The following is a 144,179-nucleotide window of genomic DNA, read 5'->3' as shown; positions in this document are numbered from 1 at the left end:
GGTTTCTACAGCGTACTCCTTCCTGAATGAAAAGTGGATAACACTTTTCTTGCGGTATCTGGGTATGCTCTGTACGTGAATATGCATATCAATTAAACTTAGATGCAATCATCGAGAAGATTAAATGATCGAGTTAACCTGTTTAGCATGTCGATGAGGTATTGGTAAGTCGTCTGATCTCCCTTTTGTGAGTCCAACACAACGATCTTGCTCAAGTTTGGGTGGATGACAAAGAGGATCCAATGAAAACTGCAGAATATGTCACCATAGCAAATTAGTACTAGAATCAAGTTACGCCCTTGCGTGCAAACATGTACTCATAGCTGTAGGGTAAGAGTATGAATTTCTTGTATTGGTGGTGAAGTAGACAGTTCAATAAATAGGCCTAGGTGAAGTCTAGATTCTTCGTTATAAGTTTCTGGGTCACAAGGCCAGAATCGATGAATCCTACTTTATTATCTAAGTCATGTTCGTATGCTTGGATCTCCATTCTACGAAAGAGAGAAGTTAGCTATGCAATTTCAAGGTGCAAGATCATATAACGTGAATTATATGCATAAGTCACTTACAGAGTCCATGCTCTGACTATAGCCACATCGATGGCATCTTCCTTGTATAGTTCATACAAGTGCAAGAATTCCAACCAGAAGAAGCTGTCCTCGTTGAGGAAATATTCCTTGTATCTCATGGGGAACACTTGAAAACCCTGCCTGGACTACTCCAAGTACCATTGATGTAATCGACACATTTGAGTTGTAAGGTTTCTTTCTATATCTAGTTTGACCAAAGGTTTGCCGAACTCAAACAGCCATATAACATCCGACTTTGATATATCCGCTCCCATAGTAAGTCGTGCTAGTTCTTCTGTTGTTAATCTAGAAGAAGCTAGGAAGTGCGCAATGCTTGGAGCATCCTTAATGATTGGGCCTGGTTTGCTCTTGGCCTGCATCTTGCTGATGCGTTCATAGTCAGTCGGTGGCTTACTTGAAGCCGACCCCGTCTGTTTAGCTTTGGCCATTTTCATGAAAAAATTCAAGGCATCTTCAGGCACAATAGGCTTCGGTGGAGGTGGTGGAGGATGGAAATGAGACGTGACACTGGCATCCACAATCTTTTTTGTTTCCTCAATAGTTAGTGAATAGACATCCTTAGGTTCCACCAACTTCTTAGATACCACCGACTTCTTAGATGATGTCATCTGCTTAGATGTTGCAGAACCTGATCTTGTTTTCTGAGCCGATGGCTGGCTTCTTGAGCAATGGACTTCTTCGAGGCGATGGCTGAGGAGGTGGACTTTTTTGGTAGATGGCTGAGGAGAGGGAGATCTTAGAGGCGACAGTTGTGGAGGTGGACCTCTTCGAGGCGATGGCTTAGGAGGTGGACTTCTTTTGGGAGATGGCTGAGGAGAGGGAGATATTTGAGGCAACGATGGCCCGTGGTGTAGTGGAGAGTAGAGAGTCTTGGGAGCTGTCCCTGGTGGAAACACTATGTAGACCTTCTCCCACGTGATGAATGTGTGCTCGTTCTCTCCTATAGTGTTCTCCCCCTCCTCTGTGAGGTAGTCCACCTCAACATGGTAGCACTGGTCAACTGTCTCATCTACTTCAACCATGGCGTAGCCCTCTGGTATCGGACGTCCGTGCAAATGTCCATGCGAGCCGCGGGGATAAGCCACGCCAAAAGCCACCTTGATGGTAATGTTCCTAGCACCAATGTGTAGTTCACACGGTGTCCGTGCTCTGATTAGGTCCACGGGATAAGTGATGGGGTCAGCTCCCGGAACTCTCGTGGACGCACAGCTACTCTGATGACCACCGGGGCTAGAGCGTGTAAACTTAGGAGATGTTGCCAGCCGTTCCTGTTCGCTCACAATACTGCTTATGCTATTTTTTCTTCTGTATGTTCCCTCTCATTTTTAGCGCTTGTTCAAGTATTTCCATCATCCTAGCTTTTTTTGCCTCTCGTTCTGCATCTCGCTCTGCTTGGGATCTCTTTCGACTCTTGTAACTGTCGATTTCGCCTGGGAATCCATATTTCCAACCCATCACCCCAACGCCTCGTGTGCGACCACCATGCTCCTTGTTTCCCAGCGCCAAAGTGAGCTCATCCCTATCCCTGTCTGGCTTGAAAGAGCCTTGTGTAGACTGCTCGTGAGCTTTCACAAGCTTTTTTGCAAGCGTTTGCGTCACTTCCTGGTCTTTGGAGGTCGTAAAGCATAAGCTTCTATCAGACGAGTAAGAAGCACCTCTCCCAAGAAGGAAGCATGTCGATCAATCGGTCCAGCCCTCCATCTTAGGTGCGACACCTCTCTCTTGATGTTCATCTAGCTGTTGTTGCCACTATTGTTCTTTCCTCACATACCCATGGCTGCCGACTTTGTGGGGGTATTGAATCTTCTTTGAGTTTGTTTTGTTCATCGCACTCAACCTCTATGCTTCTTCCGACGACTTGTACTCTGCAAAGGCTTAGCAATGATCTTCCAGTTGCGGCCACTTGCAGAAATTTGGTGTTGTACCTTTCTGCACATATGTTCTATTCAGTGCGCCCTTCTAGTTCTTAAATGAAAGGCCCATGATCATTAACGTCTTGTGCTTAACTACTTTCATATATGTCCCTTCAGGGAAGTTGAACTTCTCTAATATCTTAGGCCACAAGATGTCGTTCTTGATTGAATCAGGAACTATGTGCGGATCACCTTGCTCGCCAGTCCACAATCTATAGCTGATGGGCATGTGATTCTTAACAGCAATCCCACAGACTGACTTGTATGGTCCCAAAACTCTCTCAGGTGCAGTTGGCTCCCCTGCTGGAGAGACCTACGTGATCATAAATCGCCCGGTAGGCATCTTTGAGGGACCTCAGACACGATGCCATGCCTAGGTTGCTCATTGTCGTCACCCTCCGGAGCATCAAGCATCTGTGCATATGCGAAAAAACTATTGGGAACCTATACGATAATATGTAGAAGAGATGCATTCATCTACTTATGAATCACCTCATCGACTCCACAGGCATCTATTTGTTCCAGGTTGAGGTAGTGGCTCGGGGTACCTTCTTCAATGTTTGATGGTGGCACTACATCTCCTTCTGGCACCTAGGCCGGATCGGTGGTTGGTGGTGCCATTCCTTCCTGTAAGTTCTGCATACGATGATGACGAGCGGTTGAGTAGTATACATATAGAGAGCTGAGAAAGGAGAGAGGTAGAGGTAAAGCCAATGAGGGAGGGAGAGAGGCTGTCGAAAGAGTGAGATAACCATGAAGGAGTTGATAGATAGAATGCATACACATATAATATTATAATTGAGTACGTTAGAACCACATTTAACAAAAAAAAAGTCACATCTAACGTAGCAAAATAGGCATAAGGGTACTGACAATTGACACATTAATCTTACAAGTCACATCATCTTACATAGCAAAATAATGATGATTACAACCAGAACTAGGATTATGAATCCATTAACTTGTGTGGCATTCCTCCCAACTGGAGAACACACCACTTTGGCGACCACGATGAACAACATACCATGTCATAGCAGTCCAAAATTTCAGAGAATATTCAAAAATGAAATACTACAAATCACCCTAACACCAAAGAACGTTCTTGCAATTAAACTATTAGGCTCAGTGGCTCTAGCAAATGGCCTTATTAGGACTTCAGTATTGATTACATGTTCAGAGAGAAAGCATTCTTTGCAAGTCGGCATTTATGTGCCAGTCCTACTAGTTCAAAGAGCAATTTCTCTCAAGACGAGCTGGACGCCCTATCTAAGGTTGGCCTAAACAGTTTTCTTTTTACTGGCACATAAATGCTGACTTACGAAGAATGCTTTCTCTCTGAACATGTAAAAGAAAATTGTTTAGGTCAACCTCAGATACCTAGTAGTATTTGCATCAGTTTATGGAGATAATTATCTCCTTTCATCATTTTCAAATCTAAAAATATTGATTTACATTGCCACCTAACAGTAGGATCATAATCGCCCTTATACATGGCCCAATGCTCTCAGTTAACAATATTAATTTACATTGGCATATGATTGATTCTATTAAATACATGAACTCTCTTTACAACTAAATAAACCAATCTCTTTGTCCAGCTGGCAATATCACAACATCAACAACATACCATTTCATAGCACATCAACAAACTTGAAAATAAGAAAGATGATTCAGTTACCCCAACAATGACCATTGGAACCCCCTCTCCTCTCTTCCTCTAATCCAACATTCCATGCTAATTTGGTCCTCATGATCGACCAGTTACCCTAACAATCCTCTAATCCAACATTCCTCTAATCCATCATTCCTCTAATCCAACCTGCAATCCAACATTCCTCTAATTGTTACCTGCAAGACAGCAAGGTCTGGGAGGCAGGGTGTGCAGGCTGGGTGTCGAGGAGGATGGAAATAACACTAGGAAGGAGGACAGCATCGTCAAAGAGGACACAGACAGCAGGCATGGGCTCGTGGACCTAAGGCGGCGTGGGCTCCTCGGCGACGGGAGGTGTTTTGGCGAACTGCACAAGAAAGGGGAAATTTTTTCTAAGTGACAAAGGGCGTAGCGCGTCAAGCTATTTTATAGGGGAGGACTTTCACTGCCGGCTCAATATGATCACCGACAGTGAAATGGTACCTTCACTACCAGCTCACTAGGACAACCGACAATGAAACTACTTTCACTGCCGGCTCAATAAGTTCACTGGCAATGAAAGTAGTTTCACTGCCAGTCCAATATGTCCACCGGCAATGAAACCCCTTTCATTGCTGGTACCACGAGATGCAAAAAAATTGTTTTAGCTTCACGCATGCGCGTAGAGACTCGAACCCAAGTCCTACACCAAGTAAGACTAAACAAACCGATGTGCTACTCAGGTGATTTTGATAGAGTTTGTACTATCTATAGATATTAACATTATGTTAACCTAAAATCGTAATACATATTTATTTAAATTTGAACTTGCTATATAGCAAAATTACATTTTGTATATACCTAAATTTCCTGTTAAAATTTCAAATTCAATTAAAAATTAAAAAATATGTTCATACCTAAGTTTCTATATTGGGGCTTGCTAATTAATTAAAAAATATACTTGGTGCTTCACTGCCGGCTCAATAGAACTACCGGCAATGAAACTACTTTCACTGCCGGCCCAATAAGTCCACCGGTAGTGAAAGTAGTTTTATTGCCGGCCCAATATGTATTGGGAACAGGCAGGCTACGCTAACCTAAAACAAAAAAAAATTCTACCATATTCACCCAGGAAATCATGCTAGTAGGAGATTATAGATTGTTACCGCTTGACGTGTAGTGCAGCGGAAGAAGAGTTGGAGTAGACCAATCCAATGTCGTGCGTGTCAAACTCCTCGAGCAGCTTCTCGATCAGATCCGCGAACAGCCCTGTGCAGGTGGTCACGCTCCTCAACCAACTCCGAGCAGGTGGTCGTTCTCCTCGACCAACTCATCGACCATGTCATATTCAACTCACTGAGAAGATCTGCGCCACAATAGTAGCATCGCATCTATGGTATCCACATGTACTGGGCAGAAACATCAAGTGCCGATGTGCTAGCACCGCACGCACGGCTAGGGTTTTGGGAGATCGTGTAGAAGGTTGCGGCTAGGTTTTTGGAGTGGATTAACCTATGCACGCCCTACCCACGCCTCTCCTTATATAGATCTCGCCAATAGGCTCCCACGTTGGAAGCCCTTTAGGACTCTAACTTCTCTTGGATCACAATCCAATCAAAACTCATATATGAATCCAATTCACATATTTTGTTCCAACCTATTAAATGCGTGACCCGTTAGGTTCATGTACAAACGGCTACGACTCGGAAACCCTTTCCACACTGAAATCAATAGCGGTCCCTAGCAGGACATGTTGACTCCCGAGTATACATAAATGATCATATCGGCTGAACCTTGATATACACATGCACTGATCCCTTCACCTCATGATATCAGTCAAGCTCAAGGCAAGATACGTGCTACCCTTGTGATAGCCCGACCATTCACTCGATCAAATAGTGGATTCATCATGATTAACCCTTTAATCATATTGGTATGGCCATGCACTTTCTCAATCCAACTACCTCGAGGGGCTCAGAGATATCTCTCCCGTTATCAAGGAGGGGCAAATTCCATTTTGATTGCTCATACCCCACGACATGTTTCATGACAAACCCAAAAACTACCTTTATGACTACCCAGTTACGGAATAGCGTTTGGCAGCCTCAAAGTATGCCACTACACATTCTGGGAATCAATGACGATCTTAGGTCTAAGGATCCTACAGGTACACCATTTGATATAACAACTAATGGAACATCATAAATAACAATCCCAGTAGTATCTCAAGGTGGGTCTATCCAACATCATGTTCTCTAACATAAATGTCCATATTATTGACCTGGTATCTCTATACCTATGATCCATGAAATGTGATCATCAGTAAATACATGTGCTGGTCTTATGTATCATCACAATGATATGCGACCAGGGATCGACTAAGAATAACATCATGATATAAACAAACAGTTTCATGAACAAGTCACATACTTACCAATCAATGTAAACGATAGTCACTCTTGGAATAACACATTATTCGGTAGTACATGAACACAGACGTGTAATACAATCATCTCTATGATTGCCTCTAGAGCATATCACTTTCAATATATCCACCGGCAGTGAAACCCCTTTCACTACTGGTGCCACGGGTCGCAATAAAATTGTTTTAGCTTCGCGCGGGCTAGCAGAGACTCGAAGTAACACCCTACACCGAGTAGACCGAACAAACTACTGCGCTACTCAAGTGATTTCGATTGAGTTTGTACTATCTATATTTATTAAAATTAAGTTGACCTAGCAGACCTAATACATATATATTTAAATTTGAACTTGGTATATACCAAAATTGATGTTTGTATATACCTAAAATCAAAATCAATATGCTCAATAATAAATATATCTTCCACCATACACTACAAATTGAAGCTTCCATAACAAAAGTGAGATATAATTGCATCTAAAACAAATTCATACATAGTAATTAATACAATTTAGCTACTTTGTCTTAACTATTCGCCCTTCATTATGATCACGATGTACATAGGGAGGTTCATTGGTGTCTTCCATGGGACCTAGGTCGACGTCCTCTCTGAAGGAGGTAGCATGTCGAATTGATTGTAGTCTTCCTCGTAAACAACATTCTTCACTCTGACAATCGTTCTTTTTCCTTGAACAACCACGTGGTGTTCCTCCTTGTTAGCCGGGTCCGGGTCCTTAACATAGAAGATATGCATAACATCATTTGAAAGTACAAATAGTTTTTCTCTGTATCCAACGAGTTTTTGGTCAACTGTAGTTATACTGTACTTATCGATCTTCACACCCCCTGAGAGTCTGACCCATTGAAACCGGAAAAGAGGAACCTTTAACACTCCATAGTCGAGCTCACATATCTCATCTATGAATCCATAATAGGTCTCCCTATTTTCATTGCAATCGTAGGCATCTATACAGACACCGCTATTTTGGTTGGAGCTCTTATTATCTTGAGCTCTCGTATAAAATGTATAGTCATTCATGTTATATCCTTTGAATGTGAGGATTGTAGTAGATGTTCTGTGAACCAACATATTCAACTGAGCACACTCTATCTGCTTATCTACCACCTGTCTGCATAACCAAGCGCCAAAATGATCTCTGTGCTCTCGCGCGATCCAAACATTGGACTTCCCTGGGTTTCTGGTGCATAGCATCTTCTGGTGTTCTTCGACATACGGGTTCACTACAACTGATTGTTGCAGAACGGCAAAATGTGCTTGCGTAAATGAAATGGGGTCATTAGTGCGGAATGCGTTTGCACCTATCGTCCCTTTCCCCTGTAACCTCCCCTCATGGCAAGATACATGCACACCAAACGATTTGAGATTCATGTAGTCGATGTAGAAATCAATGATCTCCTCGGTTCCCCAGCCCTTGGCCATGCAGCCTTCCGGCCGATTTCGGTTACGAACATATTTCTTAAGAATTCCTATGAACCTCTCGAAAGGGTACATCTGATGTAGAAACACGGGGCCAAGAATCCATATCTCTTTCACAATGTAGACAATGAGATGCACCATGATATCAAAAAACGATGGAGGGAAAACACCTCAAGCCGGGATAGAATCTCGACCACGTCTTCCTGCAGCTTATCTAGCTTGGTCGGATCAATGGCCTTCTGTGATATCGCATTGAAGAATGAACACAGCTTTATGATAGGGTTTCGGAACCTTCGGCGGCAGAATACCTCTAATTGCAATTGGAAGCATCTGTGTCATCATCACATGACAATCATGAGACTTCATGCCGGTTAATTTCAAGTCTTTCATGTTTAGTAGTCTCTTTATGTTGGCGGAGTAACCGGATGGAACTTTGATTCCATGCAAGCACTTGCACATTGTAATTTTCTCTACCTTGCTCAAATTGTAGCTCACGAGGCCAAGATATTTGCTTCCTTCTTCGATCTCTTTGGGATGTAGATCATGTCTGAGTTTCAAACATTTCAGGTCCTTCCGTGCTTGGAGTGTATCCTTTGTTTTGCCAGGTATGTCTAGTAACATACCAATCAAGCTATCACACACGTTCTTCTCAATGTGCATTACATCGATTGCGTGTCGAACCACCAAATCCGTCCAATATGCTAAGTCATAAAAGACAGATTTCCTTTTGAACATAGGAGCTCTAAGACTAGATTTTGGAACCAGTATACTCCCGCGTCCCTTTCCAAGGATAACCAGAAGTCCCTTTACCATCTTGTATACCTGTCCCCAGTGCGATGTTTAGGAGGTGATCGAGTCTCAACTTTCCCATCAAAAGCTCTCATGTTGCTATGATACGGGTGATCCTAGGTACACCATTTTTTCGGCTATTCTTCAGCCACAAGCTCTCTGTTTCATCCAAGGAATGCACACATGCACAGTAGCCTTTGACGGTCTGGCCCGATAGGTTGCCAAGGGCTAGCCAATCTTGGATTGTTATGAACAACATTGAGTGTAGGGTGAAGTTCTCTCGTTTGTATGCATCCCATACCTGCACACCATCGTTCTACAGTATTACAAGATCTTTCATTAATGGTTTTAGGTAAATATCGATATCGTTGCTAGGTTGCCTCGGCCTTGATATTAGCACCAGCATCATAATGTACTTCTGCTTCATACACAACCAAGGAGGAAGGCTGTAGATACATAGTCACAGGCCAAGTGCTATGACTACTGCTCATGTTTTCAAATGTATTCATCCCATCCGTACCCAACCCAAATCTTATATTCCTCACATCTTCTACAAAGGGATTCTCGTACTTCCTATCGATGTTTATCCACTGCGCAGAATCAGTGGGATGTCTCAGCATTCCATCATCCTTGCACTCATCAGCATGCCATCGCATCAGTTCGGCATGCCTTTTGTTCACAAATAAACGCTCCAAACGGAGGACTACTGGAAAATACCACATTACCTTCACGGGACGTCTTTTCTTCTTTCCTTCACCATCGATATCATCACCGTCATGCTTGTCCCGTGCTGCACCACAGATGAGGCACGCTTTCATGTTTGCATGCTCTCCGCGATACAACATGCAATCATTTGGACATGCATGTATTTTCTATAATTCCAACCCCAATGGGCACACAACCTGCTTGGCCTGCTACATGTTTTCTAGCAGCACATTTTCCTTTGGAAGCAATTTATTCAAGAACAGTAACAACTCTGTGAAGCTTGTATCAGACCACCCGTTACTTGCCTTCAATTGCAGCAGTGGAAGCATGGTACACAACTTTGTCTGCTCCTTCTCGTAGCCCAGGTACAACAGTGTTTTAAAGTCCTCTAACATACGCTGGAACTTTTGAAACTCTCTTTTATTGGTGAAATTCCTCTCCCCATTGCGCAACATCTACTCCAAATCATCAACGTCGGCGTCAGCCAATATGCCCTCTAGATCATCATCAGCCAACGTATCTCTGGTAGGCAGCATATTGATGTATTCGTCGACCGGTATATTGGTGCACATGTCTTCGTCTTCTCTTTCAATGTATTGCCTTTTCTGTACGATCTCAGCTTCACCGTGCTCGGTCCAATAGGTATAGCCAGGCATAAAGCCCCTTGGTATCAAGTGGGAATGTATCTGCTGGGTGGTAGAGAACTACTTCTTGTTCTCGCAATCAACGTATGGACAACATATGTATTGAGACTGTGTATTTGACTTGTGCGTCATGGCTTGTACCAAGAAACAATCCAGGCCGTTCTTGTACTCTGCGCTCACACGGCTCGCATCGTACATCCATCTATCCATCTACAATTATATCATTATTATAAATCCAAATTCATAACATCTAGAACATTTTGCGATCACCAACAAATAAATTACCTCGTTATCTCCTACCAGCAATTGGCCCGGGTTGGAGGAGCCGCTTTTTCAATGCTTTCGCATCCGCTTCCGATGAGTATTTGTTGGTGTCATCCCTAAAAAATTTCTTTATTATTCAACACCTTATCTATGACTCATTAAGGAAACATAAAAAATAAATATGCTCATACATAAATATAATTGTATCTTGCTATAGACCGAAATATCATGGTGAAATTTTCTAATTCATTAAAAATCAAAATAAATGCGCTCATACCTAAAGTTTCCATATTGGGAACATGCTAATTAATTAAAATAGAAAAAAATATAATTTGAGCTTTCTACATACCTAAATATCATGGCTAATTTTTCTAATCCACTAAAAATCAACCATAAATATGCTCATACATAAATTTTCTATATTGGAGCTTGCTAATTAATTAAAATATAAAAAATATAATTGGAGTTTGCTATATACCTTAATATCATGGCTAAATTTTCTAATTCATTAAAAACCAATAATAAATATACTCATACATATACCTAATGTAAATCAATAATAAAGACACTTTCCACCATAATTGAAGCTTCCATATCATAAATGAGGTATAATTGCATCTACATTGTCTCAAAACATCATGGTCATAGGTTCATCTCCATCATTTCAAAATCTACAGCAATTTAGCAAATAAAATTCAAATAGAAATGTATTGGAGAGGAAGTTACACACCTTGGAACACCTAGGGTATGAGGATTCCTCAAAAATTTGAAGCCACCAAGATCCTGGTGAGCAAAAATGGCCTCCACCGAGCAAGAACAGAGCTCCTCTCTCTTGTGCTCAAGCTTGCGGAAGGAGAGGGCGACTTTTATATAGCCGGGACATCACTGACGGCTCATTTAACCAGCCATCAGTGATGTTATGCTATCACTGCTGGTCGGTGGATTAAGCCGGTAGTGATGAGGGAGCAGGGCATCACTGCCGGCTCAATCCATCGACCAGCAGTGATGAACCTTATCATTGCCGGTTCATAAGCCACGATGGCTAATTCTTCCCATGCGGCTTATGAACCGGCAATGATGGGCCGGCATATAAAGCTAGTTCTGTAGTAGTGTAGGCATATCAATCGTGTTAAGTTTCATGTAGTCAATGCAAAACTCAATGACCTCCTCCATACTCCACCCTTGGGCAATGCAACCTTTTGGCCGACCTCGATTAGGAATATATTTCTTCAAAACCCCCATGAAACTTTCGAAAGGATATATATGATGATGAAACATAGGGCCAAGGCTCTTTATCTCACCCACAATGTGAACAATTAGATGGACCATTATATCAAAAAATGTAGGAGGGAAAATAGTCTCAAACTGACATATAGTATGGACCGCGTCTTTCTGCAGCTTTGACAGTTTGTTCAGATCAATGACCTTTTGTGAAATTACGTTGAAGAATGAACACAGCTTTATGATTGGGTCTCGAACCTTATCTGGCATAATACCTCTAATTGTAACTGGAAGCATTTGTGTCATCATCACGTGACAATCATGAGACTTTATGCCAACTAACTTCTTATCTTTCATGATTACTAAGCTTTTAATGTTGGAGGAGTAACCAGTCGAAACTTTGACATCACACAAGCAACCACACATACTGACCTTCTCTTCCTTGCTCATAGTGTAGTAAGCTGTGGGAAGTTTCTGTTTACTGTTGTCTAATTGTTTGTAATGTAGGTCCTTCCCGAGGTTTATTTCTTCCAGGACTAGCTATGCATTTAGTGTATCTTTTGTTTTACCAGATATGTGTAGTAAGGTACCAATCAAGCTATCAAATACATTCTTCTCCACGAGCATGACGTCGATTGCATGTCGGACCATAATATACTTCCAATAAGGTAGCAAGAAAAATATTGATATCCTTTTCCACATAGGAGCATGTTGCTAAGCCGGGATTTTCATACTACCTAGCCCCTTTCCAAGTACAACTTTGTCTTTACCATCTTAAATACATGTTCTCCAGTGCGAATATTCGAAGCTTGACAATGCTCCAATGTCCCGTCAAAAGCTCTTTTATTCTTGCGGTATGGGTAATCTAGACGAAGGATCCTACGGTGACCCATGAAGATCATTTTCCGACTGTTTGTCAGCCATTGCCCTCTGTTTCCTCCAAGCATTGAACACATCCATTGTACCCTTTTAGAGTCTACCTTGATAGGTTACCAAGAGCAGGCCAATCAGAGACCGTTACGAATAGCATTGCGCGCATGATGAAATTCTCACGTCTGTACTAATCCCATACCCGTACGCTATCTTTTTACAATACAAGAAGATCTTCAACCAATAGTTTGAGGTACACATCGATATCGTTGCCTGGTTGATTCAGCCCACTAATCAACAATAGCATCATAAGGTACTTCCGTTTCATGCACATCCAAGTTGGAAGGTTGTAGATACAGAGAGTCACGGGCCAAGTGTTATGAGTACTTCTCATGTTGCCAAAAGGATTCATCCCATCCGTTCTCAACCCAAACCTTATATTCCTCACTTCATCTCTGAATTCCTTGTATTTTGCATCAAATCTCCGCCATTGCATGCCATCAGTAGGGTGTCTAAGCATTCCATCTTTTTTGCGCTATTCGGTGTGCTATCGCATCAACTCAACATTCATTTTGTTAGCAAACAATTGCGGGTGATTATATGGAAATACCAAACCACCTTAACAGGGGTTTTTTTTTCTTCTTTCTCTTCACCCCCACACCATCGCTCTCGATATCATCAATGTTACACTTGTACCGTGGTGTATTGCAAACACGACATGCTTCCAAGTCTTCAACCTCACCGCGAAACAACATATCGTCATTTCCACATGCATGTATTTTCTCTACTTTCAATCCCAATGTGTAGACAACCTGCTTGTCATGGTACGTGTTTTCGAGCAACATGTTCCCCTTTGGAAGAAATTCCCTCTAGAATTTTAACAATTCATTGAAGCCCTTATTGGGCCAACCATTACTAGCCTTCATTTGCATCAGTGTCAGCACGACATGCAACTTTTTGTGTTCATCTTTACAGTTCGAGTAAACTGGTGTTTTGGAGTCCTCTATCATGCACTGGAACTTTTGATGTTGTATTTCATTGGTGAAGTCCCCCTCCCCATCATGCAACATTTGTTCTATGTTATCTTCATTGTTGCCAACAAAAGTCTCCCCTCCATCGTTCTCAACAAAAGTATCTTAAAATGCTGACATATTAAAGTCTTCGTTAGCAGTCATCTCATTGCCTCTGTCCTCTTCGATTGTTGGTTGCCCTTTATGCCCAACATCTTCAAGTTTATCGTGCTCAGTCCAACGGGTATAGCCAACCTTGAAACCACTGCGAATAAAGTGTGCACGGATCTACTCTATCATTGAAAACTGCTTCTCATGCTTATAGTCAACACACAAACAACATATAAAGTGATCGACACACTTCCTTTTTGGCTTCTTGTACGCCACGACAGCCCTCAAAAAAGCCTCAACGCTAATAAAGAACTCTGACCCTCGATCCTTGTACATCAATGACCGGTCCATCTACAAATAATTATAATTAAACCCATTCAACTTATAATCATTAAGCATTTCAAAATCTAGAACAAAATCATTTAATTACCTCGTATCTTGATTGGTCCCTATTTGAGGGTCCATCTCCTTTCGGTACTTAGGCCGGGTTGGAGGACGCGCCTTCCAAAGGATGTCATGTCCGATTGTGATCCGTGGGTGGACATGCCATCCCTACAACATAGTATTCTTTTAATCATGTTAATTCACTATGTTAATTAATGAATAGAGGAATTCCTTGGATTATTATTTAAATGCAAGACTTCAAAAATATACGCAATCCACATACTAGAAAATTGGAGCTAGATTTTAGGGGCATTTACAAATACCTCTCTGGTTTTTTATTTTCTGCAAGGATGCCACTTGAATGACAGTTCTAGTGGTATTTTTGCAATTTTTTAATGGCAATTTTGCAATAACGTTTCAAGTAGTGGCAAATTTGCAATTATCCCTAGATTTTAATGTACGCACCTACATCTATTTACATGTGACTTTAATTTACTCCTTAAATCATCTACAATGATAAAATTGCGAGTTTTCTCTAAATTATATCTCAAATGGAGCTCCTTCCAAAATTCAACACTAAGGAACAACCACCTGAATTCAAACCTAGAGCAATCTAGCAACTAAATCAAACTAAGAATGAAATCTAGATCATCTCTATACATCTAACCGTGACAAAATTGCAAACTTTTCCTAAATTAGATCTCAGTTGGATCGCAAAATTCATCACCATGGAACAAGCATAACCATCAACCCTAAAGCAATCTACCAAGTAAATCTATCTAAAATGAAATATAGATCATCTTACTAACCATAGAGCACCTCTCCTCCAAATTTTGAACGCTCCAACTGCAAGGATGGCAAAAATGGAGGCCAGCTCTGTTCTGCTTGGGCTAGGGTTGGCTCTGTTCTGGTCAAGCTGGGGAAGAAGATGGACTTTTATAATGTAGCAAACATCTATACCGGTTGGTATGTGAAACCGGCACTGGTAGTCACTATCAGTGGTAGTTCTTAGCGCCTCAATCATTGTTCGCACACAGGAGATTAAGAACTAGCACTAATACATCTTCAGTTGTGGTTACTGTTCAACCGGCACTGATAGGGTGCTATTTTTGACCCGTTCTGTAGTAGTGACTGATCACACATACCAACTACAAACTACAAAAATGCTTGGCAATTGAAGCTCTAAATAAAAATTCACAAGCAATAGCCACTGCACACCCAAGGATCAATGCCAGCAGACACCCATATGTCCACAAACCCTGTGCTTCGTAGAAATGGAATTGATCTGGAAACGAGATGAATGGTATGATGAGATCACAAGAACAGGGAAAGAAAGGAAGTGGTGAAGCATGTACCATGCCCCGCCGGTGATGTCGCGTCTCTCCTCTCCCGTGTCCGCATGCTCGCCATGGCGCCGCGGGCAACATGCGTGTCGGCCAACAAATCGGCATGGACGAGGAACGAGGCTGCAAACACTGGACAATCGCAAGAGCTTTTTTATTTCTATATTTTTATTTTTTTAATATTTGCAAAAATACCTGGCAATTTCAAAATATTGCACATATAGGCTATTGTCGCTCGTTGGAAGGGCGATAACAAGGTGTCGGCCATTGGACCGGCGTGGCGTCCACGTGGCATCATGTCAACATGTTGCCCAATGAACAGGCGATACCTTTGTTGTCGTCCATTGGACGAGAGACACCTCTGCTGGGCCCACTAAAAACGGTGTCACCTATTGAGCCGGTGACACCTCTTTGCATGCATAGAGAAAGAGCTAGCATGCATGAGCATGCTTTTGGACTTTTGCATGCATACTAAAAAACTAGCGACACCTTGCACGCATGCTTTTGGACTTTTGGTGTTGCATGCACGTGCATGCATCATGATTGCAAATGTGCTTTTGGACTGGAACTGCATTTGAAAAGGTACCTTTTTCAGTGGGCCTAACAGAGGTGTTGCTCGTCCAACGAGCAACAACAACATTGACATGGACACTACATTGGTCAGGGTATTTAATTTCTAACCATTGTGTCGTGGGCCCCATAAGGTGTTGCATGTTTGATGGGCTACACCTTGTTGTCACCTTTCCAAGGGGCGATGGTAGCCTAAATATGTAATATTTTGAAACAGCCATGTATTTTTGCAAATATTAAAAAATAAAAATATATAAATAATAAATTCTCGTTTGTTGTCCCCTTCCCTGAGAGTAGTTGGGCCAAAGATGGGCTCTCCATGTAGCCCATATAATGTGTGTTACATGAGATCTATCATTGCAGGGTAATGCATGATGAGGATATATTTTCTTTAGAAGAAATGCAGAGCTCTCCAAGCTTTTTTTTTTGGAAGCTTCTGCTTCTGAAGTACAGCTCTATCAGCCTATTCTTTATTATTATCTCTACTATTCTCTACTATATAAATGTCATAGATGACGTCTCTGCCGGAGGACCTGGTGCTCAAGGGATAGGAGGCTAGGCCAGCACAAGGAATGGGCCAGAAGGACGGACCCGAGACGTGAGAGCAATGAAGCCCAATTCGTGTTATATCCACCTAATCAATGGGTCGTGTAATAGGCTAGACCGACGGATTTAAGACCAAATGTGCGCGTGCGAGGAGAGAAACTTGGAATACAAGACTAAACCTCTAAATCCACTGCTCTCTATTCTTTGTCATCACCCACATGTTCTTGCTTCTTCTACCTCTAAATCCTCTTATCAATCCTTGTCCCCATGCTTTACTGATTGGGATCACTGGTATCAAAGCTATCATCCTGAGCCACTGGAGTACCTACGCAAGCCTCAATACCAAACTCGCGAGCAGCGGAAGGCTATGGAAACCGAGAAGCAACTGGCGGATATCAGCTATGGAAACTGAGAAGCAACTGGTGGCTCTGCAGGAGTCCAACAAGACTCGAGATTGTGGCGGGCATGGAAAATGAAGATTGACTCTATCATGGAAGAACTGTGATAGGAACTCGGCGAACTCCGTCAGCGTGTCGCTCAGATCACAAAGAATCCTGTCCTAACGGTGAAGCCTTCTGATCTGCCACCGTTGATCACCACCCCCATTTGCACTGCCTTCTCTAACCACGATCATGCCTCTACCTAGTGCCACAATGACGTTGCACTCAGGCCATCAGGCCACCGTGCAGATCACTGGAGCCTAGGGTTCGGCAAATGGGGAAAAATCACATGCCACCTCCAGACAAGGGTAAAAGCTACACACCTGAACCTGTTCATTCTTTTGACTCAAAGGGAGAGTGCCATCAGTTTTAGGTTGGGAGTGGTTTTCAGACACATCAGCTTCCTTGGATGGATTTTCCTCCATTTGATGGAGAGAACCCTCGGGCATGGTAGTGCAAATGTGAGGCTCATTTTCGGGTTTTTGGGTTGTGCACCACTTTGGGTGCAAGCCAACCCATCTATGAAATTTGTTGAGTGGGAGATATTAAAATAGTTGGTGAGTGGCAAATTTGGGAGGGTGAGTTCAAGAGCTTGTTAAGGTAATTTATTCATCTGAGACAAACTGGGAGTGTTAACCAGTACATCGAGCGATTCAGTGATTTGATGCACAGCCTTAATGCACTACACCACTCCTAGGATCCCCAATACTTTGTCACCTAGTTCTTGGATGGGTTGAGGGAAGACATTAGAGCACCAGTTGTTTTGCATCAACCTTCAAAATAGGATATTGTGATTCCTCTTGCTTGTCTACATAAAGAAGTGCTAGAGCATTCTCGTACTTGCTATCATTGCCGTGCCGAGCATGCCTCTTCAAGGTCTTCATTGTGTGCCAGCCTCCCACTACCTCTACCTCCAATTAGATCCCGAAACTCTAATGCACCGCAAGCCAAGGATCATCGGGTGGGGGGTGGAAGGAGCAAGAAATTTAGCAACTGCAGATAGGCTGGCTGCACTGAAGACCCATCGACATGCGCAAGGCCTCTGTATGAAGTGCGGTGAGAGGTGTGCAAGAGACCACCAGTGTGCCCAAACAGTGCAGTTACATGTTGTGAAAGAGTTTTAGAATACTGAACTGGGCAGGAGCGACAAACAAAGATTTTGGATGAGGAATAGTGCCAACTGGGTTCTGATGAATTGCTATCTATTTCAGAAGTGGCAGTGGATGGAATAAAAGGACCCAAGTCTATTCGTCTTCAGGGATTCATCTAGAAAAAGAGGTATTGATGCTGATTGACTCGGGCAGCTCACACAGTTTTGTCGGTGCTAGATTTGCTGAACACTTACATGGGAGCAAATGGTACATTACCACTCTGAAGGTGAGAATTGTGGATGGAGGTATAATGAGCTTTGATCAAGAAATTGTGCAATGTACATGGTGGGTTCAGGGCGTATCATTTTGTACTGATCTCAAGGTTCCGGCGTTGGAGACTATGACATAATTATTGGCATGGATTGGCTTGAACATTATAGCCCAAGGACTGTACATTGGAAGAAAAACATAATGGAGTTTGAATACCAATGCCGACGGGTAACATTGCGTGGTAAGAAGTCTCATTGGAGGCTAGGCAGCATGCTGTCAGCTGCTGAACTATGGAGCTTGGTACATAGTGATGCTATCTCAGAGGTGGTACAATTGTGCCCGGTTCAATAGGAGCTTCAACCTGGCAGGAGGACGAGTTGGAGCACTTGCCATTACCAATTTCTCAGATATTATAGGAGTTTGAGGACTTGCTCATGATGCCCAAGGGTCTTCCACCGCTCTTACGATCACAATTCCACTGATTCCCGGAACTAAGCCGGTGAATCTCAAACCCTATCGCTACACAACCCAACCTAGAAAAATGAGATCGAGAAATAGGTGTCTGAGATGTTGGTTCAAGATGTCATAAATGAGAGTAACAGTACATTTGCTTCCCCGGTTATGCTCGTATAGAAGAAGGATGAGTCTTAGAGATTTTGCATCGATAACTGCGATTGAATTCGATCACGGTAAAGAACCGCTTTCCTCTACCTGTAATCAACAAGAAGCTCAACGAGTTTGCTAGAGCTTTGGTCTTTTCCAATCTGGACATGCGCGCTGGCTACCACTAGTTCTGTATGCATCCTAATGATGAACAGAAGACGGCTTTCAAAATACTAATGGACATTACTAGTTTCGTGTCATGGCTTATGGACTGATGGGCACGCTCGCGACATTCCAAAGCATCATGAACAAGATCTGAGCACCTCTGTTGCGTAAGGGAGTCCTTATGTTTACTGATGACATCCTCATGTACAATCGCTCATTGTTGGATCATGTGCAGCTTTTGTGTCAGGTCTTCCAAATTGTCGAATATCTAACTCTGGGGTATATGCACAAAAGGAGTATATCATACACAAACAGGATATGTACAACATGTATTAGGCAGTTCCAGATATCATGGAACTGAATCAGTGGTACCTGATACATTCAAAATCAAGGAAGTACACACTAGGAAGGTCTAGATTGGTTACCCAACTCGGAACGATTAGTATCCCAAACAGATATGTCTACTTGGACATCAAGAAAAATAACTCCCTATCGACTATGGCTGGATAGGAGTCAGTACCTCACCCCTATATAAGGCAGAAAGGCTGGGGGCAAGAAGGAATAGAGAGAGGCAAGCATCAAGACCCTAGCAGAGGAGCTACTCAGCAACTTTAACCCTAGGTTAGATTAGATCTGATCTACTCCTTGTAATAGTCTTAGCAACATTGCTTGTACTCGAGATCATCAATATACAAAAGCAGCACCCCCACAGGACGTAGGGTATTACTCCAATTGGTGGCCCGAACCTGTATACATCGTGCGTCTCGTCTCGTAATTAATCCCTGCACTTGAAGGTACCCAACCAATTTACGGATATATTGTCAAGAACTAATCTTCGACAGTTGGCATACCAGGTAGGGGCCTTCTTCTATTTTGCAGGATTAATTATGCCTCGGGCTCACTTTTGCGTTGGATTCTCCGACACCGGCTTCTACGGCCACTTCAAGTCGATGGCGGATATCTTCGAGTCCACCCCCCCCCCCCCCCCAGTCGACTCTGAGATCATCTTTGGAACTATGGTTTTCCATTGGCAAGATCAAGGTGGACTGATCCACACCGGTACCCTCGAGTCCAAACCATTGGATGTGTACCACGAGGTGGGACATCTCGAGTGGGATCCCGCGGAGCCTAATGTTCTCCACTTCATGAATACCGACAGTGACGAGGGTGGCGATGCCAGAGCAGCCGAACAAATCAGTTCGTGTTTATGGCCAGAGGCGACAACCCCCTACCGACTGACCCAATGATGGTGGATCCAAACATCATGGTCGACAACGACGCAAAAATTCTTGAAGATCCGGCAACAGTCGTCGCTGCCAACAATACCGGCGCTGAGTTACCACCCAAAACATTCACAGTTGGAGCCTTACATGCTCCTGACATGACCCTCCACCGGCGGACCACATGAAGGTAGATGCCTCCTGGCCTTTCCCGATGACTTCCGGTGGGTGTGCCTCCACCCGTGACAGTCCACGGCTCAAGGGAAAAGCTCCCTCCAAATAGTGATCACAAGGCTTCATCGGCTCAACCGCAACCAAGCCTCAGTAGCAACGTATTCAGTATTCTGGACACTAACGTGAAAGGAGCTCATCTGATTCTCAGATCCCTTCCAGAATTGGATTCGGCAAATCCACTAACTCCTATGGTCAATCAAGTCAAGATCCTACTCCATGCGGCTCAGATCCAAGTTGCTCGACCAAACAATCCCCGCAACTCCAGGCCCCCAGTCGGTACTGTCCCGGCTCGAGGAGCCAAGGGCGGGAATGCTCTCGAGTGGAGGAATCTCAGACGGGAAGCTCAGGTGGTCGAGCTCAAACATGACACTTTGGGTCAAACTGTAGCTGTCCTATCCATAGGCGCAGAAATTAGGAAGACCTAAGGAACCATATTCCTCACAACCGGCATGATCTACGTATGGTGATCGAAAATCGCCGTGAGGAACGCCGTAATGATGATCGCCTCTACTATGGCCACAGATCTACTGGATAAGATGGTCGACATGACTCCCCTGCTCGAAAAGACATGCATGACAGTCCCTCACCACCTCCTCCTAAAGAGTTCGACGGGGGCTGTGAGGCTTTCATACGCGAACTTCGGTCCATTCAGTAGCCCGAGAAGTTCAAAGCGGGCCTGATCCAGAAGTACGACGGGAAGATCAATCCCAATGGGTGGTTGCAGATCTACACCACTATCATTCGAGCAGTCGGTGCTGACAACCGAGTAATGGCCAACTACCTGTTAACCGCCCTTGATGGACCCCCAAGGTCCTGGTTGCTAAACTTGCTGCCCAACTCAATTCGTTCATGCGCAGAACTTAATGCTCAATTCATAGCCAATTTCCAAGGCACATTCGAGCTCCCAGGAACAGAGAACAACCTCCACCAGCTGCGCCAAGGCGACGATGAATCCCTTTGACATTTCATCCACCAGTTCAGCGATAAGAGTAACACGATCCCAGATATCTCTGATGAGTCGGTAATCATCGTCTTCAAATGAGGTGTTCAGGATGCGGATCTGCATGGAAATATGGCTACTCGGAAGATCCGTACAGTCAAAGAGCTTTTCAAGTTGGCCGACAAGTGCGCAAAATGAGCGGAAGCTCAGGTGCATGCTAAAAACCTTCAATCTGGCAAGGACAAACCCAAGTCCTCGAAGAGTGGAGGAAAGAAGAACAAACCCGGTGACAAGCGCAAGGATCCCGATACGACTATAGCTGTGGTCGATAGGAGAAAATCTCGCAACACTGGGGACAACAAAGGCCTCAGTCGAGGTGGCGAAAAGTGGTGTCTCATCCATCAGAGCAACCAACATGACTTCGACAAGTGCTATGTGTTTAAGAAGAAACATGATGAAAAGATCAAGGCAAATGCTGGGCGTGGTAATAAGCAGGCTAAGCCAAATGTTGAGGGTGACGAGCCAAAGTTCCACGAGACTGACCACAACTTGTCGCACATCTTCGGAGGATCCACCATGTATGAGTCCAAAAGACAGTACAAGGCGGCTAAATGAGAAGTCAACCTGGCCCTAACTGGGCCCACTCGGTATCTCAAGTGGTCGGAACAGCTGATCACCTTTGATCAAACCGACCATCTGGCCATGGTACCACATCCTGGTCGATACTCAGTCGTGGTTCAGCCGACCATACTCAACATCAAAGTTTCCAGAACTCTGGTCGATGGTGGTAGTTCACTCAACCTCATCTTCTCCAAAACCCTGGACAAGATGGGAATTTAGATATCAGAGCTTAGTACAGGAATCGAGCCTTTCCACGGCATAAATCCCAACTCATCGATCATGCCTCTCGGCCAGATCAAGCTGCCGGTCACATTTGGCACGCCCGACAACTTCCGTACAAAAAAGCTAACCTTCGATGTCGCGGACTTTGAGACGGCATACAATGTGATCCTAGGCCGCCCAATACTGGGCAAATTCATGGCGGTGGTTCACTATGCCTACCAAACACTCAAGATCTCGAGACCCAATGGGGCCATAATAGTTAAAGGAGATCAGCGTGCAGCGGTCAAATGTGACAAGCAAAGCCTGGATATGGTCGAACACTTCAGTCGAGTGGCCACCACTCCTAAGGATGCAAATTCTAAGTGTCAAAGGAACCAAGGTGTCACCGAGGCCAAAGATTCCAGGCTCATAAGTCTTGCTGGCACTTCTAAATCCGACGACACCAAAGGCAAGATCAACAATGGTGCCAGCAACAAAAAGACTGATGGTTGCATCAAGGCAGTGCCCCTCAACCCATTTACACCATCCAAGACGGTTAAGGTTGGGGCTAATCTTGACCCCAAATAGGAACTCAAGCTCATCACCTTCCTCCAGGTAAACCAAGACATATTCGCATGGCAATTGTTCGATATGCCTGGGGTCCCTAGGGAGGTGATCGAGCATCGACTAGCTATTAAACTCGATGCCAAACGTGTGGTGCAGAAGCAACAAAGATTTGCGGAAGATAGAAAGTGGGCCGTCTAGGAGAAGGTCGATAAGCTCCTAAAGGTGGGCTTCATTCGGGAAGTGCGGCATCCTACATGGCTCGCAAATCCCGTCCTCGTTAAGAAACCCAATGGCAGATGGAGAATGTGTGTCGACTTCACCGACCTCAACAAGGCTTGTCCCAAGGATCCTTTTCCTCTCATGTGCTTCGACCAGATTATCGACTCTATGGCAAGCTGCGAGTTGCTATGTTTTCTAGATGCCTATTCAGGGAATCACCAAATTAGCATTGGATTAGAGGATGAAAAGAAAACAACTTTTACTACTCCCTTCGGTGTATTTTGCTATGTAAAGATGCCTTTCAGTTTAAAAATGCTGGTGCTACGTATCAAAGGTGTATTCAAAACTGTCTACAACCCCAAATCAGGTGCAATGTAGAAGCATACGTCGATGATATTGTAGTCAAATCAAAAACCGAAAACACATTGGTTGACGATCTCAAGGAAACGTTTGATAATCTCAGGAAGTATCACATGACACTCAACCCCAAAAAAAATGCACGTTTGGTGTGCCGTCTGGCAATCTTCTCAGCTTCCTGGTGTCAAGTCATGGCATTGAGGCCAACCCATGCAAAATTGAGGCTCTCGACCAGATACGGTCACCTCGAACACTGAAGGAGGTCCAGAAACTGATAGGTTGCATTGCTGCTCTTAGTCGATTCATTTCCAGGATGGGTGGGTGAGGGATGCCTTTCTTAAATCTGTTGAAGAAACAAGACCGGTTCGAGTGGACAGAAGAAGTGGAGTGCGCCTTCTAGGACTTAAAAATGTACTTATTGTCTCCATTAATCCTTACACCGAAAAAGAGGAGCTCTTTTTGTATATTGTAGCTACCACACAAGTTGTAAACACGATACTGGTGGTCGAACGGGAATGTCCTGAGAAAAAGGCCATGGTCCAGAAACTTATTTACTATGTGAGCGAGGTTCTATATGATGCTAAGCTACGATACCCGCAAATACAGAAGCTGATATATACAGTCTTGATGTCTTCCCAGAAATTATGGCGCTACTTTCAAGCGCACACGATTACCGTCATGACAACGTACCCGCTGAAGGATGTAATACGCAATCGGGAAGCTACTGGATGAATCGCGCAATGGGCGGTAGAGCTAAATGAGTTTGATGTAAGCTACACACCACACACAAGTGTAAAATCCGGAGTGTTAGCAGACTTCATCGCCGAATGGACAAGCGTCAAAGAAACAAGGCCAAACATGGTCAAATATCACTGGACTCTCTTCTTTGATTGATCGCTCATTGTACTCAAATCTCCAACAGGCGACGAACTCAGGTACGTTGTTCAATTAGACTTTAAATCTTCTAATAATGTTGCAGAATATGAAGGATTGGTAAATGGTCTTTGTATAGTTGCATCGCTTGGAATTAAATGACTTCTTGTGAAAGGGTACTCATAGCTAGTCATGAAGCAAGTTCAGAAGGAGTACCAGTGCTCAGACAACTACATGGTGGCTTGCTTACTCGAGGTACGAAAGCTCGAGCAAAAGTTCAAAGGGCTAGAAAGAACACACATCAGAAGGAGTGATAACTCTGGTGCGGATGAACTTGCTAGACTTGCTTGTTCTCGAGCACTGGAACACATAGGGGTCTTCGTTGAGAAACTCCTTAAACCATCTGTCCTGAAAGTTCGGCGAATGGATACTACCCAACCCGACCAGTAGTCTGGCTAGGTCAGCGAGATAGAACCCATAGACACGGATGCTACACTACTCAAACACAACTCGACTTGGATGACTCCGTACCCATCCTATCTCGAGGATCAAGACATCCCTAATGATGATGCGTCTGCAGAGAAAATTGCTCGTAAATCCAAACTCTACATTTTGATAAATGGCAAGCTTTGCCGAAAGGGGAGTAACTGAATCTTGATGAAGTGCATCACTCAGGAAGAGGGCAGTAAAATATTGCTCGATATCCATGGAGGCATGTTTGGTAATCATGTGTTTTTTTGCACCTTGGTTGGAAAAGTTTTCTGTTGTGGATTCTATTGGCTGACTGCCCTCCAAGATACTTCCGAGCTGGTCAAAAAGTGCGAAAGCTACCAATTTTTCGGAAGGCAAACCACTCGACCAGCCTAAGCTCTGCAAACAATTCCTCTTTCTTGGCCTTTCTCCGTCGGGGGCCTGGATATCCTGGGAGCGTTTCCAAGGGCCCAAGGTGGTTACATGTTCCTATTCGTGGCTATCAACACGTTCACCAAGTGGATACGCCAAACTCATAGGAAAAATAATTGCAGAAGCGGCCAAGAAGTTCATAAGGAGCATAATTACTCGATTCGGTATTCCTCATCGGATAATTGCAAATAACGGTAGCTATTCAGAAGTGGGACCTTTATTGCATTCTACGAATAATTCAGTATCAAAACCTGTTTTGCCTCAATAGCTCACTGTCACACCCGGTTTTAACAGACAAAATCATATGCGGCTTATGTGTGCCCAAGATGTTCAACACACATAAGGACGTCACAGGTGAAGTAACAAAAGCAATACTTTTATTAAATAAATGTTAAACTCTTACAACAATTGATATATATTGTCTTCTATGAAGATATCTATAGCGGAACAGAAACACTCGTGCCCAACAACACCGCAGGCAACCAACCGGGAAACACGCGCCTAGAACGTCACAACCTCGTCTTGATAATCTTCAATATATTCACTCACTGAGCAGCACCACACATATCGTATGGCATAGGAAAAATAGCAAGTGTGAGCACATGTCGCACTCAGCAAGTGTGGGAAAGATAATGATATGCAGGCTTATTTCAAGAATAGGCTAACAAATGGTATATTTTCGTAAATGCAAGTAATGAAAACATATTTGGACTCAAAAAGCATTAAATACTTATTAAGTGAATGTAACTCATACAGTCCAACACCCAGCATACAAGGCTCCCCACCTTGCATACCATAACCGTCTAGTACTCCATGTACTATAACCAAAACCACAACCCACTAATCATGTGAGGATCCAAGTCTCTCATAACCGTGAGCACGGTGGATATATCACATTTTACGTAGAGAGGTTGTCCAGCTTTTCCCACAAGTCGTGATTTCCATGTTGCCGTGTTAGCTAGACACTTAACACACGCCAATGATGTGTCACCCGAAAAGTCACTTCAAAAGCTGTTACAAAGTTTCATCCAGTATGTGCATGCCCGCTAGGTTTCACCACCGTAAAAAGTGATTTTCGCCCCACCCAGAAGCCCCCTTTTGCGCCTTGTAGTTTCTAGAAAGTTTTCACCCTTCCCTTCCACTATACATCTCATACCACTAACCAAATTGTTCTAGCCTTAGCCGTCCCCACACATCCACTCTTTCGTTTGGTATGCACAAAAACTGGAATCCACTAATTAATAGGCCAGACCTATCCCATACTAGGTCTTGTAGTTGGTACGTTATTTCTTGGGTTATCGTTCCACAAACCGGTCCTTACTTAGGTTACTTAAGTAAACATTAAACCAACAACATAACCATGACAACCACTAAAACCACTTTACTCAAGGCCTAAGGTTATATGTTACTAGACCATTAACACATTAACGACCATTGTTGCATAAGTTCATTAATCAAGTATATGACACTTCTCAACATCCCAAAAGCATGGCTAAGCAATCTACCCAACAAAGATACCTAACCATAAACAATCTAGGTTCCTAGGGATGATAACGGAAAATCTAGAGAAAACTCTAACATAAGTGACTACCCATCATATTAACAGACATTGCATGCAATTTTGTAAAACAAAACAGTTTAAATCATAGGTTCAAGATGATCAAGGATAATTGTCTTTTACCCAATGCTGCTCAATATCGTCGAAATCTTGGTCTTGAAGTCCCTCGAACTGCTCTGGAACGTTATCGACTAATCGCGAGAACTACTGACAAACAACACAAAGGAAAATACTAAGAACAACATACCAAACAACATTAAAACACTTTTAAAACACTATGGTCGGATAGGTATGATTTTAGAAACATTTAGATGCAAGAATCGCCTAAATCGGAGTTAAGATGAAAAGAGAATGAGCTTTTGGAAGATGGATTAGACTAAAAAGGAAATGCTGATTTACCGGAACTATCTTCCTATGGGAAAAGGCTTTATTGCACGATCACTGTGTGAGGCTTGAAAACATCATTGCGCAAGATTCAAGAAGTGTAGGGCAGACCAGACTTCGCTGACTAGACTAAGGAGGATGACGTGGTGCTGACTTGGCATGCTATGCAAGTACCATCTTGGATTAAAGAAGGGATACGGTAAGATCTAGTCTCGACCACCTATGATGGATGAAAAAGGCCGAAGGTTGCGCTTCTAGGTTAAGGATACTACCGGTGACTCTATGTAGCGGTGGTGGTTCGGGTTTCATCGAAGACAGCGATCGAATGCGTGGCCACTAACATTGATGTCGAGCTTCGAGGGCATTTCAACAAAACAAGGGAAGCATGGCATAGAACGCGGAAAGACTAAATCAGCGGTATGGTTGGTTTTGGAAGGGTTCATCCGAGGTAGTGGCAAAACAGCGATGACTGCTGCTAGGTTTGGTGGTGACCGCGAATAGACGCAGCAATGAAGATACTCGCATTCCAGGAGATTGGATATGAAATTTGAGAAACCGTTTGAACAGAGATGTTCATATATCTCGAGAACACAATTCTATGGAATGAGTTTTGGTAGATCATCCCCTGAGAGGAAAAATGATCGATGGAGATGAGATGGGTGACGGTTACGACATGCTGTGGTTGGCAATTACGTTCCGGTCGTGTCGCTGCACAAACAGGGATGGGCTCCTATGGTCATGTAGAAGACTCAATAGGACACACCGTGACATGGTTGGTGCATCCATACGGCTTTCGGGTGGACGGGGAACGTGAATGCAAATCTGGTGCGCGTGCAAAACGCGTCTAGAAACCGGATAACGGGTATGTCGACCTTGATTTCGATGGTTTGGCTACTCTACTGGCTATCCTGGTTGGTGAGGGTGTGGGGAACATCATGGGATAAACGCTGGTGAAAGGGCATGGTGAACAGTGCACTAGTTGGCCGGGAACATCAATGCCAATTGGCTATAGCGCAGCTGTCCGCGACGGCGACGACCGTGGTAGCGTAGATCGGGCTTTGGCCGGGGCTAGGGCTTGGCTAGGAACTTAGTATGATGATAAAACAGTACTAAGGGAGGAGAATAAGGGGTCCTCACCTTGCTTTGATGGTCGAGGAGGGAGGATTCGCGGAGAAGACGACGAGGTAGCGCATCACGGGCGGCGGCGACGGTGGCTCCGGCGAACGACGGCGCACAGACAGGGCAGCAACGATGTCTAGGACTTGTGATGAGGACATCACTCTTTCGAGTACACACACATCGAGTATTCCTCCAACAATAGGTCCATTGACACGAGCTCGTGCACGTCAACTAAATCATGATGTGAGCTCGTTCCTTAGTGTTCCTTTATATTTTGATAAGGATGGGATGCTACCGAATAATTGTGATGTATTGTTACTTAGGAATATGGGAGAAGACCAGCAAGGGCGCCCAAGCCAAGGTGGAGGTCCAATCAAGTTCGAGTCAGTTTCGGAGTCCAGGACCAGTCTGCACTAAAATCATCGCCCAGGACGCATACGGACTCCGTTTTCGACGTTCTACATATGGTTGGAAAGCTCAGGAGATAGGCTTTCCAACTGGACTGGTCCCATGTCCAAATTCTTTCTGAGTCGACAGGAATTTTCTAAACAAGTGGATATCCAGAATCTGTCACGGTGCTGCGCCATCATCTTTTGGCTCGTTGGGCCGTGTAACGTGTTGGAGTCCATTAGGGACGCGTCCAGGGGTCCTTGGCTGACTCTAGTCTCTTATATACAGTAGCTGCCGCCCCAATTAGGGTTGGGTTTTGCTTAGATATTGATCTACACACAGATTATGAGATTTTCGCTCTTATTCCGGACCGACTAGGCCGCCGCATGTGTTTGTGGAACCCCAACTTTGAGTGCTTGAATTCTATTTGCAATATTTCAGATTGCATCTTCTACGTTCTTGCTTGTGTTCTCGGTACGCTTGCAAGGATCGAGCCTTCTTAGCGAGGTCAACCGCACGACACGGTTGATAACCAATGGAACTGTGGTGTAGTGATTACAAGGGAGACGATCTGTTCGGGTCGAAGCATTTGGATCATCAACGTCGAGTTCTCCACCTACCAACTTATCGCTACCTATCGGAAGATCAGGCCAACAAACCCATTAACTTGGGGGCGTGGAATAGGGGTAGGAGAGGGTGTGCAACTTATATTTATAGGATTAGAGGTGGATGGTTGAGGTGGAGTTCAAACCGAACACGAATCGGGTTCGGGTTCGAGTTCAAGTCGGTTAGGATTACCTTTTTTTAGCTCTATTCCGAGGATGATATCTCTATTGTTCGGACTCTAAGTTGGATGTTTTTGGACTCTAAATTGTAGTACTCAAAATGATCTACAACTTTGGTATTCATTGGAACTTCTGAAAACGCCATCTTGATTTTCAAAAATGCATCACAAGATAAATTATTTGAACTCAGACTTATCTGTGTAGCACTGATTTCGGGGGCCATAATTCCTATCTCCATTATCCAAATGGGGACTTCCATAGGTTCAAATCGAAGCCCTCGATGATACCTACAACTTTGGTATTTTCAAGATTTGCATTTGAGGCAATTTTAAACTCCAAAACTTCATAAGAAGATGAGGCTATCCAGGACTCTGCGAAAATTTGCAGATTTCATGGATCCTTTATTGGGCCATCTAGAAGACTTGGCTAAGGGTTTGGACATGAGCAAGATTGAGCTCAAAGATACTTTAGGTATATCTAAGGTTTAGAAAAGAAACTTTTGTAGAGAAATTTGAATAGGATTTGAATTTGAATTGATCTTGGAGTGAATTTAAGATAAACGAAAAATGAGGTTGAACAAGAAAAGGAGCAATTAAGGAATTTGAATTTGGATTTGGGTAGAATTTGAGAAAGAGGAGAGATTGGCTTTAAACAAGGATTTGGATAAAATTTTAATTGAACTAGAGAAGGATCAGGTTAAATCAAGGATTGAATAGATGATAAATTCTAGGATTTTGCATTCCAACCATTAAGATTCTTAACTTATTTACTACTGAGTTCTGTAAAAATCATTTAAAATCTTTTTCACTCAAAACACCAAAGAGAAAGAAAAAGAAAAAGAACTCTAATGCATTTACCTGGCTCCTAACAAAACTCAGCATGCAATGCACACAAAATAATAACCTATATTGATTGATTGATTAAGAAAATAGGTTTTTAAACCTATACTACTAGTGAAGCTATTCAATAATATTGGAAAATTTAAAAAAGTTATAAATTCTGAAAATCAGGGTGTTACACTCACCCGCAGAGTAACAGTCAAGTTGAGCATGCTAATGGTATAGTCTTACAGGGCATCAAAACTCAGGTCTTCGACAGGCTAAAAGTCTACTCGAAACGTTGGGTAAAAGAACTTTCCTTGGTACTATAGGTCATTCGTACTTCAACCAATAGAGGCACCATGAAACTCTGTTGTTCTTGGTTTATGGAGCGGAAGCGATGCTCCCGACTGAGTTGCAGTTCGGATCAACTTGAGTAGATGGTTACTCCGAAGAAAGGCAAGAGCAATTATGAGCGGACGACATAAATTTACTCGAGGAGTACCGAGATCGAGCATCTATTCGAGCAGCTAAGTATCAGCAGGCGTTACGTAGATATCAAAGCCAGAGAATCCAGCCCAGGAAACTCGCTGCTAGAGACCTCGTCCTACGAAAGGTGTAGAAACAGGCACATCACCACAAGTTATCATCTAAGTGGGAAGGACCTTACACAGTAGTCGAAGTCACTCAACCTAGATTAGTACGGCTATCTACTCCAAACAGCGAGATACTCGATACGTCGAGAATGTCATGATGGCGTTATGACTTGTCTTGTCTCTGCAAAGAGGGATGGGCGGCCATTACAATGCGTCAAATCAAGGTTGTGGTGAAAACTAGCACAAATGGGAGTGGGGCCTTTTAATGCCCACCTACCTGGCGGTTCGAGTTTACTTGATAACCACATTGCAGTTAAAACCATAATGCTCGGGGGCTTGCACTCTTGAGTATTCAGTAGAGAACGAGCTTTGCTCTTCGGCCGACTCGGTCATTGAGTACATAGTCGAGAATGAGTTTTACTCTTCGTCCGACTCCGTCATCGAGTACTACTCTCCGATCAATGGTACAGTTATGTCCTTCTTACTCTCCGATCGAGTAATTTCTTCCTTGACCATAGAGTCAGGGGCTACATCGTAATACCATATTTCTTTTATATGTTGTTTGCAAAATTTAATCTAGCTCTGCGTTGATCACGTTAAATAGAACCAACAAAGGCATGTGTTGGATTAATGACGGACAACTATACCTCAGGAGGCATAACGGTACAGAGATTGTCAGACATCTCATGCCTAATAGCCAAAAGGGTTATGAAGTCCTAGTCGGCCTCGCGTGTGCTCTCTATCGAGTTCATGTTTTGTATGCTGATCGAATGAGCAAGTTGATAAAATTGCAAAAAAATCGATATGCTCTTTCTTTTGTTTAGTTCTGTATTAGTCTTTTCCTCATTATTATGGTCTTCTCGAGTATTTGAGGGCTGTGCATCTAATGGCTTATCTAGTTAAGATTTCAGGTGTTGATAGATGAATGGTCTTGAGAATGATGACAACATGTACCTATCAGTTATTGCATCTACTTATGCTAATCCTATGTCATCGACATGGGAATAGCAGACAAAAGCATAATAGACTGGCAAAATGTGGTATTGCTGTGGGCATTCTCAGATCATAAAATATGTTTTAAAAGTGTCAGAGCCGAATGGATCATCAGTGCGAGGGACTCCGCTCACTGTCTCACTAGGCAAACTAAGCCTTAACGACTCGACAAAGGCTGGAACAACCGGCTGAACGCTTTCAACATGTTTTGCGGCCTCCTCGCTAGTACAGTTGAACCAGACTATCACCAATGAGGTATCGAGCACGGGATTGTAACTCTTGAGGATAGCAATGTAGCGGTGCTTGTAGAGGCTGATTGGGACATGAGGTCGAGTGTCTAATCCTTCAGCTCTTGAAGAGCAAGGACCGCGGCATCTCGTTGAGTGATAGCAGCATCCCATTCAGCCATCATGACCTTCCTTTCATCTCGCGCTGTCTTCACTTGATTCCTGAGTTTCTCCCGATACTTGGCATCATCGTCAATTTTCTTCATTGCGTCAGAAAGAAGTTTTCCCTTGTTGTTACAGGAGAACTCAAGGCCTGAAGAAGGTAAACTGAAAAGTAATTTTTGTTAGTCACCCAATAATCGAATCGTGCACTTGTGACCGGGGACAGACTTACGTTCGATTTTCTCTCTCTTGGCTTCGAGCTTCTTGTGGTGGTTGGCCTTGGCGGCACCTACCTTACCGCTTGTAACTTGGAGAAGAACCTTTATCGCTGCCCATGGGTCATTAGTTGGGATCGATATTGAGGTTTCATTTCCCTTGAGTTGCGGGTGTTCTTCGACCATGCTCGAGGCAGGATCTTTAGTATGAGGAGTTGGAGCTGAGGCTGAGTCAACTAGAGAAGTCAGTCCCGGATGACTGGTCGAGACGCTGGCAGCCTGGGTTTGCGCCTCTGTCGATAGTCTGCAATCAACATAATACGGGAAGAGGAAAAGAAAAGACTGCCAATTGAGATCAGGATCTAGATCAAACCTCTTCGAAATTGGGAAGTGTGAAATGATGTTTGACTTTGGCCTTTCGGTGGTCACCTTCTTCGTTCTTGGACCGGTAAACAAAGCCGGTGGAGGAGATACACATGGGCCAGGCAAAGCCAAGGCATCTGTAGCCTGCAAAGAAGCAGATGATAAAAATTATTATCTTAAGTTTATCGAGTGAAAGTATGACCAACTAAAGAGTGATAATTCGATCAAAATTACCTCTTTGGTCAAGTCATCAGGCATGACGGTCTCTCGAGTTGGCGATTGTGAGGACACGCCAAGACGTCCCCTAAAAAAGCCACCCATGCAAATTTGTCATTAGTAGAATGACCGTACGGTCATCATCCCCTAACAAAAGCCCACCCATCCAAACCGAACGCATTCAAGCATCCACTTGATAATTTGAAAGGAAAATTAATAAGAAGATAATGAGAATTTTGATTTCAATACCCGTGGGCTCCTTCTCTTGCCGTATGGACTTTAGTTTTCTACTGCCTCTTCGCTTTCTCTTCGAGGTTTTTCCGATGTGGATTTTGTTTGTTGTAGAATTGAAAGGAAGAGTACCTCTGGTACTTGTCATTTCTTGGGTACTTCTCTTGTGTGTTGGTCTTCTCACAAATAATCTAGCGTTACACAGTCTACTACTGAAACTAAATATGTAGCTTGTTAGTTGCTGCTCATAGATTTTGTGGATGGTTACTACCTTGAGGGACTTTGGGTTAGATTTCAAGAATGTGTCACTTTTGTGTGACAATACCAGTGCTATAAGCCTAGCCAATAATCCAGTCCAGCACTCTAGAACCAAACACATAGATGTGAGGTTCCAATTTCCGAGAGACCACAATGAGAAGGGGGGCATATACTTGAAATACATTGATACCCAACACCAGTTAGCCTAGATCTTCACCAAGCCTCTAGATGCTACTAAATTTGCCTATTTGAGGGGAGAGCTTGGTGTGTGTCATCCCTATGGTATTGTGTGAGGGGGAGTTGCCTTTGTATATACTCAATTTTACTTTTGTTGCATTTGCATTGCATCGCATCATGTAAGATAATCATAGTAATTGAGCTTTGACTTGTATGTCTTTAGTATTTTCATTTGCTAGAATTGAATTTGGACTAAGTTGAATAGTTATGCGGAGCAAGGTTTTAATCTTAGAATCCTCTTGATGCTTTGACATTAAACATTTCAAGCAAGATGAAATTTGTGCGCTTTATTTTCTATCTTTGTCAAATGTTTAGCTCATGATAGAACCTTGGAGGAACATGTGATTCTTGTGTCGCAAAGACACTACTTGATTTGATCTTATGAAAACTTGATAACTTGTGAAATTTGAATAATCTTGGGAAAATCAAGTTTCTTGCGCAAAAATGTGATCCAATACGGTTGTCTTGAAGCCTCGAGGTGTTTGTCGTACCCAGTCGCATGACACTTCGTTTAGGTAAAAGGCAACTTGAGGATAAAAATGAAAGAAATGTGCCTAAAAGATCAATTTTATTTTAATCACTTGATCTAACTAAACCTTGATTTTATATGTGAGCGTTTGCAAAGCCAACTGTCATGAATGCTTATTTGCCTAGTTTAAGATTGAAGTTGGCTAGTTCTTAATGCTTGTATTGCCTCAACACGAGTGAATGCTTATTTAGTGGTCACTTTGAACATGATTTGGCTATATAAAATTAAATGTATCAACCAATTCTTCGGGTTTAGCTTGTGAAGCTTCATGTTCTTGTGTCACTGTCTCTTTTTGAGCCTTTGTGCAATTGTGAGCTCCATCCTCTACTGTAGCCCTTTGACGTTTCTAGCATTTGCAAATGCTTTGTGGTATACTTATGAAAGCTCATTAGGTTTGCATGTTCATGAATTGTATAGTATTTTGTCCTTGATATTTGCATTGTCAAAGGGGGAGAAATGAATGAAAAAGGGAAGAAATGAAAAATATGCACCAAATCACAAAGAAGAATCTTGCATAAATGAAAAATATGCATTCATCAAGGGGGAGCATCTGATTTTGTATTTTTTGAGCTTTTAGGATTGTCTTTGCCTCTCTTAGGCCTTATGCAATCTTTCTTATGCCAAGTGACATGTTTTTGCTCTTTTTTAAGTTTTTTATCACTTGGATGAGCCTATCTTCTTCAAACCAAAATCTTTGTGTTTTGAGGTGTTGGCAATGCACTCATCAAGGGGGGAGATTAAGAAAGCAAGTTGAATTATGTATTGGTTTATATGTGATAAGTGATTGACAAGGTTATCGATTTGGTTTGTCAAGTTTTGAATTGCTTGAGCTTGGTTTGAGCATTTTAATTATGGACTAACTGGAGTTGGAGTTGGAGTTGGATAAATGTGTTTGCTTATCTCATGGTGTGTAGGTGACGGATGTAACTTGGCGGTCGACAGCGGATGATCAGGGCTAAGCGGGTGCTTGGTATCGGACGATCAAGGAGGCCAAGAGGAGTCAAGGGTGATCCTAGCTGTACACATGGAGGTCAAGCAAAGAATGAAACAGAGAATGAAGATGGCATGTTGATAAAGTCAAGTGAAAGGGATACTGGTGCAAGTGACAAGGTGGCCCGAGGGATCTAGAGTGGGGGAGACTTGTCGGCGGTCAGGATCGCAAGATGGAGTACATGTGTCGATATCATAGCGCTTGCTTAAGGTGTAAGCAAGTGGTCTTGACATTATGTGAGGAGAGAAGTGTGCAGAGAATTTCACGATTAGACCTCAAAACCATAGAAAGACTGGAGGAGTATATGACATCATCGCGAAGCTTACGTCGAGGCGAAGCTAAGTCGTGAAGGTGTCACGGCCGTTCAATGGATAGAGCAAGAAATAGACCAAAATATTCTCGGTGGTATGTATGAATGTACTATAAGATAGGAGTATTTTGGTAACAAGTTAGGAAACTTAGGGGTCAAATTTTCTAGTTCTATAAATAGAGATGTAGGGCTATGAAAGTTTGAATTAGCCACTTGAGCCCCTTGTGCCACCCATTTGAGAATCCAGTGCTAGAGTTTTAGAGGAGAAGAAGATGAGTGCGTAGCCTATGTAATATATGAGAGTTTTTTTAGAGAAAAATCCTTGTAATCTGCCTAAAATAGGACTGACCTCTTTAATTAATAAAGTTTATATTTTTGCATATACTTGAATTCCCCTCCTTCTAGTCTCTCTCTATTGGCTCCCTTGCAAGTTTGCAAGTTTTTCTTTTTTGGTTGTGATTTTCTTGTTGTTTTTTGTTTTTGCCTTTGAGCTACGATTTTTCAACCTTGAAAAGTTGTTCTTGTTATTGCTAGAGGCATAAATATTCATGTACTCATGTATTTGAGAGGGTCTTGAATCCCCTTTTCTCTATACCATCAACTTGGAGAGCTTCTTTTAGTGACTGTCTTTTTGCTTTGTTTTTAATTCAAGTTTCAAGCGTTTGTACTCAAAGATACATTGAATGGTCTTGAATATAGCATATAGTTTATATTCCATCCGTGGAGTCATGTTATCTTAGAACTTTCTTTCTCGTTTTGTCTCTCTAAAATTTATAATTCCGTTTGTACCTTTTTTTAAGAGCGTTAGGTGAACAAGGAGTAAGACATCTATTTCACAAGAAATTTGTAAGGCGTCTATTCACCTCTCTAGTCGTTGTTCTCGGTCCTACATGAACACATTTTGGTGATAGAACATTTCTGCTTAGGAACACGATTAAGTGATCTACTGTTCGCCCTCCCCACTACAGGTATGACCGCCGTCTTACTCCCCCCTCTAGACATCTGCTACCGGTTCTATTCTTTCGCTCCCATGTTTACTCTTTTGCTTTTGCCCCTATAGTGAGCCTTATTCCTGTGACGATGTCGTCGTGGTCGTGGCAGTGACGCTCGGGTTAGGTTTGCACTGTAGGTACTAATAGAAGCATCAAGCATGGACACTAAAGGTGGGATCAAATCCAAACACAGGAATCCAAATGAAGTCCAACAAAAAAATGCACATGTCCAGTTCAAACCAAAAAGGAAGTCTTCAACATCCAATCTAATCCAACTCCCGCAAATCCAAATTCATTTAGCATCATCCAATAATCGTGTGTGCCAAAGTAGCAGGGGTTCGACTGTGAGCACAAAACGAGCAGCGGTTTTAACAATACATTCTCACCATCTAAAAATATATATAACATCTCACTACAGGACATTCACACAACGGTCCTCGGGTGTTCTAAATCATTAAAAACATAGATGTTTAGCAATAATTCATTACAAAATAGAATCTACCCTTAATGAGATTTGTTGCCGGTTATCATAAATTAAACTTGAAGGTCCCAAAGCTAGCAGTAGCATAAACCATGCATCTCCATTGAATTGATAGGCCAAAAGAACAAGAACGGCTTGCAAGCTTAGGGGAAGCAACACCATAAATAAAACCAGAATTCGTCCACCTGTATCAGAGTTTAGAATCCTTGCATATCATGCAGATGAGCATTAATTCACCAGTCTATCAGAATTCCTGCACCAAATAACATAGTAATTAAAACTTGGTTGCCGTAGCTGCCTGACTCATGTGAACAAATGCTCTCATTTCCCTTCACGGCGTCTGCTCATCTCCGCTCCTACCTTGAAATCTCGCCCTGTATTTATTCCTTCACCTGTCTCTGCAGCCTAGCTTACCTTCTAGCTAGCGTGCAGCTAGCCAGTGGACTAATAGAGAGAGGCTCTTTCTTTCCTTGCGAGTCACCAACGGCGCTATGACGGCAGTAGGGAGAGGATCAGAGACGTCGTCGCCACCACTGGCAGGGAGAGGATCAGAGGACAGAGGACGACGTCGCCGCCGCCGGCGGCCGGGAGTAATATCATATGTTGGCTTAAAAGTGTATCGACAATTCGACACCATCAGTTGAATCATATGTTGGCTTAAAAGTGTATTAACTTCAATATCTCCTTAGGAACACAATTACGATTTGATTTATTGTGTATTAACCACTTAACTTAAAAGTGTATCGAACATTTTCTTTAGGGGAGATATATTTATCAATTTCTCTTTAGAGATGATCAGCGCGTTCTCTCTCCAATGAGCCGGCACGTCGAGGTACGGAAGGAAGCAGGCCATGGTCACTTGGCGTACCAGCAAGAGGTCCTGGCAGCAGCAGCTGGCTCATGGTAGTGCCTGCCACCGCCGACGCCACTGTATTCCCATCCAGAGTTGTTGTCTTGTTGATCCATATGGTTTCGGCTATTGCTTAGGGACTGCATGAGACAACATTTCTGTTTAGGAACACGATTAAGATTTGATATGTTATGTATTAATACTTAACTTAAAAAGTGTATCAAACATTTTCTTTTTTCGGAGATAAATTTACCAAACTCTTTTTAGAGATGTCCATCGCGTCCGTCGTCCGATCAGCCAACAGGATGAGGTACGGAAGGATGCGGGCCATGGTCACCTGGCGTACCAGCAACGGAGTCCTTGCAGCAGCAGGTGGTCCTTGGCCGCCACAGTCGCCACCACGTCCATGTCCTGTGTTGCTGCAGGCTTTGCAGCTGCTGCTCAGGCTTTGCAGCTGCTGCTCGGCTTCCGAGCCACCATGATACCTACCTACGCTTCGTTCTGCATAACACGTGTCGTGAATTAGATTGAGATCCACCACGTTTTATCATTCATTTTGTCGTAACATTGCTTGTCCATATTTGTTCATCATTTTGTGTTTATCAAGTTATCCATATGGTTTGGGATATTTCTTGCCTACGTCACACTCAAATGTGCCCGGACTTTGAGTTGTTACACATTTTCGTGAGAGAACATTTGTGCGTACGAACACAAGATTTTATCTTCTGTGTATTAACCACTTAACATAAAAGTAATGTGTATTAATCAAATTCTTTTTAGAGATGACCAACGTCGTTCACATGGCGTACCAGCAAGATGGCCCTTGCAGTAGCAGCTGATTCATGGACACACCCACCTCCGCCACCGTGTCCCTATCCCGAGTTGTTGAAGCTGTCGAACCAACCTTCATTTCAGTCTGCATAACAGATACCGTTTTATCATTCATTTCACCATTTATGTTTATATGTTGTAAACCTAATTGGTTGTGTATGGTGTAATCGATTATGACCCTGGTCTCAACCCATCCTTGCTCACTGGGAATCTGGGAAAGATGCTGCATAGTCATTAAAATTTTGAACATCTTTTAAATTTCTAGAAAACTTGTCACTTGAATATTCTAATCTTCAATATATCAGTTTGAGGAAGACTTCTTAGGATCTGTTATCTGATTTGTTGTGGATCTAATGTGTTCAACAGATTTTTCCTATTTCTTCATTATGATTATTATTGTTTCATAAAACTATATGTTTTATGCTATTGGGCTATTGCTTCGCTAAGTGACAATCAGATGCGCCCGAAGTCTGAGTTATTACACATTTTCTTGAGAGAACATTTATGATTATGAACACAAGTCAAGATTTGATCTTTTGTGTATTAACTACTAAAGTGTATCAGAAAATTTCTTTGAGAGAGATATTTTCCAAGGCATCTACATCAGCCAGCAAAGAAGCCACAGATGGAGGTGAACGGGAAGCATCTTCCTGGAGCTTCATGTTGTCTTCACATAGATCCTCAAAGGAGGCCTTGACTTGCGGCTGAGATTACAAGCACGGGACGACTGAAGGTGAAACCGACATTGCTTGTTGATCAGAGACACCCTCCAAAAACGATGGTGATCAATGAACCATTTGAGGATTAGCATTGTCGATAACATGCGATGAATCAAGGCCCACTTCGCTAGTGCGACAACAGGGAGCTTTTCACCAATTGCTTGAGCGGGGCCTACTGTAGAAATCAACGAGCACAATCCATCATGACAGAAGAACCAAGGACAATTGTGACGGCGGAGCTTCCTTCTTCCCTGAACAGGGATAAGTCCACTAGCTCAACCCAGCTGGGAGGGTTGTACATTGCTTAAGAGAAGGAAAATAGGCTTTGGACAAGGGTGCCTGGTGGAGCAGATGGCACAGTCTAAGTACCAACATGTGGAGACAAAGGAGGAGTGCATTGGCGGTTGGGCAACTGATTGAAGGGCACCAATAGGCGAAATGACCAATTCCCCAACAACCAAGGCACGTAGTTGTTTCCAACAGTGCGCCACTCTAAGGTCTGCAGAGAGGCAATTGAAGCATATGTCGTGTAGGTGGGAAGGTGATTGAGGGGCCAAAGAATTGCATCGTCATCCCTTCCCACAGTGTGAGTCCAGCCATTCTCTTTGTCCTCACACATTGCTCCTGAGATGCGGCATGGAGGATAGAGTAGCAAGTCAGCGATTGCTATCCCCGTTGACAACTGCTGTGGTGTCGGCTTCTTGGAGGCAACCACCAACAAAAGGGGCAACCTAGCTGAAGGTGCTTCTATGTTGTTGACCATGGCATTGGCTTCCCAAAGGTGCTGGTGAGCAGCGAGAAGGCAGCCTGGCTAAAGATTCTATTGAGAAACGATGACGGCTACCCAGAGGCGGCATAGATGCACCGGCAACCAGATACACAGAATCTTATAGAAGGGCCACCTCCCACGTCACAAGAAGAAACAATCCCCTACGTATGAGTTGCTGGATGTCGCGCGTAAAGGAGGTTGGGCGACACTGGTTTGGATGTGTCAGTGTGGAGGAGTTCCAGTGGGAAACTATATATGGCCGAGCTTCGTTGACGCGTCGAGTGACCTGGGTGGCATGGACAACGCTACGGACTTGGCTAGCAGCAACCAGATCTGGCGAGAGGCATGGACGACGCTTGAGCCAGTTCCAATAGACTTATGGAACGTTCCCGTTCGCGTGCATCCAGCAGGAATTGAACCCGCAAATTTACCAATTATGAGTTGGGCGCTTTCACCATTCAGCCATGGATGCTTAACAGGGATCATCGTACATCGTAAATAACCAATTTTCATATAGAAAGACATATCATAGAAAAATGAAATCTAAAATATTAGGAGATGGCAAATATTCGGAGATGACTATGAAAACACCTCTCTGGATCCTCGAATTGAAAGAGAGATTGACTGACAACATGATGTGGCGGAGACGGCATGCCAGCGTGAAGCATTGGGAATGAAAGATTTGGTGGAGGCAACGGCTCCATTCCACATGTGGGGATGACTGACATCGAGGCGATGTGGTGATGGGTTGGAGGGCATCCCGAGCCATGACGTTGGAGAGCAAAGCCATGACCAATTTGGTGGCCACCAACACTAGATTAGGCAGCGACTGGTGGAGTGACGATTGACATAGAGGATGTTGAGGCATCCACCGATGTCGAGGCAGATGTGGTCTGATTAAAGGAGCGAGCGCATGGTCTAACATCGAGGTGAGGAGAGGCGGCTTTCGACAAGTGATGGGTAGAGTATTGGCGGCATGGGGAGGGCTACCACCGGCGGCGGCGGGCAAGGTTTGCCCCGGAGTTGCCAGGGCCAACAGTCCCTTATAATGCCTTCTTTCAAAAACAATATTGGACATGATCATCAATAAACATGACTGGATTTGCAGGTATATATATAATATACATAGAAAGTTCAAAAACATACTTGTGTATCAATGGATAAAGCATGGTCAGTGAGTGAACGATATCATTGCCACAATGTGTTCCTACGATCTGATCTGAGCGAGCTGTGGAAAAAAAAAACCAACAAAACAATATTTCATGGCACGTGACTTATAATTTGCAAAATCTGTTTCTATGATCTTAAATAAGTGTGAAATGCAATAAAATATAAAATAATTATAGATCCTCTAATTTATAAAAGTCCGTAGAAATCAACTGAGTAATTGGCCCTCTCAATTGAGAAACAAAACCCTTTTGTTATCGTTATGCAAGCCATAAGACATCACCATGGAGGTGCAGTGATGGCTAAGTTCAGTTAGGAGAATTAGTAATTCCTATGGTAAGGCAAAACCATCTTCCATGCATTGTTCTTGCCTCCTGCATTAGCTGCTGCAGGAGGGAAGGGTTGTTGGTCACAATGGCATCAACATGCTCATACAGCATCTTCTTCATGGAGTTGCTATAGTCAACAGTCCATGCAAAGACTTTTCTATCATGTCTGTTTTCAAGGCCAAGAAGCTTAAGTTCAGTTGGTACTTACAGTAGTGCAAACTGCAAAGAGGACAGAGAAACAGAAATCTAAATGTACGTTAATTATATGCACTTACCTGTGCACGACCTTCATGACCTTCTCATGGATCAAAGCATGATATATACCAGCAACTTTAGCCTCTTCGATCCTCACAAGCTCGGTTCTTCTACCCATAGACTTATCCACCATAACAATATAGCCAACCTATAATAGATCAGCCTGCAAAAGACAGAACAATTTACCACATCTTTAGACAATTTGATTATATCTCTTCCTAGGTTGTAACTTTTTGCCCAGACAAGACAATTTTGCAGTTTGTTCTCCTGATCTGCAAAGAATGCAAATGATATTAAAGTTAAGATAAGTTTTGGCCCAGCTTGCTGCAAAAACTGCAACATTTTAAACTGAAATCAAATGACAAATCACAGAAACAGACAAGGAAACAGAAAATATAGGCAAATCTAACAAGAAATCTAGATGGATGGAACCATAGGCAACTTTGCCATGGATGAAGATGCCATTCCCAGAAGCATGTGATCAAGAACCGAATAACTTAACAATGTTAATTGCTACAGTCCCTGAGTATTTGGACATATATCCTTTATTACAATTAACGATTTGCATGTACCAATTTCAACAAAGCTCTTGAGAATTGATGATATGACACAGATATGATAGGTACATGCGAAGACCAAGAATAGTACATAAGGAAACAGCTCGTGCTATTTGAAGCAGCTCGTTAGGAAACACAAAAAATGACAAATACGGAACTTACAAGAGACAATACATCTCCCGCTAAATCTTTCTCAAATGAAGGAGAGCCAACTTTCACATCCAGAATCACCTGCTTTACTGATTGTGATGTCATCTGTCAGTGGGAAAATAGTAACTACATGCAGTAAAATCAAAGTAACAATCATATGTCCAGTAAAACCAAAAGATGTTTATAGCAAGCTTTCACTGTTCCACACAAGTCACTTGAAGTTAGTATAAAGATAACCTGTCAAAAAGTTCCTAAATTTCCTACAATTTAAATTGGTTGGATTTAATGCTTACCGCCAAAACATCTTCTGCTTTAGGAACTTCCACATTTCGGACTCTGTTCAATAGCTGAAACCTTTTACTTAATGCTTTTATCTACAAAAAAACTAAAAGATCACTCCGTTAGTGTCCCAACTCCAGAATCAGCAAATAATCATGGAGTGTCTGAGGAAACTAGGACTGGAACAAAAAAAAAATGAAGCTATTTCAAACCATGCGCTTCAATTGATCATTTAACAGTTTATTTTTAGCACAACTCAAGCAAAGCAATTTTGGCAAGTGATAACGAGATTAAACTAAATAAATGACTCACCTCATCCATGCTCCAGTGGCCAACTTTTGCTGTGGAATTACCAGACATTCTTTGCAGATCCCTGGCTGTGTCAATTGTAAATTAGGTCCAGCCACATTGTTTGAAAGAAAACATAAGCATGCTAGCTGTCCTATTCAAAATTCGAAAATGTTACTCAAGGTAATATTTTTTAGAGATTTCCTCGCATTCCACAACTAAAAACATAACAGTAGAAGGTGATCCCCAACCATATCATAATCCTGAGCTGCATGGTTATGGGTAGTAAGAACACTAATTAGGATCACAATCATATGCTTCCGCAAACCATTCCAAAAACTGAGGTGTGCATCATTCTTGAAACCAGCAATATGTCATTTAGTAAGAAGCAGATCAAATTGTAATTTGCCTATTGAATATCCAAAATGTCAATATATCAGTAAATAACAGAATTCTGTAGACCAGTGTTGCGAAAAAGGTCCATGTGATCCGACTAACCGGCTGATTAGTGTTGGAGGTGGGTAAATCGTCACACGTAATATTTTGAGAACATTAAGTGGTTGTGGAAAAATAGTCGGATGTTTTCCAGTTAATTGCCTATTTCAACTGCACATATTTACAGTTTAACTGTTACAACAGCTTAGTTTAATAATGTTATGTAATGGTGTCACAGTATGTACTACGCAGGTAGTATATAGATACCTATAGAGCGTGAATTTTATGATCCATCATGCGTTCTATCCATTATAATTTACCATTGTCTTTGTTTCTAGATTACTTATATAAATATAAATAAATGTGTCATTAAGGATGTATAATCATGTGTCCGTGCAACAATTGATTTTTGCTGGCACCCTGTCAATCTGGCAAGCGCCTGCCTTTTTCATGACACTCCCGCCCACATGTCATATAGCGGCAAAGGTCAAAATATCTATACAGAACACAAAACTGTCAAGTATTACTATTATTGTTATAGTTTCTATCTCCAGTTCCATTAAAATCAAGCCATATTCGCTGATATAATAATCACAAGCCGAGTTCCACTACTCTAATGAACTAATCGTCAAACATAAATACATAATTGCAGTTCACATTGCACAGAGACGGCATATTTATGATGGATCACACCACCCCAGCCAAGCGGTTATTCAATTACCTGTCATGAAGCGCGAAGAGCATGCCGTCAGAGGACCTCGAGACGTCTACCTCCACACAGTCGACGCGGGCGTCGAGAGCCATGCGGAATGCGTCCATCTGAACCACGAGATCCACAGTAAATCAAGAGCTAATTAACACATTTTCGTGAGCCAAAATAAAAAGAGGGGGGACATCCTATTGTTAAAAACGCCAAATCGAATCACTGAGACCGCATGGATCTCCCCCACCCCACCCACCGAGTTGGGGAACGCGTTCGTGGAGTCGCAGCCGTGCGCGCACACCATCGGCGGGCTCGCGATCCAGCCGCACTTCCTCTCGCGCATCTGCGACCCGACAGCAAAAGATCAATAAACGTGGTCGCAAAGCGACGCATCGAACCGACTCGGTGAAACCCGCCGTGATGGGCTCGGAACGGAGGAGTGCGGGGGACGCACGCGGTGGAAGCGGCAGAGGCGGAGGTGGAAGAAGGCCGGCGGGACGAGGGAGAGGAACGCGAGGAGGAGGAGCAGCCGGAGGATACGGCTGGCCGGGAGGAGCCGGGTGAGGCTCGCCGCCGGTTGCGCGGGGCGCTTGGCGGCGGCGGGAAAGAGGGGGAGACGCGGCGGCTGCCTCCGGCGCCCGAGGAGGAGCCCTCGCATTCTCCGCGCTTTTCCGTGCACTCCGAGAGCAACTGAAGAAATTGAGCCCGACTGGAGTAGATCTATTCAACCCCACGGGGCAAATTTTGGGCCGGATCAGGAGAAGCCCATCACAGAAAAGGCCAGGCCCTGGCACAGCCCAGCCCGACAAGTTTGAGCCGAAAAGCTATAGTTATTTTCTGAATGGAGTACTGTTACATCCCTCGTTAAAAATGTAAGACGTATTTTGTTAAAAAAATTAACTTTTATATATTTTGATTGACACTTAGTTAAATTATATGTATATTTACTATACAAACTTTCTTCAATAGATTTGCATTTCAAAGTGTTTTAATATGATGTTGATTTTTAGTAATGGGCAACATATTGTAAGATAAATTAATGGTAAAATTTTATTTTTTATGATTTTTTCAAAACAAAATATCCCTTACATTCTTGAACAGAGGGAGTAACATATTATAATTTTCCCTCCATTTGTTTTTCAGTGTGTGCATGCATTTCAAGATTGCAAATAATTTTCAAGAAAACCTAATGACGAGGGGCAATGATTTGGCATAGTTGCGACCATACTGTGGGGAACACAGTCGGTGTACTGTTTATTCGCAATCCACAGTGCAGAAAACAACCTTTATTTTGGTTATTTTGGTCTAGAGGGGTAAGTTACCACTAATGATGCGTTGATCGGGACCATGTGGAACGAAAGGCCAGAGCTAGCCATCCCTCTGAGGTCATGCACAATGATATTGTCTCTAAATGGATATTTGATAGAGATCTAACTTCAAAATATTTTTGAAATTAGGTATCTATAGCTTTAAAAATTCATCAATTTAGAGCTATCGGTAATAACGGATGCAGAGGAGCTAGTTAAGGGGCTCATCCACTTCTCTCGCCCACTTTTACCTCTTCTTCTTCCTCTCTCTATTCTTCTTTCTCTCCCTCATTCATGATAAAAAATATATATATAGGGGTGCTAAGAGGAGCTTTCACTAACTACGAAACAGTAAGGAGACGGGAGCCTTTAGCCCTAGATCCGCCCCTGGCTATGTGTACGTTATAGGTGTTTAAGTGAGAATCTTATTTTCATTTTAGACTAAACATATACGCTTATTCGACTCTATCTTAATATAAGTTGGAGTTGTAAACTAAAGTCATACCAAACAGAATCTAACTTTGTCTCCACTTAATCTTAGAAAAGACCTAATAGACAATATGCACAACACGTTGTTCCCTAATGACCCTGGGAGACTTTAATTTTTACATGAAAGTAGGGAGAAATTCGTAGAGGTGGGAAAATAAACAAGAAATGAACTTCAGGGTAGATCATAAAAAACTCAGATATGTCAACAAATTGTTAAATTTCGGCGACTGTATCTCTTTGATAGATGGTTGTGATGCTTCGGATATGTCAAAAACTTTCCTTTCATAACTAATAATGATGGCATGAAAATTACTGAAAAATAATGTATTTGGCACACAAAACTATAACAAAAATGAGACAGCAAACAACCAAAGATGCAAAAATAATTTCTCCTAGGACTCACTTACAGATGCATGAAGGTCGAAAACCATGATTTAAATCATACAGGTGAACCGAGAGGTGGTTTCCAAAATACTATGTACAAAAGTCAAATATCGGTTATTGTTGGCAACGAAATTTCCATTCGGCAACTTTATGTTTTTCTCCCATGTTTCTTTGTAATATTTACATGAATACCTCATTGCCAGAGGCGTAACTGGTGTTTCAATAAAAAAAAAATATTAGTGGCATGTTTGCTGGTGCAACATCAACAGCAAGCAATCATTATTACCTTTGATTTTTATCTTCCTATCTTTTTTTTCATGCCAATCTAAAATCAACAGCGACAGCCATAACAACATGGCCTGAACGAAAGCCTTTTGCCCTGTGCATGCTGTTGTCGCTGTTGCTTTTAGAATGGCAGAACGCAGAAGCAAGACCGGAAGAAAAGTAAAACCACCATAGATGAAATGGAACCAAACGAAGAAAAATAACTGGTACGCAAGTTTGCAGCGATCCTTGGCCACGAACAGGGCTAGCTGCAGTCAAAAATAACCCCAGCAGAGTGAAGCCAAGAGCTGCAAGACAGCAGCTGGAGCCTGGAGCAGAGCAGGTCTCAGATGGCCTTGAGGATGTCGGCGGGCGCCTGGTCCTCGGCGAGGGTGACGATGTTGGGGGAGTCCATGGCGACGACGTCCTCCGTCACGAACCCGTCCTCGTCGCGGAGGAGCTCCTCGCTGCCGCGTGCGACGAGCCCCGGCAGGACCAGCGTTTTGTGCAGGCCGGGGAGCAGTCGCTCACGGTCGGTGTCGCCCTTGTCGCCGACGAGCACGGCCACCTTGGACAGGTCGATGCCCCATTGTATCGACAGGTACCTGTGTGAACAGCAGATGCTCAGAAATGGTGACGGTCACGGGGATGGAGGCAGCGCGCGGTGTCAGTTTGATGAGGCCTCACCTGAGCGTGCGCGGCCGCGACGCGGAGAGCGGGATCACGTTGAGGCGCCTGCTCGCGCGCGTGTACACGAGGTTGCACCGGAACCCGCGCATCCGCAGCGACTGCCGGATCGAATCGATCTTCTTCACCTGCAGAAATCCACGCAAGAACTCGTCAAGGACAGTGGCGACGGGTCATGTCAAAGAGATGGACAGGAAACGGTGCTGGTACAGTGTGTCTAGTGTGTGTGCTGACCTTGGAGGCGCCCGCCGCGGCGTAGGCGTGGCAGTGCACGGAGCAGGCGGCCTCGTCGACGGCGAGGTCCACCTCCTGCGCGCCGTCAGCCTTCCCGAGCCTTGGCACGGCCGCCCGCACGTGCTCGCCGGGCCACCGGAACGCCACATGTCCCGAGTACTCCTCGTCCGCGGCGAGATCCTTCCACGGGTAGCATAGCTCCGCGCCGCTGCTGCAGATCAGCGCGTCGAAGCCGGACGGGTCCACGCCGCAAGCCCTGAGTGCGTCCACGGCCTCAGGGATGGTCATGCCAGTCGACAGCACGTACCCGACCCGCCCGCCAGTGGCGGCGCCGGCCGACAGCGCCATGTCGATGGTTTTCTTCAGCTGCTCGACGTCTGGCTGGCCGTCGCCGAGGTAGCAGTCGACGGCGACGACCAGCAGGCTCTGCCGCCTGCCTGGCGCGAAGCCAATCGCCCTGTTGGAGCTGGCCGGCCGGTCAGTGGAGCGGCGCCGGCGGAGGGCGTCCATGATGGCTGCGGCGGAGTCCCCAGCTTTGAGGTCGTGTGAGGCGTCGACGGAGATGCCGAGGGACAGGTCGCGGAGTGAATCAGAAAGTGACTCGTCGGCGCTTGGGTCGGCTGCGGCAGCGGAGGACGGGCTCGCGGGGACGCGGAGCAGCTGGTGCGGAGCCGGGTGGTCGCAGTTCGCGGCAACGTGGGAGAGGTAGAGACGGCAGTGGTGCGGCCACGAGAATCGGTGGATGTTGCGGAGGCCGTTGCGCCGGCACTCGAGCCACCGCGCCTTGTCTGCCAGCAGGCTGAGCAGCGCGTCGGTGATCGCCGGTGCGTCGTGCGGGTCCACCAGCAGGCCGTTGTGCAGCGCCTTGATGATGTCCACCGGCCCGCCGTTCTTTGTGGCGACCACAGGCAGACCATAAGCAGCAGCCTACACATATGATCACACACAACAGCACAAGATGCTTTCAGTGTCACAACCAGAAAATTCCTTGTTCTGATTTCTGAACACGTCATAGTTACCTCTATCAGGGTGAGGCCGAATGGCTCTACAAGAGCAGGATTGATAAACACTCCCTGCAAATGATCAAGAAAATTAAAGAAAAATAGTTTAACTATGTTCTGAAATGATTGTAAAATCACTTGTACCTTCATCTTGGCGGCAAGGCGGTATATGTGGGGTACGTCCGTCTGCCTGTGGTGCTTGGGGTAGGCCACCTGGCCGTACAGATCGTACCGGTCGATGAGCTTGAGCACGGCCGTCAGCACCGTGGACGCGCCGCCGGACATCTCCTCGATGTCATCCCTGTTCCCCAGTATCAGTGTCTGCATCACGGATGCCGGTCACTCGACCATGTCAGCTCTGCCAATTTCATCACCATCTTTTCATCTAGGTTTGGTTTCAATTACCAGGTTAGCGAGCTCGCGGAGGTGGCGGCTCTCGCCATAGGCCTTGAGCAGCGTGGTGACGTTCTTCTTTGGGTCCGGCCGCGACAGCGCCAGGATCATCGGCTTGTGGGGATTGGTGAAGAACCTCAGCACCTGCAAAAACAGAGGAGGTCGGAGCTTCAGGTCACCGCTGCTCTGCTCCTAGCTGAATTTCACAACAAGGCCTTGATCAGTACCATACCTCTGACCAAATGGGAGGCAGTGGCTTCTTTGCCTTGTCACGGCTGATGAGCGCCTGCAGGTCGCCATCGCCCTCGGCCAGGTCCTGGGCATCGACGTAGCTGAAGTCCATGCCGGGCGGGATGACCACCATGCGCGGCATGTACCGGCCGAGGCAGCTGACTCCTCGGCGGCGCCGCACCCGGAGCTTCCGCTCCACCTTGGGGTCGAAGCCGTGGTAGAGCCCCCACTGCTCCTCGATCTCCTGCTTGGTGCTGGTGACCACCATCTCGGCGGCGTCGAGGCCGGTCTCCTCGGCCTCGATCCGGCGCGCGATCTTGTAGGTGCCCTGGATCTCGGCGCGCGGCATGCGGCCCAGCTTGAGCAGCTGCTCCAGCTTGTTCCGGCCCAGCGAGTGGCCCGTCATCACCATCGGCACGTTGAGCGCGCTCGCCAGGTGCGTCGCCACCTCCGCCGCGTCCGCGTAGTGCCCGTGGATCACGTACGGCCACACAGGCTGCGTCGCCGCCGAGCCGCTGTCTCCCGCGCCCGGCGCGCCGAGCTGCTCGCCGAGCGCGCGCGCGACGTTGGTGACGTGCGCCAGCGCGCGGTCCACGAACTCGGGGATGTGCGGCCAGAGCGACTCCTTGGGGAGGTACTTGTCCCGGGGCCCGCACGGCAGCCGCACGATGTAGGCCCCGCTGCCGCCGCCGCCGCCGCTTCCGGCATCGGCGTCGGATGGCTGCGTGATCATCTCGACGGGCTCGCCGTAGGTCCAGTCGACGTCCGGGCAGGAGATCTGCCGCGTCAGGAGGTCCACCCGGTGCACGCCGGCGGTGGCCGCCAGCGCCCGGGCCAGCTCCACGACGTACTTCACCTGGCCCCCCCAAACGCAAGAACAAAAGTGAAAGGTTAATTCGCTACAAGTCAGCTCAGGTCCACCCACCGGCCACGGCCAGATGTGTCAACGTTCGGACCGGACTTGACCGTTGCTGGATAAGATAGCTCAGTGCAAATTCCCCAGGTCTGCACGTCACTGTAATGCTTCGCGTTGGTTTATGTCCTAGCCATTAAATATATGTCTATGTAGATAAAAGCGGAGGTTGTAAGTAATTAAAAGAAAAAAGATAAGCTAATGTTTTCAGAAAGAAACTAGCTATGTTTGAAAACCAAAAGAAAGAAAAAAAATGCATTGGTGGTAAGTAGTAATATCCTTGTAACAAGTTCTCTCATTTATCTATTCGTCATGGTAAGTCTCATAGGCATCACATTTAGATATTATCCACTGTAGTATTTATTTCTAACTATCAATTTAATGTATTTCTCCTCTAAGAAATCATTGTAGGTATCGTACATTGAGAGTGACCATACGTGATATAAAAATCATGATCAAGACAACTCTAGAGCTAAAATTTCGTGAACAAATGGATTCCGGTGATAGAGCTCGTAGCACAAATGGACAACTAGTATGTGGATGCATGATGCAAGTGAAATATGAACGTCCAGTTAGGTGAAATGGATTTTGGACCGACTCACTTGCAAGATAGATATTACTCTCTCCAATCTAAAATAAATAATTAAAAGCAGATATGGTAAGTAATTAAAATAAAAAAAAGATGAGCTAATGTTTTTAGAAAGAAACTAGCTATGCTTGAAAACCAAAAGAAAGAAACCAAAAAATATGCATTGGTGGTAAGGTAATTCCTCGTAACAAGTTCTCTCATTTATCTATTGGTCATTATAAGTCTCATAAACATCACACTTAGATATTATCCATTGCAGTGTTTATTTCTAATTATCAATTTAATGTATTCTCTCATCTAAGAAATCATCGTAGATATCGTGCATTGAGAGTGACCATACATAGTATGAAAATCATGATCAAGACAACTCGAGAGCTAAAATTTCGTGAACAAATGGATTCCGGTGATAGAATTCGTAGCACAAATGGACAATTAGTATGTGGATGCATGATGCAAGTGAAATATGAACTTCCAGTTGGGTGAAATGGATTTTGGACCGACTCACTTGCAAGATAGATATTACTCCTTCTAATTGAATATCGACACGGTCACTAAAATACAACTTTGACTACTACTTTTTATTATAATACATTGATAAAACATAGCTGAAGAATATTTTGATGAAAGTATTTTTTTCAAAACAAACTTACTCGTATTATTTTTATGTATCTAAACTCAATATATAAAAATAATTTATAGCTAAAATTTGAAACAGTCGACTGCATGTAACTTAAAATGATATTTATTTTTTCTAGACTCGAGGGAGTAGGCAGTAACACAATTTTTTTTAACAAAGTTTGTTTGTACATGTAGCAGTGCTCTTTTTCTCGTGGATAATTATAGGGGTGTTATTATGTATGTATGTACAAACACACACTGACCTGGCCCCCAGTGTCAGAGTCTCGGCCGAGCTCCATGTTCTCCCCACGGACGAGCCCGTGTATGCTGCAACAGAGCATGAACACGCAGTGCTCGATTATCAAGGTTGAATGAATCGAAACGTGACACGTGTCGACCAGTGGCGATGTGGTCAGTTGAGTGATCAGTTTGATTACTACCTGACGAGGACGATGTAGAGGTTCCTGCCGTCTTTGCTCTCCTCCTCCTCCTCCTCGTCGGACACGATCCGGGCGTCGGAGTTGATCCTCGCGAACCGGCTCTGCTGGTGCTGGTCGGGCTGTGCGGGGCCGGCGCCGTCGGGCTTGTCCTTCTCGCCCTCGGAGAGGTCCTCGGCGGCCTCGCGGCTGCCCAGCTCCTGCTCCAGCCTCCACCGCTCCAGCTGCCGCGAGAACTCCCACTCCACCTGCCGGCGGTGAAGGTATCGTCCATTCAGCAAATTTCACCGATGAGAATTTCCTCCTTTTTAACGGGACAAATTTAAGCTAGATGTGCGAATAATCTCTTGAAGCTCCACCGACAACAAAAGGTCAAGAACCAGGAGACAATTTGGACGCGTTTTCCTTTCCCAAAGAGGGAAGAAAACCAGTGGTGCTGCTGGTGGTGGTGGGTGCTCCAGCCATGGCCCAAACCAAACGCAGGACACAAGACCCAGCCCAAGGCGAGCGGAATTAAATCGGACGAGCGCCAGTGCCCTATGGGCCAGGCTAACTGGAGAATCGAAACGGGTCGTAGCAAAAGCAGAATTCCATGGCGTGCCCAGTACCTGCTTCTTCTTCCTTGCGACGTGCCAGATCCGCCAGCAGAGGTTCTCCAGCCGGTTGTTGCGCTCCTGGCTGTTCCGCATCGCCACCACCTGCAGAAAAAGCTCGTCGGTACGGCAAGCATCCGAGCAAGAACAACCATGCATGCAGCCGTAGCTCGATTAATTATTCGACCCATCCTGGCAGCAGCGAGCTCAAGTGACGAACGAACCTTTGTCCAGGTCTTGTGGAGGTCGCGGTCGTCGAAGCGGCTCACCACCTCCTCCACGAAGTACCGCGTCGGGCTGTACGCCGCCGCCGCCACCGCCGACTCGGCCAGCGCCGGTGCCGGCAGCAGCTGCGGCAGCGCCAGCGGCGTCCCGGCCTGCTGGCTGCGCAGCTTGACGCCCGCGTCCAGGATCGCCTCCAGGTACCCGTTGATCCACTCGTTCCCCGCCGCCATCTCCTCCTCCTCCTCGCCGCCTGAGCTTAGCTATGGAGAGCGATGAGCTAGCTAGCACCGCATGTACCAAGAAGAAGAGCTCAGCTGATGAACGATCTCTTTTGGGTAGTATACCTGGAGTTCTTTGCTGGTGTCGAGCTGTGGTGCAGGGGAAAGAAAGGAGGCGACTCGCGAGCTTTGTATCGTCGAACAGAGCAGAATAAAAATTTTGAAAATACTTTTTCTTTTTTTACTTTAATTTTTCCAACGATAGGGGAATATTTATTTTCTTTCTTGTGATTTTGGTGGCTGTGGGGATTCTCTTCGCGGCTATCTGGCTATCCCCTATCGCTGGCGACATCGATGGGAGGAGAGGAATAAAGCGAAAAGAAATTCTCCTTCTTTTCTTTTTGGCGAAAGTAATTTTTTTCTTGCTAGCGATATGGCCAGTTGATGAACCAGTGGCTTGGCGATTACGGCGTTCGTGGGGCACGCAGAGGTGCGTGCATGGCATTGGCACACGTTTCCACGATATCATATGTGCCTCGCATATGCCCTTTAATATACCCTCTGTTACAGGGACGATCTTTTCCATTATCTGCAGGGGCCGAGCTCCCACCGGTGCACTGGGGTCGTGGCTCAGATCGCGGTCCATATTCTGCTTCTTATTTTCTTGTAGTTTTTATGGGTCATATACCGTGGCTTGTATTTGGCTCCGGATATGGTTTGGGTCTTGGGTTAGGCCTAGTTCTGCCCCTAATTATCTGTATTTATTTTTCACAATTAATTGTGGCAGGATATATATGGGTAGCCACATATATATAGTAGGTAGGTAACGTATAATTGTCATGAATATTCGTATGTATATTGACAATGAGTCATGGATAGTTATTATATATGGACATATCAAGATTTTCTATAATTTTTAGGTATATCTTTATCTTTGTGAAGAGATTTCTGAAAGAAAAAAAAAACATCAAGACATCTCATAGCTCGAAAGGTTTATCTATAAAAATATGAAGAAAAAAGTCTAGAGAACTTACATCACCCCCATATATATATATAGCCAAAGGGCCCTCCGGAGGACAAGACCAAACAAGTCAAGAACAAGCAATACAAAGTCATTAGAAGCTATATAAGCCAACGAAAACCAAGGAGAAAATTACCGACTAGATTTAGATCTATCTAGACTAGCTACACACCCATTTATAGCAAACTCAGATCAATATAAGACAAATATAACATATGATTATTATCCTCATAGAGGTCTAAATTTGTCTAAAAACTTATGTGTGTTTCCTCGTGATTCATCTACTTCAAGTATCTTTTATTTCTTCAACAAGTTTGATAGATTGACAGTTCACCAATCATCGACAGTCGGTGCCGTCCGTGGGGATCATGAAAAAAGGCATTGAAGTCTACACACAAGATACTGTTGACATCGCACAAAGCTTCACTAAGAACCGGTTTTCAGATGAAGGGTTCTACGACAACTTTACCTTTCTTCCTAGCGAGCTGATGATCAATCAGATGAATTTCGATGATAAACTTTTCAACGACGATTCGGGCGATGATTTAAGTTAATTTATGATCAATACGTTAAGGATTATGACATCAAGTTCGAATCACTCTGTTGCCAAGATAATTGTGAATATCCAATTCACAATAAGGATCAATTTTCGTAGCCTATCAAAATACTAATCTAAAACAATCTAATAAAGCATTCATGATAGATTTGGATACCTCCTCTAATAGAAATTACACCTGAGAAATTTTCACCGTTGGAGACGGAGGAGAGGAATAAAGAGAAAAGAAATTCTCCTTTCTTTTCTTTTTGGCAAAAAGAAAAAAAATTGTGCTAGCTATATGGTCAGTTGGTGAACCAGTGGCCTGGCGATTACGGCGTTCGTGGGGCACGCAGAGGTGCGTGCATGGCATTGGCACACGTTTCCACGATACCATATATCCCTCGCATATACCCTTTGCTGGATTTTTTAATAATATTATTTTACTGGTAAATTGTAAGAATAATAGCTAAATTAAAAAATTGTAAGAATGGACACACAGAATACCGACAAGGGATTTATCGGTATTCTGTATACCGACAGCCTATGTGACAGTGGACCTGGAGGCCTGTCGGCATTCCGAAAGTCGACAGATTATGGACCCACCTAAAGGGTGGTGCCATGTAGACAGTTCGTGCAGGGTGGCGGTATATCGATATTTAAAATATCGACAAACGACTCCTCGTAGCCTGTCGGCATGAGGAATCCCTCGCATATTCATCGGCCGCTGATTCCTCTCCCACGCGCGACCGTCCATAGAGAGCGGGCGGCGCGAGGCGTCGTGTGATGGGAGGCGACAGGGCGGCGGGCAGAGGCATGCAGCGGCGTCCGGCGAGAGCGGCGGCAATGAGCGGGCGGATAAGTGTTTTTCTTTTTTAATTATTTAGGATTAGTTACAAATTTAGAGTAGTTAGGAAGTAGTCATAGTTAGAAGAATTATGAGTAGTTAGAAAATATCAGTAGTAGTTAGAAAAATTGTAGGTGATAGAAGAAAAATAGTTTAAAATTAGGAATAGCTAGAAAAATTAGGAATACTTACGAAAACAATATAAAAATAGTTAGGTAGTGTTTGGTTGAAGAGTGAGGTGGGATGGGATGATCCCATTCTATTTTTTTAGGTGTTTGGTTGGAGAGCGAGGTAGGATGGAATGGCTCCTACAGAGGAATATTCCTTCATATGCTGGATGAGGGGATCCCAAAAAATTTCTGGAATGCAGCCATCCCACTTGGGATGTGAGGATGACGGTGGGCCCGAGATCCTAAAATGGGATCGTTCCATCCCTCCCACCAAATAAGTATCTGGAATCATCCCATCCTTAAATATATGGATGGAGTCATCCCATGCCACTCGCTCTCCAACCAAATACTATCTTAGAGACTATTAGAGAAATGTCCAGTATAGTACATAATTTAAAAAATAAGGATATGAAATTTAGAGTAGAGTAGAGGAGATATGATTCGGAATTAGTTATAGCTAGAAATATAGTATAGTTAGTTAGGAAATGTGAAATAGTTGATTTTTAATTTTTTTTTGGTAATTTAGAATTAAAATAGGTTATTTAATAGCATTATGAAAATTGGATATTATTAGATGTATATACTTTTCATTGATGAAGGAATTGTACATTTGAATTGTTATGGATTTTCAATAATTAGACAATATAGGTTTGTTTGAAGTTGAATTGTTATGAATATGTAGTACAAATTTAATAGTTGTAGGATATTTAGAATAGAAATGCAGTAATTATTTTTGATAGTAATACATTTAGAATGATACAATGTGAACATAAAGAGTAAATTAGCGGTGATATTTGATGGTTATGTAGAATACAAGTGATGAGGTTGAATAGATTTTATGGTCATAGCTGTTGTATATTGGTTAGAATTATTTAACCTGACTTAGTATAGTATGGTTGTTGAATCAGGTATGTCAACCATAGTGGGGTTCAAGGTTTTTTTACGGCCCTGAATATGTCATGTATTGTGACAGTAGAGTGGATCTGAGTAATTTCCAGTATTTGGACATAGATTTGCATAGTCCGGAAGAGATTCAACGGCCCCAAGTGTTAGGATGGCTGTATAATCTGCTGCAACTTAGTCCGACACATCAACGGTTAATGGTGAAAGTTCTGATTCCTAGACGTCGAGGAACCGACTGGCATTAGGAGCTCTTGGAGGTTATATGTTCGAAGCAATGACAACAATTTGTGCCACTGGGGTTGAGACGGGGATTTTCTCATTGCATCCTTGTAGAAGCGAGTGATGTTGCGTTGACAGAAGTCGGACCTAGCACCATAGAAGCTATTGCTGAAAATATTATCCCTGAGGAGGTGCAATAGAGTGTGGTTCCGGAGGTACCCTGAAGACTAGTGCACCGGTTGAGATACATACCGCAAGAGAAGAACTTAACGATGGGGAAGAAAATTGGGCCGCGATGCGTGCTGATCAGGGAGAGTGGGACGAGGTATAGTGGATTAGATGGAGACAGATAACAATGAGTTCTGCACATTTGTGGACTCTGGTGCAGGAATTCCAGAAGATGGACGAGTTTTGCATTGGAGAAGTTAATGGTGAACGATAGACATGAATCGGCATGGGAGTATGATTCCATCGCGGTGACCAAATGCCAAATTTTTTATGACAAGGTCCATCTGTAGCATGCAGTGAAGAGATGGTGTTTCTCAGAGAAGATAGAGTTTAAGGTGATAATATCTAATCCTCGGACATATGATGTCAAATATTTAGCTGAAGGTTGCACTTGTCGAGTTCATAGATTCTTGCCAAGGTGTGACACAGTATGAGTAGCATCTATTGTTGAGCCACATACTTGCAACTTAAGCCAACCTCTGCATGCGCACAGGAATATGAGCGTTGATTATGTTGCAAATGTGATGTACCTAGAAATTATGAAGAAGACTAGTATGTCTATGTTTGGAGTTATGCATACTATCAACACTAGATTTGGGTACGAGATTTCATATGATATGGCATGGAGAGCAAAACAGAAGGTGTTAGAGAAGAGGTTTGGCACATATAAGGACTCGTACCACAACTTACCTTACCTGCTAGAGGTTATTCAGGGGAGGAACCTGGGTACCTATATTGCTATTCATCATTTTGTCAATCAAGATGTAGATCGAGTCCTTTAGTGGGCGTTCTGGTCATTCGACTGTATGATCGAGGCATTCCAACATTGTCGGCCGGTGATGTTTGTGGATGGGACATTCCTCACAGACAAATATAGGGGGCAGATACTCACAGCTATTGGTGTAAATGGTGAGAACCAGGTTATGCCTTTGGCCTTTGTATTCGTCAAACGCGAATCTACGGATAGTTGGGTGTGGTCCTTGCAGTAGGTTAAGAGAGGTGTTGTTAGTAACAGGCCTAACATGTATGTACTCCATGATCGTCATGCAGGCTTGTTGAACGCTATTAGCACATTGCATAGTGGTGCGGCTGGGGTATTACCATGGCCAGATTTGCATAGTCATTAGTGCATACGGCATCTCGGAGCAAACTTCTACAAATAATTTAGGAGCAAGAGGTTGATGAATCTTTTTAAGAAGCTGTGCAAATAGAACCAAAGTAGAAAGTTTGATGCACTATGGGAAGAGCTGGATAAACTAACTGGTAAGCATATGGATAAAGTATTGAAGAAACCAGTTGTACCAAGGGAGGAGGAGCCCGAGGGCCTAGAGCCTTTACCACATGAGTTGCAGAGTGTGACCAGGAGAAGGAAGGGTGGAAGGAGGGTTAAGTGTTTCTCCGACTGGATCAGACATGAACCACTGGAGAAATGGGCACTCATTTGCGGATATTGATAGTTCACATTTTGGAATTATGACAATTAACCTCGTCGAGGTTTACAATTGGGTGATGAAGGGGAATAGGTCACTGCCATTGGTGGTAATTACAGAGGGAGTCATTAGTGGAACACAGCGGTATCTCCGAGAGCGTTACAGTAAGGCCGCACTACATATAGACAACCCGCAAATGGTGTACATAGAGAAGATTACATCTTAAATGGACAAGAAAAGCAGGAAGGGTCAGTCCCACAAATTTCATAATGTTGGTAACTGTCAGCACGTCTTCGTGGTGACGTTGTGTGACAAGGGCAGACTGGGTATCGGAAGGCAGGACATTACAATGGAATGCAAGTTATGGCCAGTGGACAACAAGTGCGAGTGCACAAGCAACAAGCCATCATTGATGCATTTGCCTTTCTCTCATGTGCTAGCTTGTTGCGCAAATGGTAGCATAGAGTCAGAGTATTTTGTGTCACCGTACTACCACAAGAAAACAATAGAAAAGGACTTGGTCCAGCGAGTTGCTTGGGTGGTGGGCTATGAAAGACCTCATGAAGTGGCTTGAAAATGGTCTGTATTGGATTCCAGATCCAAATAGCAAGGTCGACACAAAGGGGCGATGGAAGACTCAGCGTATCATGAACGATATGGACAATGCTGAGGGAGCACGCGCCCGCAAGGAGTACCTGGTATGCGGAGGTCCGCATTCATGGCGGCAGTGCGAGCAGTATCCAGTGGACACTCTGGCATCAGGCAAGAAGGTTAGGCGTGTCCCGGTACGCCAACCGAAGAAGAAAAATCCTTCTAACGAGACTATTATTTGAAGCAATGCGTAGCTGCTTTCATACTGTAATACTAATTGGATGGCGCTCTATGTTTGTAATATTTGTCTGTCTATGTGTTGAACCCTTGTAATATTCGAACAACATGAGTATGTGTTGTAATATTTGGAGCATATTGTATTATGTACTATTTGGAGTTACTGGACAACCTGAGTATGTGATGTTATATTTGGACCATGTTATATTATGTTTTATTCAAAGTACCTGATAACCTTTGTATTTATTTAGACCCCGTTGTAATATTGCCAACTTTTGAATGTACTCATAATTCGTTACAGATGATGAGTTGTACTCTATGATGTTTTTGATACGCCTGCTACGTTTCTCCTCATATTGTGTTTCATTTATGTATTATTCTTTGTGTTTTATTTCTCTCGAGTTCAATTGTTGTTTTGCATATTCTACATTGTATTACTCTGTGCTTGTCGTGTTTATTATGTTATGCAATACAATCCTTTTTGCTTTCAGGTATGGAGCTCATTGACCCTGTGATTGATGCGATGCATTGGACACACTTGGACGGCACGAACCTATACCCGTCCTTGCGCTTGTGTACTCTGGGCCACTTCTGCAGGCTTGACCAGCGTTGGATCCCAAGGTAATAAATTTGTGCATTATATGTTTGCTGTTGTAAATAACTCGATATTTTACTCACATTATTTATTTTCCGTAGGTTGAGGGCATCGGGTTTCCTTCCTTTGGCCCATCTCCTCGACTCGACTAGGGAACGGGCCCCCCAATTTCCCCTGGACAGGGCACTGCTGATAGCACTAATCGACCGCTGGCGGCCAGAGATGCACACTTTTCACCTGCTCGTAGGTGAGATGACTGTCACGCTGCAGGACGTCTCCATGGTACTAGGATTGCCCTTGGCGGGGACTGCAGTGTTCGAGCCAGACTTGCACGCCAGGTGGAGGGACGAGCTCCTGGCTAGGTTCCACAGAGTCATCCCTAAGGGTCAGCAGCCTGAGCAGGTGGGCTTTGACTTGCCCCACGGTCCATCAAAGGCATGGGTCCAGTAGTTCCGGGCGGACCGCTTGACGCCAGAGTCAGAGGATTGGAGAGTGCGACGGCACTTGGAGGCGTACCTGCTGTGGCTGTTTGGTTAGGTCCTCTTCACCAGCATGCATGCGGACACCGTAGACAAGCGGTTCCTCTTCTTCGTGCAGTAGATTGCGGATAGCCCCCTAGAGCAGGTCCCTCAGTTCAGTTAGGGCTCCGCAGTCCTAGTGCAGACGTACTGGGCATTGTGTGAGGCTTGCTGCAGGAGGAGTGAGTACGGGTTGATCATAGGTTGTCCTTTGCTCCTGACCCTGTGGTCGTACTAGCGCTTCGACATAGGGCGCCTGCACCTGAGCTCGTATGACACTTACGACCAGTCTTTCTACTTCCCGTCGCGTTCGGCCTGCATGACGTAGTTGATGGCCTTGTGATGGGTTCGCTCTGGTGCAAGCACGACGTAAGTATTACAAGTTAACACATTTTTTTCAGTATTGTTCTTTCATGGTGCATATATGCCTGATATTTTTCTTTTTCATGGAGCCGAGGTGGGTGACGGGGATGACACACTTTCTGTACCCTCAGTTCGTTGCCACATTCGACCAGCTGTAGATGGATAGGGTGCGTTGGGCAACATACGACCATGAGGCGGTCACGACGCGCACGCCTATTGGCCTCTCCAACTTGTGCCACAGGGACTAGGCTCTTTGGCTGATGCAGAGATGGTTGGTGTTCAACATCACGATCGAGCCCTACTGCCCGAACAGAGTGTTCAGCAAGTTTGAGTATCACCAGCACTTCCCCCTGCCGCGACTACCGATGAACAACACTCACTTGTAAGTATTTGTTGGTACATGTTCTTTACTATCCATGTTATCTGTTCTGTAATTGTAACTTTGTCTTACAGGATGACGAGGAAGGGCCAGGGCATCGCGTACGATGCAACTTGGAGGGGTAAGTTGCAGGCGTCGGTGGATGAGTAGGCGGACGTGGCTGCAGATGTCCACGTCCCCAACGGGCCTTACGACCCTAGGATGGAGGACGCGTACTTGCATTGGTTCCACGAGGTGACGCGGGTTAGGTGCTTCTCTGTGCCTCCGGAGCCACTGTAGCACAAGCTAGAGGTCACCGACATGTTCGCTACGGAGCTGGCAGCGGCATACCACGCAATGGTACATGAGGCTGTTTCATTGTACTGACTTTCATTCTCCATATTAAATGTGGTCGCTCGGGCATAGTATGCGGACACGTGCAGGGACATCGGCACGAAGTTACTAGACTTCATGGACCACTGGGAGTCGGTCCCACAACAGGTTGACTCGGGTGAGCTGATGGTTGGCCTGCGTCAGTTGGCACGGCATTGCCTCGACGAGTTTCAATGTGCTTCTTCCCAGATGGTACAGGACGTAATCGGGCCTACCACACAGACGAGGTCACCGTCACGCGCTCGGGCTACGTCGACACGCTTCCACACGGAACCCTCCTTGTCGTCTCGACCACCACCGCTACATTACATGCCGACTCTGGGTTTCCACTCGTGTACTTCGGTTCCAGGTTCATCACTATTAATGGTATCACTCGGGATTGCACCTTTTAATTCAACTATACTGTGATGCATGGCCTTTGACAGAGTTGTACCATGCAACAGTTCCACGATCCTTCAATGTAGCATCCGGCTCGTCACTCTCCTTGACAGATGACTGGTTAATGGAGCCAGCCGATGAGGAGGGCCCATCGCAGACAGCGGGGGCACCTCCACCGATGTAGCCGTCACAGGCCGACCTTGCCATCCCTGTAGATGCTGCACGGCCTCGCCACCCTTCGCGTGACCCCTTTACGTTCTCCATCGACCAGGTGTGTCACAGAGCAGCTGTCAGATGGAGGCCGGCGGACGTGTGCATCAAGCGCGCCCGTGGCCATGGAGACGCCCCTTGACTGCGCCATTAGACAATACTTGTACATGTTTATGTTAGTTCTATTATGTGATTGACATGTCATGTAAAATGTTTATGTCGGTACTATGTTATCAGCCTTGGTTTTATTACCCGTGTTCTCCTGCCTTCCAAAAGCTTAACATCGTGCAATCTTATCAGCTTTCGAACATATCTGCGTGATGTCCTGACTGCAACGACACAGTAGGGGTACCACTGTTACATGACAAGGTACAATTTATTTAATTACAAACAACACGTACAATGAAAAATTACATAAGTGTAACGTAGTACCTCGTGATACATTGATACTACTCATATTGACCACTACGATAGTACAATACACGTAGCATAACATGAATTGATAATACCCTCATATACTACAACTATGATAGTACGATACATGTAGCATACTGCACATGAATGCCCTACGTGAAATACATTGGCGGAAACAGTACATGTTAAATACGAAATCAACACCTAGGCCTTTTGCTAGAACACATCCATATTACTCCCGATTGTTCCTCTGACTTACCATGCGAGACGGGATATAGCAGCTTCTTACATTGTTGGCTCTCTCTTGGCGCAATTGTATTCTTGAATGTGTGGTTCCAACTATGGGTCAATCTAGTATTGGAAACCACAATCATTCGTCTGAAAAAAATGGTATATGAGATAAATAAATGGTATGGTGAAAATCGTAAAGAATGTGCGTTTTATTTGGTCTTACTCAGAAATGTGGACAACGGAAGAATTGACGGCCTGCGTTACCAAAATGCTCATAAATTTAGACTACAACATCATGTCCATGCTGACATGGTGGCCAAAACGCACAAGGAAGAGCATTGTGGTTTCTGTAGTAATCTCTACCATATACGTCCAAATGGGGGTGTGGAGGCGGTGGATTAATGGGGCCATCGAGAGGATGAGGATGCGCTATTATCTCGATTAAATACGAGGTTAGTAGATATGTGTGTAGAGAATAGATTGGGTTTCATTTATATACAAGAAGTCCCGGAGGCAATGTAAAGATGTTGCAGTATTTGAGAGCCTATGGCCTAGACTGCACTGACCTATTTGGGGTATCACTGAAAAGTCTATTCACTAGACTGCACTGGCCTATTAGGGGTACCACTAAAAATATGTTGCAGCATTTGAGATCCTATGGCCTGGACTACACCGGCTTATTTGGGGTAGCGTTGAGAAATCTATTCGCTAGACAAACTGTCCTATTAGGGGTACCACTGAAAATCTATCCGTACATGTCTATTTTCTATGTATTACATGTTTAGGCGTTACTACTTACCATTAAGGCATGCTTCATTTAGTGATGACGTACTGGATGAGAAGCCTCCATCTTTTCTACCAACCTAGTAGATATTTTCTTGCACCCGACAATCTGTCTTTCCATAATGCAGGCTTCATTTAGCGATGGTGTACTCCATGCCATTGCAACTTATTGTAGAATGTATATGAGTAGGGTACGAGTCGATGCATATTATCTTACGTAATGTACCCACAGACAAACAATGAATCCTTAAGATTACCCTTATTTATGATGTATTTTACTTTCTTTAATGAAATAGCCGGGTTTTATCATTCTACTAATACATTTTTTTAAGCCCAATGCTTTCATAGGAATCCCTGCCTTCCATGCAGAGAGAATAATAACTCTTTGCTGAACTTTTGGAGAATAATATGACCACACTAAGTAACAGCTTACATACAAAATCTCTGTCAAGTATCAATGCTACAACTTACGCTTCTTCATATGTGCCAACTACCAATACGACAAATCTTGACATTGACCATACAAGTACCCACCGGTATAGCGACATAAATCACTCATGTGACACTTTCCATATGATTTCATGCACTGTCTTACTAATATCCCCTCTTATTTCATTTGTTTAGTCTCCTCCACCTATATGTAACTTCATGGAATGGCTGGATACAGAGCAAAATGAGCACCAGAAGTAGTGGGTCCAAATGACCATGCGGTGGAGGAGGAAAGTGTACGAACGCCGGGAATACGAGCAACAACAGGAGAAACTACAACTGAAGCGTTAGGACGAGGAGCGCATGAGGAATGCAGCGGGGGAGCATGCCACGGCTGAAGCACACGAAGCAAAGAGGGAAAGGAAGCGGAAGAGAGCCCGTCACGCTAAGGCGGAGGCCCCGATGTACGATAGGGAAAATATCCTAAGTACACTTAGTAGAGAGCATCTATTGTAACCCGACATACTTTCATTCCCTTAGACAATTTAGGTTTAGCAGTGGCACATTATTACGTTAGTCTTTAGGCGTACCGTACATACCAACGTTTGTTATCGTCATCTCTTTTATGGTTAGAGTCCATTGGCGCACTGACGATAAACCCCATGTAATATTTTTCAACGTATGTAACATTCATGCCTGATTCTATGATAATTGTGCTCCCTGACTATTATTGTCGATTAATTTTTTTTTCAGTATTCCTATAACATAAATTTATTAAAAACAAAAAAACAAATTTGAATGAAAAATTAGCTGTCGTCAACCCTAATTATTAATAAAAATCAATAAAAAGAGGACGGTTGGTCAGCAGAATGCTGATAGGCCTATCAACATTCTATTTACCGACAGTTATATCAGCTCTTCGCTCCCGCGACACCCCTATCGGTGTCTATCTGGGGTCCTATCGGTCTGCTTTTCGTGTGCCGACAGGGCCCCGGGCTCAGTGCCACGTAGGCTGTCGGCATTCGGAATGCCCACAGGATACTTGTCAGTATTCCGCGTGCCGACATGTATCTATTCTTATTATTTTTGAATTTAGCTATTATTTTTATAATTTTTCAAAAAAATATTATTAAACAAATAGAACCTCTTTGTTGTACCCTCTGTTACAGGTACGCTCTTTTCCATTATCTGTATTTATTTTTCACAATTAATTGTGGCAAGATAAATATGTGCAGCCATACATGTGTGTATATATAATATATAGTAGGTAGATAGTGGACAACCGATAGGGACATTTAGATGCATACAATTGAACATCTTAACATATATTATTCATATTTTTCCATCAGTTTATGCGTTTAGTTTAGCGAACCGATTCGTTCGTGCATGCTAACCGAGCGCCGCATTGGTGCGTGTTAGTGTTAGTTGCACCGTGGTATATGCGTTTGGTGCTAATATATTTAAATGGAAATCCGTTTTGAGATTGACGTGATGCACCTGTCGACGTCATGCAAGAGAGAAGGCTGTTACGCAATGTTTGTTTGACACATGGTACGTTCCAAACACTTCCATAATGCTAACACAACAAAGGCATCTCCTGAAAGATGTTCCCTGACAGTACTCGGTGATCAATCGTACAGGTCTACGTAGGCATTTGTTCTATTCTTCTGCACGCATGCATCAATACTCTTGGTTCCAACTCTTCTTCTTCATTTTGTTTTTTTGAACTTGTGGTCTGATGAATCAGACAATTGAACTTAATCTTCTGCTTCCAAACAAACACGTACGTAGCTAGCATAATTTTCAAGAAACTTGTCAAATGCTAAGGCACGTTTTCTACGCTAACTAGCCGATCGTTACACATCTAATGTGTTTATCTCAAAAGGGGGAATCTTGTAACGATTGAAGTTTTGTACCTAAAATGTATAGTTACATATGATTTTTAAGGTAAACCCTCTTTTATCTTTTCCCATGAGGGAAAATATCTTTCACTTGTGCCAATGTGCCGTGCGCCCATAGGCCATCTGTCGTCACGCCTGAGGCACCGTTCATTTCAGTTCTTATCAGCAAAAAGCCTCGAGATAGAGCATCCTCATGTGCCCCAGGATCAATGCCCTACTGCTCGTCCGAAAGAATATGCCCTAACTGCAAAAGGAGCATGCAGCATGTACCCGTAGGAAAGGCAGCGTTACAGTATATATGTGCTTCGGTATATGCTAGCTAGAGGGCAGAAGCATAAATTCAATGAACAGGAAAAATTCTTTTCTTAGTTATTGTTGTGTGCTGATGCTTGATTGATTCTTAAAATCGCTGTTGCAGTGCAGAAATTAAGCATACAGTTTAGTGATTCCAAAAGAACAGAACAAGCAGATATTCACAGTACACTTTGCACAAGCTAAACAGTACTTCCCTTTTCCTTTTCCAAACAAGAGCGACCACTCCTTTCGTTCGTACTTCTCTTTTTCAAGATACGGGGATGAGTTGGGGCGCAAACGGATTGAACCGCCCGAATAGGTTCGGATAGCATCTCGGAGTGAAAATTCAGATACCCAAGTCTATCTTTCCAAGCTTCTAACTTTTTTATACATAGTGGATGAAGAGGAACTTTATATAAATAATTAATAGAACTTTGTATTTGAGACTTATTTCATTTGAAGTTGTTAATGTGTCTAAGATAATTAACAGAATCTCCAAACAATATATTCGACACTCATAACTTACTAGTTTTTCTCCAATATAACTTCTTTCATGAAAGTATATTACTAATTTACTTGTTGGACTCTTAATTAATATAGCTGAGTTTTGGACATGTAAAATAATCCAACGATCCTAACATATGCGATATTTATAGTTGTTGATTTTATTTAATATTCGAATAAATATTTGTGACCAACATTGTCTACATCGACTCATTACATATTCGATTTGTATCGATCCGTATTTTTTTGACCGAGACTATCTGTATTTATATATGTATGTGACACTATCTGTATCCAACTTTAAAAAATATATATAATTGAACCCTAAGCACAAGCCCCCTATTTTGATTAGCTAAACCATAGTAGGAAGAGGTCTTTGATTCATTCGTACTTCTTAGACTTGCGGCTAAACATTCAAATTTTACTTTCTGTAAAGTCATTATCATAATACCAACGACACTAGTGCAGTTTCTTTCTACATAGTCATCCGTACGTCAAGATTGGGCACGTAATCGAGACCATAGATTGCAGAGACGACGACACATATTTGAGAAGGCTCGTACATCTTTCTCCAGAACATGCATGTGTTTTGGGACTAAACACCTGAGATCAACACAAAATTACGAAGCCTTCAGCATGTTGGCTAAGATTTTTTTTTCAACACAGTGCCTATGAGAGTGAACGTTTTCTGATTGCTGATGTACTTCCTGCACTAGCCACTGCTATAAAAACTATTTTTCGAGACACTAGGATCTCTTTTCATAGACGGCTTACATGACAAACCGTCTGAGTAGTTGGTGAAAGTCATTGTCAATTTTGGACCACTTGTGAAAATAAATTACTATAGTTAGTTGCTTACGACAGCTGCCTATGGTAATAAGATAATTTTCAGAGGCGGGTCACATAAGAAGCCGCCTGTGGAAATGATCATTTCCACATGCGGTTCCTTATATGACCCGCCTGTAGTAATCACCCATTACTATAGGTGGACGACATAAGAAGCAGCTTGTGGTAATGGTTATTTCCAGAGGCTCTTGAAATAATTACTACAGGCGAGCCACATAATTAGCCGTCTATTAAAATGTATTTTCAGAGACGGTTCCTTATGTGATCCGTCTCTGTTAATCTCTTTATAAAGTAGTATCTGTCCGTGAGCTCCATTCAGACCGAGCTTGCTCTGTCCGAACAAAGCAGCTCAAAGGCGGTCGAGAGATTTGAAAATAAAGGGGGAGGTTTTGATTTTGAATTCCTTAGAGGAGCTGGCTATCTAAGGTAAGAGTATCACATCCCTAGCTAGTATCTTTTTAAAGTTTAGATCTAGATTTAAGGCTTAATTAGGGTTTGGATTTAACCTAGACGTGCACATGGTTCTAGCCATTTAGATTCTCGAATTAGCTAAAATTTGTGCACAATATTGATTCAATTGTGTAGATTCATATGATTCTAGCATTATATTTCAACAATATAGCTTCAATTTGATGTTTTTAGCCTTAGAAGGTTTTATCATGAATGATAATTTTTTGGTATGTGCTGCAAGGTGGGAGATACGATACGACCAAATCGGATGAGATGTTTGTCCGTACATACTTTCCCATAATAACATACCTCTAATACTTGTATCTCACTATTTATAAGTACTATTGAACTAACGAATATTCTATATTATTATTTGAAGTGCCACAAGTAAAGTTTGAACGCCGTTCTTTGTGAATACTATGTTTACTAGTTTCTTAGAGTAAACGGGAGGTACATAACGAACCCTGATGACGTAAGTCATCATTGCGCTTGTATATTCTTATTTGATTATGTTTTCATTGCCACTAGCGTTTTAAATCTTTTAGTTGTGTTTTCATTGCAAGCACGGAGGATCGAATGTACTAACTCCTTGCTCACCGACGAAGATATCTAAAACATCCAACATGACATGTGTCGGTTCATCATGCATGAAATCATCCACAAGAATGGCAGATTTTTTTACCACAGAGGTGAATTGGCTAGCCATATGTGGTTTTGTGAGTGGAAGAGGAAACAATACTTTTAGTAATGTTAGTTAAGTCATTGTTATACTTGTGTTGAATATTGTCTTATTATGTAAACATTATGTTGAAATCTGTTGTGTTAAAATATATGTTCAGATATTGTTGAAATCTGGAGGGAATAAAATACATACCATGGGCGGGTCCTTGTGTTACCCACATATGGTATTCTATTATCTACATATGGATGCTAAAATACGTCACATATAAAAATCTATTACCAGAGACGGTACTCTTAAGAACCGCATGTGAAAAACTATTACTAGAGACTATTCATTAAGTAAACCGCTTATGGAAACCTATTACCACAAACAGTTCACTTAAGGAACTTCTATTACCATAGGCGGTTCCTTAAATGAACTGTCTGTGGTAATAGATTTTCACATGTGGTGTCTTTCGTGTCAGTGAAAATCGTCCATTTCCATAGGTCTTCAATCAGAGGTGGATAGCTAAACGCTGGTCAAAATGAGTTAACCGGTTATCCGACACGTATCTCCACACTTTCAGCTCCACTATACACTAGTATAACCTTTATTTGCTAATCTGAAAAATGGTTGTATTACCAATCTCAAAAGAGCATAAAGACCCCTACACTTATGAAGGAGGAAAAGATGAAGAATAAGGAAATTGGATTTCTTTGGTGCCTAAGTTGTCTGACTTGGGTCTATGCGTTAAGTTTTTGCTTTATGGTAAAACTCTGTTATGCTTCAAAAAGTTATGGTGGTGACTTTTCATATTATAGGTGAAGGGAGAAGATGAGAATCAATTTTAATTGTGAACTATTTAATTATGTAAGATAACGGTGGAGATTATTTAGATTTAATCCGTCTATTTTGTAGAAGTGTAGATAGATATAGATTCGATGCATATTTTCTAAGTAACATCTAGAGTAGATTTTAGCCAGGTCAGACTATTAAATTCTATTTTTTTTCCTGCTTGTACATAAGCTCCTTGCTTTTATTTATAAAATCAATATAGGGGCCTCGCTCCCCTCCTGTTTCGGTTTAAAGCACTCATGGTGGAGACATGTACGGCTCCAAAGCAAAGTCGCAAGATGGAATTAGAACCGTCCACTAAAATCTGTGATTTCAGTGTCGCCTGCGACGTTGCTTAGAAGCCAGACGGGTTCATCCATAGAACCATTTGTTTTTAGTGCTTGTCCACGTCAGGTCTGGAGCAAAAGCCATCCGTGTAAGGAATGGACAGATCACATACGGCAGGGATGAAAACCCGTCTGTTATGCAGAATACAAACACACAAATAAATCAACCGCAACCAAAGCGTTATGGTTACCCTCAATCCATCATAAGCACAAAAACGAAAAAGGTCACACAAATCGCCAAGATAGTCCCATTTGTGCAACACAGAAATCAGAGCGTCTCTAAAAGGACAATCGAGAACAAATTTGCATGTAACTTGTAACACCTGACGAATGTACACACATTGGCAGTGCCACAGTCTTTTCGTGAAACTCAGAAAAGGAAGGAACAATACTCGTGAACGTCAGGCCACCGGCGGGCTGCATGCCTTCAGATCTTGCAAGAGCGCTGTTGTCCCTGGCAAGCCGCCGTTGAGCTCGGGCAGCAGGAGCAGTGTTGCCTACCTGCGATGCAACGGTGATCGACAAATTGGCAATTAGCTCGATCCCCATGGACATGCATAATCAATTGAACTCGATCCCCATGGACATGCATAATCAATTGAACTCGAAAAAGTTTCATTCAACTCTATCATAAGTTTTCGCCATATCAGTGCTTGATTTCTTTTAGGACTTGATTAAGCCACGCTGCCCTTTAGCAAATCGCATGACCCCACGTGCCCGTCCGCTGCGTGGCACTGCACCGTCGCGTGACGCTTTGCACCTCCTAATCTAGATTTCTGCATGCCTGATACACCCAAAGAATTCTTTTTCTCCTCGTGCATGTCGCTCCTCCCTACACCTCCTCACTCTAGATTTCCGTGTGTCGGGTAGGCGGGCATGCCCCATGCTTTTTGTAGGGCCCCTCACTCCACTTTGTCGTATCTTCTCCTTGCAACACTTTCCCCTTTCTCCTTCCCTTCGCTCAATCAGTTCTCTCACCTTTTGAGATCATCTTCCCAAACTCAGATGAGGTTATGTTGCTATGATTTTCATGATGAAGAAGATGAACAATGAATGTGTGAAAACATATCTTTGGTAGCAACTTCAATGGTGACTGTGTAGTAACTTTGATGAATGTTTGGTAACAACTTTAGTGTCAGAATTTGCTATGACTTGTATTGGTAGCACCTTCAATGAGTGCATGTTAGCAACTTATGTTGAGACTACTAACAACTTCAAATTACAACTTACGGTAACATCTTATGTGGAAACTATGTGGCAACTACAGTGATTGTTTGGTATCAATTTCAAGGAGTCTTGTTGCAACTTCATGGATGTTTTGTTAGCTATATTTTAGTGAATATTTTTTGTAGCTACCTCATTGAATGATTGCTACCAAATTATGTGGAGACAATACAAAAAATGTAGTGAGTGTCTGGTAGTAAATTCAGCGATGTTCTCTAGCAACTTATGTAGAGATTAAGTAGTAACTTTTGGTGAGGTAACAACTTATAGGAATATATTGTAGAAACTTATATGGAAATTATCACTACTACAGAAAGAATCATCTATGCTCCTCTTTCACTGCCGGTTCATAAGTTGAACCGACAGATCTAACCATGAGCCTTTACGAATTGGCAGCGATATCAACTATCATTACCGGTTCAAAAGCTCACCGACAGAGCAATAATTAAACCAATACTAACCAGCAGTGATAATACTTATCTCTACCAGCTCGCATTTCAAACTGGTAGTGATAATATTTATCATTGTCGATTCATATTCTCACCGACGGAGCAATAATTGAGTGAAGACGAACCGACGGTGTTAATTATTATCAGTGTCAGTTCGTATTTCAAACCAGCAGTGATAATTCTTCTATAAATCGAGCTCGTCTCCCTTAGCCACCCCCATATCATTTTGCTTCTAATCTCTAGAAGTTGCTCCCGAGGGGTATTGGCAGTCAAAGTGGTGCCGTGGTCAACGTCACCACTATGGCTACCTCTACCCCTTGTGCCCGGCTTCCATGTAGCCACCTCGTCGTCTCCTAGCCCGTAGCCACCTTGATTTCTTCGAGCTCGTAGCCACCTCATGGTCTCCTGAGCCAATTCGTGACCATCCTTGTTTCCCCTTAGCCCTCATCGTCTCCAAGCCCATTGCCATGTACCGATCCTGTCACGCTAACCTCATCATCTCCCAAGCCCATCGACTCGTCTCCTCATCTTCCCATCTCCCCATCTCCCCATATCCCCAACTAAATAAGTGGTTAAGTTTGAGTATTAAAGATTGTGGTAAAAAAACACATTCGCTCGAAGATGATTGTGTTTTTACCATTCGTTTAGACTTACTATTGTCATTTGTTCAAGCTAAATTGTGGCAGTAGACATATCCAAATGAGTGGTAGAAAATACATTTCCTTCAAGATAATTATATTTTCACCATTCATTTAGATGTATAATTATCACTCGGATACCATAAGGTGTAAAACAAATATTTCGCCATTCATGTAGATATAAAATACTCTACCGCAAATGTTTTGGCATGGGGTCTCTAACTTGAGGCAAATCCTCATACTGAAGAGTTCATGATAGAGTATTTTTGCACATGTGAATAGATTATTACTACTAGTTCTAGCCTTGAACCGGCAGTGGTAGTTAGATTCACTGCAACAGAAACAATCATCCAAGCTGAGTCATCAGTGTCAACTAGGATAGAACCGTCACTGATAAAGTACCAGTGCCGATTCATAACTTCTCGCGCTCGGTCCACAATTGAGCCAGGTTGAACCGGCACTGATACAGAGAACCGGCACTGATACTCTGCCGGTTTGGGCTCTTGATACAAACCGGCACTGATATTATTAGTGCCGGTTTATAATTTGAGCTGGCACTGATAGTTGGAACGGACCTGAAATTGTAGTTCAATCGCTTTTGGCTCGTGTGTTGAGGTCCGCTGAATCTCTCTCTCCCTTATCTCTTTCGCACAGTGTTGTCCCTTATATCTCTCTCCCTCATGTGTTGAGGTCCGCTCGATCTCTCTATCCCTTATCTCTTTCACTCATGTGTTGTGGTCCGCTCGATCTCTCTCTCCCTTATCTCTTGCTAGCGTGGCTATCGGCAACATGGTCCCTTATCTCTCTCTCCCTTATCTCTCCATTATCTCTCTCAACCGGTAGCGTGGGAGGGTGTTGGTCACTGACGATAGCTCAGAGCCAGGCGGCCTCACTCCGGCGGTGGCTCGGGCGGCAAGACTGGGACGGTGCATGGGCGGGGAAGGCTGGGCCAGCTGAGCGGCGCGCATGGGCGGCTGCTCATGGGAGGCAAATGGCGTGATGGCGAGCATGTGAGCCATGGTGCTCACGGGGTGGCGTGGGGGGCTACGCATGGGATAGTGGTGGCATGGCTCATGTTCGAGCGGCGTTGACTGACTAGGAGTACGATGCAGGAGGGCACGTGCGGGTAGTGTTGGTGGGCGACGTCAGCTCGCTAGCGGTGGCCATGCAGCAATATGCATCTAGGTGCACCTCTCATGATTTTCTCGAATGAGGTGCTATATTGTTGTACCCTTTCTGGCCTCAAGCATTTTTCTTCTTTTTCATTCACTTCCCACTCCTCTATGTGGATTTGAGCATTTGCTTGTTTTATTTGTTTGATCTGTGAAATGTATGACAAAAACTTGAATTTAATTGAATGTAGAGGACCTTAGGTATGTATGTCATCTTTGTTGTTTCCAATTTGGTCTGCCAACTTCTCTGAGCTAGATGACATGAGTAAGAACGGTGGTGGAAGGAGGACGCGGTTGAGCTACTGGTGTTGGTTGCGGCCGTGCGGTGTTGTGCATGCTTGTGTGTATACTTACTGGATATTCATGTACATGTAATGGATGCCTCCAACAAAGTTAATATTATGGTTGTGCTGGAATGAGATCTGTGTTGTACGTGTGCGATAATATAATATTCATATGCATCTGGTACTAGACCATTGAGATTTGTGGTTGGAAACTTGGTTTTCATATTTTCATAATAAATTCGGTTTTGTAGTAATGGAGGGGCTATCAGTGCCGGCTCATAGCATAAAACTGGCATAGATAGTCTGGCTATCAATGCCGGTTCCATATCATGAGCTGGCATTGATACTAAGTATCAATTTCGATTCATAAACCATCACTGATAGTCTATGACTATCAGTACCGGTTCAAAAACCATCATTGATGGTATTTTTGAGCCGATATTGATGACCATTTCTGTAGTAGTGATTATCGCTGCTAGTTCAAGACTAGAACATGTAGTGATCGTTGGATTATTACTGTCGGTTCTCGTTTTGAATTGGCAGTGATACTTGGAGATCGTTAGCCGGAGGTTCTTCTAGTGTCCCAAAATTGACCTTGATTTCATGGTGTGCTTGTCTTTCCCGCTCTTTCACGCCTTCCAATTGCATATTCTGAACTAGAGTCCTTACACCACGTTTATTAATGGAAGCCTTATTGCTTCAAGCAATGGATCAATGTGATGATGCATCCGTATGATGGTGGATGGATTAGATAGGCTAAAACCAAAGGGGAATACAAACTTAGGATGGAGGAAGCACGCTAGAGGCAGGAAGCACGTCGAGTGTGACAAGCACTTCTCGCACATTGCTTGGGGAAGTACTTCTTGTCCATCCAGCAGGTCAGAAGTGTCTATGCTGCCCTCCCTCCATCCATGGTGACATCAACGTCAACCTCCCGCTTGTCCAATGGGTGATTTTTTACTTCTCGCCCAATATACAGGCAAGAGGTGCCTATTTTACAGATTTCTAAATGGATGCATAATTTTATAATTTTTAAATTCAAAAATGTATAAATAAAAATTTCCTTGAACGTCGGCCCATGGATGAGTTATCGAGAAGCTAGAACTCAAGAATAATTGAATTGGACGAGTTCAGAAAAATTTGCATACGCCGGATGGTCCGACGTTCAGCAGTTTGAACTCACCGGAGTGTTTTGATTCCGAAGGGAATCTTCAAGTCAACACGTCGGAACGCCAGATTGTCCGACGTAAAGGATAAATACGCTGGATTATTTTCAGAAGATGTGAAATTTCTAAAGAAGATGAAGTACAACGAGCCAGATGGTCCGACATACTTTTAAAGGCTTCGTCGGAGCATTTCTTGTAGAGATGATTTCTCGGATGTTTTTCGTGGTTGTAACTCGCCGGATGGTCCGGTTTGTGAACCGGAGGCTTTGCCAGAGTTTTTTAAGCAGGAATGACTATTGATAGCTGGCATTGGTAGTGTTTGAAAAAGGTACACGTCGGCCATTGCATGCCGGACCTTCCGGCATGCAAAAAAAAGTGGGTGGTTGGACAATAGCTAGATTTAGACCTTTAACATATAAATACCCCATCATTCGATCTTACTTAAATCTCTTACAATATAGAGGAGCCTATACACTGTGTGTCTCATCAAGAAGTAAGAGAGAACACTTGAGTGATCATCAAGAAGTAAGAGAGAACACTTAAGTGATTTGTAAAGTTCCTAATTGGAAGAATAAAGACATCATTAGTGCTTAGAGATTAGCAAGTGTGCATCTAGCTGTAGTTTAGGCTTGATTTTGGTCAAGTGAAGCTATTAACTTGTTACTCTTCGTTGTTGATAACACCTAACCCATCTTAGGTGATTGGAGTTATCTCGTTGATCTCTTTCAGTTCTTTTGAGAGCCTCGGAAAGAGCGATGTACTTGGTTTGATGCTCACTAATCTAAAAATAGAGAAATGGTAATTATGAGAGAGTACTTGAGTCTTGGTGACTCAACGGGAAGCAATATCCTTGGTGAATGCTGTAGCTAGGACTACGAGGAGTGTCAACTCCTCGATACCTCGGAAAAAATGGTGTCTTCTTACCTATTTTCTACTTTCCTGTATTTACTTTCTTGCAGGCTTTTAATCCCGTAATTTGCTTAGTGTATTTGCTTGTTTGTTTTGTTATCTTGTTTTAGCTTATTTGCGTAGTTGCATAATATTTTATTTAGGATAAGGTTACTATTTGTTCTAAGTATTCGGTAGAAGTATTTTTAATTGTAGCCCAATTCACCCTATTTTGATCCATTCGATCCTTTTACCTCCGTCCACACTGACATCAACCTTTCCGCTCGTCCAACAGGTAATCTTTTACTTCTCACTCACTACATAGGCGAGAGGACCCTATTTTTAAAAATTTCTAAATGATCGCATAGTTTTATAATTTTTAAATTTAAAAATATATAAATAAAAAAATTGCCAGAACACGCCGGCCACACGTGTAATCTAATATGCCCTCAGCCCATATGACGACAAAAAAATCACCCGCCTTAGCCCAACGACGCGCCACGCGCAACACAGCTAGCGCTGGAGCGCGACCATTGTAGTTTCCGTTCTATTAGCCCGTGCGGCAACCGTTCCGAGTCCAATGAAACGGAATCTGGCCCAAGCCCATCTTAAAACACAACAATCAGGCGACCAGCACAAAGAAAAATCAAGAAAGAAAGAAAAGAAGAGCAAAAAGTAACAATTCTCTTGATTTGGGGGCGGCGATGGCGTGACGGCGCGGCGGCAGCCTTCCATCCTCCGGCTCCGCAGCCTTCCCCGTGCGTGAGGTCGTCTACGGCGTGCTGATCGGCGGCCGGCCAGCGGGAGAGATTCGATGCCTAGAAGGGTGCGCTTCTCCGAGCTCCCCGACGACCTCGTCGCTGGCATCCTCGCCCGGCTGCCCCCCCGGCAGGTCACCCGCGCGCGGTTCGTCTGCCGGCGCTGGCGCGCCCTCACGACGGATCACCACTTCCTCCGTACCGCCTTGGCCTTCTCGCGGCGCGCCGGCCAGGCCTGCTCCGGCGGGTTCTTCCTCAACGAGCAGTTCGGCATCAGGCACCAGTACTTCCCCTTCCCCTTCCCCCTCGACCGGGACCACGAGGCGGAGGACGGCCTCGCCGCTGCCCCCACCCCTGACCTCGCCTTCATCCCCAACGCTGCCCCGTCCGCGAACCCAGGGGGCGGCAGTGGCAACGTCCATGTCTCGAGCTCCTGCAACGGGCTCCTCCTGCTACTCTGCTGGCCGCCGCACGGCCAAGTGGCGCACTACATCTGCAACCCGCTGACCAGGGAGCTCGCCCCGATCCCCATTCCGAACGCGAACGGGCTCCCGCACTGCCTTAACCTCGCCTTCGACCCCTCTATCTCGCGGCATTACAAGGTCGTCGCGCTCGGCTACATGTACGGCATCCACGTCTACTCTTCCGAGACGCGGCACTGGCGGACAGCCATCCATCGGGATCGCTCCGACGGCCTGTTTGTCGGGATCCGCTCCCTCCGCGGTGTCTTTTGGAATGGCTCGATCGTATGGACGGTGGCGCATTCCCTGATCCGCTTTGTTATCGACGGAGAATATCTTACAGTGATGCCGATGCCGCCAAAGAAGAAGAAAGGATGGATTTGTGCCTATATTGGGGAGTCAGGTGGCCATCTTCAGATGATTGGTTACACAAAGGAGGAAAAGCTCACTGCTTGCTTTGACGTCCTAGAGATGCAGGGTGATCAGTCCGAGTGGTTGCTTTTGTATCGCATTGACCTCGGTCGAGTGAAAGAATTGTATCCTGGGATCGAAAGGCCGACGTGGGATACCCAGTGGCATCAGCACAAGATAATTGACTACCTCGCACTTTCACCAGTCTATGTCGTTCGAGGAACTGGGGATGCTGGGCAGCGTGGGGTGTTAATGTTCAGCGTACCTGGGAAGATCATGTCGTACAACATGGAGGACCAGAGAATTTCAGTGATTCAAGAAGTTATGAGCTCTGGTAGAGATGTGCTGCCACCATACCGCTTGGAGCATCCTTGGTATAACTTTTATGCTTACATTCCTTCCTTGTTTACTTTGTAAACATGATTTGCATCAGCATGGATGAATTGCCTTTCGTATTAAGTACTTAAATTAGTATCTTCGAATAGAAATATTACTATTCCCTTCAAGAGAGATAATATTAACCAGTGAACTCCTTCTGGACACAACTTTGTCCTCAGATATGGGCTTAGATTTCATTGATTGTTTTTTTTAGTGCTGTATAGGGAGGATGTGAATGTTTTTTCAGTGGGAACTCCCAACTCTTAGCAATTGCATCTATTAGGATACTAGGATACCCGGCTTGTTGCAGCAGCATTTTCTGGGAAGAAGATAGTAGCTTGTATCATTTGCTAAGTTGCCAATGGTTGGCATGGACCAAGGAAACAAACCTTGGGATCAAGTGATTCGCAGGATTACCTGGAAAGCTAACTTGATCTTTTTATCAATTTGTTGGATTCTGCAACAACTAGGTGCAGAGCACTCATTTGCTGTCTGAATTCCTGAATGTATGATGGATCTTTTATGTGGAATCAATGAATCCTCTAGCACTTCTTCGAAGAATCATGAATCATAGAGTGGTACCACCCGAATCATGTCCGCTGGGCTTTGGCTGCAGAACTGAAATACAAATGGATAGAGGGAAATGCTTGAACACATCCCTACCGAATGTTACTGGCACTATAATTGAAATAAATGTGGACTCTTGGGGGGGGGGGGGGGGGATAAATGAATGGGAGGTACAGGATGGTGACGATGGGTAGAGACAATGTTGTGGGGATCAGTGAAACGCACGGCTGTGGCACAGATTGCTGCAACTAGTGCTTATATTTTAGGGGCAAACACTGCAGTCAGTGGCAGTGAGATGGCAGTACTGCATATGCACATCAACCGGCGCTGGTGTGTTCTCTGGCTGCAGTTGGGTTAGGGCTGGAGGCAGTCACAACCACGTGGAGCTGGTGGGTGATTTTCTGATTTTCTTTGGATGTGTGTGAGAATACTATTTTTTATTATTAATTATGCAATTTCCTAGTTTTCAGAAACTTGCAGTGCACAAATTTTTTCATGGACTTGTTAGGAACATCACTGAAAGGCCATAGGTATCATATATTGCTGGACAACCTTGTTATAAACAAAACATGCAATGGTACAAGTATAAGAGGTGTATTCTGTTGGAATTTATTGTATAGATCGAATCTGCTCCACATGAGGTCAAATTGTTCAAGCATGCACAAGCTGATGTTGTGATTTTATATAATCAAGTCATTGTCAGTCTGACTAGATGTTAGGTGGAGAATGGTTCTTGGTTCGTGCACTTCAGCAACTCCACATAGGGCCTGTTTGTTTGAGCTTCTGCTTTTGGCTTCTCTGAAAAGCTGTATTTTTGGCTTTTCTGAAAAGTTGCTTTTGAAAATAGGCTGTTGGCTTCTACAATAAATTTTTGGCTTCTTAGCACATAACTTCTCAGAAAAGCTACTCTCAGCGAGCTTCTCAGCTTTTAGTTCATTTTCCTCAGAAGCAGCTTTTGGTTTCTCCAGAAGCCACTTCTCAGCAAACCCGTTTGTTCTGGCTTCTAGCTTCTGGCCCAGAAGCAGAAGCCAGAAGCAGCTGGAAACAAACAGGCCCTTAGTTTTGAATGTCGAGCAGAGAGGTAGCAATGGCAGAAGGTTAAGTGATGGTCATTTACAAAGTTCAGACAAGGATCATTTGCAAAGTTCAGATAATGATCGGCAACTCATTGACAAACTAACGGCATATCTTGAAAAGACTAGGTATATTGTCACGCAATCGTACTGTGTTCCAACTTCACTTCTGCATGACCAAGGAATGAAGTAGCATTATAACATGGAGGTTGTCTGCTAAACCTCACCACCTAAAGACTTGCTCATTGTAGCATCATGACATGGAGAGTGTGGAATTCTATTTGTTCCATACATGAAACGGATAAAGAGCTAGGCATAATAGAGAAGATATTGTCTCTCAGCTATTGTGAATTTGTGATCTACCTCACCACCTAAAGACTTGCTTATTGTACCTTAGTATATTTCCAGAAGATTACAAGATCAGTAGAGATTGCTTGGTATGGTGATGGATTGCTGAAGGTTTTATCATAGCAATGCATGGTTATAGTTTGAAGGAACTGGGAGATAGTTACTTTAATGAGCTCATAAATAGGAACATGATCCGACCAGTACACAGTGAGTATGATACTGAGGTAAGTGCTTGCAACGTCCATGACACTGTGCCGGATTTCATCATCTCTCAGCCAATTGAAGATTTTTTTATATATAAAGGATGGCCAGCATAAGACGTCTACAAACGACAAGATTCGCAAGCTCTGTTTAGATCTAGCCCCTGGGAGCTACTGGGTGGTCGTTTTGTAATGAAAAACTAGGCTTCATGTAAAATTTTTACGTGTTCGAGTGGTGAGTAGATTTGGGGTGCTCACTAGTAAGGTTCCTAGCACTTATAATGGCCCTTAGCTCGATGAGCTCTTCGGGGGCGACCAACGCTCAACTAGGGTTTACGTTACCGACTGGAGCTCGATTACCGAGCTCCGGCCGTAACCGAAAAATTGCGATTACCGTGGTAACCGCTCGAATTTAAAAAAAAATTGGATAAAATTTATTTGAATAAATTTGAAATTTAGGGGAAAATTCGCGATTTCAGCCGCTCGGTAACCGGTCCAATTGGATAAGTTATCGAGCGGTTTTTGTGATTTATCGAACAGTTTTCTCGAATTTTCCGCATTGTCGGTAACCGTTCAGTTTTCTCGGTTTATCAAGCGGGATTTTCAGTGAAATTCGACAAAAAACCCAAAAATTATCTCAATCTTGTAAAATCAATAACTAATTCATCTGAGCTTCGTATGAAGTGAAACAATTTTTGTTGGTTTTCTTGTAACATGATCTACATGATAAAAGTATTTATATTCATAAAAAATTTAAAATTTTCTGTGAGAAAATGTATTTGTTAAACCAAGTTAAATACATAGTTTACTCTTTGCTAATCCAAAAATCATGAAACTAATTTTGTTAGTCTTCTTATATGATCCTATTTCTTTTAAAAATACATGAACTTATACATTAGTTATTGTAACATGCAGGATTGTGTAAATGTGTTGCGACTAGATTAATGCATTACTGACCCATACACCTCAAAAATTAGTAAAATCATTTTTATTAGTTTATTTATACTATGATTTACGTAGGAAAAATAATAGTAGACATGAAAAAGTTAATTACAGCACTATTTCTTAACATATTCATTTTATGCTTGTGAACTTTGTAAAAATTATAGAGAAATTAATAAAACTCTAAATAAAGTGAAATCAATTTTAAAGATCCTCTTAAGATACATTTAAAAAAATATGTGTTTTCATGTTAAATTTTTTCTTAACATGTGTTAATAACTGAGCCGCACGTTTCAATTTTTTCATTTTTTAAAAACTTTCTCCCTTTAAAATATGATGCAAACGATATTATTTTTGAATTTTTTTCACAGAAGGTCTTATAATCGTGTCTAGTTTTTTTAGATGTTTTTGATTTTTTTTGATTTTTTTGATTTTTTGAATTTTTTGGATTCAAATTCAGTTACTGTTCGGTTTCTGAAACCGAGCCGGACTGAGATGGCTGATTATCACGATTTTTGCTTGGTTACCGTCGATTTTTTGAACCTTGGGCTCAACTCGAGTTAGGACTCGTGGCCTCATGTTCGTCATCCCCCGGACGCCCATACCTTCAATACTGCGCGTGTAGCAAATTTGACTCGCATCCTAACAGTATGATCGATTGGGTAGAACCAAATCTGTACACCGCATAAAAACAAACTACAGATCCTAAAAGCTCTAGCTCCCGATCGTCTAGTCAGCCGGAAAACTGCCGACCAGACGGTCAAGCCTATGAATTGGAAAAACTTACAAGCCATATTTCACGCTCGTTCGGAAGATCCTGTAAAATATAAAATTAGGTCCGTCTTTGAGCAGCCTTACACATAGAAACCATGTTCCACGAGTTTGTGTAATTTATGGCCGGCCTCTAGCCACATCGACTGTGCTAGGTTAGAAAAAGCAGACCACTTTGTAGGACCCCTTCCCCTTGGGAAAGAGCTTGTCACGACCTGCCCTATTCCTAGACTCGTTTGAGGTCGAGATCGCCTATGACCAGTGTATGCTTTCACACCCTGTGGTCGCGGTAGATCCTGAGGCTCTGTTGGTATCGGGATGCCTAAATTTTGTATCATCCTCTCTTCGCGCCACCTGGTTATCGTCTGAGTAGTTGGCCACTTAGGGCGATTGAAAGGTGATCTCCGAGGGAAGCATTACCTCTATGAAAAAAACTAGGTAGAAAGGGGTTTTTGCCGTTGCCCTACTGGGGATTGTTTGCAGCGACCAGAGTATTATAGGTAATTCGTCTACCCAGCGTCTTGAATAGCTTTTAAGCTGATCAAAGACCCGGATTTTGATCCCTTATAGTATCGTCCTATTAGTCCTTTCGACCTGTCCGTTGCTCTGTGGGTGTACCACCGACGCATAGCAAACTTTGGTCTCGATCTCTTCGCAGTTGTCCTAGAAAGCACTACTGGTGAACTAAGTCCCATTGTTCGTGATTATGCGATTTGGACTGCCAAACCGCACTACAAGCCTCCGCATGAACTTAATCGCTGTTGTAGCAATGACTTCGTGACAGGTTCGGCCTCTATCCACTTGGTGAATTTTTTTATTGCCATGAACAGGAATTCAAAACCGCCCGGGGCTTTTAGGGAATTGTCCCATGATAACGTGCTCCCATATAGTGAAAGAACAAGAGAGTGTATCGTTTAATGTGCTTAGGCTGGTAGTTTGGCATATCGGCCATGATTTTGACATGACCCGCACCATTTCACCGGTTCGCAAATATCCTGGAAGGCTGTTGACCAATAGAATCCTTACCGGAATGCTTTTCCGACCAGAGTGCGATATGAAGTGCGGCCATCACATATGCCTTTGAGGTTGTCAGGGAATGTTGTGCTCCCCCTTCCTGAGTGATATATTTCAGTAAAAGATCATTGATCCTTTGGCGGTAGAGGAGTCCCTCTATCCAGGAGTATTTGTGGTCCTGCCACGTGACCCTTTCTGCTGACTCATCATCGTCAGGGGCTGCTTGATTTTGAAGGTAGTCTAAGATCTGATCCATCCAGGTCACACCCGAATCGAGCAGAGCGACCATATGATGGTCATCCGAGGTCGACGGCACCAAAGGAGGTGTTACCTCTAAAAGTGTAATCTTTGGTGCTCGTTTCCAAACGAAGCATCCCTTCCATGTTGTCCCAAAATCGCGATGGGTGGTCGTGTGAATCTTTTTTCAAAGACTTTGACCAGGACAGGTGCACAAGAAGAGGCTAGACAGAGCAACTCATCGGCTAGAAAGTTGTCCTTGCGAGGGACGTGCTAGACTTCAAAACCGAAGGAGCGTCGCTATAGTTTTTTTTCACTTCGGAGAGGTATGTTGCCATTATCTGGTTCAAGCATAGGAAACCCTCCGCATCTGGTTTACGGCCAGTAGCGAGTCCCTCATCGCTAGTGGGTGTCTTACCCCTCGTGCGGATGCTGCTTGTATTCCAGATAAGAGACCCTCATACTCCGCAATAATGTTTGGTGGCTTGAAAATTTAATTGAAATGTGTACCTGAAGGTGTCATAGGTGTGTGGGGTCGAGATCACTCCAGCCCCCAATCCAATCAACATGCACGACCTATCGACATGTGTGGTCCTATGCCTGTTCGTCTCTGATCGTAGAAAACTCTCACTGCTCGATGACCAGTACTGCTCCCACGACCTGTTGGGATCCTGGAAATAGGGCAACGACTCCTTGTCTGGTCAAGGAGTGGTCAGTACAAGAGGAGAAAAAAGGGGTCACCTGTTGGGATCCTGGAAGGTTGCCTCGTTCTTGGTATCTACCATAAGTGATCGTTCTTTCTATTAGAAACTTGAGGAGCAGAAGACTCTTTTTCCTTCCTCGAGATGAACCTGTCCAAAAGGCCACACACCTGATTAGTTTTATGGTACCCTCTTACATGCTTTGGGATTTTGCTTGGCTAATGGCTTCGGATCACGCTGTAGAGGTCGTGTTAGCGCATGGAGTTGCGTAGGTCAGAGGGTTGGTTGTCCCAACGTGGCGGGGGTCTCCGAACGCTTCCCGTTAGCGAGGGAGGATGGGATCTTTCCTGCTGTGGGGTCTGCCGTGGTTCTTGGCGATTGTGACCATCACCAGTCCTACCGACGGACGTGGTGCTTGCTGTCGTAGTTTGGTATCATGTAGTGAGGGGGGAGCCCCCGACATTCGTGCAGCGTAGCGACCTTGGTGATGATGCTGCCAAAGACCGCGTCCTCTATGGCAGTTTCTCCGGGCGATGCTATGGTGGTTGGGGCTGTGTTAGAGTGTCCTTGTATCCGGTGCTGGTCTAGTTCCCCTCTGGGCGCGTGACTTAGGGATCATTGCCATTACCCAGAACACGGGAGCCTCCGCTGCCCCCCGTTGCATGAACTATCATGCAAACTTCCCGTTGAGCCTTGGAGCCTTCGGACTCCGATTCGGTGTCCCATTCCTGGGGCATACCGGGCTCATCTGGGTCCTACCCCATGACGAACACCCCGCGGTGACCATGGTCCTCAGAATGGAACTCAGTGGTTGCCGTGGATCCGACCAAGGGTTGCCCAACCTAGTCTCCAACACTTACCGAAACATAGAAACACGCCCCCTACCTGGTGCGCTAACTGTTGAGGATTGATTCCTGACAATGATTCCAGGGTGTACCGGTCGATGGGCGCGTGAATGACGTTTGCGGTGTGCGTATGTTTGTAATAAACTAAAAAACACGTGGGTTATTCAGGTTCAGACCTCCCGAAGGATAACAACTCTACGTCCTGTGTATTTTATTATCAATGTTTGTGAACTTTTTATCCATCTCTTCTCTTACAAACCGGATCCTTCTCTCTTTATATACTACAAAGAAGGAGACCTTACAAGTAGGCCATTTTCTGCTGACTCATACCTTAGCTAAACCTCTCATACCTAGGCTATTTAAAATAGGTGGCGCACGTGCCCTTTTTTATTCTGATGAAGCAGCTGAGCCCATTCCATCAGCTGGACACCTCCACACCTACATCACCCCAATCAGCTAGTACACCCCGTCCCATCATCGGTCTTGCACGCACACCTGCGAAGTAGTCTGACATGCCTGCGAGTCCGTCCCGTAACATTTAATGCTTCGGGACGGGGCATAGCACCACTGCGCTGACCATGATCTGTCCGCTGGGGAGGAGTGTCTAGGGAAGGAAAATACTTGAGTGGAATCTATTTAATAAGAATAGACTGGTTTGATATCTACCTGTTCTGCGACCAGCGAAGGCTGGTCGCGGGAATCTCTTATGTGGTAAGGATACTGATCGCGAAGATACAGATTGATCGCACGATAGGACTCTGGTCCAGAAAAAAAATCTTTTACCAACTGATATTAGCCGTTGTGAGCCTTTACAACAGAAGATCCTTTATTCTATATATCGACAAACAAGATTGTGCGCACCACCTCGCTCTTGCTTGCCCTAGGTGGCTGATATATGAGGGAGATTAGTATATGTAGGCGGCGAGGCTATGTATGATGGGATCATGGGAAGAAGGATAGTGGCGTGTTAGGAGGTTGAGCGATTTCTGAAGCCAGCTCTCAGATGAACGATCCGAGTTTAAGCTCCGGCGCTCACCCTTGAGGTGCTCTCAGCCGTATGTTGCTGAGGCTGTGGGCCTCTGTAATGAGAAAAAAAGGTCGGACGATTTGACGAATAGTGAGGGATTGGGACTGGGAGCAGGAAAGGGAAAGGAGAACAGGCTATGCGTGACATGGCGTGGTCTGGGGATCGGTTGGTCCGCTGTTATTGTATGCTTGTTACACACCATGCAACGATAGATCAACTGCTCATTGCTAACTTCTACAACGGACGCCGGTTCTGGGGGCACGAAAGGAAAATGAAATTGTTGTTTTTGAGTTAGGTGCAGTTAACGGGTCTAAACTTTGATCAATCAATTACTCTTTGTATATTTCGTTTCAACATTTGTAAATATATATTAACTAATAGAAAGAACATCAAATTGCACCCTTGAACTTTCATGTTTTTTCGATCACCCTGAACTACAAAACCGTCTAATGTATCCACTCGACTGGAACCACAACAGTTTCAGCTGACTTCGTGGTGGTTTTTACATGGTACCAATGAAATTATTATTAATCAACAAACAAAACTTTAAAACACGATGCCACATAAGCAACATCATGTAAAATCAACCAAGTTAGGGGAAACATGGTTTCAGGACTAGGATGTAACGGTTTTGAGAGTTATGGGTTGTAAAATAGATGGCTTTGTTCAGAGTGTAAATTAGACATACGTGAAAGTTTTGAGGTCTAACATGCATTTTTTTTCCTAAAAGATATTAGACATACAACAATTTTTTCCTAAGGGAGTATTTTGTTAAGAAAGTCCTACCCAAACATGAAAATACCTTGAGGGAGTTCACAAAACTCCTAGGATATGTTTAGCAGAGCTTTAGCTTTAAGAATTTTTGGAACTAATTAATCTTCCCTAGCTCAAAAAATTCTTGGAATAGGAACTGTGAGTAGATTGATGATCTTTGGTTTAAACATATAATTCTTATTTTTGATTAAAAACTCCAAATACTACATAAATCTTAGAGCTAAAGTTCTATCAAATAGAATCTTAATTTGCAACGAAATCCACTGTAACTCTAAACCGAGTCCAATAAACCGTTTCAAAAAGGAAAAAAAAATAAGGAAGAGGCAAGGGGGCCGAATATAAGACAATCTCTTGGGGCGTCGTGCGGCACAACACGAGCACCACCGCCTCCTAAACCCTAGCTAAACCCCGGCGACTCCAATCCAGCCACCAGATCGATCTCGGGCCATGTCGTCGATGTCGATCCTGGGGTCGATGGCGCACTCGTCGTCTCAGCAGGCCACGTCGATCCTAGACTCGATCTCGCGGTCGTCCGCCGCGGCGCGCGGGCGGGAGGCGGCGAGGATGGCCTGTAAGTTGGCGAGGAGCACGGGGAAGGCCGCGTGGATCGCGGGGACGACGTTCCTGGTGCTGGGGGTCCCGCTCCTCTTCGCCATGGATCGGGAGATCGCGATCAACGAGATGGAGTACAACCAGCAGGCCGAGATGCAGACCCTCCTCGGCACCACGTGATCTCCTCTCGCTCGTCTCCGCTGCGTCTGCATAAGTATATTCTTGACCATCGGTAGTGGTTTAGGTTTTTTATTGTCTGCCTTTGTTCGTGAGTAGTTGATGGATCCGTCTTGTTAGCAAGATTGGACGTCTTTTTCTTCTGTATTGGATGTGGTCAATTCAATGGTTACGAGATGAGGAAATTTCATGGAGGTATACTAAGCAGTTGATTCAGGTATGCAAGGATATTGTGCAAAAGTGTTACAGACCCGATCGGATTCCACCCAAATCACCACGAACACAGAAGTGTATTTCCTTCCAACTCTAGCACTGGCTACAAGTATTCAGAGATACAATTGAGAAGAATGGAGAGCACAGATTTGGAATAGCAATCTAGATTTGGAAGAAGCAGGGGAATGAGATAAGAGGAATCAGATTTGGGGAGGCGCAGCAACGGAGAAGAAAGAGGCGTCCATTGCCGTGTTCTGTTCGTCGATGACCTCTGCCGGATCCATCTCCAGGAGGCCCATTGTCCGGCCCCTGTGATGTAGCATCCAGTGGAGACCGTAACATTCTTCCTCCTTTGAAAATCGTCTTGACCCCAAACCGATGCAAATGTACCCCTACGATCCCAGGGTATCTACAGCAGCTCCTTGACTCTGAAAGTGAACCATCCATCACCTCTCACACTTGACTGCATCTTCTTCAATGAATTTGTCCATTGCATTTGTCCATGACTGCACTTCCTCTTGATCCTTCTGAACAACTAGCGCAATAGTATTGAACAAGATAGAGCATTTTGCTTGCGCCCATGCCGAAGAATTAGAACCAGCTGAGATAAGCAAAGCACCACCAGGATCCAACATGGCTTGTAATTCCAAGCGAATGTCAACAAGCAATATGTAATATCCAAGCCTGCCCAGACATCTAGTTGATAAGTTCCTTTATCATACCGTGTAATCCTAAACAGCACTACTCTCAGTTGCTTGATTTTGTAATCCAAGGATGTAGCTAGTCATGATTGTCCATATCGTCGAAGGCGTGCTGGAAAATGACTAAAGCTTGACCACCTGTCCAACACCCAAATCTAGTGTGAAATCAAATTCAAGTGTGTTAGTGGCATTCTATAACACCATGTAATGAGAATTGTACCTCCAGGAACTAAAACCTTCACACTACTGTAGAAAAAATCACTACTATAAAAAAAAATTCATCACTATAGGTTTAAAAATAACATCATTACCGGTTTTAGAACCTGTAATAATAGAATTATTACTGCTAGTTGTTACAAACGAGCAGTGATATTCGGTTTCAAATCCAATATTTTTAAGATCAATTTTTTTACACTCGACAAATGAACCCCTGCACCCTCGACTTTTCTGACTTGTGACACCCGCAACTTATGTCAAGTTGATTCATCGAATATAGCAAATTACGCGTCTGAGCAATTTGTGAGAGTGGAACCTGCGATCTCACCTCTTGAGCAAAGCTTCATTACCATCTCACCTCGTAGTTTTACCTAATGTCTATAGTGTAATTACTATTTTGACTCTTCTTCCTCAAAATTTTGGACGATTATTTAGGCATTTAGATTGCTTCAAATAAAAATATTGTCAACTACAAAGTTGTACATCTTATCGGGTGCTACAATTTTCATATAAAGTTTGTTTCTATCTAACTCTGTATGAAAAAATTATAAATTTGAGATGACCAATCCGTGTGTTATTCGGTAAAACAACCATAACATTTATATATGGTTTCAAAGCCAACGAAGAGGCACATCTGGAAAAAAATACCAGTGTTTACAATGACACCTTTTTTGACCCCTAAAAAAGGCTCACAAGACCCTTGATAAGACCTCTAAAGGTTTTCATCGAAAATTGACTTTCTCTAATTTGCCTGAAATTTTTTGAGGACATAGTGCTACATCTAAAAGTTGGTGATGCACATCATTAATCCGAGTTACCAAACTCACGATAAAAATATTTGAAGTTGCTACTTTCAACTTTGTAGCGTTGTGTGTGGTTTTTTCAATCATTCCTACTACTCTTACACCAAATCTGATAATTTACTTTGTGGTCCAATACGTGGTTTTCCTTCAACAGTCTTTAGATGATTATTTAGGAATCTATATTGCTTTGAATAAAAAAGTTATTAACTATAAAGTTGTAGATCTTATCGAGAGCTACAATTTTCATATAAAGTTTGTCTCCATCTGACTTTGTATAAAAAAGTTATGAATTTCTGAAGGTGAATTGCATTTTATTGTCGCTGCTGCTTAATATAAGGAACTAGGATATATCTATTATCACTGTCGGTTTATGGTTATAATTGGTAGTGATAATCAAGTATCATGGTAGTTCATATAATGAATCAGCGGTGATAGTATCACTATTGGTTTTTTAATTAAACTGGTACTGATACTTGATTATTATTCTCGATTTTTGTCGGATGGGGTAGTCGATGGGTCAATCTTGTTAGCAAAAGGAGATATTTATGTATTTTTTTCTTGTAGTGGTAAATTATGGCTATGAGATGAGGGGATTAATGGAGAAATACAAGCAATTGATTGGTATGCCCAAGCAAATAGTATTGTCGATTTCTGGCTGTCTTTTCATGCTTCCACCTCATAATTTTACATTGTTGTGAAATCTGCAACTTTTATTGACTATTCTGATAAAATTATTTATGATAAGACTTTTGGTTCCTCGGATTGTGAGAAACTTGCATACATACATTGGCCATTTTTTTTGGAGTCCTGGCAATATAATATGCCATTGATTGTCTAATGCAAGGTTGTGGACTGATGGATCAATTTAGTACTGACAATTTACGCAACCATGACTAAAACAATGACAATTTACGCAACCATGACTAAAACAATGATCCAATTGTTGTCGGTTTTCTAGGAGAACCATTTGTAATATTGATCTTATGTCAGACGGTTTACTCATAGAACCATCTCCTATCCGGTAAGTAAAACATACATTTATTATCTATTAACCGTGTGCAATGATTTGTCATACCAAAAACCGTCTGGAATTATTCCAAACACTTTGCACAGATGGTTAAAGAACGACCTGCTTTGTACTTTTGTAACCATCTGTACTAATGTGTTATGTAGTAGCATATATTGGATGATTGGTACCTGCTATGTTAATTCGCATGAAACGATTGGCAGGCTCACACCATACATGCAAAATTTAAGAATACACAAGGACAACATGACAGTGAGCCATCAAATTGTTTCACCTCTGGATGCTTGGACTTTTATTGCTGGATGGGTTTGGCAACATGGAAGCCCTCCAGTACCTGTGGAGAGATCACTGAGAAACAAGAATAGAATATTTGCTTTCACCCCTGTGTACTTCGGGAACAAAACAGTCGGTCTCTGCATATTTAAGACAACATTTGTGAACGGTTATATAGATTGCTTGGCCGATTCTTGGTGCTAGTATTTAGAGTTTGCTTTGATTTGTTTTCGGTCATGCACTCCACACCGAAACAATACTTTACCCCTAGATGTTCAGTTAATTGATGTGCCTCAACGTATTTCGTAGTCCTCCTGCTGGTCCTTCCTCAGAAGTCGGTGTCGCAACGGAACCCTAGGGAACAAAAACTGTAAATGGTGATATCATTACCTGCTTCCTGAGGTTCTTCTTAACCATATGATCACCTGCTCCCTGGGGTTTTCTGTTGTTGGCCATTCTACCGCCATAGGTGCAGCATCGTGTATATTCCTTTTGCTTCCTTGAATGGATAAGTTGGTACGGTGGGTAATCTGGCGCATGCATATCAATATCAAGAATGATCGTCACTGTCGACAGAATCAGTTGGCATTTAGGATTGTTAGTTACTCCCATCATATAGTAATCGCCTTCTTCTGTATCTAGCTCCTATACTAAGATTAAGGTTGTCTCCTTTATTGATGCAGATGCATCCTGCATTGTAAATTTTGAACATTCTATCTTTATAACAAGATACACACTCCTTCATATTAAAAAAAAAAACAGAATCGAACGCTTTGTCTACTAGTACTTTGAAGTCTTTTGTTGCTTCTGTTCTACATTCAAATTCGCGACAATTAATCGGCGATTCATCGTACATTCTGTATGTCAAACAAGTACTATTCTGCCCATGATCACATAACTTTCGTTCAACAAGTGTAGTCCATTATAGTTTACGCTTCTTTTCTCTTCTTTTTTTGAACGAAAACTTGATGCTTGTTTTCTACATTCAGATCCCTGATAATATGTGATAGTGTCAAGGATTTATTTCTGACTATATGTCCGAAAAACAATGGGTTACCTTTGTGAATCAAAAATCGAATATGAAGCAAGGCACACGCGATATATACATGTTCGGGACAAGGTTGGTGTAATATCCTACGTCATGTGGCTGACCTATTATAAGGAGTAGATCAAATCTAGTCTAACCTAGGGCTGAAGTCGTCGAGTTCCTTCTATATCAAGATCCTGATGCTTATTTCGAGTAGCTGGCAAAAAGAGCCTCTCCTAGAGGATCTAGGTCCCTGTCTTATATAGGGGTGATGTATCACCTCCTATTTATTCATAATGGATAGGAAGTCATTCTTGTCATCCATGTAGATAAATCTGTTATGGATACTATGAGTTGGATAAGCAATCGAGACTTTCTTAGTATACATCTTCTAGATTCTGGGAGTATCAAGTACTACAAATTCGATTCCGTAATATCCAGAGTTGTCAAGTATGCACACGTCATACATTGTCTCTATATGGTATACTCCTTATATGTATATACCCCATAGTTAAATATTCGATAGTAGTCCTCTAACTCTACTCAGTAGGGAGAAATTCTGCAAGTGCCCACTCGAGTACCACTAAGTTCAAGCCTGATTGAGTAAAGCAGATCAAACTTACAGTCGAAAGAATCAAATAAGAAGAAGTTCTGTTCCGAGTATCGAGTGGAAACACTTTTGGGTCGAGCGCTCTGTTGTTATCCGCACTCAAGACTCGATAAGGGCCAGTAATATCGACTTCTCAACATCTGTCTCTGAGTAGAGTTAAAAAACCTTTCAAAATTTGAAACAATAGGTATAGGAGCATTTAATGCTTGTAGAATACAGATGGCTGTGCAGAGATTCGCACCTTATGTCACTTTTCACGCCGATCGAGGTGTCGCAAAGACGGGAGTGGTTGTCAAAAAGACTATAAGTTTTTTGGGCTATTTACCCATACTAACCGGATTGTAGCAGTCATTCCTCGCCATCGCCGCCAATCTTCTCACACAAACCTTTGTTTCTCTTCGCCCAAACACATGCCTCCCCAGAAGAACTCACATCCATGGATTCCAGCTCTTCCTCGAAAACTTCTGCTCCTTCTTCGCCAAAGAAACAGTCCGATGCAGAGACCACCCAAGCCTCACCACAGCTGGAAGAAGCGATGTTTCTGATCGAAGCATGGACGGCCTCGTCAATGCAAGAATCAAGGCTAAAAGAACCTGAAGCTGAAGGAATATTGCCTCCACGCAGTTTAATCGAATGGAGGCCTGCATCTGGTGAGGAATTCCACTCCTACAAAATCGAGCATAAGTTTGTGGTTTTCGAATCATTCTTCCATTGTGGATTCAACATTCCTCTTCCAAGTTATTCCTCTATGTGCTTGATTGGTACCAAATCGAACTTCACCACTTGAACCCAAAATCCATCACCATATTTAGTGTTTTTGTTGACCTTTACGAAGTCTTTCTCAGCATTGAGCCATGTTTGAATATATTTCAATACTTTTACCAGATGAAAAGGATTAAGGAGAACAAGTGTGTTGGGGGATGTGGTTTCCAACCGAGGAACAGAATGAAAATTCCTAAATCTCAGTCCCCCTGATCTCCTTCTGGTCGAGAGAGTGGAAAAAATCCGATGTATGATCCGGCGCCCCTCAAGCGCAAGCGAACAAGTCTTCTGGTATTGAAATTAAATCTTCCAATAGTCGATAGTTTTTCTATTATTGAGTGTATACTTACTAACGCCGTGTCTATATGGGTGACCTTTTTCAAGGACATCTGGTGCATCCTCGCAATTGCCACCTTGAGACACCACCGCGTCTGATGACTCGACCAAAGAGGTAACTCTTATTGAGTCATTGCCCTTTAATTGGACATTCTTTTAAAGATTCACTCGATAAGTTCAGTGAAATTATTATTGGTTGACTCTTTACAAGCTTCGGATGTCGTGACTTTGTCTGGTCTCCAGGTTACTACTTCAACAGAATTAGCTTCAGTTACCAGTCCGATAACGAAGAAAATGATCACCAAAAGGCGGAAGTCGAGCATTGTGACATGCTTTCCAATTGCAAAGAGTTTTGTCTTAAATTCTAATCTTAGCAAGCAACCCTTTTCTTTCTTTCCCTTATTCTATTGATAACAGACTATCAATTTCTGGAGAAGGAAAAAAACTAGACTGCCAGCGAATCGACCAGTCATCCATTATCGACCCCTCCAATTGGCCCAGTTCCAGCTCTTCAAGTTGGGGATCCTGCCTCGAGCACCCTTGAAGAAACTCCAGAGCTTAAGAAAATTGAGAACTTAATATCGGTCCTAGATGATGACCCTTGGATAGCAACAAAGGTTCTCCTCCATGCAGCGAGTGCTCAAATAGCCGCCACCAAAAAGGGCTATATCGACTAACAGATGAAGCTTGAAGCCAAGCAAGAGAAAATCAAACGTGAGTCCATCCTCAGATCACAAGTATATGATTCATCATTAGGCGACTAATGAGAGTCACTTTTCTATTTGTTTTTTTAGTCCTCGAGTCCTTTGATAACCGCAAGGAAAAACTTCTTTCTGATGCGATGAAGACCATTGATGGCAACCTCAAGTATCAGGAAAAACTCAAGAACTAAGCAAAGACTATGAGAGCCGAACAGAAAGTCATGGAAACCGAAAGGGACACTGCTATTCTGGGCGAAATGTCGTTGCTGCTCAAAGAGACACTGCGGAATTGGCACTTCAAGAGCTAAAAGAACAATTGCTCGACCGCATGACTCAATTAGCCTCTACAAATGCCACTACGTTGCTCGGCCTCCTCAAGAGTTACAACCCCGCACTCGACACCTCAGTAGTGACAGTTGGGTTTAACTATACAACTGAGGAAGTAGCAAGACTTGTTCACAGCGTCCAGCCTATGATCCCGGCCTTTGTTGAGTCGCTAGGGCTCAGCCTGACTAATGATGACATTAAGGAGAGTGCCTCAAGCTGATGGTCCATTTGGCTCAAAAACACTTGAAACTTGTTTTATGATCTAGGAATGTCTGTAATAGTACTATCATTTTGCTTATCTAACATGCTATTGCCTGCTATTCCCTTGCTTATAAAATAGAGTTAGCATAAGTAGATGCAACAACCAATAAGCACATGCCATAACTATTCTTGATACTAGATGATTGTATATCTGTTGATACATGTAAACTCGATTAAACAAGCCATTAGATGCGCGGCCCTTGAGTGAATACTCGAGAAGACCGTAATAATAAGGAAAGACTAGTGTAAAACTAGAAACAGAACACATGATGGCCTTTTGCAAACTTTCACTAACTTGTGTGTATAACCAGCGTTCGGACATGAACTCGACAGAAGACACACATGGGATTGACTAGAACTTTAGAACCTTTTTTAGCCATTAGACGTGAGATGTCTGACAATCTCTTGAGCCATTATGCCTTATTAGGTGTAGTTGTCCATCATCAACCCGACGTATGTCTCTACTGGCTCTTATCCAAAGCAGTCGATGCAAAGCCAAATAAACTTTTGCAAAAACACATATACAAAATTTATAAAAAATATTGTATTATTATGTAGCCCCCAACTCTACAGTTGAGGAGAAGATCAGGTGATCTAAGAGCAGAAAAAAGACATACACGTACCATTAAAGATATGTGCTGATATAGCTATCGACTATCTAGTCGATGATGGAATCAAGTGAAGAGTAAAGCCGTAGCATCGAAAGTATGCGATGTAGCCCCCGAGTTTCTACTTGTTGTGATAATCAAGGTAGAGAGTACAACATATGCATCAAAATATACCTGACGTGGCTCCTGTCTCTTTGCTCAATGACTGAATTCGAGTATAGAATGGAGGATAAATATTCATACAATGTGGCTTCTGACTCTCTGAATGGTAACCAGAGACAAAGAGTGAAGCAAAAGCATCGAATCAAAATTATATGATGTAGACCCCCACGCTCTATTTGATGAATGAATCGAGTGGAGAGTAGAGCATAAGCATAACAAAATACGCGATGTAGCCCTCAGCTTTCTGGTTGATATGATAATCAAGACAGAAAAAAGAGAGTAAGCATCGGCACATTACTCTCGACCACACGCTCAAGAGTGCTAGCCCCTGAGCTCATGGCTGTGACTATTCCACGATCATCGATTAAAGTTAAACAGGCGGGTAGGTGAGCATTAAAAACCCACTCCCTCTCATGCTCATTTTCACCGTAACCCTTGATTTGATGCATCGTCATGACTATGCGCTCCTCTTTATAGAGATTAGATAGGTCATAATACCGCAGTGTTGCCTCAACTTTCACCAGACGTGCTGCATGACCTAGGCGGCCTCATTGTCACGCCTAGCGATATGGGATCTTAATGGCTCCATGTGTACAGTGCGACCCGTTCCTGTCGCTATAAATAGAGGGGACACGAGGCTATTTGTTTTTCACCTAGTCTTACTCCTTTCTCCATATACGCCCAGTAAAACTCGTAGAGCTTAAAGCCATGGCCTCCACTCCACCGTCGTTTCTCAAGCTCAATCTAGAAAGTAAAGAGATAGGATCTCTCACCCCAAGGCCCCTCGCCATGGTTCCTCTGGGAATCATCATTGTTTCTTCCGACAAGGAGGAATCAATCGAGAGGCCTAAGAATAGAACGGCCATCGAAGGTCGCCGACCATTCACCTGCCACCTCTGACGCCTCCTTGACATCAACATCATGGAACAATCGACACAAGAGCCGGTGACATGAGTCATGTAGGAGGGAGATGAAGATGGTGGTGATCTCAATGACATCATCGACTAGATCACCGACGAGGTCTTCGGTGATCAAGCCCTCGATCCTCTGGTGGTAGAGAGAGTATGGTTATCTTCTCTGTCAACAACTGCCAAATCACCTTTGCATCCTGCAAAGGACCACTCGGTATCATCAGCGCTGATCACCAGCGCTGATCACCAGCTCCAGTAGGGTCTTCACCTTGGTCACTCTCCCTGGCCCTTACGCTGGCTGATATCCAATCCCCGGCATGGTCAGCTACTGTCTAAGGGATGAGTACAGACGGTTCCTCGACTCATTCAAGGGGAAGTAGAGCCTGCACTATTTGCAAGATCTAGGAGAATACTTTTTGTTAACTTTGTACTAACCACGCAAGTTAGATGAAAAGAAAAGGTATGTAATCAAGTAGTTAGTAGAATCGAATGTAATTGACTTACATGTAATTTACCTGTTTTAAGAATGAAACTTTTAGAGTTGGTTGATATTCCATGAGTGCTTGAGTATCTCACGTTTGGAGTAGATGGTTGTACTGATCCTGGTCGAGTAACTTCGACTACTATGTAGGGTCCTTCCGACTTATATGATAATTTATGGCGTTGGGCCTATTCTGCACCTTTCGCAGGACAAGATCCCCAGCAGCGAGTTTTCTGGGCTGGATTCTAACTGGTATAAACGCAATGCTTGTTGATACTTAGCTGCTCAAATAGATATTCAATCGTGATACTCCTCATGTAAATTAATGTCATCTGCTCGTGACTGCTCTTGCTCTTCCTTTAAGTAACTTTCCACTTGCAGTGATCCGAATTGCAACTCAGTCGGGAGCACTACCCCTGCTCTATAAACTAAGAAGAACGGAGTTTCATCAGTGGCCCTATTAGTCGAAGTACGAACGACCCATAGTACCAAGGGAAGTTTTTTCACCCAATGTTTCGAGTAAGCCTTTAGCCTATTGAAGACCCGAGTTTTGATGCCCTGCAAGACTATACCATTAGCACGTTCAACTTGGTTGTTACTTTATGGTGAGCTACTAAAGCAAAACACAGTTTGATGCCAAATTCTTCACAGAACGCAGTGAAGGTCCCGCTTTTGAACTAGCTACCATTATCTATAATTATCCAATGTGGAATACCAAATCGAATAATTGTGCTCCTCATGAATTTCTTAGCCGCTTCTGCGGTTATCTTTCCCACGAGTTTGGCCTCGATCCACTTACTGAACATGTCAATAGCCATGAATAGGAATTTATAACCACTTCGGGCCCTTGGGACGGTCTCAGGATATCCAAGCCCCAGATACTGAAAGACCAAGAAAGAGGAATTGTTTATAGAGCTTGAGCTGGTCGAGTAGTCTGCCTTCCAAAAAATTGGTAGCTCTCGCACTTTTTGACCATCTCGGAAGCATTCTGGAGGGTAGCCGACCAATATAATTCTTGGCGGAAAGTTTTTTTGACCAAGGTGCGGCAAGATGCATGATTACCACACATGCATCCATGGATATTGAGCAATATTTTATTACTCTCTTCTTATGTGATACACTTCATCAAGATTCTATTACTCTCCTTTTGGTAGAGCTTGCCATTTACCAAAGCGTAGAGCTTAGACTTATGAGTAACTTTCTCTATAGACGCATCATCATCAGGGATGTCTTGACCTTCCAGATAGGCTTGGTATGCATTCACCAAGTCGGTTCACCTTGAGTAGTGCAGCATTCGTGTCTGTGGGTTCTGCCTCACTGACTAGACCAAACTGCTGGCCGAGGTTGGCAGCATCCGTTCTACAAACTATCGGGATAGATGGTTTGAGGTGTTTCTCATCGAAGACTCCTACGGGTACTAGAGCTCGGGAAGAAGCAAGTCTAGCAAGTTCATTCACGCCAGAGTTGTCACTCCTTCTGATGTGCATTACTTCTAGCCCTTCAAACTTTTCCTCGAGCTTTCACACCTCGCTTAAGGAAATTGTTGTAGCATCTAGGCCCCTAGGTAAGTGATAAGTGTTTTAGTGATTAATGACAACTGTATCATTATGACTAACACGTATGTTTTGAAGGGAATTAAAAACTTAGTTCACAATGATTGTATGGGTCCGTTTGGCCCCTCATGAGTATCTATTAGACGATCAAAGGACATTTACATCAAAATTTAGGATCTTCTAGTTCTAAGTGTCACAAGGTGATGAAGGGCACTTAGAGTAGATATAGGTTCCTTTATAGTCTTTTGACCATACTATAAAGGCGGGCTAAGTGTTGTAGTTTGACCTAGTTGAGTCTAGACTTAGTTGAATGCACACCTGCAAAAATCTAGCACTAGGTATCTCAAAGAAGCCCATGGGTGAAAAGTCAAGAAGTTAGTGCTCAAAGTCGATTGAATTGGATAAGCCTTAGAGTTTTTGTTCTCATCAGATTGTCCGGTGCTGAAGTACTTATACTCATCGGACCTTATTTCGGTTCTGAGCAAAAGCTGCATGGCCTCGATGGATTTGTCCGATGATGGTAAATATGTGCAGCAGAGTATTTAACAGAAGGGATATTTTTTGAGGAAAGTTGAAGTTAAGTACACCGGATTGTCCGGTGTTCAGAGAAGATGACCACCGGAGCATTTAACAGAAAGTTGGAATTTTTGGAGGAATTGGAATTTAAGGCACCGGATAGTCCAGTGTTGAGATGTGCAACACACTGGAGTATTTTCAGACTTGGTGTCTCAGTGCATGAGAAATAAACTCACCAAATTATCCGGTGATGTGGTATGAAGAGCACTGAAACTTTTCAGGCAATGGCTACTGATAGCTAGCAAGCCAGCTTTTGGAAAAGGTTACTCACCGATTGTTCGGTGTTCACAGAAAGTGTGGGTGGTTGAGCAACGGCTAGATTTGGACCTCTAGCCTATATATACCCCCTCACTTGGTTTCTTTCCTCTCTCTTGCAACCTAGAGGAGTTCATACACTATGTGTGTCATCAAGAAGCAATAGAGAGTACTTGAGTTAATTTTCAAGTCCCTAATTAAAGGTTAAGGATTTCATTAGTGCTTCAAGAGTAGCGAGTGTACATCTAGTTATTGTTTAAGCTTGATAGGGATCAAGTGAATCAGTTAGCTTGTTACTCTTGGTGGTTGGCAACACCTAGCTAGTTGTGGTGATGGGAAGTGTTCTCGATGAGCTTTTGGAGTTCTTGTGGGAGCCCCGAGAAGAGCTTGTACTTGGTTTGATGCTCGCCAATCTGGAGATCGAGAAGTGATAATCACTAGCAAGCACTTGAGTCTTGGTGAGTCAAGGGGGAGCGGTATCCTTGTGTGGATGCTCCAATGAGGATTTGGGGAGAGTGCCAACTCTTCAATACCTCAAAAAAATCGATGTCCTCTTTCCCTACTCTCTTTCTATTCTGCAATTTACTTATATCATCTGCTTTCATGCAAGTTTTAATTCTGCAATTTACTCTTAAGTTATATGCTTGTATGTTTGTTCTCTATGTTCTAGCTTACTTGCTTGAGTAGCTGTATTTTCTTCTTCTAGGCTAAGGCTGCTCCTTATTCTAGAAATCGATAGTTTTTTTAAGGTTTTATTAGAGCCCTATTCATTCCCCTCTAAGGCCCTTAGATCCTTTCATTGGTATCAGAGCCTCATACTCTTGATAGGCTTAAAATCCTAGAGCATTGGCTATGGGGAATGACGGTAGCGTGCCAAAATTCGAGGAAAATAACTTTGTTTATTGGAAAGTTCGCATAGTGAGCTATCTTGAGGTGATTTCTCTTGAAGTTTGGTTTGCCAGCTCCATTGGGTTTGATCAACCATTTTTCGAGCAACAAGTTAGGTGAAATGTTAAAGCTAGAAATGCCATATTTGAGGGAATTAGTGAAGAAGTCTTCTCGAGAGTGAGGAGTAAGGAACTAGCTCATGATATTTGGACTGGACTTTGTGAAATTCATGAAGGGTTTAAGAAAATCTAGGAGGAGAGGTTTAATGTGCTAATGAACACTCTCAATCAATTCAAGATATTTCCTAATGAGCTCTGCAATGACATGTAATCTCGTATGAATATGCTTGTGCACGAAATCAATTCTCTTGAACTAACTCAATTGTCTCAAGGAGACATTATTCACAGGATATTGATAGTGCTTCCTAAGCCACAATAGAATATTATCATATCTCTTCTTCATGAGCGAGATATCATGACATGACCATCACTGATGCTGTTGGAAAGATTATTGCTCATGAGATATTCTTATTTGGTGATCAAGAAGAATCCTCAACCAAAAAAAAAAACCTTGCTCTCAAGGAAAAAAGTGACAAGAAGAAGAAGAAGATCAAGCTTCCATCATCAAGTGAAAGTGGTGAAGATGATGATGACTCTGACTCCGACACCGAGCTTCCTCTTCTCATAAGAAGAACTACAAGGATGATCTCCAAGTTCAACAAGAAGGGATACAGCTATGATCCAAAGAAGAACAAATTTCTTCCAAAGAAATATGACAAGTTCGGTAGTGGAGAGAAGAAGAGGTGCTACAATTGTGGTAAATTTGGCCACATGTCATATGATTGCCCTCATCCCAACAAGAAGAGCAAGAATAAAGGCAAGAAGATTGAAGCGAGTGAGGAAAAGGACAAGCACAAGAAGAAAGGATAAGACAAGCACTCACAGAAGAAGTTCTCCAACAAGAAGGGTGGAGGCTGCAAGGCATATATTGTTGGTGAATGGGTCCCTAGTGTAATCTCAAGCAATGATTCAAGTGATGATGAAGACAATGATTCTGCGGGCCTCGCCATCACTAATGAGGAACCACCGCTTCCACCACCACCACCTATGTGCCTTATGGCAAAAGGTAACAAGGTGAGTGGTGATGATGATAGTAGTAGCGATGATGATGGGTCTATCTCCTAGTGATCTATCTAAACTAATGAATGACCATGCTACTATCATCAAGAAGGAAAAGGCTAAGATTAAGTCTCTTGAGAATGTTAATGCCAAGTTTATCTCAAATCATGATGAATTGATTACTAAGTACAATGATTTGCATAAGAAACATGATGAAATAGTTACTTCTAGCAAATCACTCGAGGCTAGTAACAAGAACCTAAAACTTGAGCATATAGAGTTAAAATGCAAATATCAAGACCTTGAACTTGCTTATGATGCTATTGATCCTAACTTAAATGAATTGCCTACTATTGAAGTAGTTAAGGTCAATGCATCTACTTCTTGTAATGATCTCCTTGAAATACCATACTCGTCTTCATGTGATAATCTATCATCTCTTAAAACTAACCATGCAAGGGAGAAAGAACTTAGGGATGATATTGCAAGTCTCAACTTATGTGTGGCCCTGTTGACTAAGGGGGAGTACAAGCACAAGGAAATTCTCATGAAGAATGCTATGTACTACAACAAGAGGTGCCTTAGTTGCTTCCCAAACCCAGTGGAAAACATTATCAAGTCACCAGAGATCAACAAGTGCTTCATCAAGGAAGTTAGCTCCTATTGTTAACATTGTGAAGTCACCGGTCACCACATAAGAAAGTGTCCAATTTCTTCCAAACATCTCCCAACTTTGCCTTCTAAATATAAATCCACCTTCAGCAATATCCATTTCTTATTGCGTAAACTTAAAAATGGAAAATTAATGACAAAATTCATTGGAATTCAAGCTAAGGGAAGGCTTCCTAGGAAACTATAGGTGTCAAAAGCACTTGTGACTCACGTCAAAGGTACCAAACTTGTTTGGATACCTAAACAAAAAGCTCGATCGCAAGTGTGTAGGTGAACTATAAAGCCGGTGGCAAACATTGGGTACTTGATAGTGGATGTACACAACATATGACCGGCAATATAAAGATTTTCACCTCACTAGAAGATGAAGTGGGCGAACATGACAAGGTCACCTTTGGTGATAATTCAAAGGCAAATGTGGCAGGTTTTGGTAAGGTGGCAGGTTTTGATAAGGTAGCAATTTCCAATGATCTCTCTATCTCCAATGTACTTTTAGTTAAGTCTTTTAGTTTTAATTTACTTTAGGTCAACTATGTGATTTAAGCTTCACATATCTTTTCAGTGATATTGATGTTGTCAATACTAGCAAAAAGCATAATAATCTAATATTTAAAGGCTTTAGGCATGAACATATATATCTGTGGTATTTTTTGTCTAATAAAACTAGCTTGACAACGTACCTCTTCATCAAGACATCTTTAGATTGTCTTTGGAATCGTCGACTTGCACATATTGGATGAGCCAACTCAAGAAGGCATTCAAGAACAGATCGGTGCTTGGATTGAAGGACGTGATCTTTTGGAAGGACAAGCTGTGTAGCGCATGCCAAGCGGGAAAGCAAGTTGCAAGCTCACATCCTTACAAGACGATGATGTCTACATCAAGACCCTTGGAGCTATTACACATGTACCTCTTCAGACCAACTACCTACAAAAGTCTTGGTGATAATCTCTACTGCTTTATCATTGTTGATGATTATACAAGATACGCTTAAACTTTCTTTCTAGATGACAAGAGCAAGACCGTTGGGATCTTCAAGATATTCGCAAAGAGGACACGAAATGAGTTTGAAGCCACATTAGTGAAGATCCTAAGCAACAACGGGACGGAGTTTAAAAATACTCAAGTTGAAGAATATTATGAAGAAATAGGCATCAATCATGAGTTTTCATCAACCTACAACTCCTCAACAAAATAGCATGGTGGAGAGGAAGAACAAGACATGGATCACACTTGCAAGAGTTATGTTGGATGAGTATGGTACGCTGGAGAAGTTTTGGGTAGAAGCAATCAACATGGCCTGATATGCTTCAAATAGAGTGTACCTCCACCGACTATTGAAGAAGATGTCATATGAGCTTCTCATTGGGAGGAAACCCAATATCTCCTACTTCCGAGTGTTTGGTTGTAAGTGCTTTATCTTAAAAAAGAGAACACCTAAGGAAGTTTAAGCATCATTGTGATATTGGATTTCTTGTTGGTTATACATCTAACTTCAAAGCATATAGAGTATTCAACAATACCACCGATTTTGTTGAAGAAACATGTGATGTGGAGTTTGATGAATCTAATGGCTCCCAAGGAGAAGGTATTACTTTTGATAATGTACGTGATGAACCCTTGAGAGAAGTGATGAAGAAGATGGCCATTGGGGATATCAAGCCTAAGGAGGATGATGAAGACATACCTTCTACTTTCACTCCACACACCTCCTTGGCACCCCAAGTGGATCAAGTTGAAGCAAAGGATGAACAACCTCTTCCATCATATGATGTACACATCTCTCAAGAGGAAGCTCAAGCTCAAGCTCAAGATGTTGGACCATCGCAAGACACACTACAAGAACCGTAAGTGAAGCAAACACATATCTCAAAGGATCACCTAATTGATTTGATCATTGGGAGTCTATCGAGGGGAGTAAGAACTCATTCTCATAAATACACTTTATTTTATGAACATTACTCATTTATTTCTTGTGTGAAACCCACTCATGTAGATGAAGCCCTCAAGGATCCGGATTGAATGATGGCAATGCAAGAAGAACTCAATAACTTCATCCTCAATAAAGTTTGGATTCTTAAAGAAAGGCCTCAAGACAAGAATGTCGTTGGAACCAAGTGGGTCTTCCATAATAACAAGACAAAAATGGTGTGATGGTTCGCAACAAGGTAAGATTAGTAGCTCATGGTTTTACACAAGGGGAAGGCTTAGATTTGAGAGAAACATTCGTTCCCGTGGCAAGGCTTGAAACCATACATATCCTTATTGTATTTGCTTCGCATCATAATATAAAGCTTTATCAAATGGATGTGAAGAGTGTATTTTTAAATGGCTTTATAAATAAAATTATATATGTTGAACAACCACCCGGTTTTGAAGACCATAGATATCATAATCATGTCTATAGGTTGTACAAGGTACTCTACGGACTCAAGCAAGCTCCAAGAGCTTGGTATGAGTGCCTACGCGACTTCCTCATCAATCAAGAATTCAAGATCGGGAGGGTGGACACCACATTATTCACAAAGATCATCGACAATGAGTTTTTTCTTTGCCAAATTTATGTTGATGATATAATCTTTGGTTCAACTAACAAAGAATTTTGCAAGGAATTCAGGGAGTTGATATCAAGAGAGTTCGAAATGTCGATGATTGACAAGCTCAACTATTTTTCTAGATTTCAAGTCAAGCAATTGAAGGAAGGGACTTTCCTCAATCAAGAGAAGTACACGAAGGATATTCTCAAGAAATTCAAGGTGGATGATTGCAAGCCAATCAAGACTCTAATACCTACCAATGGACATCTCAACTTTGATGAATTGGATAAATCGATTGACCAAAAGCTTTACAATTCTATTATTGGTTCTCTCCTTTACCTCACCGCATTTAGGCCCAATATAATGTTTAGTGTATGCATGTACGCTCGCTTTCAAGCTAATCCTAAAGAATCTTGCTAATCCTAAAGAATCTCATCTTAGCATCGTAAAAAGAATCTTAAGATGTCTTAAGCATACACCTAGCATAGGCTTGTGGTATCCTAAATGTGCTAGTTTCCTACTCTTGGGTTACTCGGATTCGGATTTTGCCGGATGTCGTGTGGATCGTAAGAGTAATTCGGGTGGGTGCCACTTGCTAGGGTGGTCCTTTTTTTCTTGGTCTTCTAAGAAGCAAAATTCTGTAGCCTTATCAACCGCAGAAGCCAAATATATAGCCACCGGAGCATGTTGTGCTCAAATCCTTTATATGAAGCAAACCTTGTTAGACTTTGGTGTAAATCTAGAGAAGGTTCCACTCCTTTTTGACAATGAGAGTGTCATAAAACTTACTAATAATCCGGCCAACACTCTCGCACAAAGCACATAGATATTCATCATCGCTTTCTTAGAGACCATGTGGCTAAAAATAATATATCTCTTAGTGGTGTAAGGTTGAAAGATCAATTGGCGGATATCTTCACTAAACCTCTAGACGAAGCCACATTTAGCAGGTTGCGAAGTGAGCTAAACATTTTAGATGCTTCTAACGTCATGTGATGCCCTTGTCATGTAAATGCACATCATGATAGGCGCTTGTCTAAACTTCTCAAGATAGTGGTGAACATGGGTCTTGCTTGAGTTGGTGGCCGCTTTGTTTTTCTCAAGGCATGTAGTTGGGTTCACCATGAAGAAGCTTGAGAAGGGAAGTAATATGACAAGATAGTTTATTTTACTGCTAGCATTCACATGCCATATAATTTGCACTTATTTTTAAATTCATGCACTTGTTATGCATTGCGTGTGCATTGGCGGTAGATATCACAAAGGAGAATATCACTCTTTGAGATTGTTGTTCGCTTTCCATGTGAACATACACCTCTACCAGTGTGATTAGACAAATATAAGTGCGTATGCCTATTGAGTCATGTCCTAGTGAATTTAAAGCCTTAATATTTGAATTTATAGGAAAAATAGTTCAAACATTTCCTTGGAGTTTTCATCCTTTCTTTGGTTTTTTATTGCCTATTTTGAAAATATTATAAGATAGTAATTTGGCAAATATTTGAAAATGAGTGTTTGAGAGGGTAAGATTTCACTCAAGCTGGTCCAAACATGTGTTTTTGTTGAGTGGTTATTTGAAGTTTGGACTCAGCGCGAGATTTTAGTTCAGTTAAATCCTTTCCTTCTCACTGGATGGTCCGGTGATCTTTAGTTTCCTCTCAATAGATTATCCAGCGCTCCAGTTGTCAGTGTTGCTAAGGTCTCTAAAAATTTATCCAGTGCTTCCTCAGATTACCTCACTGGACCTTCCAGTAATTGTATCAGTGGTAGAGAAATTCAATTGGTCTGAAATAGTCTACTAGGTTCAAATTTTTCCTCACCAGACCATCCGGTATGTATAATAGATATTTAAGTCAAAAATGGTCTGGTGCTGAGTATGCTCAATTGTCGGACTATCCGGTGTTCACTTTTTGAGTTGGAGCAAATTTTTAGACGTTCTGTTAAATGGAACAGATGCTTTGTTCGGTGTCATTTGGCCTCTCGCCGGATCATCTGATGATTGAGTTTCAGCAGGACCCACATATCATTTAACTATTTCACTCGATCGGCTCTCTCCTTCCCAGATTTCTCATGTCACTGAAGTCGCTGTTCTCGCCGCCTCGCCATCCACCGCCGTCAGCCAGCACCTCCGCATAGTAGCCTCAGCACCACATCCTAGTGTCATTGCCGCACCTCACCATCGCCGCAGCTCGACGCAGCCACCATCGTCATAGCACCCAGCGCTGCCGCTGTCACAAGAAATCAGTGTCGCCGCTACCATAGCTCGTCATCGCCGTTAAGAAAGCTCACATCCAGTCGTCAAATCCACATATTCATCGTGGTGAGGCTTCTTCTTCGGTGATTCCTTCGATTTGCAAAACTCTAGCACATATTTACTTAAATTCCATGAAATTTCATTCAAATTCAAGCAAATTCGAGTCAAATTGCTTCAATTAAAGTTCAATCATATGCAATTGTTCCTCATTTAGAGTTGCAAACATGACTTCCTAGCATGTTCATCTAAACTCTCCCCAAAATCGTGCTTAGGATCAAAATTCAGGCAAAATTCATTCAAAAATCCTAAACCCGACACTCTCGCTCATCCATATGTTCATCTTTGATCTTTTAGATGGGTCGTGAGCGCCACGACAAGGGTAAGGCCGCCGAGCTACCCAAGAAAAAAAGTCGAAAGAGCAGAAGGAGTGGGATCGAGCGATTACATTCGCTGATGCCCCGGCCTCTCAGCCATGTCAATCCACTAACACCCATCAGGCAGCTAGATTGGGTTTGACTCTATCCAGCTAGGACTGCCGGAAGAGGGCTCAACAGGAGCCTCAACTAGAGTCCGAGATAGAGTAGACGGTGCAGATAGAGCAAACAGAGGAGCCTTAGCCTGAGGGGGAGATTTGACTTTTCGACTTGACTTCATAAAAGTCCCTAGGGATCAAGAAGCTCTGATTCATGCCAATTGTCAAGTGGTTCATCCCACAGAGGGATGAGGGGGTCAGCCCTAGTTTCTGGATGATTCTCCATGAAAGCTTTCATGTGTCATACCTCAAGAGGGGATCAACTTAAGCGTTCATAAGAAGCTCAACTGGCGCTATTTGGAGTTTGTAGCTAGAGGTGTGGACATGAGAGCACACTTTGAGGCTATTCTAGGGCTTGTAGAGTTGGTGTTAGGAGTGAGTCGTTACGTGGAGGATTGGGTGAGAGTCTTCTATGCCACGGTCTGGATAGCACCCGAGAGGAACTTCATACAATTCATGTTCCATGGAGAGAATTGGAGACTCTACAGGAACAACATTCTACAGGCGTTGGGTCTTCAGGAGAGCTCTTGGTCTTTGCACGAGATAGTACACCCTCACACTCAGTCACCGCGCCATCCTCTTGTTGGTGGAGTGTTCCTGAAAGACGATGAGATCCAACCGATCTTCAGATAGCCTTTCATTCTAGGATCACCTCGAGTGCCAGACATGCTAATTCCTAAGGTGAAGGCGTTACACATGGCTTTGAGACGCAGCATACTCCTGAGGATTGGATATGGAGAGGCGATCACTAGCTTGCAGTAGTGGCTGATTATATCTGTACTCACTCACCAGCGCTTTGACGTAGTTGACCTGATCCTATGTGAGATTGAGGATGTGATTGTAGAGGGGATGATCATGACTAGATAGCAGCCGTACACTCATTTCATATCTCATTTGCTTGCACATTTGGTCAGGTTCCCAGAGTTTGTTTAGGCCTACGAGCAGTCTCCCAAGCACTTCAGTGTATATGCTCCCACATCACCTTCAGACAGACGCTGATGTCAGTGTGCAATGTTCCACGCTCAGGAACAGGTGCCAGCTACTAACATAGAGAGTGCAGTAGCAACAGGTAGCCCAGGCCGAGCAGCAGGCCAAGTTACAGGTAGACATGCTACGCCAGGCCGAGCAGTAGGCCAAGTTACAGGTAGACGTGCTACGCCAGTAGGAGCAACAGCTTGTGCTGATGCAGTCGCTTCAACAGCACCAGCAGGCCATGTTAGCAGCACTTCAAGCTGACAGAGATAACAATGACTGCATGTTCTCATTCATATCCGTATGCCTTGGATCTCTCTTTCAGGTATCCGCCCTTCAGCTACCAGTAGCTCCTCGGGACTAGCCCCAGCACCTAGTCCTTTCCCGGGTAGTGTCAGTGGTCTTTTGGGTACACAATGTCAGCTTTTCACTTGTCACCACTCTTCAGCACTAGTATCTTTTCTTAGCCTATCGGGACGACGCAGAGGCCATTCTTGCCTTCTCTTTATACACCGTTGACTTTTGGTGCTCATCGTTTTGAGGACTCACCATAGTCAACCGTACCATCTCAACGGTCGTTCATTCAATCTCCACCTATCATTCAGTCTACTTTCGAGGAGATTGGCCTCAATTCCTCGACTCGACACCAGGAAGTCGAGAAGCTTGCCGGACGGAATGCCAAACATGCACTTATCTGGATTGAGCATTATACGATACTCCCTAAGGTTGTCGAATGTCTCCTTGAGATTGTCAATCAAAGCATCCCTGGTTGTCGACTTGACTATAATATCATTGACATAAGCTTCCACATTGTTCCCAATTTGGGGTTGTAGACAGTTTTAAATACACCGTTGATAAGTAGCACCAATATTCTTTAAACCAAAGGGCATCTTTACATAGCAAAATACACTGAAAAGAGTAGTAAAAGCAGTTTTCTCCTCATCCTCTATTCCCATGCTAATTTGGTGATACCACGAATAGGCATATAGAAAACACATCAATGTACAACCCGCCGTAGAGTCAACGATTTTGTCGATGCGTGGAAGAGGAAACCGATCTTTTGGATAGGCTTTGTTGAGGTCGGTAAAGTCAACGCACATTCTCCATCTACCATTAGCTTTCTTGACGAGGACGGAATTTGCGAGCCATGTAGGGTGACAAACTTCTCGAATAAAGCCCACCTTAAGGAGTTTGTTGACCTCTTCCTGGATAGCTTGCTTCCTATCCTCCGCAAATCTTCGCTGCTTCTGCACCACAGGTTTGGAGTCGTGCTTAATAGCTAGTCGATGCTCGATCACTTCCCTAGGGACTCCAGGCATATCAGATGGTTGCAACACAAACATGTATTGGTTTGTCCAGAGGGAAGTGATGAGCTTGAATTCCTATTTGGGGTCGAGGTTAGCCCCAACTTTAACCATCTTGGACGGTTCAGACAGGTCGAGGGGCATTGCCTTGATGATACCATCAGTCTTTTTGTCGCTAGCGCCGTCGTTGGTCTCATCCTTGGCGGTATTGTTAGACTTGGAGGTGTTAGCAAGACTTACAAGCTTGGAGTCTTTGATATCAACTGTGGATTGATGCTTTTGATGCTCATAATCCGTGCCTTTAGAAGTGGTTGCCACTTGACTAAAGTGTTTGACCATTTCTAGGCTCTGCTGTCACATTTGACCGCCGCACTTTAACCTCTCCAGATAGTTATGACCCCTTTGGGACCTAGGATCTTGAGTGTCTAGTATGCATAGTGCACCATGACCATAAATTTGCCTAGCATTGGGCAGCCCAGGATCACGTTGTACGCCATCTCAAAGTCCATGACATCAAAGGTAAACTTCTTTATCCGGAAATTGTCGGGCGTGGCAAACGTAACTGGCAACTCGATCTGGTCTAGGAGCATGGTCGATTAGTTGGATGTTATGCCATGGAAAGGCTCGACTCCCGCCTTAAGCTCCGACCTCTAAACTCCCATCTTGTCTAGGGTCTTGGTGAAGATGAGGTTAAGCGAACTACCCCCGTCGACCAAAGTTTAGGCGACTTTGATGTTGAGGATAGTTGGTTGGACCACAACCGGGTATCCACCAGGGTGTGGAACCGTGGCTAGGTGATCAACTTGATTGAAGGTGATCGGAACCTCCGACCACTTGAGCTATCAAATATGTCCAATCAGAGCTGAATTGACCTCTCGTTCTACCATCTTGTACTACCTTTTAGATTCATATGCGGTAGATCCTCTGATGATGTGTGCTAGACTTTGGTCCGCCTCATGGAATTCGGGCTCATCATTGTTAACATTCGGCTTGGCCTATTTGCTATTATGCTCAGCAACAACGATCTTGAGCTTTTCATGGACCTTCTTTCCGATGATATGGCATTCATCGAAGTCGTGTTGGCTGGTCCGATGGACAGGACACCACTTCCCACCACCTCGACTCAGGCCTTTGTTGTCCCCTATGTTGTGCGACTTCCTCCTATCGACCAGAGCTATGGTCGTATCTGGACCCTTGAGCTTGTCTCCTGATTTGTTCTCCCCCCCCCCCCCCTCATTCTTTGAGGACTCAGACTTGTCCTTGCCAGATCAAGGATTTTTTTTATGTACCTGGTCTTCCGCTTGCTTCGCATACTTGACAGCCAACTCAAAGAGCTATTTGACTGTGCAAATCTTTCGAGTAGCCATCTTCTCAAGCAAATCCGTGTCCCGGATGGCTCGCTTGAAGATGATGATGACTGACTCATCGGAGATGTCTGGGATCATATTACTCCTGTCGCTGAACCAGCGAATGAAATCTTGAAGTGATTCTTCCTCACCTTGGTTCAGCTGATGGAGATTGTTTTTCGTTCCTAGTCGCTTGAATGTGCCTTGGAAGTTGGCTACGAATTGAGCCTTCAACTCAGCCCACAATCATATTGAGTTAGGAGGTAGGTTCAACAACCAGGACCTGGCAGGTCCATCAAGCGCGGTTAGCAGATAATTAGCCATTACCTTGTTTTCATCGCCCGTTGCTCGAATAATCGTGGTATAGATATATAACCACTCGTTGGGGTTGCTCATCACATCATACTTCTGGATTGGGCCTGTCTTGAACTTCTCGGGCCATCATATCTACCTAAGCTCATGTACGAAAGCTTCACAGCCTCCATTGAATTCTTTAGGAGGAGGTGGGAGAGGACTATCATGCATGTTCCTTTGAGCAAGGGAGTCACGTCGACCATCTTGTCCTGGAGATCTTCAATCGTAATGATGGCGGTGGTTGTCATGGCGTTCCTCATGGTGATTATCTATCAGTGTATGTAGATCATGCTGATTGTGTGGAATGCGATTCCTTAGGTCTCCTTGGTTCTTGCACCTTTGGACAGGGCAGTTGCAGTTGGGCCTGCAAAGTGGTACTCGGGCTCAATCACCTGAGATTCCTGCCTGGTATTCCTCAACTTGGGGATACTCGTGTCTATGGCTCCTCGAGCTGGCATCTTGCTGGCTGGGGCACCTAGAGTTGCTAGGATTGTTCACTGGAGCAGCTTGGATCTAGGTCGCATCCAGTAGGGTCCTGACCTGGTTAACCATAGGGGTTAAAGGATTCAGTGGATCCAACTCCGGAGGAGATCTCAGAATCAGATGGGCTCCTTGGATATTAGCATCTGCAGTGCTGAAAACATCACTGCCCAGACTTGGCTATGGTCGAGACGATGTTGCTCTGCGGTTGCTGTTCTGAGAGAGCTCATCCCTCGATGTTTGAGCTGCTGTCAGTGGAGGTGTGCCCACTGGAAGTTGTCGTTGAAGACCAGGAGATGCCTGACCTCCTGTGGTCCATCGATGGAGAGTTGTGTTATGGACACGTAAGGCTCCAGCTGCAGATATCTTTGATAACATATTGCTAGCAACACTAGTACCATGAGAGGTGGCTACCGCTACTAGATCCTCAGGAATCTCCGTGCCATTGTTTACCATGGCATTTGGATCTACCACCATTGGGTCACCAGGTGGGATATTAGCTTCCCTAGCTATGAACACGAATCGATCTGTTCGGCTACTGTTGCTGGCGACGGAGTTGTCGTCACCACCCTCGTCACTGTCGGTGTCCATGCACTGGAGAACATTGAGCTCCCTGGGATCCCACTCGAGATGTCCCACATCGCGGTATGCATCCAATAGCCTGGACTCGAGAATACCGATATGGATCGGTTCACCGATGGTCCCAACAGAAGATCATAGTTCCGAATATGATCTCCGATCTAGCTAGGGGCGATTCGAGAGTGATCGTTGTTGGCCCGAAGTGATCGTAGAAGCTGTCATTGGAGAATCTGGTGCCGATGTGCACTCGAGACATAGTCGATCTTGAAAAGCAGAAGACCCCTACCTGTTGCACCAACTATCGAGGATTTGTTCATGACAATGTGTCCGGAAAATAATGGGGTTACATTCGTGAATCAGAGATCGAACATGAAGTAAGGTACACGCGATGTATATAGGTTCAAACCCCCAGTTGGAGTAATATACTACGTCTTGTGTGGATGATTATGTATATGTATTCACTCGAGTACAATCAATGTGGCTGACCTATTACAAGGAGTAGATCAAATCTAGTCTAACCTAGTGCTAAAGTCGTCAAGTTCCTTCTTTGTCAAGGTCTTGATGACGCTTGCCTCGAGTAGCCGACAAAAAGAGCCTCTCCTGGGGGATCTGAGTCCCCGACCTATATAAGGGTAATGTACCATCTCCTATCCATCATAGTTGATATGGAGTCCTTCTTATCGTTCAGTTAGATAAATCTGTTATGAATACTAGTCTTCTCAAGTTGGGTAAGTAATCGAGATCTTCTTAGTATACACCTTCGAGAGTTTAGGAGTATTAGATACTGTAGATTCGGTTCTATAATATCCGAAGTTGTCAAGTATGCACACGACATACTCCATCCTTATATGGTTTACTTTTATATGTATATACCCATAGTTAAATATTTAACATATTGATCCTTAGTTGTGTAAGTCTTGCAAATAAAATGCTCCCAATGATCACGCAGCTTTCATTCAATAATTGCTAATAAATTTAGTTTTTCTGAAAGCCACGACGTGGATGATTATATTAGAGAGAAAGAACATAGCACCAGAGGTGCCTACCAGTTAAGTACAAGGGATCAGATTAGCCCAAATAAAATCGGAAAAGAGGGTAAAAAAAAATAGATCAAGATGCAGAACAGAATGTTATGATGCATTCTCCCTGCTATCTCCAATTTCTTGGAGGCCTTTTGGCCCACCATGACCCACACCATCGCTTCTTGCATACGTCGCACCATTGCTCGTTCCGCCATCTCTTCACCTTGGAAAACCCTGCGGTTTCTTTCCTTCCGCCATTCCCAAAGCACCAAGATGATCTGAGTCTTTGTTCCCTTCCTGATCTCTTGCGGTTGATGGATGTGCTCGTTCCACCAGGACTCGATGGAACTGGTAGACACCCATGCACTTGGATGTAGAGAGGGTCGATGCAAGCCACTCCGTTTTCAATAACATGATTTGAGCTATTCTTTTTTGTTCCGTGGATCCAAACGTGAAATCAGAATTTCAATGCCAAATGCAAGCTCTGAACTAGAAAATCTCAAGAGTGGACCCCTAATTATCTACTCCGATCCAAAATTAAACAATGAAATCAAAAGTCCAGAACTTTTGTCTTCAAAAATAAAAATTACAATAGTAGATCTAGACTCTCAGCTCAAAACTTCAAAGAATCCAGATTGAAAACGCCAGTTGTGACCCAAACCAAGGTTTTTGGGAGAGGAAGAGAAGGCGGACTTAGCAGCACACCGTTGTTAGTGGTGGATAGCTCCAGGCGAGCTGACAACATAGTTAGAGATAGCAACGGGTCAGGTCAGGTACAGGTTCAGTTAAATCTCGCCCGCTATGAAACCCGACCTGAGCCTAACGGGGACCCAAAAGCCGCCGGGGACTCGTCGGGTCTTGCGCCGGAGGTGTCACTGGCGGCATTGACGAGCGAGGCCGAAGGGGTGGCCATGCGGGCGAGGTGCCGAGGCCGAAGGGCAACCGGGCGGGCAGCGCTGACGGGCAAAGAGGGTGGCACAAAGGGGCCTATGTGGAGGGGGTTGCACAGATGCGAGGGACCTGTGACGCGTGGCGATGGCGACAGCGATGGAGGGGCGGGCGGTGCTGATAGGCAAAGGGGACTGTGCGAAGGGGACTGTGTAGATCCAGGCAGCGAACGACGTAGAGGGGGCTGTGCGTTGGGGGCTGCGTAGGTTCGGGTGGCCGGCGGCGCCAGAGGGGTGGGCGACAACGTGTGGGCGTCGAACGGGAGTCGGACCAGGGCAAAAAAAATGGGAATTGGGCCAACTGAGTGGGTTATATGGTATGGGCCGATTTGGTGTTTTGGGTGTCCCGATGGGCACCAACAGGCGAAAATGAAAACCCGAGTTCAACCCTACTTAATTCAGGTACCCAACCCGTAGGATCCATATGCTGAAAATAAAACCCGAATCCAGACCCGTGAGGTACAAAACCCCGTGTACTGAACCCACAGATCTAATTACCATCCCAAGACATAAGGGCCTCATGGCACGGCTTCCCCACGGCGTGGCAATGGGGATCGAGTTGAGAGCTGTTTTATTTTATCTGATCGAGTTGGAACTTGGAAGGGAAGAAGATTAGTGGAGGAAGAAATTAAAGCTAAAGAGAAGGTGTGATGATAAGTTGGAACGCACAAAAATTCCATCACTTATCGATACACAGTCTCTTCCTTGTTCTGTTCTTTTCTCCGTCATCTTTTCACACGCATCAATGTGTTCTATTCCTCAAAGTCCTATACCAAACAAAGTTGGCAGGTACATGTCTATGCCAATTGTATTGGCTTTTTCTAATATCGTGTTGCCCGTCTTTTGCATGATGGAGATATATAATAGCAAGGTCGGCCACGATCCAAGCATTTTTGATATTCAGTTTCTTAATTCCTTTTCTCGAACATATTTTCACATGTGATAGCTAAGGTTCAGTAAGCAACGAAGCCACAATAGAACACCTAAGCAAGTAGGAGTGATACTAAGGTTCAGTAACTGGATGCATTTCCACTTGAACTCTCTGCATTGTTTTTCTTTTTTAGGAAATGTCTATTATTTTACTCCCACAATATATACTTGGAGTCCACTTAAGCTCCTAAAATTTGCGGTTTACTTAACCCCTTGTTTTCTAAAAATAGATCACTCTTCACCTTAGCTTGCTAATGAATTCTAGTTTTGCATATGTGGACATAGGGCAAAGGGTTTTTTGTTGACTGGGATGACCAATTGGCCATGAAACGTGGCCAAAGTGGCCCGTGGTCCCCCCTCCCGTATAAGGATACCAGGCTGGTGCTCGACCGTGTCAATATCATGAGCTAGTGGTAGGACTGCTCTGAGGAGGTGTTTTTTTCTAGAGATTGAACTGCTCGAGCGCTTGGAGATCGCATGCGAGAATGACAGTGACCTTGTGCTCATCAGCAGCAAGAATGACATTGACCTCACGCTCATTAGTGACCCAGTGACCGTGGCCATCGGCAAGATATATGACCGCTCATTCAACAAGCGGTAGATGAAGAATGGATGAAGAATGTGAGGACCGTTCAAATCGCATCTGACTTAATCAAAAGTGCCGGTTGTCTATAAAGATCAACACTAGCACACAATTATTATTTAATCTGTAATGTGCTAACACACATCTAAAGATATCCCTAGCAGCAACCTATCGATTAAAATGAGACCAATTCTGATAGTTCCGATATATGTTCAACAAGACTCAAAATCACAGCATATATCATTTACAATATAGTTTTATTACAAGACATGAATAGAATACAAAGATTTAACTTACATTATATGTCTTGATAAGCTTACCAGTTCTACTTATCACTTGGGTACTTATAACACAGTGAAAGTATCGCAAAACAACAAAAGGTCAATGGCATCATTGCCCTTAAACCGGGTTAGCTCTAGAGAACATTTGCTATTCTTGCCCTGACCTACATCAGTGGGTAGAAATACCTATAAACGAGCTTGTCTTCACCTATACAAACTTAAGGTTAGCACCCTGAGTACGAATGTACTTGTAAGACTTGTACAATATTGGTATATACTAGTTTCGACTCCAAGGATAATGCTCTTAGTTAAATAGTAAGGAATAGCCACAAAGTTAAGTTAATTGGCAGAAAAGCACTTTAATCAATAGATGATATGAACATTTAGCATTAACTAACAATAGATTTAATCTCTAAGGACAACAATACCTAAACATATACGAAAACTTACTCATCTTAACGTAAGCATCCTTAACAACATTTTCTAACAATCCACATACTTTCCATCCCACCAACAACCCACCTACTTCCCATACCACAAACCGAACGAAACTCTATGATTGATATCCCATAGACATTAAACTCTATTCGAATAGTTCTGCAGGGGGTACTTCTTTACCCGCACGCCATGAGACTAGAGTCTATACAATCCGTCAGTTGCAAGCGATGATTCACATGACAACCATTCGCATACCCACCTCGAGCATTTGTTCCCATGTCCGTGCATGCGGCGGCCACCTAGGTCCACTCTCAAAGCAACCTTAAGTGCCTCTACAAGCCCGTCCGCTCACACCACATCCGTATGAGTGAAATGAACATGGTGACTTATGCTACTTGGCTCATCTTTACCATATTTGGATATGTAGACAGTATGAAAAGTGTTTAAACCAACATCACCAATGATCAATGCTTAATCGACTCAAACGGACCTATGGCATTCGGGACGTCCTTCCCGAACTACCCTTACCACCCGCTCAAGTCCCGTATCATCCTCATGATTCAAGACATAAAACCCTATAGCTAGCGAATGATGGTGACATCCACCGCTCGACTTCTACCGGTGACCTATGCATAGCTAAGCATTGATCGCATCGCTTTTAAGTTAGACCTTGATACACTATACCCAGGTTACAAGGATCAAGATTAACAACTTGTCAAGGTAGGTACCATGCACACAAGTAGGATCTATCTGACCATTTCCCGACATCACAACCCTAGACATGTATATACAACGTATAAAATAATAGCAAGATTAAACACCACCACTTTGCCAAAATAAAATTGATCATTGTGCATAGATGCTTGCTTGGTGCTTTCTGCTCTTCACTTACATGCACCTCCCGTTCAACTTTGGGTTCATCTACGCAACCCCGACGTGTCATTCTCTAAACAATAGAACGGTGCATCATGAATGAGTATGAATGAAATGATATGTGCTCCATATGTCGTGCAACATGTTATGAGTGCATCACAACAAGAATTATTTAATTTGGATTCTTATTAATTTCTTTATGAATTCTCTAATTTAAACAAGTTTAATGGATCACAACAAATTAAAGGCATGTTAAACAATATTATCATAAATGCAGATATTTTTCCTAGGTAGTGTTGTAAATAATAAGACCAAACAACTTGGTTTCACAAATTTTGGATTTCCAATTAATTAAATATGAATTATTGAAACTTAAGAATATTTAATCCATTATAGGAAATCCAGTGCATGTTTTATGAATCCTAGTATTTGGAGTAAGTAGAGGACGACAATACAAAGCTTAAAAAAACTATTTCACTATTTTTGGATAAATAAATAATTTCCTATGAATTTTATACTGCTCATGCGATTTAATAGTATAACAAATAATTTATTTCTCACTTTTTCCGATTTACCGAGTTAAATGATTACTGGAACTTTTTACATTAGGGATTAACTAACCCCAGTGCCTAACAGTGGGGCCGAGCTGGTTGACTCAAGTCAATATTAACCTTAGGCCATGGCTGGGCCTCGGCGCGTGTGAGCCATGGCGGCAGGACTCGGCCGACCGAGCACACAAGTAGAGAGAAAGAGATATGGGGAATGCATCTGGGCTGATCTTGTCTGGCGAGACCGTGTTGAAGATGGTCGGCGATGGAGAACAGAGGTGGCGGCGGCTCAGTCACCGGTGATAAGCATGTCGACCGGTGTTCACAGAGGCTTGAGTGGGGTTCCAACGGTTAGTTTGTGAGAGTGTACTCACCGGATGATCTGGTGTTAGTACTATTGTTCTCACCGGATCATCCGGTGTTAATAATTTTTCTGAGCCGTTAGGTTAACGGCTAGTGTGGGAGTTTGAGGCTATAAATACCCACCCACTCGGTCATTTGAGTGTACTAGAGTCCAAAGAAGTTCATGTACACCTGAGAAGACATCCAAGCCACCAAAGTTCTTAATATGATTATCCAAGACGATTAAGCATAAAATTAGTGAGTGATTAGTGCTTATAGACCTAGAGAGAGTGTTGCTAGGTGATTGCTGCCTAGAGAGTGGATCAAGGAGTGATCCAACCTTGTACTAAGTGGTACACTAGCACCTTGGAGTCTTGATGACTCGTCGGCAAGCTTGTTGACCCTCCAACTTGGTGTGGAACAACGACAAGGTGATTGTGCAGAGACGCAGAGACTCTTGCCTTGGTGGCTCAAGCTTCGAAATGATCACGGCGGCAAGAAACCGGAAGAGGCTAGTGGTGATACCTTGCCTTAGTGACTTGGTAGCTTATCCGAGTGAAGGCCTTGTCTTTGTGACTTGGTGGCTCAAGAGTCGTGATCGGGTGCCAACCGGAAGCATATCATTGGTGGAGCTCCAACGTAGACTAGGGGTTGCAATCATGCTATCGATACCATAGGAAAAAAAATCGTTGTGCCGAGTTTGCCCTCTCTACCTTATTTATGTTTCCGCATTTACATTCTTACAATTTACCTTCTTAGATAGGTTGCAAACATTTTGATTGGTAGAGTAGACATACTAGATAAACCTAGAGCACATATAGATAGAATTTGATATAAGTTTATCTTGTGTAGTTTATAGAGCTAAAATAGTTCTAAGTGTCCTAATTCACCCACTCTTAGGACGTCACCGATTTTTTTCAATTGGTATCAGAGTTAGGGCTAACATCTAGCTCTACAATTTGTGTTAGAACTTCACACCTTTCATAAGGTTTCGCGAATTCAAGTGGCATTTGAGCATTAGTCGTATTGTGATCGGTTAGACTTCACCGCTTAGTGAATTGTGATGTTCGGGGTTGGGATGGATTCCCATAGTGATTCACTTTTTTATGGCACAAATTTCCCCCGGTGAAAAATTCTAATGACTTGTTTTTTGCATGTCCGAGGGTTGGATGTTTGGAGAGTCACCAAGAAAGGGATGAAACCTCGCATCACCAACAAGGAGAGGCAATTAAATGCATTAGCCAAGAGTATCCTTTCATCATTTATATGTATTGATGCATTTAATCGTGTTTATTCTCTCATCAATACACATGATATTTGAATCAGTCTCATTGAAATATATGAAGACACAAAGGATGTGCGTAATGAGAAATATCATGTGCTTGTTACTAAGCTCAATGGCATCAAGCAATTACCCTGTGAAAGTGCTAATAATATGTACTCACGTGTGAATATTCTTGTCAATGAGATCAATAGGTCAGGTTTGCTGCCAATGAAGATGATCAAGTGGTGAGAAGAATACTTCAAGCTCTACTTCCAAAGTACAAGTTAATAATCTCCATCATCTACGACAACAATGACATCAAGAAGATGACTCCAAATCAAGTACTCGGTAAGATCACCGCCTATGATATGACAATAAACATGACGGTGGAAGCTTCCTCCTCATCCGATACCAAGAACCTTGCTCTCACCAAGAACCTTTGCAATGAGATTTGTGTTGAGAATGTTGTTGTACAATCATCTAGCAACCTCATTGCCCAAGAGAATGATGAGCTTAAGCAAGAAGTGGAGAAGCTCAAGAAGGACTTAGCGAGTTTAAAGGGCAAAGGACATGTCTAACCTCCTCAAGATAATCATGCTTTCATGGTGAAGAAGCTTGCAGAGGGGTCCACCATGACATGCTTCAAATACCATCAAGAAGGCCACAAGTCCTTCCAATCCAAACAAGTGAAGAAGGATACCAATGAGAAGAAGAAGATGGCGAACCTCTCCAACAAGACCTCCAACCTCTACACCAAGCCCAACTACAAGATCAAGATCAAGAGCAATCACTATAAGCTCAAGAAGAAGGACAATGGTACGATGGTTACACACATGGTTGGGAGAAAAGATCGGAGGTGAAACCAACCCATTTAGATGCCCAAGGAAATCATCACCAACAGGGGCCCCAATCGGTTTGGGTTCCAAAGAAGACTTGAAGCCCAAAGCGGCTATGAGGATTTAGAGACTTAGCTCACAAGATGAAGTGAAAGTTCAAGCAAAGAAGCCAAGTATACAAGATAGGCGCATTGATGAAGATCATGATCATCACATACTCAAATCCTCATTCAAAGGTAAAAGAGGTAAGGGTAGCTAGACTTATGTTCATGCATTTTATTTCTTGCTTCTAGCTTATTTGCCTCATCTAGGATTGCATATGCTTATTTCAATTTATTGTAATACCTAGTGTATGTTTTCATATGGTAGGTTGCTTGTGTTTATCTCTAACCTATAAGCAACCTATATGGTTTATTAGTTGTAAGTTCATTTCTTGGCACTAGTTTTTACAATTAGTATCTTTCATGTACCATGATCTAATCTATAGGATAAATCCTCATTGTTATCAATAACAAGTACATATATATCTCATAAATATTCAACATTTGTATGCACACATTTAGGGGAGTATATCCTATAGGTTGTGATTTTGAGACTAACATGTGTTTCTAGTGACATCTTTTGTAGTCTCATGGAGCAATCAACATGTCCCCGGAGGTATGCAATGCTTAAATGCTTCAATTAGTATCATTACCAAATCTTTTATTCATTTAAGCTACCTCCATAAATAATATAGCTTAAACTTTCTATCTTAACAAATTGTCTAGTTGTGCATATATTTTTTTCTTATCATATACTCCCTCCGATTGCAAATGTAGGTCATTTTAGACTTGTGCACAAGGATTAAGAAAGTAGATCAAATGACCTTGTTGCCCTTTATTTATTTTGCATTGGAAAAGATAACTCATTTATTTGTGAGAGTAGTAGCATTTATTAAACAAGGGCAAGAAGGGAACAAAAGAGAAAAAAGTGTATAGAAGTTCGAGAATGACTTATATTTAGAGAATAGTTGAGGAGGCTAAAACGACCTATATTTGCAATCAGAGGGAGTATATGCATACATATAGGGAGAGTTTAGACTATATTATGTGAGTTTCATAAATTATGATCCATATACTTTCATAGCCTACAATCGGTATCATTTATTTGTAGTGATATCCATACAATTGGTATCCTTTTATTGGATCATGATTTGTGAAGATCTCTCTCATGTGCTCTAATATTTTTTCCTTGAGTTCAACATGTGTTTATAACCCTCTTGGGAGATTGTTGACAAAGGGGAGGAGTTTGATGACCAAAGCAAGATGAAAGCAAGATGAACAATGCGAGGAGATTGTAGCAACAAGAAAGATATCTAGGAATGCTGAAGTTGACAAAGGAGGAGAAGAAAGGATACTAGGCGCCTAGATTGACAAAAGAGAAGCTCTTGCATAGATCGTTTAAGGAATATAGTGGCAATAGAGAAAGGGGGAGCCACAACAAATGAGGACTAAGTGGTAAGAACATGAATTCAATCAATACGGTAAGACTTTGTGCTCGTTTATGATCTTTACATTTGGTATTTACCGCTCGCTTTGGTTGTGTTGTCATCAATCACCAAAAAGGGGAGATTGTAGTGAAAATGACCATATTAGACTATAATTGTAATTTTAGTCATTAATGACAACATAGTCACTAGGAGTAACATGTTTATCAAGAATATATATTAGTAGGTCTCATAGATGCAATATATGAAGAAGCAACCACAGTCGGGACAAAGTTGGACTAAATTGGAGAAGTTCCGGGAAGATTTGCCTTACCGGATGGTCCTGTGCTCTGGGTATTGAACTCATCAGAGCATATTTGATAAAGGGGAGATAGGCCTGAAGACCTCACTGGAAGGTCCTACGATCAGAGAGGATACACACCGGAGCATTTTGTCCAAAGAAGGTTGCACCCATTAAAGTTGAAGATCAAAGTAATGGATGGTCTGGTGATCAATGTATTACACACACCAGACAATAAACAGTGCAAAGAGGCATAATGGAGTTCAACACATCGAATGGACCGGTGATGAAGGTTGTGCACACCAGTGCATTATTTTCAAAGAGGGTTGCATTGGCTCGATTGGCTGAAGTCAACTCACTGAATAGTCCGGTAATGAAGTAATATGCATCAGATGCTAACACCGGAGCAATTTATAAAGACAAAAAGAAAAGGCTCGGATGGCTCAGGATAACTCACCGGACATTCCAGTGATGGAGATGAAGTATATGTCAGAATATCTGGTGTTCACAGAGGCTCGAGTGGGGTTTCAACGGCTAGTTTGTGAGAGTGTACTCACCAGATGATCCAGTGTTAACAACTTTTCTAAACCGTTACGTTAATGGGTAGTGTGCTAATTTGAGGCTATAAGTCCAGATAAGTTCATGTACACCTGAGAAGACATCCAAGCTACCAAAGTGCTTAATATGATTATCCAAGGTGATTAAGTATAAGATTAATGAGTGATTAGTGCTTATAGGCCTAGAGAGAGTGTTGCTAGGTGATTGCTGCCTAGAGACTGGATCAAGAAGTGATCCAACCTTGTACCAAGTGGTACACCAGCACCTTGGAGTCTTGATGACTCGCTAGCAAGCTTGTTGACCCTCCGACTTGGTGTGAAATGATGACAAGGTGATTGTGCGGAGACGCAGAGACTCTTGTCTTGGTGGCTCAAGCTTTGAAGTGATCACGGCGGCAAGAAACCGGAAGAGGGTAGTGATGAGACCTTGCCTTAGTGACTTGGTGGCTTATCCGGGTGAAGACCTTATTTTTGTGACTTGGTGGCTCAAGAGCCTTGATCGAGTGCCGACCAGGAGCATATCCTTGGTGAAGCTCCAACGTAGACTAGGGGTTGCATTCATGTTATTGATACCACAGGAAAAAATCCTTGTGCTGAGTTTGCCCTATCTACCTTATTTACATTTCCGCATTACATTCTTGCAATTTATCTTCTTAGATAGGTTGCAAACGTTTTGATAGGTAAAGTATATATACTAGATAAATCTAGAGTACATATAGATAGAATTTGATATAGATTTATCTTATGTAATTTTTTAGCTAAAATAGTTCTAAATGTCCTAATTCATCTCCTCCTTAGAACGTCACCGATCCCTTCAGTTTGCGCTCGATGAATTGAAGTCATGCAAGACATCAAGATGTGTGGCAGATACAGGATTTAGAAGAATTAGGATTCTTATTCTCCATGAAACCAGGTGACGAGAAAGGTAACTCTTCTATTTTTAGTGAATAGTTGAGCATTTCTCTATTATATGTTGATGCATTTCTCTAATGTAGAAGCATAGATTTTTTGGAAGCATGATGGACTGTGATCTTTTTTTTTGCTACCTTTTGTGGTAGTTGACATTGCGGAATAGGTGATTGATCTAAAAGGCTAAAAAAAGTTACCATGCGTGGGAGGTGTTATGTTTTAATAATTATAGCATTTTTTATGCAAATTTGTATGATCTATATGTAGCTTTAGGGAAAGAAAAAAAAATGGAACCAGCTGTGCAAATTTGTTGTCGTTATGAGTAAGAATATTAAATATTATGGCTGCTCCGTTTACAGGATCCTTGAGGCTACTGAATTAATTTTGATGAACATGGTGTTGAAGGTAATTCAGCTTCTTCCACTAAACGATTGGATTATTTGCTATAAATCCCCAATGTCTGTACTCTGAAATTAGTTTGTCCAAACTCAATGGATCACAAATTAATTGCGTTCAATCGAGGGCTATGGCTAGGAGGTTTCACGGAAGAAAGCTTCGATACATTAGATCCAACATGTCATTTATTAAGCGTAGTCAATAAATTAATTGCTTTATTTTTGGTTGAGTACCTTCTCTTTTTTCTGTTGCGCCTTGTGGTGCTTGATAAGTGCAAGCTTTCAAGACCTTATCTCTGATACTAAACATTCCAATCCTACATAGTCTAGGGCCGTGAATTTGGAGCTTTCATATTGGCGTGAAACTAATCTTCATTATTGACAGTTTACGGTTGCTTGTCGAATTCTACATATAATTTGAGGCTACAAAAAAAAATGGGCTCCTTCCTAATAATCCGTTTTTATCTCTGAATTTTTTTGGTTCATGGTTATGCCAATTTCTGTTTTATGCAGGTCCAGTGCAAGCGAAGAAAGCAATTCCTTGATTTGAAGTATTATAAGTAGACAATTCCTTGCTTTTAAGGGTTACTGGTTAGACAGTGTAATGCCCTGGGTTGGAGATTGTAGATGAAGAATTGAGAGCTTTCATCAAAACCTGTTAAGAGAGGAAATTACACCGGCTAACCTGGAAAATTGTCATTGATATAGCTAGCAACAGTAATTTGGCAGGCTTGTAAATTCTTGTTGTGCTTGGCTTTTGTGACACAATAAAAGGTTTTTTTGTGAGGCTGCAAAATACCAGTGAAATATATATATATATATATATATATATATATATATATAGCTAATCACAGTTTCGTTATGCAAATTTATTTCTATAACTAACTAATACCTGCATACTGAATTTCGTTCCTTCCAGTTACATATACGAATTGTCACTTTTGCAACTGGTGCGTGGTAAAAGAAACATCTTATGGTGGTGTGCCATTTAGATTACTTTTGCAATTTCTTTCTCTGAGATGCTATTCTATCCAGCTCTTGTTGGCATGTGTAAATTTAAATAAAAGCTTGACTGGTGTCTCTTGCCATTTAGATTACTGTGTCTCACCTCCATTTCACGAAAAATGTCATTGTATCATATCTTTTAATCACGAAAAAGTTTCAATGGAATTTTTTTGGTAAAAAGTCTAATCTAGAATTTTTGGTATGATGTTGCAGACCAAATTTTGAGCCCAGCTTCTCTACTATAAATATTTAATGTTGAATCTCTTTCGTTACCCGAAATAAAAAGAGTGGAGGAAACGGAACTTATTTGAAGGGAGATGTCAGAATGACACCGCGTGCTACCTAGCAGATGTGCAGCATAAGATTGTGTTTTATGTTGAGATAACTGTATTTGTATGCTAGTTAGATCATCTCTAATCATATGTTTTTTATTTCATTTTCTTCCCAATTTCTCTTTCTATTCTCATTCCTTTTATTTTCTCTCATCGTCAACAGTTTTTTTTTAAGAATTCGTAAAATAAAAAGAAAGAGAATCCCATCATGAAGAAAATGACCTTAAGAATCCTTCGTAACGAAAACCGTTTGAATACTGAAGGGAACGAAAAACCCTTCGTAAAAGAATTTTGAGCCCTGACGGGAATCTGTTGGGGATTATCTTATGATTATATTCTTATGGTTATGCTAGAGTAGTTTAAGAATTAGGATAGGTAGATGCTTACATACTTAAGTTATAAATTAAATTATCTTTCGTATAATTCAATTTAACATTACATCTATTCTTTAATAATTCATCCAAACTAAAAAATTTGTACGCTCGGCCTTTGTTGGAAATCGGAACAGAGCAAGCGCGGCTGAGATCTCGATGTCCGATCCTCCGTACTGTGGTCTACTATAGCCCATGTAAAAAAACAATCGGAGCAAGAACACGTACTGCTCTCGAATCAACACGCCGACCAGTTAATTGGATTTTTTTAGTTATGATCGATTTAATACTCTTGCATGATATGCACCTGACTAATCTAACAAGATGGTACCAACATATAAACATTCTTTGTTTATATCGTTTGGCCGCATGCTTTGTCGTGTCAAAAAGAAATTGAATGTTCTCATCTAGTTGCGAGGTGGCCGCGTAACATAGATCGAGCACGGCAGCAAATATAGAGGCTGTTTGGTTTTTAGTCTTAACGAGTCGAGCTAAAATTTAGTCAGAGGATAAATTAGAATAAAACTAAATTTTAGCTATTAAAATAGTGTTTGATTCGAGGTCAAATTAAAATTTGGTCGGTTAAAAATTTTGACGAACGATTTGGCCGTCCGATATTTACCTAGAAACGCTACAGAAAAATTTTAATCAGTCAAATTTTTTTAGTGCATGATCAAATTTTAGCCTCAAACCAAACAGAGACCAAATTTTAAGACACGGTTAAAATTTGGCTTGGCTCCCTTTAACCCTAACCAAACAGCCCTAAAGGCATGACACAAGTCACCAACGGAGCCCCACATGACAACGGTGTCTATATGCCGAGCACAACATTGCATGTGCGATTCTATCCCAGCATCCTTGGGGAATTTTTTTATTTTAGTCTATTTAAAACTAATATTTTATTAATAATATGAGGAAACTAAATTTTCAGAAACTAGTTCCTTTGATCACGTCAAAGATATTGGTGTGATCTTCCACCTGTGTCACGCCAACTTTTTTAGCGTGACCAAGGCACCACGCTGGTACGGCATGCAACAGCCAGCTAACATGGCAGGCTCGAGTCACGCTAGGAGTCTTAGCATGAATCAGGTGCATACAAAGGCCGCATCAGCCCTTCTCTCCCGCAGCTCCTCTTCCTCCTCCAGGTGCCATAGGCGACAGCGGCGGGTTCGACGCCCCTCCCCCTCCAATTCTTCTACCAATCGGATCCGATTCGAAGGGAATTTCACAGGGAAGTGTCTTAGGAAGGTAACTCGTCCATTCCCTTCAAGTATTTTTGGTTTTTTTGCTTGAATTCTTAGTTGAAGGGTGATCTATGAAATTTGTATTTTGGGTTAGATCAGAGATTAAATATCATGCTATGGATGTATAGTTACGTATTTCTATCGTGTGAAATTTGTTGCATACAATTATTTGAGCATAGATAATTGAGGCATATATGGTTAGTCTCCATGTATATGAGCAATGCATGTTCTTCTATATATATATGAGAAATTTTGAATTGTTGTGATAAAATGAAGAGGCGTAGGATTGAAATTGATTATATGTAGAATTTGCATGTGTTACATGTTTTTACATATGTGAAATGTTTGGATGATTTGTGTAGATTGATCGGATTATTCGTATGTTTTGTGGTGGCACGGATAATGCAAATGGAGAGTTTGATAAGATGAGGGAGCATGTGTTGAAATTTGGGAACCTGCCTTGTTTCGATGAAATTGTTGCTCGTGTTCGGTCAATTATGGATGTTGACGCGGACGCAAGTGATGCCGACCAGGGTGGTATGGCTCACTATGTTGTCATGGAGTTAGCGTCGGAGAATGATTGAAAGTTGTACAAGGATTGTGTGAATGATTCTCAAGTTTGTTGCACGGAGATTGTAGTTGACGTGGTATCTGTGGAAGCTCGATGTCATCAGTTCAAGAAGTGTGGGATATAATTAGTCAGGAAGTGGAGCCTGTTGAGCATTTGACTCAGAAAATTACCATCATTGTCCAACAAGTTACCATTGTCTCTGAACTCGCCGATGTTACTATTCTGAAGGTATCTTGTGCCTCCATTAAGGAGATAGCTGTCGGTGGTTCTAATAAGTTTGATTTTGCTATTCTATGTAATGACTTTGATGATAGTTTTCTTGAGGAAGAGGAGGCCCAAGGAAATGTTGAAGAAATTTCAATCTTCTCTTCGAACGATGAGCAACAACATGTTGATTCTGAGGTTGAAGGAGAAGCGAGCGAGGATAAAACGGGGGCTTGGTGGAATGGAATTTACACGGAGCAGGAGATGGAGAACATTGAAGGTTGTACATGTGCATATGCCCAAGGTGCCAGGGTACGCGGTTATTTCATTGACCAAAAAAGCTCTATGTGATAACAGCTTAATGTTTATGGAGGAGGAGCGAAACAGTGGGAAGGAATTGATTAAGAAGGGGGGTGATATTTGATAGTCTTGACTAAGTGAAGTTCTGGTTCACGGACTACGCAGTGCGGCACCACAGGCTATACGACGTGGTTCATTCTTATGCGAAAGAGAGGTACACTATCAAATGCCAGAAAGGTTGTGGATGAGGTGTATGGGTACGTATAATTTCAAGTGATGGCCGATGATGGAATGTTACAAATGTGAAATAACCCCACACTTGTAGGTCAACAAGGATAAAACAAGTGTACTCGTAGTGCACAACGAGATATCTTGGTCGACGCATCGCCCTCATCATTTGGGTAGACACGGACATGACTGTGGCAGCTCCAATTGAGTCTATAATAGGGTTTACCAATTACCGAGTGTTGTATGACACGACATGGAGGGCGAAGCAACATGGGATGACATTACTATGGGGAGATTGGAAAGAGGCATACGTGAGAGTGCCTAGGATATTGGGTGCAATTTCACATTTCAATCCCGAAACGAAGTGCTTCATTTCGACCGGTGGCATGATGAGCAGCAATAGTGGGGTATAAAGCCCGTCATGTAGCATGTGTTTTGGTGCTTTCCTCAATGCGCGGAGGCCTTTAGACATTGGAGGCCCATGATTAGCATTGATGTCACTTTCTTGATAGGAAAGTACAAGGGTGCTTTGATGATTGTTATTGGCATCGATGCGTAGCATCAATTGGTTCCCCTAACATTTGCATTGACAGAAGGAGAGAGGAGCGATAATTGGTTTTGGTTCTTGTATTTGGTTCATCGTCATATAATTGGAGCGGGACACCAAGTCTGTATGATATCAAATCAGCACCAGGGTCTTCTTAATGCAGCTAGAGAACAAATGGAGGGTTACCCACCACTTGTGCACCAGTGGTGTATGTGTCATTTTGCAGCTAACATTTGGAGAAGACAAAAGTGTAAGGAGGTAATTAAGAAACTGAAGATACTTTGCAAAGTTAGAGAGGAGAGACATTTCATCAAAAGGCTTGTAGAATTGGAGAAGATTTTGAATGAGCCTGCGACAGAGTGGTTCCAGAGCGAAATGAATAATAAGTCCAAATGGGTGCTAACATATGATGAGGGTGGTTATAGGTATGGAACAGTGACCACAAATATCTCGAAGGTGTTCAACAACATCCTGAAAGGCATCCGTGCAATGCATGTGTCTGCCATTGTGGAGTACACCTTTCACAAATGCAACTTCTATTTTGTCGATCGGTGAAAGAAAGCACGTAGCGGACTCGATGCTAGTGAGGTGTGGGGAAAAGCCATCGCTAAGCCACAACTACACTTCCTTGTATGACATGATTCTATGGTTCTATCACCCTATTCCCCTTGACTTGATCGTGGTCCTCTATCCATTCGCCATCGGGATTGTACAGTAAATCCCGATAGTTACAAGTAGTACTATGGCGCTGCATTCAATTTTATGATATAATGTATATGATATTTAATACTACCTCACTCAAATTGTAAACACCAAACATGCGTAGTTTTTACCTTTGTCATCCCTTCACAACAAAAGTAAGGAGATCTATTAGAAGGTTCACACAGCACGCTACGCTTCCCGCAGTTGCATAACAGAGGATCCGCTAGACGTCTTCTGCGCACTTCGCACTTCTCTTTATCCGTCACTTTTAGAGGATTTGGTGGAAGAGGAAACCAACGAACAAACTTGTTGTATGTCTTCGGATACTGTGTAAACCATTTCACTTTCAAAATCCTAGGGTCATACATCTCAGGTCCATCAATCCATTGGAAGAAGCATATCTCCCACTCCTTTAAATTAATAAAACACAATGTCAGCAAAAGTAATTAGATATGCTTCTAACCTAACCAAAAATAAATATACACTCACATGATAATCCTTGCATATATAGTAAGCACGGTCAGTAGTATCTTCATGTTAACGACTGAAGGACCATGTCAGGTTTACCACAGTCACAGGTCGGGACGGGGAGAGGGGCAGGAACGGGGGCATCCTTGAAACTAACATCAGGATATTTTTTACCGATGTGTGCCCACTTTTGTTTACGCCATAAATTGGAAGTCATACCATACAACTACACGAATACCAAACCATTACTATTTCAACAGGCACCAAAAATTTATACATTCAGCACTACCAAATCCTACACGCTATATTAGGAACGGTCAATTTCACACCACCATATACAAGAGTGAAATGACCCTCATACAAGAATAATAAACATGCTACATTAAACATTAAACAACAATAAACAAATAATAGCTAATCTTACCAAATTTTAATTTTCACATCGCTTAATCTCCAAACCCTAGGTACTCCAAAATTAACTAAAAGTATAGGGAAAATCGAAATTGAATGGAGTATTTACCTTCAATGAGTATTCTCTAGTGAAATCTCCTTTAATTTGGGTCCGAAATTGCTGAATTTGTTGAAACATTTGGAGAAGAGAGAAGACGTGAGAAAGTAAGCCTCGGAGAGGAAGAACAACGTGCAGGAGGGAAGGCCCGACGCGGCCCTCTGTATACACCTCAGTCACACCAAGAGGCTTGGCGTTGCACCTGAGTCACAAGTCAAGACTCCTGGCATGACTCAAGCTTGCCACATCGACTGGCTGTCACGATGTTGTGCCAACGTGACGTCTTAGTCACACCAAAGAGATTGACGTGACATAGATAGGGATTACACTAATACCTTTGGCGTGACCAAAGAAACTAGTTTCTAAAACTTCAGTTCCCACATGATGTTTATAAAATATTAGTTTTAAATAAGCTAAAATAAAAAAAAAAATCCATCCTTGGTCGGGCGTAACAAAATAGTGGCACAACATACAGTAATATAAAAAAAACTAATGGTGTTCAATAAGGCTCTAGATTCAAGATCCACTATAAATCTAGATGAAATCATGATAAATAGGATGACTCCATGATTTTATAGACTAGCCGATCTTTGAACCTCTCCAATTTTATATGTAATTATATGAATCAATGAAAATATTGTTTTAAATGTGGATCACCAATCAGCCCAACAAGCTATGAACATATTACCCGCTTTTATTATGGATTTACAAATAGGAAATGAGTCTAGCTTAGTTGATAGAAGGTGTAGATGTATATCTCACCACTAAGTTTAGTCCTCCTTAACTAAAATTTAAGCGTTTATTTCTTCTCAATATAATGTCATCTGGTTCTTTCTATGAGCAAATCTATAAACTGGAGCCGTGCCAAACATAAATCAAAAGATGCTCCCGTTACCAAAAAAAGAATACACACCTATTATCAAACGCAAAAATTAGCGTAAATAATCATCACTGATCAGCATGATCTCACACTAGTACACTTAGACGACACCACCTTATCAATTCCACGTCACCACACACCACCGTATCAGCCCACGCGACCAGTCCACGTCACTCACCGATCCCACATACCGTATCCATTGCTACTACCACTCTACCAGTAGTTCAGCGACAGCTGGGAGAGCCCATGCCACAGCGCTGCCTGGACCTCACACACGCCACGCCACCGGCACCCTTCCTCTTCACTTGCCCCCGGCGGCGGCGACGATCTCCTTGATCCGGAGCATGAGGTCCCTTGACTCCGCGAACTCCGGGAACAAGTAGAAGGCGTGGATGGCGTCGGGGTACTCCAGCACCCGCACCTCCTTCCCCTTGGTGCGCAGCGCGTCGCAGTACCGCCGCTGCCAGTCCTGCAGCGGGTCGTACCCGCCGATGACCACCGTCGCCGGCGGGAACGCCGGGGCGTCGTCGATGCCGGTCGTGGCCGGCGCGGGAGAGGACGCCTGGTGGGTCCGGTCCGCGCCAGGGGGCAGGAACGCGCGCCACATCCAGTCGGTGCGCGGGACGGAGACGATGGGCGCGCCGTCGAGCCGGAGCTCAGAGGGGGTCCGCTCCTCGCCGCCGAAGAAGGGCTGGATGGCGATGAGGCCCGCGAGGCGGACGTGGGCGAAGGAGGAGTGGGAGAGCGCGTAGCGGCGGGCGACGTGGTGGGCGATGTTGCCCCCCGCGCTGTCCCCAGCGAGGAAGCAGCGGGAGGCGTCGAGCGGCATGGGGTGGTTCTTGGGGTCGTCGAGGAAGCGGAGCGCCGCGAGGCCGTCGTCGTAAGCGGCCGGGAACCGGTGCTCGGGCGAGCGGCGGTAGTCGACGGAGAGCACGGCGGCGCCGGAGTACCTGGTGATGCGCCGGCACGCGGCGTCGTACCCGGGGGAGGCCGCACTGAGGTACGCGAACCCGCCGCCGTGGAAGAACACGACGACCGGAACCGGGCCCTCTGCAGGGCAGTGATAGAAGAGGCGCGCACGGAGGGGGAGCGCCGGGTCGATGGCGATGTCCCGCGTGGCCACGCCGTTGCGCGGGGCCGCGGACGCCGCGACGCCCGGGTCGAGGACGGTGAGCAAGCGGCGGTTGATGGTGCCGTCGGCGCGGCGAGTGGCGTCGGTGAGGTACCCCGCCGCGAGCACCGACAGCCGCGTCCGCCACGACATCGGCGGAGCCACCCTCGCCTTCGCCGGAGCCGGGGCCGCTTCGCCCATGCCTGCCAGCGCCGCGCGGAGTTCTTGTGGTGTCTGGTGGAGACGTGGAGCCTTCGAGAGGGAGGAGACGACACGACAAAGGGCACCGCCCACTTCTCCCGTTGAAAATAAAAGCGAGATCGAGACGCGTGCGTTTGGCGTATTTATGGAAGGCTGCTCGAACTCACGCACTCACTGACGGGTGGGGCCGACGGGTGGGCACCTAGCTGTCATCGGGTCGGGTCGTCGGAAGTGGCACAGAATTTCTGCTGATAACATGTCGCCGGCCTGACTCGCGGGGCCGAGGTGTCAGCGCGCGACGCAGCCAGCCTTGCGCCCGCGGCCGCGGCGGCCGGAGCATTCGCCTTCGCTGCCGGCATGGCTTTCGTGGGGCCGAGTTGGTTTCTGGTTGGGGGCGGACGGTAGGTCACGCCGCGGCAACAATTCAAAGCCATTAATCGCGGCCTCATCGTCGGCCAGCAGAGAGAGAGGGTGACGGGTAGTAGTCGCATGCAACAACCGCTCCTGCGCAGCATCTATTGCGCTGTCCTGGCCGCACATGGTGGCCTGCCGGCCTCGGATCGGGATCCTCTGGCAACTGCAGACAGCTATAGTAGAGTGTATTAGAGCACTTCACAGCCGTTGATTTGGAGTGGATGGATTAGATCAACTGCTACAGTACTTGATGATACAAGACATGTACGTGCTACAGTAGAATCAAACACTGTAGCTGTGCTATTTTGCAGTAAACAGTGGTTAATTAATGCCGAGTACGGTAGCAGCATACTCATATTACTGTATAAACAGTAATCCTCATATTACTGTACAAACAGTAATCCTCTGTATTAATCGTCATTAATGCAGAGGATCCATGTCCGCCAGCCTCCACATGCTTTCCAATAGGAAACAGAGGAGGTGTCTCCCACGGCCGGAAGTTAGCGTCTATTTGGATGGACAAACAGTGCGGGACGGGGTTTGGCAGCCGGACGGAGCGGATGAAATGGTAGGATCTGAATATATTCACTTAAGATCTTGGTCAGAATCTAAGTATATTTACTCAAGATCCTGATGAGTCGATCCACCGAAATCAGCCGGATGACACACTTACTTTTGTGGCTTATTCTATTCATTTAATTTTACCAACTAAACAGAAAACTGATTCATCCTATTCACTTTTATCTTATCTACCAAACAGAAAACTAACTCATTCTATATATCCATCCAAATAGAAAATTAAATCATTTCATCAAAAAAATATAATAACTCTATCCTATATAACTTCACCCTCCAACCAAATACAACCTTAATATAGTCTCGAGCTTTTTTATTTTTTTATTTTTTTAAGTTAAAATTTAAATAAATAGATTCCCGGGGAAAATATTTACAAAACCAGGCGCCCGCAGCCCTCTGAGAGGGCGGTTACGGGTCCTAACCGCCCCCTGAGAGGACAGTAGGCCTAACCGCCCCCTCAGAGGGCGGCTGGGGCCTTCCCGCCCGGCCCACGCGCTTACCGCCCCCTGAGGGGGCAGGTAGAGCTCCTTACCGCCCTCTCAGGGGGCGGTAACGCCGCACCAGCCCCGCGCCCTCTCGGCTATAAATAGCCCAAAAAATAGGGAAAAACTCATAAAATTCGGAAAAAAGTGAAATTTGAGAAGAGAGGGAAATAGAAAGGAGAGGAGAGGGGAGGAAGGGAGGTCGGCGAAGCCCTACTGCATTTGGGCTGTGGATTTGAAGAAAAAATTCAGGTAATTTTTTTTCCTTTCTATTTTTGTTAATTAGTTCAGTAGTAGTATATGACATAGATTTTAGACATTTATGACTTAGAGTTTAGAAAATTATCAAATTTAGTTAGAAAATGGTACGATAGCAGTTAAATATAGAATATTATTTTTAGTATATTATTTTCCGTATGTTATTTGTAGTATATAGTTTTTAGTATATTATTTGTACCTGTGGACGTATGAGGCAACATTTGATAATAATTTGCGAACAAAGGGTAGCATTTAAAAACTATTTTATCCGATAATCAGAAATATGGTTTGTTGTCGTAACATGGGTTATATTGCGGGTGTTTCCAGGGATAGCAGACAAATTAATTTTTCAGATATATTATGGTGAGGGTGAAATTAGGTACGGTCCCAACGGTGTAGATCTCTCTGGATTTCGTCATGTCATGAAGGGACTTAGTAAGGCTAATGAGACGACTATTGTGGGTGTATGCAAATGGCTCATGCGGTTTTTTCAACTGGATCCGCAGCAATATGAGCTGAAGTTGAAAGGTGTTCTGAGCCGTGCTAGTCAGGGATACTTTGGTGAGCTTGTTCCCATCGAAGCCACATCAACTTAGAGGCAGTATGTAGATATATGCTATGAACGTGGCCTGCCGCTTGTTTTATTAGCTGAGGCGTACTTGAAAGATCAAAATGAGGTGAACTCTGCAGAAGCAGTAGCAAGACCAAGTGAGGCAGTGGAAGATGAGTCAGAGACGGCTAATGTAGGGTCCAGGGAGGAGGATGGGGATGTTCCAGAGCTGCAGTCAATGGGTGTAGCTGATGAAGGGGAGCACATCCCTAGCATCATTGAAGATATGGATTTGGAGGCTGAAGAGTTGGAGGAAGGCCTTGCCGAAGGGGATTCGTCTGATGAGGAGGCTAATGCTCCAGTTCCTGCAGAGTGGCGGGATCAAGAATTTTTGAAGTTGGTGGTTAGCGAGGCTGACCAGACACCGTGGTAGTACCATGAGAATGAGGTGTCACAGGGTGCTATGTACCCTACAAAAGAGGCAGTTATTGATGCAGTGAAATTCTGGTCGTTGTCTCTTCGTAGGCAATTCAAGGTTGTTAAATTAAGTAAAAGAGAGTATGATGTGAAGTACTTGGTTTCTCAGTGCCCTTGGCGGGTGCACGCATTCAGAGGGAAATGGGCAGACTACTAGCAATGCTCAATAGTTAAGGAACATAATTGTCACATTGAGGAAATAGAGTTCGCCTACTGGAACATGTCTTCTGCTTTCATTGCAAATGTTATATACGGAGAGATTGTGGACAACCTAAGGTATGAGCCACGATCAATAATCCGTGCTATTGAGCAAAGGTTCCAGTACACAATAAACTATACGAAGGCATGGAGGGCGAAACAAAAGGCTATTGAGATGAGGTTTGGTATATATGAAGATTCGTATCACAATCTACCTCGTCAATTAGCCACAATTTATGCAAGAAATCCAGGCAGCTACTATGATATCAAGCATTACCCCTCTACTGATGTGGAGTACAGCGGAAAAAGAGTGTTGCAGCGTGCTTTCTTTGCATTCGGTGCAACTATCAAAGCATTTAGATATTACCGACCCATCATATGCCTAGATGGAACATTCCTGACTGGGAAGTACAAAGGGCAGATTTTGTCTGCAATAGGGGTCGACGGTAACAACCAAGTCCTGCCACTAGGGTTTGCGTTCGTGGAGAGTGAGAACGGGGACAGCTGGTATTGGTTCCTAGAGCGGGTGAAGCATGCAATTGTTCTTGACCGATCAGATGTGTGTCTCATTCATGATAGACATGCAGGATTGTTGCAGGCTTTGCTGGATATGCAACACGGTAGCGTGCGACGAGGTGTACCAGTACAGTGGCCAGATCTCAAAAGCAGTGGTGCATGCGCCATATGGGTGCGAACTTCTACATACAGTTTAAAAACAAAGAATTAATGAAGCTCTTCAAGAAGTTGTGCAGTCAGAACCAGCAACGTAAGTTCAACGCATTATGGGCAAGACTTGATGAACTGACTCTTAAACAAACTGCGGAGGTTGCACCTAACGGTGAGAAACCAATAGCTCTTGGTCCTCTCCCAACCGATACTTCGCAGATTGTAAGGAGATCGGGCTCATCTATTAGGAGCTGTTCACAGTGGATACGCAATGAGCCGAATGAAAAATGGGCTTTGATGTACGACAGTGGTGTTGCCAGGTATGGAGTAATGATTACAAATCTTGTAGAGATTTATAACTGAGTCATGCGAGGAATGAGGTCCCTACCACTAGTTGGAATTGTAGAAGGCATTTTGCATGGGACCTGCAAGTACTTCATTGATCGGTATGCAGCTGCTAAGGTTGTAATGGAGGACAATCGTATGCTTTACGGCCGGATGCTGTGTGAGTACATAGAGAAGGCAAATAGGAAGGCCCACATGCATCGCGCAAATCAAGAGGGCACTGCAGAGCACAGGTTCAGTGTCCTGTGTCGGGATAATGGTCGGAGAGGGGTAGACATGAGCGGCATGTTCAAGAGTGTGTGCTAAGGAGTGGGACATGCATATGTAGTTGTCAAAAACCACAATTACTCCACAAACCTTGTATACACGTCATAGCTGCGTGCGCGGAGCACCATATGCTTCCAAGGCAATATGTGTCACAATATTTCATGAAAGATCAAGTACTGAACACCTGGAACCAGGAGTTGTATGGTTACGGCATTGTTGACACTTTTACAAGTAACCCAGGGCCTGCAAGAATATATGTGCCTGATTTGGGAAAGATGAAGAACGCACCGGGCCGAAGACAAACTCGTCGGATTCGCAACAATATGGATGAATCCGAGGCTGGTCCTAGGATTAAGCGATGCAGTCAGTGCAATGAAGTAGGTCACACTTACAAATATTGTCCCAAAACTGCAGGCGGTGATGCACCTGTTGTCTAGGTGAGCTTTATGTGTGTTCAGCTAGTTTTGTACTATTTTAATATGTGTTAATTTCGCATATAGTTAATTTGCATTCAAAGTATATTGTTGTTGTATTTATTTATCAATGTATTAATATACATGTCTTTCAAATGCAGAGATGGCTCACCCTTCGACCCCAAAGCTTTTGGACCCTGCCGTGGACAAGAAGCATCGTAGCTTCTTATCCGCCGAGCACCAGACGGAGCTAGGAGTGTTTCGCCCACGAGGCCCCGGAGAGCTGCTGACGGTAGACGAGCGATGGCCCATAGGTACTAACAAAATTTGATACGAAATTGTCAAATCACTGATGTTGTTACATATTATTGATGTACTGCAATACATATAGGCTGGCAGCGGCCAGACTCCTACCGCTTTGCCGGTTGGTCGAGGCCCGATCGACAGAGAACCCCGAGGTTGCAGCCCGTCGTTTCTACTTCGATCGGTTGCTGATAGCAGCACTGATCGATCGTTGGAGGCCGGAGACACATACGTTCCACCTACCGTGCGGAGAGATGACCCCGACCCTGCAGGACGTGTCCTACCTCTTAGGCCTTTCTTGCGCGGGAGCTGCTGTTGGGGTCATCAATATGTAGGATGACTGGATCAACGACATGCATCAGCGATTTGGGCCGGTGGAGCGAAAGGCGGACGCACCCCCCCTACGTTCCTGAGTTCTTATCCGATGCACGAGAGCCAACGAAGAAGTGGATCCTACAGTTCCAGGTAGGGTAACATGGAACCTATGGAATACTAACAAAGTATATCGTAATGATCCTTTCTGACACCAGTCATATTTGCAGCCGGCGTACACCCACCCACACGCCAACGCATACGCGGTCTCGAAACATCTGGAGGCCTACCTCCTTTGGTTGTTTGGATGGGTGATGTTCACTAGTGGCAAAGGCCACCTGGTTACGAGGACACTGGTGCCGTACGCCCGGTCGATAGCGGACGCTGATGCGGAGGACGTACCGCAATTCAGCTGGGCATCCGCTGTTTTTGCTGCGACGTATCGGGCACTCTGCGACGCATGCACGAAGAAGGAGGCACTAGCCACTTTCGCCGGGTGTCCACTTCTTCTTCAGCTATGGTCGTACGAGCATTTCGCCATAGGCAGGCCGGTGGTGGATCGCTCCCCGTACCCAGAGGAATGGTACGGCGAGACGGACGAGGAAGCGCCCACAATGGCCTCGCTGTGGTGTCGTCGACGGGTACGTATTTTACATTAATAGTTGCGTTCGTACTATGTTAGTCGCTAAATATTTGTATTCATGTTTGTCACTCAGCCACACTGGGCCCACGAGCAGCCTTGCAGCGCGTACGAGCATTTTCGTACCCAGTTCGACAGGCTACGTCCCAACGATGTGGTATGGGAGCCATACAGCATTCGATCCGTGCATACACGGGCAGGGTTGGGTTTGTCACCCTTGTGCACCCGCGACGAGGAGTACTGGCTCACCAAGGCGCCCCTTGTCTTCGACATCTACGTCGAAGAGTACTCACTGCACCGCGTCATGCGGCAGTTTGACCGTCACCAGGCATTCCCGGTCGACATGAATATGAGATGGAGAAGGGAAGCCTACGCACGTCGCGAGTACGAACAACAGCAAGAGTACCTTCGCCTCAAGCGGGAGGAAGAAGAGCGTATGAGGAAGGCGGCCCACGACCGTACCGTGGCTCAGGCTCGAGAGGATGAGAGGGAAAGGAAGCTGGAGAGAGCCCGCCGTGCTAAGGCGGCAGGTCCCGATGCCCTCCGAAAGGGAAAGTATCCTAGATGTACGCAGTAGAGAGTACCTAATGTAACCCGACATACTTTCCTTCCCTAAGGCATGTTATGATTAGGATCGGCGCACTAATAAGTAGGTCTTAGTGCGAACCGTACATGCCACCTTTGTTTCCTCATCGTGTCGTCGCGGTTACAGTGTATTGTAATGTTTTTACCATGTGTTCAATACTATGTTTGTCCTCGTTCCCACCTCATACCCACGTAAAATGCTGCAACTACTAATTATTAATTTTTTTTCTCCCGTTATTACATAACCTACTCCAAATTTAATTTCTTAATTTCCTTAGACCCCTTCCTTTTTTATTTCTTTAATTACAAAAATAATACATTTTTAGAAGATAAAATGAAAAAAAAATTAATTTTACAGGAAAAAATGACCCTAACCGCCCTCTGAGAGGGCGGCTAGGGCTAACCGCCCCCTCAGGGCCTAGGGTTTAGGGTTAGGCCTACCGCCCTCTGAGGGGGCGGTTAGGCCTACCGTCCTCTCAGGGGGCGGTTAGGACCCGTAACCGCCCTCTCAGCCCCTGAGAGGGCTGCGGGCGTCTAGTTTTATAAATATTTTTCTCAGAAATCTATTTATTTAAATTTTAACTAAAAAAATATAAAAATATAAAAAACTCTATAATCTCTATCTGCAAGACTGCAACTACTACTGGCACTTTTGTTGTTCGAGAAGGTGCCTGAGAAGAAAACTCGTCGGCTAGCTGGAGTCCAGTTTCTAAGCCCAATATATTACAATACCAGACCATGGAACAGGGCCCATCCGATTGATACGGGCCGGGCCAGCTTCTTTTGGGCTAGTTTTTTTTGCGGCCTGAGCCCCGGCACAAAAGCTTCTCCGTTTGATCGGACCGAGTCACGGGGTGTGTTAGTTAATAGGCTCGGGTCCGATCAAAGAAAGAAAAAATGCTAAAAAAAATCCATCTGAAACTTTAGGGGTTTGTAAAAATATTCTTCAAACTTTTTTTTGTCGTTCAACCCTGCAACTCTTGCTTGATATCAAATACCTGCTACCATTGTTTGATTGTGTAATATGATGCTTGTGTGACTTCAAAAATGAAATGGCCACTTCTAGAATAATTTTTTAATCTCCTGAACCATTAAATTGAATCATCTAGTCTATTTTTTTACACTTAAGTAGGATGAATATTCAAAAGTTTACGAATAGGGAGCCAATATAGTGAAATGTTAGACCAATTTAAATAGCCATGTTCATGATTCATATATCACCGATCTTACGAATTTATAAAAAGAGTAGGAAATGTTTTCTACAGACGAATCACATAGCACATATAGAGGTTTATACAAGTTTAGGCCTCGCTTAGAATAATAGCACTACATCTTGTTTGTCTTCTATTACCTCCGATACTGTTATACAAGGGGTTCTTAACTAGTCTAGACATATCTAAACCTAGTCGAGGAACTCTCTTATGCATAGTCGGGGAGGGTTGCTAATTTAGATATCAAGTACATAAGGGTGCAAAGCTTATGTAGACTTGAATAGACTTGTCGTTCGCAATGTCCCTTAGCTCCATATTTATAGGGGGCAAATGGGGTCTTTGGACTCCTTCCTTGTTATTCTTAGAGATAAAATTTTCTATTTACGAGATATCTCAGATATCTATGGACAGTTTTCATACATCTAAGAATTTTATTCCCATGCATAGAGATATACCCAAGAATATAGAAAACCTTAGGGAATTTGGATATTCTAGTTTATACTACCCATCGTCAAGCCCCCATTGGTACGTAAAATGAGGCTTTAGCGGATTAAAAACTCAGGTAGCAAAGATAAACGTTTTGCCCGACTGCATCTTCGAGTTGGAACTCGGATCTCCGGATAGGATGGTGCTTCTAACCGGGGTCTTAGAATTCTCGAGTCATTTAGTCGGGATTCTGAATATCTCCGAGTACTCCAGCGAGACCCCGAGAAGATATTCCATCCGAATAGGCATCCCGAGTCATCCAAAAAATATCATCCTGACGTTATGAAAGGACGAGGAGACAAGACTTATCGCTGACTGGGTTTGGAATTTAAGTTGTTGCAGTGGAGATTTTGCGTGGTGGTGAAGAGAATATTTTCCTAACAAAGGACCATGATGACGCTAGGAAACTAGGTGCATACAAGAGACACAATGACCGATGGCGTGTATGGCCAAGTAGTTGGTCCACCATGCACCGACCACGCCTTAGAGTTGATGGGTGGCGAAAAGAGCCTTCTCATGGTCCTTGCATCGAAGGAGAGCGAGCTTTTTGCTCAATGGTACGAAGCCAATGGTCGACATCAAGAGGGTCCTCAGCCCGCATGAAGGTGGGGGGCTGAGTTCGTAGAAAATTTGAGAAATCGTCGCGGCGCCTAGCCCTACCTCCTTCATGAGGGGTCGTGTTGCGCACGAGGGGCCTCAAGGAGAGCAATCTGAGCTTGGCGGTTCTGCTATATCTGCATTAGGACATTCGTCATACTCGACGGAGGAGGCAATACGGGGTTGTTCTCATTAGAACCCTTAGCAAGATCACTATCGCGAATTCTCATCCTGTTGTGACAATAAGATGAAAAGAGGCAAAAGTCAAACTCCAACATATATCAAGCAAGTGCTATTTTCGCTATGTCGGAAATCGCTTGCTTGGACCCATATACTATTGGTCGATGATAATGCATGCTCAAAGGTATGGTACAAAATGAACAATAGCGTATGAAAATATGTTCGATCCTTATCTACATGTTTCTTTCTTGAGTGCATCTCTCCCAAACATTCATCACCTTTCACACGAAAAGAATAAGTATTCGTGCGAACGTTGCTTATGCAACTCGCCGCATAAGCGATATCTCATACGTTGTTACCAACATATTCACATCTCATATCATCGCCTTACGGGACACCCCATGTAATCGCCACATGGGTAGACAACCATATCTACCATTGTATAGTAGATGTTCATACATTATTAATAACGTATTCACTTTCTGTACCATCGTTGTATGGAACCTACCATACCCTCATCTCGCATTGGTTAAGCCCCTGATGTTTGCTGTTATTGGGATGCATCGATGCAACATGATTAACGAATGCATTATAAAAGAAAACAACACAATGCATAAAAAATACTCTAAATGCAACAACCAAGCACACGTTACACTTAGAGGCATAGTATAGAAAGTTTGTACATATTAGCACGAAGAGGTATAAAAAGAAACTTTAGTGGGTTGCTTAGTGGGTTGCTTAGTGGGTTTGACACACTTGCTAACCTACGTTCTAAATATTTTTAGACTACTTCATTAAACTAAGCTCTGATACTACACTGTAATTAACCATCTAAATAATATTCTAATTAATCATTAAATTGATTATTTACTTAATCACGACTTCAATGTTTAATCAGAATACCACTCTAGTAGTCCCAACATTTATTTTGTGTCCAAGATTGGAACACATGTCTTTCCAACATATCACATCATAATAAAACTTAACAAAGAGCGAATAATTTAATTATATTACAAGTTCTCAAGCATCCATATTTTTTTTACAATTTACAGCAAAAGAGGGTAGGAGCAGACTGAAACTAATAAACTCATAGATAAAAGAGAACTATGCAGTGGAAGCTAAAACTATAAACAACAAAAGGAGGATAGAGTCATACGCCCTTAGGCTCTATCACAAAAGCACGACCTCTGAGTAGTTGTCTACTCATACCCGTCACCACCCTCGACGGACGTGAAGTAATCAAAGACCAGCTCCTCCTGACCAGTAGCACCTGAAAGAGCAGTGTGAGTACGAAGATATTCGCAAGACTTAATCCATATTAGGTACTTATAAATAACCTGACTCTAAAGATCATGAATTGACATGTTAACGAGAATATGGCCACATAGTTAAGCAAATTTATATGTGAAAGCAAATTTTGACAAAAACATGTGTGAGCATCTAGACTTAACCAACACAAGTATCTAACATATAACCATCAACTGAACATGTATGTATAAGAAACCATAGTAATAATATCTGTAAAGAATCATCTCAACCCATCAACCATCTCAAACCAAACTCGAAATTCTATGACTACTGCAACTAGATAAAAGTATGCTCATGACCGAAAGTGTGGCATTTCAAAATGTTTTACACCCTGCATGTGGTACAACTTTACCCATAAGACTCGATGACCATACAGTTTGAGTGACAACTCAGGTCCACCCAAAGGGGTACTCGTGTTAATATTTCCCAATAAGCCCTAACCATTTGAATCATGTATCGCTCAGTGCGGAGCCTACTTAGGTTAATTCTCAGAGCAACCTCAAATGTCTCGTACAAGCCCGCCCACTCACATTGTCGATGTGCAAGCTCAAATAATTACAACTATAGAGGTATTCGGCTTATCTTACTATTAGATCGACATGTGGTAAGTACAAAAAGTGTTAGAGCCAACTGTAACAACAATCAGTGCTTAAGCAACGCAAGCGGTCTATGGTGTCCAGGTTCCTCTCCCGACCTATCCTGGGGAACTCCACATCAGAGCAGAAGAAACACCCCTAACACCACTCACGTCTTGCCTCATCCTCACTACTCAACCAACCAACATCATCAACCCAATATTGTTATCAATGTGACAGTAATTAAAGCCTATAGCTCACGAATAGGGTTGAACCACCGCTCGACTTCTACTGAAGAATCTATGAATGGCTAAGCATTTTGGTTAACTTTTAAACTAGACTATCATCAAATTAAACCTCTGTTACAAGGAGATGGATCACCAATAACTCAAGGTGGGGTGTAATACATCAACATAGGTTCTACCCATATCAGACTCGACATCGACTCAACAACATGCATAACGTACATAAAGCATATTTTATCACATTAGACACATATGATCCAAATTAGTGGGAGAAACATGATTAGATACTTATCTTGCTGCTCAGGTAGCTGCTGATGCTACCCACACAGAAGTCACATAACCCATATGGTTCGGTGTCACCTTTAATCACACCCACGTTATACTCCAGATCCTCGTTCACTAAAGAAGAACGCATGCAAAGATGAGCATAAATGAGGTGCAACAATATATCCTACAATATGCATAACAACAAGCTAAAAGTGCAAGATATGCGAAATAATAATAAACTTACGATCTAAACAATTTGGAAAGCTGAGAGGAGACCGGAGACTTCGATTCGAACTCGGAACCTCCAGGTTGTACTTCGGACGGGGGGTTCTCGGTTAGCCATATTTTAATTAACTCGGAAGGTCTGAGCTGAGTCTGAAACCTCCGGGTTAGGCTGGAATGTCCGGGTGAGGCTTCGAGTGAGGATTCATTGCTAAATCTAAATCAAATTAACCCAGACTTTCCGGGTTGGATGGATTATCCGAATGAGGCTCCGAGTGAGGGTGCTCGGTTAAAAGCACCGCGAATTACCCGGACTCTCCGGGTTTAACCCGAACTATCCGGGTTAGACAAAATTGCATTTCTCGATGATCTTCCTTAGCCGATTTGACTCGCATGTTAAATCTATCATGCAAAAACATACATATACACTACATAAAAGAGTTCTAGACTCAACTTGCACCCTAAAACCTAGCGATTTTTTAGCACAATTCATCAGAGTTTTCACTGGGCTACCCGGACTATCCGGGTTCTACTCAGACTATCCGGGTTGTCTAGAGAGGTTGCTTCGAGGGGGAAAACTTTGTCGACTTGATTTCTGAGCCTCTCCAAACCAAAGGGAAATATGTTTGAGATGGTTCATAGAGTCTAGAACTCATTCACCAATCTAGCAACACGATTCCTAGCATAAATCTTGGAATCCTGTCTTTTTGCCCCAAAGCTCAAGAACTC

General features: G+C 43.3%; 3 protein-coding genes and 1 pseudogene across 3 annotated transcripts; 1 reads left to right on the top strand and 3 right to left on the bottom strand.

The window, feature by feature from the left end:
- Window positions 1-36,917: 36,917 nt before the first annotated feature.
- Window positions 36,918-45,052, bottom strand: LOC133886865 (glycerophosphodiester phosphodiesterase GDPD4-like; annotated as a pseudogene).
- A 1,601-nt stretch (window positions 45,053-46,653) lies between these two features.
- LOC133887557 (probable sucrose-phosphate synthase 5) lies at window positions 46,654-53,179 on the bottom strand. The gene is made up of 12 exons (XM_062327546.1): window positions 53,051-53,179; window positions 52,706-52,966; window positions 52,497-52,586; window positions 51,892-52,136; window positions 51,715-51,778; window positions 49,333-50,187; window positions 49,113-49,244; window positions 48,852-49,028; window positions 48,726-48,779; window positions 47,707-48,633; window positions 47,473-47,600; window positions 46,654-47,390 (listed from the first exon to the last, which is right to left on the bottom strand). The coding sequence occupies exons 2-12, from the start codon at window positions 52,934-52,936 to the stop codon at window positions 47,132-47,134; spliced, it is 3,162 nt and encodes a 1,053-aa protein (XP_062183530.1). The 5' UTR covers window positions 52,937-52,966; window positions 53,051-53,179; the 3' UTR covers window positions 46,654-47,131.
- A 22,813-nt stretch (window positions 53,180-75,992) lies between these two features.
- Window positions 75,993-78,136, top strand: LOC133887533 (F-box protein At5g07610-like). The gene is made up of 2 exons (XM_062327518.1): window positions 75,993-77,439; window positions 77,914-78,136. The coding sequence occupies exons 1-2, from the start codon at window positions 76,250-76,252 to the stop codon at window positions 77,945-77,947; spliced, it is 1,224 nt and encodes a 407-aa protein (XP_062183502.1). The 5' UTR covers window positions 75,993-76,249; the 3' UTR covers window positions 77,948-78,136.
- Window positions 78,137-130,597: 52,461 nt separating this feature from the next.
- On the bottom strand, window positions 130,598-132,111 carry LOC133887218 (probable carboxylesterase 18). The gene has a single exon (XM_062327167.1). It carries the CDS (start codon window positions 131,871-131,873, stop codon window positions 130,863-130,865), a length of 1,011 nt encoding a protein of 336 aa, XP_062183151.1. The 5' UTR covers window positions 131,874-132,111; the 3' UTR covers window positions 130,598-130,862.
- Window positions 132,112-144,179: the final 12,068 nt, after the last annotated feature.

The sequence above is a fragment of the Phragmites australis genome, chromosome 12 (assembly GCF_958298935.1).
Source record: "Phragmites australis chromosome 12, lpPhrAust1.1, whole genome shotgun sequence".
Lineage (NCBI taxonomy): Eukaryota > Viridiplantae > Streptophyta > Magnoliopsida > Poales > Poaceae > Phragmites > Phragmites australis.
Note: the sequence above shows the minus strand (reverse complement) of the source record. Positions and strands in the feature narration are given on the sequence as shown.

Bases quoted from the DNA above. Each gene is read 5' to 3' on its own strand.
- LOC133887557 (XM_062327546.1), bottom strand. From the start codon at position 52,936: ATGGCGGCGGGGAACGAGTGGATCAACGGGTACCTGGAGGCGATCCTG. The intron at 49,245-49,332 runs GTATGGTACTGA...CTGTTTTTGCAG, and splicing joins TGCCTCCCATTTGGTCAGAG to GTGCTGAGGTTCTTCACCAA. The intron at 48,780-48,851 runs GTACAAGTGATT...GATCATTTGCAG, and splicing joins GCCTTGCCGCCAAGATGAAG to GGAGTGTTTATCAATCCTGC.
- LOC133887533 (XM_062327518.1), top strand. From the start codon at position 76,250: ATGCCTAGAAGGGTGCGCTTCTCCGAGCTCCCCGACGACCTCGTCGCT. The intron at 77,440-77,913 runs GTATAACTTTTA...TGCAACAACTAG, and splicing joins TACCGCTTGGAGCATCCTTG to GTGCAGAGCACTCATTTGCT.
- LOC133887218 (XM_062327167.1), bottom strand. From the start codon at position 131,873: ATGGGCGAAGCGGCCCCGGCTCCGGCGAAGGCGAGGGTGGCTCCGCCG.